A 144,179-nucleotide genomic window follows, 5' to 3' on the forward strand; every position below is an offset into this window, starting at 1 on the left:
AAAATTATTGGCTGAGCTTGTAGATTTTAACAAGCTAATGATATGACTATTAGGCAGTTGAGAATATTCCTTAAAACTGTATGTGCATCCGGTGATTTTTATTTTATTATTTGTTGGATTTTAGGATTTATATATGTATGTTATTGAAAATATAGAAAGATACCATAGAAATTAAAGTCAGACTGCATTTATCATTCTTATAGAATTTGTAAAGAAGTGACTGTATTATAGGCAGCTGACTTGGAGATTATGCTAGTTCTATAACTTGTATATAAGATCTTCCAAGCTCATATTATTTTAACACAAGTCACTCCTAGGGCTTGAATGAAAAAATGTATGATTATACTACAATGTCGTATTATTGTGGAATTTCTCCTCAGTTAGCAAGACCTTTTCTCTTCCAAGTATACTTCTAATGGGCTTAGTAATAAAAACCAACAAATGTCTTTGAAATTGTTTTCTAATGGTGACAGTTTAGGTATGACAGAACAATCAATATTTAGTTGTCTCTATGCCATACAGCCACTTTAGTGAGTATGACTCACTCTTTGAAAGATCACATCCTTCTTGGGCTTTTGGTGTTTGTGTCCTGGATGCTTTGGGGTTGACCCTGGATAGCACTTACGGTGATTAGCTCGTGGTGTTCTTGGGAGACATTTGAAGTCAGCTGGTGTCCTGCTGATGGAGCTGCTGAGTTCAGCATCACATCAACATAATTTCATGATGCGTTTGCACGAAGGGCTTTGATGCTGTTTCTGAGTGAGGTAAGCACTTTTGGATTGAGTGTTGACAAAGTTAGCTGCTTGTTACCTGATTTGCAGGGTTCTGTTTCTTGGACAATCTTGCCTCTTAGTTTCTCCACCGGTGATACACTCTAATGTGCATTATTGCTGCTTGTTGTGCAATGCTTTTGAAAATGAAATGTAGCCAAAGAGGTTTTCTTTTGATGTACCACTAATAATGTATATCAAAGGGCTTCCCTCAAATAAAGCTATGAAATGTTTGGGTTTTTTTTTAATTTTAACTAAAATGGCAGAGTTCATGTTTTCATCAAACTCGTTTGTTGGTTTCATTCATCTAGGGACACTCTAGATTTGAGTAGACTTCTTGATATTCATTAATAAGAATAACATTGTTTTCTCTACTTTTATTTGAAGAACTGCATTCTCAATTAAAATCCTGAAAATTTGTATTCATAGGGGAGAAATAGTTTCACTTTGATAGTTCAGGTTAAGCATCTTTTATCTGAAATGCTTGGAACAGCAAATATTTTGAATTTTGAATTTTTTCAAACTTTGCAATATTTGCATTATACTGCTTAAGCATCCCAAGTCTGAAGATCTGAAATATGAAATTCTTCAGTGAGTATTTCATTGTGCATCATATTGATGCTCAAAAAGTTTTGAATATTAGCCAGGTGCTGTGACTCACACCCATAATCCCAGCACTTTGAGAGGCCAAGGCAGAAGGATTGCTTGAGGTCAGGGTTCAAGGTCAGCCTGGGCAACACAGCAGGCTTCATCTCTACAAAAAATTTAAAAGTTAGTTGGATGTGGTGACATGCACATGTAATCCCAGCTGCTTGGGAGGCTGAGGCAGGAGGATTACTTGGACCAAGGAATATAAGGCTGCAATGAGCTTTGATCACACCACACTGTACTCCAGCCTGGGCAACAGAGTGAAAACTTGTCTTTAAAGAAAAAAAAAGGTTTCAAATTTTGGATAACTTCTGATTTTGGATTTGAATTTGGGATTTTAAACCTGTAATCATCACACTGGGCTAAGACTGATCTGTACATCATGACTAGAGGCCGATTCTGCAGCAGTAGGGATCACCAGAAACATGGAGGTCAGCAGAAGAATCAGTGATTCTCTTTGTTACCTGGTAGAGAGATATCTCCTCTTCAGCCCTGTATTGTCCTGGTAGCAGATCCAGCTTTGGGGGTTCCCATGAACTTAGTATCCTAATACTATCCCATTCTCTGTCACTACAGAAAAGTTACTAAATGGCTTTGGGCCTTGGCTTCTTTGAACAAGGTTAGTTCCTTTCTCTCCTACATAAGGTTTCTGTGAAGCTTGAGAGAGAATATGAGCGGAAAAGGTCTGGCATAGTACCCAGCACTTAGTTGGCATTCTGTCAATGTGACTGTTTTTTGTCCTCTATGAAATCGACCCGATGACTATGCTTGAGAGCCAACAGGAACTAGGTTTCCCAGAGACTCCTTCTTCATCCTGGTTCCATTCAACATCACACACATGCACACACACACATGAACATACACACGCACACACACACACGGTTTTCCATTGTCCAGCATGGAGTCAGAAATTCTACATTGGTGCTATAGCCCTTTGGAGGATAGAGTAAGATTGCAGTATTGTTTGGCAATAGCCACTTCTTCTCCTTGGGGGAGGATTCAACATTAATGCCCCATTGAGACCAGATATAGTTATGTTATCTGCTTTGGCCAATGGCATGGGAGAGGAAGTGTTGCGTGTCACTTCTCAACAGAAGCTCGATAAGCCAGTCTGTACCTTGCCATACTGTTTTCCTTTGCCACATTCACAGGCAAGATCTGAGTCGGTACCAGGTTGGGTCCCACAGTGGGGATCACCATGATGGACAGAGCTTTCCTCATCCTACTGATTCACACTGGACATGTGGTATGACTGATAATAATCCCTGTGTTTTTAAACTATGAGATTTGGGGGTTGTTTGTGAGCACAGCATAAACACATGAGGGGGATTTGAAAGATAGAAGTGCTGAGTGGAAACACAGAAGCACTTTGGATGCTGCTTACAAGGATTCTTTTTTGACACTACCTGTGCCCCAGGGAGGCAGAGGTAGCAGTGAGCACCTGCAACAGAGCTATCTAATAGGGACCAGGAAGCGTAGATTTGAATAAGGCCTTGGCGGGGCCAAATGAAAAATCTGTGGGTTCAACTTTCAGTTTTAATAAAAAATATCTTAGTCAAGTGATTCTCAAACTTGAATCGCTTGAAAGGGTTGTTAAAACACAGTTTGGTGGGCGCCATCTCAGAGTTTCCAGTTTGGGGAGTCTGGAGTGGAACCCAGTAATTTGCATTTCTAATGAGTTTCCAGGTGATGCTACTGCTGTTGGCTCAGGGCCTGTCCTTTGACAACCACTATTTTAGTTCCACCAGGTAAATCAGAGACCTCTTCCTTAGAGTGAAGGAGACAGCTGGGAGGAAGAGACTGCTTGCCGAGAGTCAAGCCTGTTCTTCCTTTTTCCTTTTAGACCAGATGCCCTGACAGGTGACCCTAAGTGGGCCACCCACACTTCCTGCCAGGACTCGATGTCACAGAGGACATGCTTAAGCATTCCAAAATCTCCCTGTATATTATTTGAAGATGTGTCTTAGTGTCATGCTCAGAAGTATGATGAAGGGATGAATAGATGACTGGCCCAAGCTTAAGAAATTTTGGGCATAAGATTCAGAGTTGGGGAAGAAGAAATGTTTTCTCCAATTCATGGAGCATAAGACATATGGACCCCCCAAAAGTGGAGCACATGAAGAGTCATATTGTTATGGAGTCCGTGGAGGTATATTAGGACTGCTGGTTATAAAGAAGTATATGTAAACAAAGATAAGATTAAATTAATTTTACATTCCAGAGGGTGAAATGCCATGAAAGTTTCTCTACCAGTTCAGCAAGGAAACAAATCTCAGAATCTGTGAAAATATTTAGGTAGCTGATGTGGCCACTAAAGGATTGCAGTTTTTCCCATTTGTGGTTTGAGAACCAGAGAGGAAAAGTAATCCAAGTTTTCACAGAGTCATCAAGAGTTACATGGAAACAGGAAATTAACTACCTATTAAAAAAGCAAAGAATTATATATAAATACTTTAAAGTTTATAAAGTTAATTTAGAGTCTCACGAGGACACAGTTAACATTAGAATATATTATGTACCGTGATCTAAAAAAAGTACATGGCTTCTTTTAAAATGGATGGAATAACTATATATATATAGATGGTCACTAAGCACATTTATTCTTGTGGGAATGACAAGACTATGCAAGATAAAGAAAGTTCTTACTTTTGGCCTGAAACAAATTATCTTTCCAGGGGAAGAATTATTTTGCTTCTCTTCTTCAAACAGTAACTTCCATTTTTTGTGTCCCCTCTGAGTTTCATGATATTTGGCCAGCATTAGATTTCTATAAACCTAATATAATTGATAATATGAATGGGACTTCTGTAAAATTAAAATGTAAGAGCACTCCTGGAAAATGGTATAAACCTTTGGAGAACAGAGTCTTCCACTGTTCTTTGCAAAGGACTAAAGCAACTCTTTGTATTGTTCCTTTATATTATGACCCATGGTGGCAATGACAGACCTAGAACAATACTGTTTTAAAATTGTGTCTTTCATAAAAAGCAAAATCAGACAAGAGTTCTAGGGTAGAGCAAATTAATGACTATAAGGAGGAATCACCCGGTGTTTGGGGTACCCTATTTTTATAGAGGATAGGTGAATCTCTTGCCAGTTAGCTCCCTGTTATTTTAGGGAGGAAACTGACATTTCATGTTCCATGGCTTACTTAAGTAAGAGAACAGAGAACCAAAAATTAGTTTTCTAGGCATCAAGTTTGATTAACTATGATTGTTCAAGGCTGCACAATGAGCTGTGTGGTCCTTAGCATTTTTACCTTCCAGGCTACTTCCTCCACAAAAAAATTCAAAAATACATTTTATAACTGCACTGGTATAAAGTCAAATATATCAGTGCATTTATTTGTAGATATTCATTATTATTGTATTCAAGTTTTCCTCCTGGTTTTAAAATAAATTAAATTAAAGCAATTATCTGGACTCCCAAAAGTGTTGCAGGACCTAACCACTGTGCTTGCTATGTCTAGTGGGTAAATCCACTCCCAGATCATGCTTGCCTGTCAATATAATTAAAAAAAAAATCCTCATTAACAGACTAGCTTCTTATTAGCATATGGTCTGCAGGTAGGAGAAGGAGAAATATGTGAAACAGAAGCCCAGCCAACCCACAGATACACGCATAAGCCCAAGGCCAGCCTATACCAGGTAAACAGATACATGAGAAATAAATGATTGCTGTGGTTTTATGCCATGGAGTTTTGGGGTGGTTTGTTATGCAGCAATGACTAACTGACATACAGAGTCTTGGCAGCTATTATATGGAGTTAGATTTTTTTTTTTCAGAGTGCAATTAAAACCATTAGAAGGTTTTAAGCATGGGAGTACGCAATCTGATTTCCTTTGGACAAAGTTCACTGTGGCTGTGGGAAAGAGATTAGAGTGGAGGACAGGAAACCAGTAGGAGGCTTTTGCAGTCATCCAGCTGAGGAAAGATGACTTGATGTGGTAGGCCTGGGGGCAGGGGTGGAAGTAGAGATGGAGAGAAAAGGATGGGAGTGCAAACTATATTTAAATATTCTGCTAGGCCCTGTGAAGGATGTGAAAAGATACAAGGAATTACAAGACCGTGTTATGCCTTAATTGGAAAGGAGGAGGGATAGATTGTTTCTGGAGACAGGAATAGAGAGTTGGTGAATTTTCTGATCACATACAGATAGTCCTGCTGAATGTTCCTAAACTCACTGAGGGCCAGATTCAACTTTTGAAATCTGTTTGTGGGAATCAAAGTTGATGGCAGAAGCAGATGGCTGTGAAGAATGCTATGGTGTAACATTTTGTGGGTTATATTTTAACAGGATGGTAACTGAGCTTTTTGAGCCTGTCTGGTCTATGCCCTCCTCAAAATTCTCCATCCATCTCTCTGTCTTCTCTCCCTTTCTATAATTTGCAACAATTTGATTTTCCCCCAAAGAAGTCTGCTTTCAGAAAAAGTTGCTTGTTTATCTCTCGTTTAGCCAAAGAAACAGAAATGTTTCAACACAACCACACCCTGATTTCACTTTGCCATATCATACAATTATAAGATGCCATTTCATTATAAAATTCAAAGAAACATTTCACACATGGATTGTTAATTCATTTCCTAGAGGCATGCAGGATTTGCTGTGGCTATCAACAGCTTTCTTATTCTGAGGAGTGAACTGAGGTACCATGTGCTAAAGCATCTCCCTGAAAACATCTGAGACAGGATTGAAATGAGCTTTCAGATCCCTTAAGTCTTAGTTTAGTAGGGCCTCTCCCTAGATCATGCCAGTATAGCAGGAATATATTAGGCACATTTTAAATCTACAAGCTTTCTAATAACTTAGAAATATATTCAACTTTCCTAAGAGCTTTCCCCCATTTTTCTTGCCTATTAACATTGATATAAAATATTAAAAGTAAAGCCTAATAACAATGCATTTTGTGAGTACCAGGATCACTTGAACAAAATGATTTTTTTTTTTTTTGCAGAAAGCTTTCACTTTATTGGACATTGTTCATCCATTGGTTAAAAGAAAATTAAACTTTGTCAAGAATAGTATAGAAGAGGAAAATCTGCCTGAAGTTTCTGAAGAAAACCAGTGACAATCTCTTAACAATCAATGTAATGTAATGTTGTTATTCCTAGTTTTATTATATTTACATTTTGGTATGTTTTATACTTGGGCTTTATGTTCAGAATTATTTATATTTCATTCTCATGTTAATGTTAGTTTGAGATTCTTTGAGTGATATTTACATTTGTCTGTTGATACAAATGGGAATAGATGTATTTATTTTGGGGGTAAGACCTAAAACATTGGCCAAGTCACTTCTTTTTTTCTTCCTCACAAACTGTTTTTAGTCTTTGAAACTTTCATGTGTTTTGGCATCACTCAAGTCTCTACTGTGCTTCATTCCTTATTAAGAAACTCAGGCCTTAATTAACTTGCTGTCCCTTCATTTGAAACTCACTCCGTTTGATAACTCTTTGTTGCTTCTAGAACGGTTGGTGCAGGCTTGTGTGGGCTTCCATAACACAAAAGCCAGATGGATTTTTTAAAGCAGATAAATTTAGTCTTGAATAGAGAACTGTGAAAAAAAAAAAAAAAAGAGAAAAGAACCATTAAAAAAAAAACTCACAAAACAAAACAAAACAAAACAAAATCTTGGTACTGATAAAACCGGTGAGAAATCACAGATTCTCAAATTAGGGGAAAAGCAAACCTTTTTCTTTTCCTTCCCCTCCTCCTTCTTCTACTTTTTAATTTGTTTTGGGCTCAAGAATTGAAAAGTTCTGTTCCCAATTAAAAACAGATCACATTTGGGTCTGAGGGGGAGTGAGCCGCCTCATGATATGAGTATGAGACAGAAGGCTGTAGATAGATTGAGTCCCTTTGATAACCAACACCACCCTCTCTGTGTGCTAATTTGCAGAATGGGGAAAATATTGGCATGTTGCCTTCAGAATCCCTTGGAAGAAAAGCATTAAAAATATGAAAGCATTAAAGTTCTGTCCAAAGTGTTTACCTTATGTAACAAATTTATTAGGGAGTCTCAACATGTTATGGGTATAAAAACGAAACAGTTTTACACTTATCCAATGACAGCCCCTTCAACGAGGAAATGTTGACCCACCTTTCCTGCTGGGAAGTAACTCCCTTAAAGGCAATTTGGCTTGCTCCTCTAATGTTCCTGTCACTTTTGGTTATTAGGACAGTTCACTTTGCTATTTAAGACTCAGTCCTGTGTATTTTGATACTTCAGTCTCAAATCAGATTCAGAGCTTGGGTCCTCTCCCCCAAGTATTGACACCCCCCGTCTATGGCTACAGTGGCTTGAAGGCTCGTGGTTTGTTCTTCATGTACTTACATGTTTCCTTCTCTCTTTGTACTCCTGTCTTTAGACTTCAGAAGCCTTCTGGATCCTATTCTGGCCCATCATAGCATGGTCAGCAGATGAGAAACAGATGGACTTGTGTGTGGTGGGAAGAAGTTGTCCTGGTCAAGCTCTCCTCCAGGCCAGTCCTTTCTGAGGTTGGTGTTCTCAGTTCATTGGCAATTTCCATACAAGTGGTCTGTTTGAGGGACAGCATTTACTTCATCTCGGCCCCCTCCATCACTGGGAACTCCCACCTTCACTGGAGAGGGCAGTTGTATCTTGGTCTTGAGCAGTGAGAAACATCTCTAACTCCTTGTCGGTGTTGGGTTTCCCATTGCTTGGTCCAGTGGCTATCCTGAATGGTTCTATGGCTCTTATCATCCTCAGTTTCCATGTTGCTTCCCATGGAGCTATGGGAACCAGTTGTTCCAGGTCCACAGGAGATGGGATGGGGCTGCCCAAATCTCATTTCCAAGTATATTGCGTGATGAGCCACTGCTAACTTGGGCTACTGACTTACAGCAACTACCTTCAGGAATCTCTGGTCTCTAAGTGAACACTATACTCAAACATACACCTTCCCAAAACTGCAGGTGATGTATATCAAATACACACCCTTCTCTCCTCTCACCTTAGCAGGCATCAGGAAATAAAAAGGATACTGTGCCATTCCACTCATTTCCTAGTATGTTCTCTCAATGCCCCATTCCTGTACATCAGAGAAGACCTCAAAATCTGCAGTTTAGCATGTAACCAGCCAGTCTACCTCTCTTAGAGTCACCTTCAGCATCTACTCATGATTGCCTTGCAGACTGACTTCCTTGGTTTGGAGGAGAGAGAGGCACCACCACCACCCACAACTACAAACACATGAAAGAAGAGACTTTCTTCACTAGCATGCACTTCACCAAAGACCTAATGCAGTAAAATATCAGCTTGTTTTCCTTTCAACTTTAAGGGTTTTTTTGAAAGTGGCTGCTTGTGCAAAAATGGAGCCTGCTATTAGCAAGCACTCTCCCATCCTCAACTCAATTCTTTTCCTGATTTCAGTGGAGACAGTTCAGAGGTGGAGCCTCTAGTAAACCTTATGGAGACATGCTTATCACCAACAACTCAAGCTCACCTTTGGACTTTGACCATGGTTCTGGGACAATAGGAAGCACCTCACTCTCCATCCTGTTATATTAGTGTCCTGGTTTGTAATTTATTGCCTTCATTTGAACTCACCAAACACTTTCTGGTGTTGTTTCCCCTACCCTGTGCTGATTCAGACTAAGGTTGTGAGAAAGCTAGCAGTTTCCCAGGCTTATGGACTAGACCCCTAGCCTGGACAGTCATCCAGAAAATGTATCCCATAGGCCAGAAGAAGCAAGAGAGTATGGTGTGAGGAAAAAGTCACAACATGTGTCTGAACTTTGGCCGTGGGTCCATGGTTGACTACCTGCAACCATGATCTTTTTGGCCTTCTAGAAATTTGTTCCTGATTTCTAGAACAACGATTGGACTAGTAAATTTTAGTAGCAAAACCCATATATTTTTCCAAATTGGTTGTTAAAACATAGATCCTCTTTCTTCCCAGGTAGAGACCTCATGGCATGAAATATGGCAGCTCTGTGGTAGAATATTTGAGATCTACTGAAGTAAAATATCAGGTTGTTCTCTTTCCAATTTAAGATTTTTTTTTTTTTTTTTTTGAGTATGGCTGGCTCTCCAAAAACAGAGCCTGCTCCTAGCAAGTAACTTTATATTTATCTGACTTTGCAAATGTCAGTTGTATACTGGGCTCATGATCAGTAAAGCCATTTCCTTGTGTATTTTCAAATTGTTGTGGATGTTTTTAAAAGTCAAAAATTGGTGACACTTATGTCTACTCCATATTTTGCAAAGTTAATGCTTTGAAAACTGCTGCTTTCATAGAACTAGAATAGCATTTCCCGGGGAACTGCACACTAGTCTCTTGGGATGCTCTCTGAAATGAAGAGTTTTGTGGTCAAAAAAAATTATAAAATCTGCAGCATTCCACGTCCTCCTCTTGGAGATTTAGTAAGATCTCAGAGAAGTTCTGCAGCAAACAACTTGTTTAACTTTGTTTGACCCAGTATTTCCCAAACATTTGGTCACAGAAGCTATTGTTTTCCAGTGTAATATTTATTGACATTTGGTAGAAGCAGTGCTCCTTGAAGTACAGTTTGCAATTCACTGTCTTAGAGCAGGGGATAACGCATTTTTTTTTTCCTCTGCAAAGGGTCAGATGATACAAAATTTAGCCTTTGTGGATTTCACTGACTCTGTTGCAGCTCCTCAATTTTGTCCTTCCTATACAAAGGCAGCCACAGATATATCTAAAAATGGGTGTGGCCATGTCCCAATAAAACCTTATTTACAAAAACAGGCAGTGGTAGAGATTTGGCCTATGAGCTATGGCTTGCTGATCCCAGTTTACCCATTAAACAAGTGAGATTTATCCTGACTAGGGAAGGTACGATCTCAAATAGGGAAACCAAAGCTTAGTTCTTTCCTGGGTAATTCTAGAATTTTGCTGAAATTTGGAGACTACGCCACTGTGGATACCAGTTTTCCCCTGATCATCTTGAGAACTGGAGGAGGCTAAGTGGCTTATTCCACACTGCTTGTTTTATCAGACATTTATCTAGCTGTTAAATCTTGGCCCAACTCTGGATCTATTGCTGATCATCAGCCAGTCTCACTGTGAGCAAAGATGGACAATAGGAGACGGAGCAACTGGAGCAACCCTTGAGTATCAACCCAATTATCGTATCTGAAATGAACCATCTATGTTTTTCAGGCTTACAAAAGGAAAATGCTATAAACATCATTAGAGGCATTTGGTTGATCCTGGCTATTTTCTGAATGGTTAGCCATAATTAAATACTGTATTAGTTATCGATTTCTGCATACCAAATTACCTGAAAACTTGGTGGCTTAAAACAGCAAATGTTTTCAATCTCACAGCTAGAGTGGGTTAGGAATCTCAGTGGCTTAGTTCAGTTCTCTGGCTCAGGGTCTACCATGAAGTGTTGGCCAGGGCTGTGAGGACTCAGCTGGGGAGAATCTGCTTCTCAGCTTATTCCCACAGCTGACCTCAGCGTCCTTGGACTGGCAGTTCCTTGCCTCATGGGTCTCTCCCTGGGGCTGTTCACAACATATCAGTTGTTGTCCCTGAGAGGAACTTCCCCTAGAGGGAAGACTCAGAGAAAAAGGGTGGAGAAGGCAAGAGAGACAGAAACCAAAGTTTCTTTGTAACCTTACCTGGAAATTACCATACTATCACGTTTTCAGTGTTCCAATTGTAAATAACATGTCATTGGTTCCAGCCCACACTCAAGGGAGGTGACTGGACAGGGGTGTGTATATTAGAAGTCTAGGGTTCTTAGTGGTCATCATAGAGACTGTGTATCACATATACTAATTTCATTAAGGTCTTTTAAATTATTTCTCTGTGCAATGAGGGTTCAAAGTCCTTGGCCTTGAGTAGCAGAGGAAAATATCACAGCCACAGTAAAAGCATTAGGGCATGTCTTTATGAGGAGTCAAGATGAAAGGAAAAGAGAAGAAATAAAGTATGAATGTTGCAAGGTGGAAGGGACGGGGAAGAGAAAAAGAGACAAGCGAAGAATTATGGAGGCATTTTTCTAGAATAATATGTCTTCATTTGGAAGAAAGGGAGGAGAATGAAAGCTCCCTGAAAGAGATCCAGCCAGTGGACTCCTAAAAGTCCTCTTATCCCTGCTCATTCCTTAATTCTCTGGGTTAAAACGTGTCTCACATTCTCCAATCACCCATACACGTTTAACTATTATTTATCTATAATTACCAAAGTCATTGGCTGAAATTTTATAATTTTGGCTGTCCAGTTGCCAAAGAAAAGGAAAAAGAAAAAAGAAAAATGAACAAATCAGCCCCATACCAGGTACTAAGGGGGATACAATTATATAATATATCTCCTGCCTTTGAAGATCTTATATTCCAATTAAGGAAACAAGACAAACATATGGAAACAGTTATGTTAAAATTAAAGATTTAAATAACAGTTTAAGGTAACAATAGAATCTTGTAAGGCAGCACATGATTAATTACCAGACAAATTACACAGAATTCGCTACCATTGGAATTCAAGGGAGAGACTGATCATTGTGAGCAGGGTGATTGGGGAACATATTGTGAAGCAAATGATAAGGATCTGGAGAGGGAGAGTGAAGTTAGGGCATTCCAGGTGGACGGGATGGCATGAGTAAAAATAAGAAGGCAAGACAGGTGTTTTGGGGGAACAATGAGGTAACCAGTTTGGAGAGTGGGTTTTTGGAGGCGCGTAGTCTGAAATGAGGTAAATGGTAAGTCAGACAGCCATGCAAGAACAGGTTGAGTTTAATTATCTAACCTGTGCTCGGTCCCTGAGGCAGATGGCTCACCAGCAAACATGCATGAATTACCCTCTATTAGAATTTTCAAAAAGAGGTAAGTTCCAGGTTGATTCACTGAACATCTTGGGCTCCCATCCCATGCGTCTTTTAATAGCAATTGGTGGCAAATGGAAATGGTACCTGTGCTTTATCTCCATAGCAGCGACTCAGAAAAGCCTTGATGGCACCCAACTGAAAGAGACTGAACTGTTGTCACCCCCCACTGTAAGATGAGGAGGTGATACAGCGAAGGAACCTGGCTGTTTCAGGAGACTGTGGGATTAGGGAGACAGGTATCCTGGGCACCAGGAGATCCCAACAGAAGTAGAGTTGCAAAGAGAATTTAGGGTATCAAAGCATAAAGCACTCATGTTAAGACAGCAGTGAAAGAGGACACTGAGCCTTCCTTCTTCACATTCTGAAAACCTGGAATCATGGAGAAGGGTCATAGAACCTTCAGAGAAGACCTAAAGAAATCCCTAAATAAATGTGACATCTAATTCAACACCACCCCCTCCAGGTTCCTATCTGTTATGTTACTCAATCTCTCTAAATTTTGTCTGCTCAGCTATCAAATAGGAATAACAGTATTACGCACACATTCATGGCATTGTTTTGGAAATTCAGTGAGACCATGCATGCCAAAGGTTTACAAAGTGACTTCCAAAAAGTTCTCATAGCTCTTAGGTGTTGCTATTGTTGCTGCTATTGTCAATCTGTTCTTCCTGGCATCTCCATCTCTGAAAGTCATAAAAGCACATAACAAGGTGGTAAAATTATAGTTTTCTCTCAGATTTAGGTCACTTTGAAAGGCTTGGAATGACCCAAGAAAGACTTAACATTAGAATGTCTCTGGTTTTTAGAATGTTTCTCACTTCCTCTTTCCTGCTCCCTCTCCTGTCTGTTTGTTCTTCCCTTCCTTCAGTAAGCCATCACTGTCAATGCCTTCTCTGTGCCAGGCACTTTGCAAAACATTTCTAGCATTTCTAGGCTCTGGATATGCAGATTTGGGCAAGGCCAGTAATTAATTTTTGGCTTCTGAACGGCAAGTGATAGTGTTCAGGTGTGGATTCAGATAAAATAAGTTAGTAGGGCCTCTTAGTAGGGGGGAAAAAATGGGAGATTTCACCTTAAGAAGGAAGAGGATGAAAATGTGAACCCAACATGTGCAATTTGGGAGTAAATTCCAGTTGTGTGTCTGGAGCATCAGGGGGGCATCTGTGGGGATCCACAGGCAGCTACCCAGCAGGCAGACAGCACAGGGCTTGGAACCAGGAGGCACAGGGAAGGCATGCAGACAGCAACAGCACCTTGATGCCACAGCCTGGAGCCCCATTTCTGTACCTGGCCTGGCTTCCCAAGCCCATCAGCTGCTAAATCATGGGGAAGAGAGTACCACGAAGGCAACAGGACTCATCTTCTTCTAATTATTATTCTGTGGTCACGACTCCTAGTTAATATCTTCTGACTTGCAACAACGTATTGAACGCTCTGCAGACCACAGCATTAAGCATCGCTGTTGGCTGTTATGCAATGGGCTGAAATCTTAATTCTACAGACATGAGATGCTCGGGGAAGAAAAGAAAGGCTCTAATGGCACAGGGAAAAGAGCAAGATGGTAACTCCTTGGTCCCAGACTTGGAGTCCTTTGACCTCAGGCTTTGTCCAGAGAGCCCTTCACACAGTTGCACAGAAGGACACTGATTTATATACTTCAAGAAGGTGTTTTCAAAATGAGTGGGCACAAAGAAAGTATCTGAAAGAGTTTAAGATATGAACTTATTTCAGACGTCCAGGATACTCAGGAAGACTGAAGTGAGAAGAGATCCCACAACAAATTAAGACCAAGAATAGCTAGGAATATTGCATTTCTAATTTGCCAGTATGCTAGTGGCGTAGGAGGCTACGGGCTGGTGTGAGCTCAGCCGGGCTTTGGCTTGCATTGTTGGCATCCCAAATTAGCAACAAGAGTCATCAAATATATGAACTGGGAGGAATTCCACAGGAACCAAATCATTGCTCTCCAAATAGATAGAGAGAGGATGTAGTGAGGGGTCAGAAGTGGAGAGGACAGGCACAGGAAACCTTTGTGGTGTCATTTCTGTCCGTGGACAGGATGCCGGAAGGAGAGAGGTCAAAGCAACAGGAAGTCTAGCATCACGGTACAAAACGTTATCAAGACTGAAGGGATTTTAATTGTTTCATTCTTTAGGGTAAGTGCTGCGTGATCACTTAGTCATCGAATCTCTATTGTGTTGTTTCATAAAATTTATTTTTAATTTAAAGTCAATATAGGAAAGGTTGAACAAACAGAGGTAGAGGTGGGAGTGCAGTGGGGGAAGAGCTTGTTAGTAAATGATCCAGAAAACTACCAAAACACTGGAGGGCTTTTGTGTAGGTCTCTCCCAAGCGGCATTTCCCACTGGACATCTGGGTTATCATTCAGAGCACCAGTTTTTGGCTTTTGGCCCTACTCAGATTCTCTGAGTTTCCAGTCTTACCTATGTAATCTTCCCCAAAGGAGTTTATGTGATAAACTCTACCCACTCCCCAGGGGGAGTATGTATACAAAAGTCCTTTCAGAAGACCACAGAGAAAGAATATAAACTCCTGCACCTCCTGGGCTGCCTGAAGTTCCCCTCGACCACACAATTCCATGCCTTAGAATGACAAAAGTAACTCTTCAACTTAGGCTACTCTTTTCTCAAGGCTAAGAGACAATTGATAGCATTACCCGCCTCAAATCTAGGAAGAAACTATGAAATGACATATCTTTTCAGAAAATGAACTGCTCATAGAAGATCTCAGTCTATATCCACTAGAGGGAAGAGCTTATATAGTGCCATTCAGAGTTACATCTCCCCAGGTATGACTGAGTAGGGGGCTGGATAGTATAGCTCACAAACATGCCCTTGGAATAAGGGAAGCTCTCAGCATTTGAAAGTGTTCTCCAGGCCGGGCGCGGTGGCTCAAGCCTGTAATCCCAGCACTTTGGGAGGCCGAGGCGGGTGGATCACGAGGTCGAGAGATCGAGACCATCCTGGTCAACATTGTGAAACCCCGTCTCTATTAATACAAAAAAATTAGCTGGGCACGGTGGCGCGTGCCTGTAATCCCAGCTACTCAGGAGGCTGAGGCAGGAGAATTGCCTGAACCCAGGAGGCGGAGGTTGCGGTGAGCCGAGATCGCGCTATTGCACTCCAGCCTGGGTAACAAGAGCGAGACTCCGTCTCAAAAAAAAAAAAAAAAAAAAAAAAAAAAAAAAAAAAGAAAGTGTTCTCCAGGCTGACGCTGTGTGGTGTTCCAAGTTTCTCTGAGTAGCTCCTAAACTCAATCTGAGATCTTTGTAACAACCTGCATGGTGCCCAGGAGGTACCCATCTGCCATTGGTCTGACTGTTTGGATTTTAGTAGCTGGACTTTAGTCTAGGGAACCTACTCCGATCCACCTTCCATCTGGACTTCACTGTACTCATATTCTCCCATGATTTCAGGACTATACTAAGACTGGGACAACAAACTGCTGAGTGCTGGCATGACACAACACGGAAAATATGGGCTATCTCAAATGGCTAGGACCCCCATACCCTCCCACAGGAAAGCAGATCTAGTCACTCACCCCAGAAGTATATCTTGGCCATTCTCTGAGAATAAGAAATATAAGGCTACTTAGACGGTGTTAGAATATCCCCAACCTTCAGATTAGATTGATGACAAAGATTTGAGAAAGGAAAATATCATTTGTTCATTCACTTATTAATTCAAAAAATACCTATTAGATATCTATCCTGGGCAAGGCACTCCACTAGATGCTGGGAAGACAGACATTTGTCAGCTCCCATGGATAACACACAATAAAGCAACAGAGCCATTTTAAATTGTGACATGCACTGGGAAGATAACCATCAAGGGACTGAGATGGATGGATCTTTTAGTAGGGTCTTAAAGGCTTACTTGAAGAGCTGACATTATCCTGAGAAAAAGATAAGGAGTTTCTTTTTGAGAAAAAAAAAAAAGAAGAGGAGAGGGAGAGACCATCAGCAGGGAGAGCAAAGAACATGTGCATAGCCTCGAGGTGGGGAAGAGCTTGTGTGCTCCAGTGACTGAATGAAAGGAGCCCAGTGGGTCTGGAGGATTGTGACTCAGGGAAAGAGGAGTCAAGATTGGAAAGAAATCAGGGGCGAGATCAAGGATGGCCCTAAAAGACAGAATGGGAAATTGTTTTACTCTGGATGTGGCAGGAAGCTAAAGAGTTGTGCTTAGAGCTTATTAAATGAATGAAGGCGAGTGACATGATACAATTAATATCTTTTCATTTGTGCTTCTTCATTGAGAATAGATTGGAGAAGTGAGAAGAGAAACAGAGAGACCAGCTGGGAGCTGCTGTGGTAACCCAGGTGAGAGAGATGGTGGCCTGGACCAATGCTTGGCATGGAGGTGGAGAGAAGTGATATAACTGATTTAAGTCAATCAGCTGCTTGATCCAGATAATGCCAAGTGAGTTTATTGCCATCCTTCATATTTTACAACCAGATCACTTCTGCTTAAAACCCCATGAAAGAATAAGAAGGGAAAAACAATCAAGGAATAAACAGTTAATTTGAAAATAAATTCTCCAACAGTTGATCTTAAAATATTTTCCTAAAATCTATTAAGATTTTTTTCAAAGTAATTCTTCTATGAAGGCACATCTTCTCTGGACTGAAACAACCAGCATTTGCTTTTGGTGTGGTGCTGTTTCAGTTAGAATGGTCAACAGACTATGCAAAAAACCAAATTCTAAGTAACTCAAATGTGGAGAAAATCTGGATATCTGGTATGGGCATGTTTTCAAAATGTTTTAATTACAAATTGATTTATAAATATCATTGTCTAGTATGATAGTTTAAAAAAAAACCATCATTTTAAAAATCTGCCAAATTTTAAACGGTAGTTTTTTATGAAAGTACAAAGAAAACTTCATCCACAGTCACGAAATTTTCCAACTCATATATCCTGATGAAGACTTTCTATGGACAACTGTTGAACCACACCTGACCTTGGATCCTGTGCTATCTACCCTTCTCAATATCATTCTCTATCTAGTTTGGTTTTTCCAAATTTAATCACCAAGATGTTCAGACATTATTACAAAATATTATTACAAGCCCTTTAATTACCTTGATAATATTACTGGCAATATTAAAGACTTTTAGCAGTATCTTTCATGGTGTGTGCTTTGTGTGAAAAGGAAAGATATCTTTGATTAAAGTTTGAAACCATTAATAATATGGAACACCATACAAGTGACACTTTTCCAAATTAGAAAATTAAGATCAAAAAGTATTTACTGGCTTATATTTGTATCTAATTTTAACATTTTTTTTTTTGTAGAGATGTGGTCTGGCTGTATCACACAGGCTGATCTCAAACTCCTGGCCTCAAGCTATCCTCCTGCCTCAACCTTTTATTTGCTTTTAATGTTATTCTTTTTCCACTTTGTTGAGATATCTAGGTCAAAGCCTAAAGGTTATGTATTTTAATTTTAAGGCTGCATGTTTATATCCTCTCGTACCACTATCATCCTGGCTAATGTCTTCATGACTCATTATTTCCAGTTTTACCATGGAATTGTCTTGAAGTTGGTGCATATTTCACAGACTCCAATCTGAAGTGTGGATCATAGCACTTGTTAGAAACTGGTTGACTTTGACTCTTTTTTACTCTGAGATAGAATCTAATTGGTTCTGTAATCTTAATTTTTTATTGGTTAAAGCTTTCATGTCAGGCCTCCTCATAGGATGCTGACCAGCCAATGGATGGTTTGCCTTTGGTCAGGTGCCTACCCTCTGGTCCAATTAGCTGAGGCCAAAATGTAGTAGAGAATGGTAGCCAAAGAATGAAAAAGGAATTTCCTAAAGCAGTCTTGCTCAGCAGGTGCTATGGTCAGTTTTCAGAAGGGTTTGTGTTTGTGATAAGTGTTCTAAGGATTGGCCCATACTGTGTATGATCTAAGGATCTAAGAATAATTTATTACCAAAGTGGCCAAAGAACTTCTTTTAGATAACCTGTGACAAATATTTTTTATTGGCATGTACCCTAAAGATAGCAGTACAGTGAAGCTACAGGAACTGAAAAGATCCTGCATTGGAGCTTAAAAATTAAAGACTTATATAACTGTCTTACAGATAATTTTAGGCAAAGTAATCTTGAAATCAATTCTGCTAATTAGTTAGAGAAACAATTGAATATTGTTTAATGGCAAGAGCACTAGTCTTAGAATCAGGAACCATGAGTTGTTCTGGCTCTGAGACTTTCTGTGTCATCCTGAGGAAATCATTTCAGCTTTGTGGCCGCACCCGGTATTTTCCCGGAGCCCATAAGATGAATATTGTAATAGGCTAGTTCTACTTCTAAACCATCCTTGATCTGAAATTTGAAAAACAGAACTGAGAATAAAGATGAAATAAAAGCTTGAAGAGATAAGTTAGTAGAAAAAAAAAGCCAGAGAGAAATTAAGTTATTTATAGAGCATTCACTATGATATCCCATGTGCTTTACACATACTGACTTCTTATTCCTTTAGAGAAAGGCTATGAGGTTGCATCCAGTTTACAGTAGAAAACAAGTAAGATACCTTGCCCCAGTCATACAAATTGTAAACAATGGAGACAACCCAATTTTATCTAGCTAAATAATAAAATGCTTTCCATCATACCAAATTCTTCCTTAAATGCAGGGAGAAATAATGCTTGCAGAAAAATAGAGGCAGGTAAAAAAACAGTAATGTTTAACAAGGAAATAATAGCATTTTCACTAAAGGATGTGGAGCTTGGGTTGAGAATGCTGATATATGACTCAGAATTCAAACCTTTTGCTCTGATTGTTTTCATTTAGATTTTATGAAAGCTGTAGGTGTGTGAGTTAACGAGGAATGCTTCAGCACTTCCCTGGCCATGCATAAACATCTACATGCAAAACAGCAAGGAGCGCTCTGTTTATCACAGCTGCAGTCAAGCCAACAAAACTGTTCCTACCATTGAAGATGAAATTTGTAAAATTCTCTCTCAAAAAATAATATAAGTCTCTTGTTTGATTGCCATTCCTTTGGATTACCTGCTCAAATGCCATGATTCTATTAGGTTTCCTTTGAAGTCTCTCAAAGGAATGGAATCACTAAGAGAGAATCGGGCTCAAGGTTTTAAGTGTGAAAGTCACTTTGACCAACCCACCAACCAACCACCCAACTAACCAACCCACCACCAACTAACCAACCCACCAACCAAACAAAAACTCCAGACTTAAAACAGCATCAGAAGCCCCTCCTGTTTATAACAAGCACCAAGAATGCTAAGTGTAATGGAAATCAGAGGACTAAGATCTTACATTTATATATGCTAGCATTGTGCAAACTCCTATCCCCTTTGGAAAAACTGACATATTTTCCCCATGAGGAATCTGCTTTTGAGTAACTGTCACCAGGTGAGAATCAACATTGAAGTTTTAGTTTGAGCTTTGCTTTCCAAATAAAAATGTTGTTTGAATCCTTTTCCAAATATAAATGTTGTTTCAATCCTTTTCCAAATATAAATGTTGTTTCAATCCTTTTTTTAACTGCCCAGAAATTTAGGTATATTCTTTCCAGGAGAATTAGCCCCTCTGCATTGACAATTGCTGGCATGTGAATTTCTTTAACCAAGTTATCACGTTAATTATCTCAACTATGCTGTGAAGTTGGTAAGTGGAGCAGATGTTAAATTCATTGAAACACAAGGAAACTGAGGCTCACAAGTTAGTTATTTTCCCCAAATATTCCAATAGATAAGCAGTGAAGCCAGAAGTTACTCATAGGTAAGTTCTTCTATTATGTTCTTACCACTATGGCATACTGCACAGTCAACCAAAGCAAGAAAAAAATTGAAGTTGGCATTTATTTAGTGGATGGGAATTTGTAGAAGAGTCACTAAGAAAGCTGGGTAAATTCTAATGATGCTAGCATGTTAGTCTCTTTTGAAGGACAATAGTCCATATTTGCTTCCTCTCACTCTTGGAAAGTATAAAAAATCCACAACATGAAATTTGGGCAGGGACATAAATCCAAATCAATATGTGTCCCCACCCAAATCTCATGTTGAATTGTAATCCCCAGTATTGGAAGAGGGGCCTGGTGGAAGGTGATTGGATCATGGGGGCAAATTTCGCCCTTGTTATTCTCGTGATCCAGTGAGTTCTCATGAGATCTGGTTGTTTAAAAGTGAGTAGCACCTTTCCTTCTCTCTCTTCTGCTGCTCCTGCCACGTAAATGTTCCTGCTTCCCCTTCGCCTTCCACCATGATTGCAAATTTTCTGAGGCCTCCCCAGCCATGCTTCTTGTACAACTAGTGGAGCCTTGAGCCAATGAAACTTTTTTCTTTAAAAATTAACCAGTCTCAGGTAGTTTTTATAGCAGTCTGAGAATGGACTAATAAAATGACTAAGAACTTCCCTGATGTGCTTCTGAAATATTCTATATGGGGTGTATCTCTGTGTTATCCCAAGACCAGATCTATAATGTAAATTTTCACTGTTTATTTTGAGACAGAATCTCACTCTGTTTCCAAGGCTGGAGTTGCAGTGGCACAATCATGGCTCACTGCAGTCTCAACCTCTTGGACTCAAGTGAATCTCCTGCTTCAGTTTTCCATGTAACTGGGACCACATTTGCCACACCTGGCTAATATTTAATTATTTTTTTTTTATTTTTTTTTTTTTGAGATGGAGTTTCACTCTTGTTACCCAGGCTGGAGTGCTGTGGCACGATCTCAGCTCACTTTAACCTCCGCCTCCTGGGTATTCTCCTGCCTCAGCCTCCTGAGTAGCTGGGACTACATGCGTGCACCACCATACCCAGCTAATTTTTGTATTTTTAGTAGAGATGGGGTTTCACCTTGTTGACCAGGATGGTCTTGATCTCTTGACCTCGTGATCCACCCGCCTCGGCCTCCCAAAGAATTTTTAATTTTTGTAGAGACAGGTCTCACTATATTGCCCAGTCTGGTCTCAAATCCTGGTCTCAAGTAATCCTCCCACCTCAGCCTCCCAAAGTGCTGGGATTATATGCATGAGCCACCATACCAGGACGGTATATTTTTAAAGTTGAAGGTGCACAGTGGCGTAGGATAGAGCTGGCACAGAGGATGACAGGAAGGTTCTGATTTGTTTGCCTCAGTTTTTTCAAACACAAGCAGAGTAGGCACTTGTCCATCTGAGGTGATTTCAGGGGAACTAGGACTTGCTCCATTTTGTCTGCCTTGTTCATTCTCAGTTCCCCACAGCCAAATGGATGAATGAGCTGCACCTGTACACCCAGCTCTACCCTCATGTTGGGCCAAAATTAACTTACTGTCCTAGTCTCCCAACGGGTAGGGATTGCCGTTAAGAAACTTTCCTGATAGATTCGATTCCCGGTGAGCCAGGGCAGCCCAATTGCCTTTGCTGCTGTCAGGGAAACTCAAAGCCTGTGTTGTGCTTCCTTCTGTGTCACTGTTGGCACACGGCTCCCATTCATGCATTATGCAATCTGATCCCCTCTTCTGGGACTTGAGCCCTTCCTTGAATCCTAGTCCATTTGGTTGGGGTCAGAACACCCTTCCTCTTCTCTTCCTCCCTCCTTTCCTGAGTTGCTAGAATTTTCCACCTTATCACCAGCCACTGGAAGCCATCCTGTTCTAAGAGCACTGACAGCATCTCAGAGTCACCTAACTCAAGGCTGTCTGTCCCCCGTTCTCTGGACTCTTTGACTCACAAGGTCCTACTTGCCAAATGAGCTACCCTGGCCTTTGATAATTGCCTAAGCCACCCCGAGCCTGGACACGTCGCTGTGTTTTTCCCAATTGCTCTCACCACGTCAGCCTCTGTAACTCAGTAGTTTTCACAGTCTCCATCCCACCCGGCACTAATATCCTCCCTTCCCCTAAGACTGTACTGAGACAGTCCAGTGTGTCTTAGGACAACTGAGAGTCTCCTGCTTTATCACCACCTCCCAAACAAAACAAAATACCTCCTTCACCCGTAAGAATTTTGTCAGCAACTCCACTATCAACATTTTAACCTTTAAAAAAGAGATTGCAAACTGGCAGGATCTGGCCTGCATAATTGTCTCATTTGGCCTACACAGTTTTTATATTTATTAAAAAATATTGGTTTTTGGCTGGACTCTGTGACTCATGCCTATAATCTCAGCACTTCGGGAGGCTGAAGTGGGAGGATCATTTGAGGCCAGGAATTCAAGACAAGCCTGGGATATGTAGTGAGACCCTTATCTCTACAAAAAATTTAAAAACTAGCTGTGTGTGGTGGCACAAGTTTGTAGTCCCAGCTACTCATGAGGCTGAGGCAGGAGGATCACTTGAGCCTAGGGGTTCAAGGTTACAGGGAGCTATGATCGCTCCACAGCACTCCAGCCTGGGTGACAGAGCAAGACCCTATCTCTAAAATAATAATAATAATAATAATAATAATAATAATAATAATAATAATATAAAGGCTTTCAGCATTTACAAATCAATAATGGATTTCTCAATTTTCTTAAAGATCTAAAGCTCTGGCACTGCTGGGCCAGCATACTCCCTGGCCACAACTGGCTGGAGCAGAGGAGAAGTGGTCCTTAGGAGGGTCATGAACTCTCTGGTTCCAAAGCCCTCCAGCTCCCCTATTGTCTGCCCTCCCAGAGGCATCTGGGTTTGCTACCCTGGCTTTCAGTACTTGCTGTCCTTTCAACCAGGGGTTCCCAACCCTAACCAATATTGGTCCATGGTCTGTTAGGAACTGGGCCGCACAGCAGAAGATGAGTGGCAGGCGAGCAAGCATTACCACCTGAGCTCCACCTCCTGTCAGATCAGCAGCAGTACTGGATTCTAATAGGATCATGAACCCTATTGTAAACAGTGTGCCAGGGATCTAGGTTGCGTGCTCCTTATGGAAATCTAACACCTAATGACCTGTGGTGAAACACTTCTCTCAGCCTTAGTCCCAGCCCTACTCTCAGCCCTACTCCCAGCCCTACTTCCCAGCCATGGAAAAATTGGCTTCCAGAAAACCAGTCCCTCATACCAAAAATGTTGGGGATTGCTACTTTAAACAGTATAATATTATTTCTCTTTCTCCCTCAGCCCGCCAAAATAGACACGCGTCACCAGTGTCTGCCGTTTTGCTTTATTGTAAATGTAGATCTCTGTGTAGGTGTGGATGCTGTGGTGGACCATGGAGCTGCAGGAAGCCTGGAAGACAACAGAAAGAGGACAAGGTAACTGACGGGTTGAGGGTAGGACAATCATACCCCTGTTCTGAGGCATCTGTGGTGTTGCTGTTTTAATTTTTTTTTTTTTTTTGAGTCAGACTCTTGCTCTGTTGCCAGGCTGGAGTGCAGTGGTGTGATCTTGGCTCATTGCAACCTCTGCTTCCTGGGTTCAAGTGATTCCCTTGCCTCAGCCTCCCAAGTAGCTGGGACACAGGTGCACACCATCAGGCCCAGCTAATTTTTTATATTTTAGTAGAGACAGGGTTTCACCATGTTGGCCAGTATGGTCTCGATCTCCTGACCTCGTGATCCACCTGCCTCGGCCTCCCAAAGTGTTGGGGATAACAGGCATGAGCCACCACACCCTGCCCCTGTTTTAATCTTCTTTACAGCATATGCTACAAGCTAAAAACCACAGCTCATTGTGTAAATCATTAGTCAAGATGATAACACATCAGACATGCACAAACAATAGTCTTGAAAAACGATGGAAAGTGCTTCTTAACTGTAGTTTTATCTTCCCACAGCCAGCATTCCTCTAGATATAAGATAATACTTTTCAAGGACTAGTTCTGTTGACTCATCTTGTTTGAACAATAATTACTGATAAACCCTAGAAGATTAGAATTTAGAGATCATCTCAATAAGTGGTTCTCAACCCTGGCTACCTATTAATACCAATCTTGGAAACTTAAAATTCAAAAAAAAAAAACAACAACTGGATGCCTCAGCTGCACCTCAAGAGAGTTAAATCAGGGTCCAACTGGGTCCCAGTCACGAGCATTAAAAAAAGAAAATGTTTCCTGGATGATTCCAATACCCAGCCAAGAATGAGACTCACTGATCTAGATCTTGCCTGAAAAGATCTGATTTTATTGAGAGTCAGTGATTTACCCAAGACTACAATGCTCAAGAACTAAGACAAGAATTCCAATTTCCTGAGTCCCCATCCAAGGCTCTCTACTTTACAAAACTGCCAAAAAATGTGCCTGACCCTCTCTAATACTCCACAAACCCCACAAGATAGCAAAGAACCTTCCCCACTCCTTTTTTTAATAGCACCAACTAAGCACTGGCCCAATGCCAGAGGAAGAGAGAGGTAGAAATAGCGTTAGATGAGGAAGCTTCTCCAGAGTGTTGTCAGAAGGAAGGACAGATTCCATATGAGTGACTGAGTAAGTAATATGATTCTCTGTTTTTTTTTTTCGTATGATGACTTTTACAGTACTTTGAGACCTGAAACAATCTAAAAGCTACTTGGCAATCATCATTCATTTTTAGTAGATAAATTAGCAACTTGACAATGAAGCACTTATGAACACCCTTTCCTGTCTAGAATGGCAGAGTATAACAAGATTACTTTAATAAGAAGTTTATTTACTTCTGTTTATGAAAAAACTTTATTTTAATCTGAGGCAAGAGAAAATTGCAAAAATAGTACAGAATTCCTGTATACCTCTCACACAGCTTCTCTTGATGTTAAGATGTTACATAATCATAGCATAATTATAAAACCAAGATAATTGCTTTGGCTCAATACTATTCATTAACCTATAGACTTCATTTAGATTTCATTAGTTTTATTTATTTGTTTGTTTATTTATAGAAAAGTTCTCACTGTATTGCCCAGGCTGGTCTCAAACTCCTGGCCTCAAGCTATCCTCCTACCTCAGCCTTTAGAGTAGCTGTGACTACAGGGACAGTTACCACACTTAACTTAGATTCAACCAGTTTACACTCATGTTTTTTTCTGTCCCAGGATCCAATCCAGGATACCACATTGCTTTTAACTGTTTGTTCTCCTTGATCTTCTCTAATCAGTAACAGTTCCTCAGCCTTTCTCTGTCTTTCATGACCTTGACACTTTGGAGACATACTGTTTAATTTTGTAGAATGCTCCTCAATCCGGGTTTGTCTGATATTTTCTCATGATTAGAATGAAGTCATGCATCTCTGGTAAGAATATCATAGGAATGACATTGTATGCTTCTCAGGGCATCCTATCATGGAACTCACAATATCAATCTGCCTTATTACTGGTGACATTAACCTTGGCCACACCATTAAAGTAAAATCTCTTTATTGCTAATTGTCCAACTGAACAATTTGGTAAGAAAACTTAACCCAAGAGAAACTCATATGCAGATTCTTATATTTTGGTGAGAAAATAACTGTGTGGTATGATTTCACGGGGGCTGATGCTCTAATTCTCTCATCTCCTCCCTCAACAAAATTCTCTATATTGCAAGGACTGCTGCCTAAAATACTGCTATCAGACCTTCAGTCACTTAAGCAAGGCTTCAGTTCCTCTGAAAATATAGATGTTTGAGGGAAGGGATTCTCATGAACTGTGTTCAGCTGCCTCTTGGAGCACCCTTACTCCCAGGGCGGGAGGAGTAAAAGGAAGGAGAAGTAAAGCATTTTTTGCTGCCATTTGGATATGGAGGCAATAAGGTTCCTAGAAAGATCCTGAAAAGATATGCTACACTAGTGCCAAAGTGATCTCTTTGAAGTATGTGTCTGATCTCTCATTATTTTGCTCAAACCTTTTTATTGGCTTCAGACTGGAGCCTCACCTCACCTTTGCCACCTCTGCCACCCCCAAGCCAGTAATCCAGAACTTCTTTCAGTTCCTAACTCTGACTTATCTTCACATGCCATTCCTAATCCTTAAAATATTCTCCCCAGTCTGCTTCTCTGGATTGACTTTTACTAATGAAACAGGTCTTAACTTGTGGACCACTAGACCTAGAAGGCCATCCAGGAACTTACAAATTTAGGCATGTTGCCCTTCATAGCCTTCTGTGATTCCTCTTCTCCAAAGTTAAAGGTGTCCACCTATAGAGCAAGGGTTGGCAGAGAACAACCCATAGACCAAATCTAGCCCACCTCTTAAGTTTTTAAATAAAGTATTATTGGATCACAGCTATGCCCAATTCTTTATGTATTATCCATGGCTGCTTTCGTTATAAAGGTAGAGTTGAGAAGTTGTGATAAAGACTGTTTGACCTGCAAAGCCTAAAATATTTACTGTCTTGCCCTTTACAGAAAATGTTTGCCAACTCTGTTTTAAACTGTAAGTACCATATAAGCAAGAATAGCATTAATCTTGTCTGCTATTGATTTCATAGCTGTCATAACCTCAGGACTTAGCCCAAAGTAGATATTCAATAAATATTTGTTGAATAAAGACAAATCTCACAATTTTATCCAGTACAGTGTTGTCTATATGTTATAGCCAATAAAATGGCTAATGCAACAAAATTAAATTTTTAAAAAATCCATAGTATTTTGTGTTTACTAATGGAAGGATGTTCATGTGTTATTCTTAGGCTTTATACAGTTTTCTCATTTTGAAATTAAAAAAAGAATGATTTCCAGTTCAATCAAACCCAGAAACCTCATTAGCTAGATGCTATTGAATTCATGTGACCTGTCCCCAGGTCAGACCAACACTGACCAGTTTTAGAGAATTATTGGTTTTTATATAGACTCAGTAGCACATCCTGGTTCAGGTCAAATTTAAAAAATAGTTTGGGGGTGCAGTGGCTCATACTTGCAGTCCCAGCTACTAGGGAGGCTGAAGTGGGAGGACCACTTGAGTCCAGGAGTTCAAGATCAACCTCGATGACCTAGGGAGACCCTTGTCTCTTAAAATAAATAATAATTTGGGACTCCCAGAGACTTTCTCAGTGAAAAATGCCAAACCATACCTGATTAACTACCATTCCATAATGACAAGAAGGAATTAAGATTTCCCATGCAAGTGAGGGATTCAAATTAAGTTAACAAAATTAAGACAGACAGCAAGAGGCATGTTTGTGCTGCTTGCTCTGAGGACTTGGAACTCTCCTTTGTATTCGGTCTAGGAGGCCAGGCTTACACCTGCCTCTAGCAGGGCTTGTGGATTTTATTACCTCTCCAAATATGAAAAAATATAGACTTAGTTCGCAGGCTCTCGACTTCCTCTGGGAGAGGGTTCAACATCAAAGCAACTATTTCTACAAACATTTAAAGCATCTTTTCTCTTCCTGCCTTCCTTCCCCGACTGCTTTGCTTTTGGAAACACTAAACACACCCAGTTTTCCAGGCTCCGATGGCTCAACAATACTACTTTTCCTTAGCAAGGAGCACATTATTGCCATGATTTATGGCTGGTGAGTAATTAGGAGCCTGCTGCTACGGTCTGGGGTTGAGATCAAAAGAACCATGTGTCAAAGTGAAGGGAGTGGTGGCTGGAGCCCAGGCAGAAGGGTGGTGGTGTTTGTTTGTAATCCTAACCAGAGAGAAGCCATCGCTTAATTGGGAAAAGACTCAGCATCTGAAGAAAGCTATGAAAGCGGAGCCTGTTCTAGAGAAAGAATCCATGTGTTTTGCAAATCAACAATATTTAGTGATAGGTGAATCTCCAGGGGGCCTGGAGGCTGGACGGTTTGAATTAGTACTCAAAGGTTTGGAGGAAAAAATGTGAAATGTATGAATACTGAGTATAAAAAAAATTGCCCAAATGGGTTCACTTATGAGATTTCTGGTATTTCCTTCTCTGGTCAAGAGGAAATGCCAAGGAAAGGACTGCAATATTTCAGTACTTCTGTATCTGTCATCCAATTTCCCAATGAATATCGATTCTCTTCCTTCTCTTTGTCCCTCCTCATTCCTGCCCACAGAGAACAAGGACTTTGGCGGCAGAGATATGGAGCACGTGGGCGGATCCAAGCACGCTGGACGGAGGTGCATAGAACTGGTTGGGGATGGGGTAGGCAGGAGGTGAACCAGCTCAGCTCCGAGAGCTCTGGGGTTTCATCTGCTCTATATTTATGACTTTCTATAAATCACACATGGAGCAATGGGAAATGCCCTGGACAGAGTATAAGGAAACCAGTTTTCCAGACCTGGCTTGGTTTCTAACAAGCTGTGTGGCCTTAGGCAAGTCAAAATTTCTGGGTCTCAGTTTCCTTATCTGTCAAATGAGATTGACTGACTTTGATGTACTCTAAGCTCCCATTCATCTCTCAAATGCTATGGTCAGATTCCCTTTCTTCAGCCTCTGAAACTGCAATGTGCACCCCCTTTCTGAGTAGAAGTCCTGTTCCACGTTCCTTTTGAGACAGGAACGCTGAACCTGGGTGCAAGTGGAAGACATTTTAAATGGAATATTCAATTCTGCAAGAGGAGCGCTTGAATTCGAACACACACAGTGTGCAGATTGCATGGACTGAACCGAAAGGACCTTTTTGGTGTTCACAAAGTAAACATAAAGCAACTGCAACCTCATTCACCTTGTGAAACCACAGATATCTAGATGATGCGATTAGGAATAGGGCTGCACAAAGTTAAAGTCGTTTCACTGTGTCTGGAGAAACCCACAGTGCAGTGGAGGCTTCAATCCGCGGGGGGATTTTCCAACTCTTACCCATGTTGCCAGATAGAGTTGCAGATGACACTGGAAAAGCTGGGACCCTTTAGAAGTTTGTGTGTGTGTGTGTGTGTGTGTGTGTGTGTGTGTGTGTGTGTGTGTGTGTATGACTGAGAGAGAGAGAAAAAAGAGAGAGAGAGAAAGCAAGCGAGCACAAACATCATGTGGGTTCCGGCTGCTGGGGCCTTGGCTCTGCCCACATGACCAGTATACCATGCTGCCATCTAGTGTAGGCTCAGAAACTTCTTGGCATGCTTAAGAGATGTGGATCAGCATAAAGCAATGAAGGCATGAGTACCTAAAAACCCCCAGGAAGGGTCACCATTAGTGTTAAGTGAGGAGACCACAGTGGCCTCCTTTCTCCCTCTGATCACCCGACTTCTAGTTAAGCACATACTTGCCTCTCTACGTAGCCTTCTTAGCATTTATGAAAAAAAAAAATCCCAAATTCCACATGAAGGCTCTACCTGTTGATATTCATGCATTCTCCCATTAAAAAGTAAGAAGTTAACATCAAAGGTCATAAAAAAAGTAAACGATTTGGCAGAAAACCAGAGGAAGAATGATCACTCACTGTGTTCCTCAACGGGAAAAGTGTCAACCTGGAGAAGTTTACTTTGCAAATTATACAAGGGGATTTTATTTTCAAGTCAGCAAAAGGTGGGTGTCTCGGGACTGACATGACACCGTGAAAATGTACCCCGCAATGTCTCTCCAGAGCACATGCCCTACAGTGGGAAAGTATTCTTGATAAGACAGATAATGGGTGGAATTATGCTAATCAAGAAAACCTTACAGGGTGAATAATTTAGTAACCTTTTTCTGAGAATAAGAGCCTGTTTTAAAGTTCTAAATGACACCATAAATGTAGTCAGGCATAGATTTCCATACTGATATGGGATAATAAACACAGCCGGAGTCTAAAGCACCTTGAGGGACACCCCGCTGTGCTTATTATCCTGTACTTCCCTACTAATCACTGGAGCCTAAATTTTAATCCTCATGGCTTTGTTTACCTAGCACTTTGTCAAGTCCAATACATTTTGGTTCTTTTACCTTTCCTGGAAAGACAACTGTAAGCATGGAACTGTTGTCATTTCTCTCCTCCGTATGGACTTGAGATCTTTGGTTATAGTCTAAGTACACATTTTAAAATTTGAATTGTTGCTCCAGAACTTAAAAAAATACATTAGCATCACATGGATGACAAGGCTGAAATAAGTCTTACGTTACCATCTAGAAACTTCACTAAAACACTAAAAATATTTATGTTTCTAGACATTCAGCACTTCTGTATCTGTCATCCAATTTCCCAATGAATATTGATTCTCTTCTTTCTCTTTTGCCCCCTAATTCCTGCCCACTGACAAGGAGGACGCTGGCGGCAGAGATATGGAGCACATGGGCAGGTCGAAGCACGGCTGGATGGAATCAAACCACTTTAGCTGACTTCACAGGGAGTAACTGTTGTAGTGACAAAGTTTGAAGGAATAAATTTATTTGATTTATAAAAATAATTTTTAAATTTAATTTATTATAAATAAACACTGCACTATTGTTTTACATATTTGGGTTTTGCCGAAGATTCATTTCCTCAAAAGCTTCCAGTGATAAGAAAAGTTGAAATATCACTCTCCCATCTCTATTCTTTTATATCTGTAGTGATTTGTGTCAAAGACACGATGATAGACCCTCTTAGCAGAACTCAGGCTGCAAATCTTACTGGTGATCTCCCTTACTTAAAATATCTGAGAAAACAGGAGGGTTAAGAGAGAAGTCACTGTACAACTTTCTATGGACAGAGATCAAATGTTCAATCAGATGTATGAGGAATGGGCTAAATGCAAACCTCAACTCAACCCTTCTGGAAGAAGAGTAAAGGTTCTGGTGACACTCAACTATGTGAGTAGTGAGAGGGGAAAGAGGAAAGGAAAAAGACCATAGAATGGAACCCCATGTTTGTTCCATGCCCCTGTCACAATGCTCTTATTATTTCCCATGTGGGAGAGATGTATGCACTGATCCATGAAGTTTAAATAGGTTATGGATCCCTAAACCCACACACAGGATGTCTTTGATGCTTCATGTGGAGAAGAATGTCTTCTTCCTGTAGCATTGCAGTACCTCTCCACGTGGCAGCTTTCAGGTGGCAGGTTATGTTAAGTAAATAGGGACAAGGGTGAAAAAAACATATCCAAGACTATGAATGAAGACTTGGGAATACAGAAGACTGAAAGAATTTGCTGAAGTACACAGACTTGGAAGTTACATGTGTGGGTTTGAACTCCAGATTTACCCTTTCTGAGTTGTGTAAGTTGTTAAACTATGCTTTGCATCCATTTGCTCATCTTTAAATGAGTAGGTGTTTTTATGACAATAAAAATCACTACTACTATTATAGTGATAATAATACCTACTTATGGGACTGGTGCAATGATTACACAAATTAATAGGTGTAAAGTATATAGAACAATGTCTTGCACATGGTAATTGGTCAAGACATGTTATGAATTATTATGTCATTGTTAAAATTAATGGAAAAATTGGATCTGGGTACTCTTAGCAAAACCAAAAAGAGACAATGAGCTCAATTTTTGAACATATTTATATCCAGGGATCAGTAGATCACCTAAGTTATATACCAGTTTTACTCTGGACCAAGCAGGAGATTGAAAGGCCCAGGACCGGCTACATAATTTGCAGGGCCCCATGCACAATAAAAATGGGAATGCCTTGTTCAAAAATCATTAAGAATTTCAAGACTGACAGCAGAACATTAAACCAAGCATGGAGCCCTTCTAAACATATGGCCCTGTGTGACTGCACAGGCTGCACACCCATGAGGCTTGCCCTACAAAGGCCACATAAATCATGACCTCTGGATGCACAGAGCTTACCCTCTAGCCCTCAATTGCCATGTGACCTTTTTCTTTTCACTTGATTCCTGTTGTTTTATCCATTTGTGGTTGTGTGTTTGGTGTTTGAATTCATGGCTCAAAACACATGCTTACTGGAAATCATGTAAGAGCATTCAGACTCTGTCTCTATTTCCCCACGTTTCCTTCCCTCTTCAATTCATTGCAATCTGGCTCTTGCCCCCTACCTGCCAAATCCCCATCCTACTCCACCACAACTATCATCTGCTCTGAATTTTTGTGGGTGGAAATCAATGGCTTCTTAATTTTCTTCTTACAGTATGTGTCCCATTTAAACTATATTATCATTTACAGCTTGACAATGATGACATTATCCTAAAACTCTCCTCTCTAACTTCAGTATATGTTACTTCAAAGTTCCCATGTTTCTCTTCTCTTTTTCTGTTTCTTCCCCCCATTTCCTCAATATCTCATAATCCTCAGGGATTTATTTGTAATTTTTAGTCCTTATTCTCATTCTTTCACTACCCATGATCCTTGAGGATCTTACTCTAATGACTTCAACTATCACTAAACAATGTCAATTCTCAAAGAACTATATTCACCTCTTCTCTGCTGATTATAGACTCATATTTCAAATTCACTCTAGACAGCTCTAACTGGACATTCTTAAGTGACTACTCACTCAAAACACCTCAAACCAATTAATGTTTTTTTTTTATTCTTCCTTTCTTCGATTGCCCATTTTTATTACACTCTGACTTAGTAACCAATCCCAGCTAGAAGCTATGGTGATCCTCAGCTTCACCATCTGCCTTACCACCCAGCACCCAGGGCCTAAACTGTAGTTGATCCTGTTATCTAAATATCTCTTGAATCTTTTCCCTCCTTTTGTTACTTGCTTGGTGCCCACCACCAAACTAGTCTATCAATCTGCATCTGTACTAGTCTATCTTCTCATTGGACCCATTCTCTAGATTTTCTACTTTCTAGTTATATTCTATGCTTATCCTAAAAATGTTTTCTAAAATGTAAAGTTGTTCAAGGCACATCCCTGCTTAAGGACTGCTATTGTCTGGTGAACAAAATTAAAACGTCTTTGGAGAAGCACAGAGAGTTTTATTTTTCTGATTCATTCCAGTTTATTTGAGGTTGGTCCTAGCTTTCAGTCTTCCTAATCACATACCTCAGCTCAAGCCATCTGCTGACCTTTCCTTGATTGTGTTGTACTCTTCTAGGTCTCCATGCCCTTGCACATGCTGTTCCTTATGTCCAGAAATGCTTTTCACTGCATTCTCTAAAGAGTAAATTCCTAATTATCTTTCAAGGTGCAGCTTCTCTGAGACATCTTCCAGAAAATCTTTTCTACTTTCTATACCCCCATAGCACTTTGCATGCACTTCCATTGATTGCAATTAGATGTTTGCTTTCTCTGTAATTAGTGATGAACTCTTGGAAATCAGCATTATGCTATATTCTTCTTCATATCCTCAGCACCTGGCACAGTTCCTGGCTCAGAGTAGAAGCAGAAACAATGTGTCATGAATGACTATCCTCTGCATAAAGTCAGAGGTTCACTAAAACCGACTCATAAACATTGAGAGATTTTTTTTTGTGGAGTTATAAATGGTAGAACTTGGACAAAGGAGAAAGAAAAATCTAACAACTTTCAATAAACAAATTTCCTATGCTGTCTCTGGGTGCTCACATAAAGATGAGTTACCTCACTCTCCACCTTGTCCCTGTAGAGGAGAGATTGGCATTGGGATTGAATATCTTCTCGAATTTCTTATATCTCAAACTTATACAGTAACTCCTTTGTTGGATAAGATACAGCAAAAATATCTCACAAATAATAGAACCTGTGATATTTCTACAGCATCAGCAGACCCTATGCTTTCCTTTTTAAAATCTCTACTTACCCCTTTTTCCCCACTCAGATGTTTGTAATGAATTTTATTATGTCTACTGTGGAGTGACTGTTACACTTCTTCTTTTAAGAACTTTTGTGGTCAGGTGTGGGGGCTCATGCCTGTAGTCTCAGCACTTTGGGAGGCCAAGGTCAGATCACTTGAACTCAGGAGTTCAAGACCAGACTGGCCAACATGATAAAACCCCATCTCTACTTAAAATACAAAAATTAGCTGGGCATGACAGCACACACTTGTAGTCCTAGCTACTTGGGGGGCTGAGGCAAGAGAATTGCTTGAGCCCAGGAGGTGGAGAGGTTACAGTGAGCCGAGATTGTGCCACTGTATTTCAGCTTAGGTGACAGAGCTAGACTCTGTCTCAAAAAAGAAAAAAAAAAAAGAAAAGAAAAAAAGAAAAAAGAACTTTTGTGAGAGAATGCCCAAAACATCAGGCATCAAAATAACACTTCTTTGATTATTAATCTTGGGAGTCAATCTGGTCACATCATCTGTTTAGCTCCTTGGGTCACAGTGGCCAAAGTTATAGAATCAATCTTCATATACATCAGTGCTGTTCCCAAAGATAATTTCTTCTGCCATCAACAACAGCATGCCTTTCTGTCACTAGGTGAAAAAAAGTAGGTGCCTTTGAAGAACATCTCCATGATTGAAATACAACTCCAGCGGTAGAGTCAGTGGTATTTGTATGTGTCTATGTATTTTCATGAGTATTTGTAAAACTCCAAGTGTGTCTACAGCTCCAAAGCTAATTTCATAAGGACCAAATTCAACCATGCTGGAGAAAAAGCAAGTTGTTTCTTTTCACGTATTCCTTTCTTATCTGTGGTTTTGCTTTCCATGGTTTCAATTACCCACAGTCAAACACAATCTGAATATATCAAATAGAAAATTCCAGAAATAAACAGTTCATAGGTTTTAAATTGTACATGATGAAATCCTGAGCTATCTCACTCCATGCTGCCTGGGATGTGAATCATCTCTTTGTCTAGCAGATCCATTCTGCATATGCTCTCTGTTAACCACTTAGTAGCTGTCTCAACTATCAGATAGAAAAAACATAGTATATATAAGATTTGGTACTATCTTTAGTTTCAGGCATTTACTGGGGGGTCTTGGAACCTATCCTCTGCAGATAAGGGGGGACTACTATGTATATCTTTGGCATCAAGACAGTCAGACTAACAAATGATGCAATGGTAGAGTATGTTTCCAACTACATTTGTATTCTTATGCAATGTTTTAAGCCAATTTTGGTTGCCTTCTTTTATCAAATTGAAAGCTGCTGTAAGTCATGCTTTATGACCAAATGACATCTGATAAAATAGAGGTTACCAAATTTCCTAGTAAAGACCACAAGTTTTAAAATTTCCTTATTTGTCAACTGAGAACAAGACTCTTTCATAGACTTGTGTACAATGATTATTCTGTAAACTGTAAAAGAAGTCTACCAAATTTTTGAGGCAACACATTCAAACATGTGTTAAGACTGTGTTTGCTTAGAACTGGAATTATTTTTGGATAGGCCAAGTTTGGGGACCAGTAAGAGAACTCATGGAGAATTGCTCACAACAGAAAGCAAAAGTAATAGAACATTGTGAATACTGTGGATCCTAGGCTGGTCTGTATTGTAATGTAACAAACAAAGGACCTAGTCTCTGACCCTGAACAATTTTCAATCTATCATCACAAATACTCTAAGAACTCAAAACAAGGCAGCACAGAATAAGGGTGCGTTAACTAGCAGTCATTGTCATTAAAATCCTTCATGAGGGCCAACTTTCCAAGATGGTTTCAGAGGTTTAAAAGGGAGGGACATTGCTTGATATTGAATTGACAAATGAGTCTCAGTTGAAAAAAGAATTGTATGAACAAATAAAGCTTGACTCTATAATGAACATGAAGACAAGGATAACCAGGATAAAAATGCTAGAAAGAGTTGAGAACATTGGTGAGGTCAAAGATTTTGGTTAGATGAGGTCCCAAAAGTCTAAGGAAAAATAAGAGGAGCAGCATATATTGCAATGGAAAGACAGTGAACATAGATTTAAAAGTGTAGAACAGGGCCAGCCAACTTTTTCTGCAAAGAACCAGATGGTAAATATTTTTGGCTTTGCGGCCATACAGTCTCTGTCGCAACTACTTAACTCTGCTGTTGTTATGGGAATGCAGCCACAGACAATCCATAAAGAATGAGCATGGCTGTGTTCCAATAAAACTTTATTGAGTAAAACAGGAAGTAGATGGGTTTGGTCAATGGGCCAAGATGTAGAAGAATAGGAGGCAAATAATCAAGCCAAATTAATTCACCACTGCTCTGGCACCATTGGCCATGCCATTTTGGGCTAGAGAATGCTTAATTCTGTATTTTTGACTACCATAGAAATTAATTTGAATAAAATTGGGAATGACTTCTTAAACATGATAGTAATAGAAATTTAGTGGTATGTATTGAACATAAAGAAGTTGCTTAAAGTAACCCAGAGGTGTTGTTATGAGGACTTCAGGAATCTCTTTATTTGATACATGGGCTCTGAGAGGTAAGGGGGCTTAATCATGGAAGCTATCTATAATTAGGAGCAGAGCTGTATCAGAACTCAGGCCAATGGATTCCTAAATTAGAGCTCTTTTGCCCTATTTGATGCTACTTTATTTATGTTGTTACTTTTCAAAGCCATGAAAGTAGTTTTACACAAGTACAAACCGAAGAACCATCCCCTAAGATCTAGGACACAATCTCAAATGTATTGTGGATGAGAAGTAAGCTATTTAATAGATTCAGTATTACTTAATAACAGGGACAAGGACCAAGCAATCTCCTCTTCCATTTAAATATTATACTATCTTTGTGGAAAGTGCATTGCACCCTGGCCCAGGAGTTTTCCACTTCTGAAGATAGACGTGCATCAATTCACCCACCATCCCTCACTCCCTTTTCGTCAGTGACTATATTTATGAGGCAACTGGTTGGGGCTGGGGACACAGAACATCACAGTGAAAAACAACTCTCCCAGTTGGCTTCAACCTCTTTATTACCAGCCTTGCTTGCTAGCCACAAGCATGAAAAGGTAGAACAACACGTGTGTTTTGAAGATGAAAATCATTCTGTTCACAAGTGGCCAACACTGCAGGGACTGCTTTCACTAAATATCATTTTGACAAACTCTAATTCTGTTGGTTTAGCTGATGAAATTTAAAGCATTTGAGTCAAATAAATTGGATTACCACCCTTGGATTAAGATAAATCATTTCCCAAATTTTTGGTCTGTTTGCTTTGGCTGGGCTTGAATTCTGCAAACTCTGCTTTTGATAACCACACTAAAGCGGCAGGGAGTGAGCAAAGAGGAGGAGATGTGAGAAAGATTGAAATAGAAAATATATAATCAACAAATGACTCTTCAGCTCTTTTTTTTTTCTTCTGAATATTCAGAACTTGGATTATTTCCTTAATTGCATTCATTATCCTTGACCTAGGAACTCTATATCAAAGAAAATAGAATTGGAGATTAACAATGGATTTGTGAGGAAGGGAAGATATTACCAGTAATTCTTCTATCTGTCCTTAGAAATTCAGGAAGTTTTCTATGAGGTGGATAAGATCATAAAGTATACATGATTCTAACTTGGCCAAATGTTGGTGTGCTCTGTTCCCATTCAACTCCCTTGCTTAGTGGAGAAACTCCAGCCTGGCACTGCATGGGCAATTGCAAGGCAGTCAAGATTTGACTTCGGAGCCTCTGTGACTCACATTTAGAATTTGTGGTATTGCAGGGCACCCAAGTATCTGCCAATTAATTAGCAAATATAGCCTGACTTCTTTGGTCACTTTCAAGTTCTGCAGTTGTCATCGCTGAAATTGTAGACTTATACAGGTTTCCTGATAGTTAAGTGAATGACACCAATGGACTTGTTTGAAGAGTGACCTAAAATTGTGCAACAGGCAAATTGCCTATTTTACTGGTGCTTTTCCTTTAGTGGTACCTTTTACCATCTCCCATCTTAAACACCACTTAAATACATCTTCCAAGGACTTATAATCTACCCTGCCATAACTGCCTGGGAAATCCATTAGGATCTTTTCTCTTTTTCTTTCCTATGCCCAACTTTCTCCATTGCCCATAATTCATTCACATTAAGTTATTAATAACAATTGAAAACCTTTTAATCCCTCCTGGGGATAACTGCACTTAGAAAATTCTTCTTCTTTGAAGAAATAAGCCTTTATTCATACATTCTGGAGTTGACTTGTAAAAGAAATAATTTGGGGTGTGGAGGGAATTTCCACTATCCCTCTAATCAGTTTACTTTATATTCTCTACTCAGTATTTATTTGGTTCTTGGAACATGTGGCTAATCTCAAAGTTGCTGAGGTCAGTAAACCATTTGGAGAGCATATTGCCATTTTGGCTTGTATGAGATTCTTGCTTAGATTAGGTAAAATAACATGTTCTTTAACTCCAAGAATATAGGCAAGCCTATCTTTAGAAAGTTTATTAGGGCTGGCTCCAAAAGGAATTCAAAGTCAATAAGGTACTCAATGTTATTATAGATAATAGCCTCATCTGGGAGTTTTCAGCTCCCCTCATGATCTCAACTAGACAACATGGGCACAGAATCCTGGATAGTCAGGAGTGAGGATCTTTTTTTTCTAGGAAGTAGAACTCTTGAAGTTCTTTTTTTGCTTAGGAAAAAGAACCCCCTAAAACCAACAACCATAGGCTAACAAGATGGAGCCTTTATTTAGAAACAACATGCCTTGCCTGTGAATACAGAGCTCACTCAGAAAGAAGCTATGAATGGACCTGCACAATTATTTTCTGGCAAAAATCCAATCACATTTGGAGACCTCAGCAGTTGAACAGGGAGTGACAGCTGAAAACTCAAACATGTTACAAAGATCAGAGACATTGCTGAATACTCCATTTTGAAGTTTGATCCAAAGAACCAATTTATGTCATGTTGGTTTTATTGAAGAGAGGAGCTTTATTCCAAAGGCTCTTTTAAGCCCATATCCCCTCTTTGGCTCTTTCGGCCCTTCAGGCCCACAGGATTTCCAATATCCCTGGAAGGTATTTGCCTTTCACAAATGAGTCCAACAGTGCTTAAGAAAGCATTAGATGCTTCTTTGAGCCTGCTTCCTCCCCCTACCCCAGAACTGTGGTTTCAAGAGCAGGCAGATCCCTCACATTCATTTAATAAGAGAATATATTCCTCATTCTGCCTGAGGGCTCCTTGTCAATGCTAGATTCTTTAGAAATATCTACGGCTTGTCCTGCATAAAAGAGGACAGGGACAAGATAGATAAAAATTGTACTACTATCTAAATGTTAAAAAAAATTAGATACATAGAATAATGAGATAATAAAATGAGGGAAAGTTTTGGGTACGGGTCTTGGCTCTGGAGGCTGACCGCTGGGGTTTGGATAGTACCTGTTTTGGGATCATGGACGGTTCGTGTCCTGAAGCCCTGTTCCTCAACTTAACATTTAGGTATAATAATTCCTAGTCCATAGTGCTATAATAAGTATTAAATAAGTTTTAAATGCCCTGTATATGAAAGCACTCAATACATTTGAGGTAATAATATTAAATGTAAACCGGCATGGTTCAAAGTGTAAATAATAAGATAGGCTATTGGAAGCACTCAAAGAACACAGAACTGGGGTGATGTGGCTAAAGATAGATTAAGCTAAAATATAGAATTTGCATCTTTTCCATAGCCCTGTCCAGAAGGAATGTATAAATTTGTTGCCATCCCTAAGGAACTAACAGCTTTTCTGTTCCCATTTTGCATTCTAGGGGTAATTATTTTACATATGTATACTTTCAGAACCTTTTGAAACCACTCATGAATATTTGGGTGTAAATAGGCCTTCACCCTATTCTGCTGTTCCCACTTCCTCACAGTTGGTGGTCACATTCCCCACTGCCTGTGGACCGCTGGCCAAAGTTCCACTTCTGTGGCTGGCCTCCATCCCACCCAATTCAATCCAATTCTTCAAATCCCATTTTAGGAAAACACTTTACTGTTGGGTGTTTTATTAAATTCAGATGCATTATGTTCACTGGGCTTACTATTCTAATTCTAGGATTCAGTTTAAAAGATCAAACTGGTATACCATGCCACATTCGCACATTTTCAAAATAGCCCAGAAAATTTAGTGGAAACCCCTAATTAACATGACAGCACCACACTTTATAGTCTCGAACAATCAACACCTTTCTTCCCTTGCGGTAACTTTTCCTTTGCAATTTCATGCCTCAAAATTTGTAGCTTACACTTCCTGGAATTTATATTTATTTTGAGGGCATATTGATGACTATTTCTTTCCTTTGCTATGACCCTGGACCTGAAAAGCGTAACTATTTTCTATCTCTACAGAGGACACAAGTTACACTTCCACTCAACAATCCCACTGGACTACATGAAGGCTCCATCCTAACTAATGGACCTCTTGGATGATGATTTTATTTGATAACTTGGTTAAAGAGCCTGAAATGTTTTATTATGAATTGCTTCACTGTTGTTGATATAAATTAATCACTAGTAGTCTCATTCATTTATTTATCTTCTTGAAACTCTGATTTTCCAATATGTACAACTCACCTTTTCTGTTTTAATTTTCACTGGTTATCCCAACCATTAGTTATAAAGAATCATCTAGTTACGGAGAAATCACTAAGCCTTTGAGACTCCTGTCCCATAGCTGCAATCTATATTCCACCAATTCTCTGGCAAGTTTTAAAGCTGTTATTTCTTTGTTTGTTTCAACACATTTGTCCCTAATCATGTGGAAAGGGCTGCTAAAATACAGAATGTACTTACTCCAAGTGAGATTCACAGTTCACAGATACAGTAGTAAACATAATCTGCAAATAAGCCATAGTCATACACATAATATTTCATACACATATTAATATTGTTGTTAATGTTAATATTAAGCAGTTATTTGCAAAACAAATTGGTATAATTTCTTTATAAGATTGTTTTACAGGATTTTATCAGCTGTTGCAAGAAAAGAACTGAGCTGCAAAAGGGATTGAAGCCGTATCTCATTACTCTTCCTTAGGTAGGGTATTGAATTCAGTTAAAAATCAGTCCATTTCTTTAGAAATTATGTTTCAGAGAGACAAACGTAAAATGCCAGATGGTGGAGTTGAAACAGAGACCTCATTTGAGTCAATGAAAAGTCCTCTCTGACTTACTATTCTTGTCCCATTAAATGTTATTTACTTTTATTTTTTAATCCCATTTAACTGAGTTTTACTGTCTTATGAAATATATAAAACTTCATAATGCACTTTAACCCTAATCGTATTTAAAAGGTTATTTTATACAGATCTACTCTAAATTCTCTCAGTGTCTATAATAACAAAATGTTCTTGGTTGACTTATTTCCATGGAACCACCAGTCCTAGCACATAATGAAGACATATAATGGGTCACTTGCCATTTAAATTAATTCCACTTTTTATTTATATAATCTTGTATAAGAAACTGATTCTACTTTAAAAAGGTTCCTAGCTGTGTCTATTCCTTCCAAGACCATAGAAAACTCAAGTGATTGTGTTAAGCTAAATAATACTTCATTATCCTGCCATTATAGAAATGACAAGGCAGAGACAGAAACATGTCAATTATCTGGCTTTCTTAGTAACTGAGCTATTCCTTATAAGTAATTTTGTCAAGAAATGAAGTGTCTCCTATTCTGAGTTAAAAATATTCATATTAATCATTTGGCATAGAAATTGGCTAAAAAAAATTCACTGTGTCCCTCCAGGCCAGTCTGGAGGAGACTACCAATTATTAAAAAAAAAAAAAATCCGGCCAGGCACGGTGGCTCATGGCTGTAATCCCAGCACTTTGGAAGGTTGAGGTGGGTGGATCACCTGAGATTGGGAGTTTGAGATCAGCCTGACTAACATGGAGAAACCCTGTCTCTACTAAAAATACAAAATCAGCTGGGTGGTGCATGCGTGTAATCCCAGCTACTCGAGAGACTAAGGCAGGAGAATTGCTTGAACCTGGGAGGCGGGAGGTTGTGGTGAGCCAAGATCACACCATTGCACTCCAACCTGGGCAACAAGAGCAAAACTGTCTCAAAAGGAAAAAAAATATATTCCATTCTCAGTCTGGTGAGAGCAAACCAAGTGGCTCAGGGGAGGAGGAAAGAGTTGCTCCAGGACTGCCCCTGGCCATGGCTGCACATCCTCTGGTTTCATGTACTAACATTTGGACACTTTTTCTTGTGGCCTTTTGTGTCCTTCACCCCTAAGTCCAGGCAGCCAATTCGGGTGACCAGAGTCTCTTGCCTCTGACCTAGAGCTTTCTTTGGTGTATGGCTTCCTTTTTCCCAGATTCGTGATATTAATCACACTGAGTCAGTACCTTGACATCTTGGCCTAAGGATCTATTGTCACAAATTGTCCTATGGAAATTCTAGCTCTAAAGGCACATAAGTGAATCAATGAAATCCTGAAACACACACATACATTTATTTTTTAGAAAATAAAAATTCCATGCTGACATAATGTAGCTACCATTACTACTGAATTAGCATGCAGCATGTCTTTGCTGTGCTGGAATCCAGGGATGATCACAGGGTTGTGGAGATGTGTTGGGCTGCTTATTTTTTTACTTTGCAGCCCAGAATGGCTGTAGTATCCCTGTTCTCATTTAACCTATCAGCTGTCAACAACCACCAGGAAAGTCAAACCTCTAGCTGCTCAGTGCAGGTCCCTAAAATTTTACTTGTTAAAATAGCATACACAAAATTGACTTTTTGGGTTTATATAATTCTATAAATTTTAAGATGTGTGTAGAGTTGAGTAACCACTGCCACTGTCAGGACTCTGAATAGTTCCATCACTGCAAAAAATAGCCTTTGTGCCATCCCTTTGAAGTCACACCCTCCCCCACCCCTTAAATCCTGACACTATCAGATCTGTTCTCTGTCACTACGGTTTTGTCTTTTACAGGATGTCATTTCAATGGAATCACACAGTACGTAACTTTTGGAGACTGAGTCCTGTCATTTAGCATGATGCCTTTGAGATTCACACAAATAGTGTATATCAAGAAGTCATTTATTTTTACTACTGAGTAGTATTCCATTACAGGGAAATACAACACTTTGTTTATCATTCTCCACTGAAGGACATCTGGGTTATTTCTAGTTTGGGTAATTATAAATAGAGTTGCTACTTGTGTAGGTTTTTATGTGAAGTTTCACATTTCTATAGAAAAACACCCAGGAGTATGCTTGCTGGGTCACATGGTAAATGTATGTATGTGTTAACGTTTTAAAGAACTGTTGTTTTCCAGAGTCTCTATGCCATTTTACATTTTCTTTCTTTCTTTCTTTCTTCCTTTTTTTTTCTTTTTTTGAGACAGATTCATGCTTTGTTGCCCAGGCTGAAGTGCAGTGGCATGATCTCAGCTCACTGCAACTTCTGCCTTCCAGGATCAAGCAATTCTCCCACCTCAACCTCCCAAGTAGCTGGGACTACAGGCATACACCACCATGCCCAGCTAATTTTTGTATTTTTAGTAGAGACAGGGTTTTACCATGTTGGCCAGGCTGGTCTCGAACTCCTGACCTCAAGTGATCCACCCACCTCTGCCTCCCAAAGTGCTGGGATTACAAGCATGAGCCACTGCACCCGGCCCCCATTTTGTATTTTCACCACCAATATATGACAGATCATCTTCAGCATCACTTGGTGTTGGTGGTACACAAAATTTTAGCCATTCTGATAGTGTGATGGCATATTTCATTGTGGTTTGAATTTGCATTTCCCCAAGGACTAATGATGTTGAATATGTTTTTAAGTGCTTATTTGCCAACAATGTATCTTCTTTGGTGAACTGTCTCTTAAAATTATTTGCCCATTTAAAAAATAGGGTGGTTTGTTTATTTATTGTTAAGTGCTCTTTATATGTTCTGGATATAAGTCCTTTGTTGGACATATGATTTGCAAATATTTTCTCTCAGTCTAAAACCTCTCTCCTTGTTCTCTATGCATTATCCTTTGCAGAGCAAATGGTTTTTATTTTGTGGAAATCCAATTTCTCAATTTCCTCTTCCATAGATTGTGATTTTAGTGTTGTATCTAAGAACATTTTGCTGAACCCAATGCCACAAAAATTTTCTTTTATGTTTTCTCCTAAAATGTTTATAATTTTGTGTTTTACATTTAGATCTATTATCTATTTTGAGTTAATTTCTGTATAAGATGTAAAGGTTGTAGTTTGAGGTTCACTTTTTTTGCATATGGATATCCATTTGTTCCAACATCACCATGACCTTTTTAAATGCAATTCTTTCATTTTTGTTGAGATATAGAAAAGCAATTGCTCAACTTATTAGAACAGCTGATAAAAACAGAGGCTTTTTATACCTAGAGTGGTTTTTACCAAATGATCATTCCCCACTCTTTTTTTTTTTTTTTTTTTTTAGGCGGAGTTTCGCTGTTGTTACCCAGACTGGAGTGCAATGGCACGATCTCGGCTCACCGCAACCTCCGCCTCCTGGGTTCAAGCAATTCTCCTGCCTCAGCCTCCTGAGTAGCTGGGATTACAGGCGCGCACCACCATGCCCAGCTAATTTTTGTATTTTTAGTAGAGACAGGGTTTCACCATGTTGACCATGATGGTCTCGATCTCTTGACCTCGTGATCCACCCGCCTCGGCCTCCCAAAGTGCTGGGATTATAGGCGTGAGCCCATTCCCCACTCTTAATTTGAGTTGTGCTCTAGGCAGTTAAGAGTAATATCTGAATAACTGAGGTTCAGCATACATAAAGACAATCAAACTGCTTAAGCTGAAATATTCTTTCTTTCTTTCTTTTTATTTTATTTTATTTTATTTTTTGAGACAGGGTCTTTCTCTGTCATCCAGGCTAGAGTGCAGTGACATGCTCTTGACTCACTGCAACCTCCACCTCCTGGGTCCAAGGGATTTTTGTGCCTCAGTCTCCTGAGCAGTTATGACTACAGACATGCACCACCATATCTGGCTAACTTTTTTTTTTTTTTTTTTGTATTTTTAGTAGAGACAGGGTTTCACCATGTTGGCTGTCCAGGCCGATCTCAAACTCCTGAGCCCAGGCAATCCACTGAGCTCAGACAATCCACCTACCTCAGCCTCCCAAAGTACTAGGGTTACAGGCATGAGCTAAGAAATACTATTTGAATGAGATCTCAAAAGATGTTGGTGTGTGAAAAAAATCCTTCCAAGGAATGAGTCTCAGAAGTAGAAAAGCCTAATAGTTGCTCATAAAAATGATAAGATTTCACACCGGCTACATCTAGATGAGAATGCATAGACCCTGGTATGTCTACATTATGTAGATAACAGGAAGCCACTGGGGTCATCCAGGCATGTTTTTAGTTTTCATGCCTATTGTCAGTAGTTAAATGTGTGTTTTTGGAAGTACTTGATCATCATCTTACTGCCAAACAGTGTTATGGGTTGAATTGTGTCTCCCCACAGTGGATGTATTAAGTCTTAACCCTTAGTACCTATAAATATAATCTTATTTGGAAATAGGGTCCTTGTAAATGTAATTCAGTTAAGATAGGCCATTAGGGTGTGCCCTAGTTCAATATAACTGGTGTCCTTATAAGAGGGAAATTTGGACCCAGAGACAGAGAGAAGGGAATGCCATGTGACAGCAAAGGCAGAGATTGGGCAGTGCATCTTCTAGCCAAGGAACACTGAGGGCCTACAGCCACCACCAGAAGTGAGGAGAGGCAAGGAAGCCTTCCCCACCATAGGCATTAGAGTAAGCATGGCCCTGCCATCATCTTGATTCTGGACTTTCAGTCTCTAGATCTGTGAGAGACTAGATTTCTGTTGTTTTAAGTCACCCAGTATATGGTACTTTGTTTCAACAATCTTAAAAAATGAATACAAACAGTTTACATCTTGTTGGCATTATCAATTTGTATTACTAAAGTTCTAGGTATGATCTGAAAGATAAACTTTGGCCCTGTTTCCTATTGAATGCTCTCAAATTCAAAATTATGAGTCTGGTTTAGAAATGGCAATGAGAACCTATGAACTAGATTTATAGGTCAAACACTCTCTGCCCTGGGCATAGCTCTAGATGTGTATGTAGTAGCGTAACTGCATGTAGTAATTGAAATATTAACATAGGCACTTTCTGGCCCAAAGTCAGAAGTGAAATGTAGGAATATCCCATGTGGTTCTCCTGGCTGCCACGAATCCTCTGGGCTGCACGAAGCATGTCTAGATGCTGTACTTTTGAGTGAGTAGCGAGCTGGGTCTGTGTTATGACAGCAGGCTGGGATGATTTTGGAAGAGTTTATGATAGCTCAGAAAGTAGAAGAGGCTGGGAGAGCGCTGCCAGAGGGCTTGGAGCCCACCCAGGTCTGTTTGTCTTACTGCCGAGGCGCCTCCCTCAGCTCTGCTCGGAAGCAACCAAAGGAGCGCTCGGGAAAGAGTTCACAGAGTGCAGGCAGGGACCCAGTTTCTGACTAGTTAGGGGCATCTGATGGAGAAGAGAGTTCACTTCAAAAGAGCTAAAAATAAATATGTAATGACTAGAGACGATTTTTTTTTTTTTTTTTTTTTTTTTTTTGTGGCTTGATGTGGAAGAGCCTATCCATTCCTTTAAGACAAACAGATAGATGTAAGAGATGTGTTACAGAGCTGGCCAAAATAAACACGAAGCAGGTTGTTGGCGATGCCTCCTCCCAGCTGACAACCACGTGGGGTAGAGGAATTGCCATATCAGCTCTGAGAAAAGCAGCATTCGGCCCCTTGACGAGTTTGTTCTGGGTGCAGGAACGGTTGCTATGGTGCCTTTTTAGGTGAAGGTGGGCTGGGCAAGGGAGGCCAGAGCATTTCAGCACCAGAGACAGCCCTGCGGCTGCGCAGTCAGACAGTGCTCAGTTCGGGAAGGCTCTCCAGACGCCCCTGGACTGTGGAGGAGCTCCGGGGCGCTTCTGATTGTTTCTCACTCCCACCTATTGGTATTTTTCTCCTGGAACAATTCAGAACTGCGGTGGACTCAACCCTACTCACTCTACTCAGGGTCGCAACTTCTATTTCGTCTCTAGCATCTAGAAGTGACTTCTTCTCTGTTACGGATTGAATGAGTCCCCCGAAATTCATAGGTTGAAGTCCCAGTACCTTAGAATGAGGCCCAATATGGAAATAAGATCACTGTAGGTGTAATTAGTTAAGTTAAGGTCATTTGGGAGGGTCGGTCCCAATCCCATTATGAGTGGCATCTTTATAAAAAAGGGAAATCTGGACACAGAGACATGCTCAGAGGGAGAAAGCCATGTGAAGAAGAAGGCAGAGGCTGGAGTGATTACTCTACAAGCCCAGGAAGGCCAGTGACTGGCAGAAAAGCACCAGTAACTAGGGGAAGAGACATCGAACCAATTCCCTGTAAGCCCTCAGGAGGAACCAACCCTGCCAAACCCTTCATCTCAGGCTCTAGCCTCCAGAACTCTGATACAATAAAACATTTTATTGTTGAAGCCACTAGTATTTGGTACTTTGTTATAGCCATCTTAGGAAACGGATGCACTCCCCAGCATTAAGGATGAAATCAGATGGGAGGCGCTAGGGGTGGAGAGTGGGCTGGGGGACCCATCCATTTCTCCACAGTGGGGTTGCCATGGAGAGGCTAGGATGGCCGGCATATGTCCTACTCCCTCCATGGACCTGACCCCACCAGTGGCCCTGGGCTGTTTTTACCAAGCCCCCCTTCCCTGTTGCATTCTGAAGGAGCCCTGCAGGGCAGCAGCAATGGGGAGAGAGACTAAGGGGCCAGGACTCCAGGTCTCAGATATACAGACAAGACATGACAACGAAGCCCGTTTAAATTTAATCAGAGCCTTGAAGACAGGAAGCTGCAGACTTTAATTCCCTGAGGGATGATATATTCGGCTTCCAAGTATATCAGTTATTCTAAAAATAAAAGTAAACATGTGAAGGAAATAAATTAATAAACACACTAGCCAAGTTTTCATTAGAAGACTGCTGCTTTTCCTGCCCTAGAAATCTTGCTTCCTCAGTCAGGCCTCTGCTTCTCTTGTAGGCTGACCCTTGGAGTGATGAATGCAACATTCTAGAACTCTGTCAGGACATTTCACTTTTTTTTCTTTCCTCCTTCTTTTATTTGCTTTCCACCCCAACTCTCACTAATATTCTTCCTTTAAATGAAATAATGCATGCCTTGAGTCTAATACAATGCTTAGCAAATGTTTGTTTAAGAAAGGATGATTCTTTTCATCCACAGTTTCCTGTCTCCTAATGGTCCTTTTATTCTATCTTCTTTAAATAAATGTGTCTCATACCTTAAGAAATTCATGAAGTTAGAGATTACAGATGTATTTTGTGTTGCAGGCCCTATTTTATTTGTTTTAATAAAGTTTATCAAATTTATTAATAAAATAAAGTTTAGTTGCTAACATTTTAAATGAGTGATATAAATTTATATATATATGTGTATATATATACACGTGTTTATATGTGTGATATATGTTTATATAAATGTGATATATAATTTATATATGTGATAATTAAATATATATAAATGTATATGTGTGTATATATATGCATATATACTCACATGTAGGTGTAAATGTTTTTAACAAAGCACTTAAAAATGGATTTTCAACTAAATTGTCTGAGAAAATTAGAAGGTCTGGCTTCACTAGGCCCACATTGCTGTTTGGCCACTTCTGGCTAGAGCTCAATGAATGCAGCACCCCCTCACCCCAAGATGGAAGATGTACACCCTTCCATCTTTCTGTGTCCCATCTGTCTCTTTCCCTCTGGACATTATGGCTCTGCAATGGCCTGGGACAGTAGATATGATTTCCTATTTGTGAAGTTGCTCTTTTTTTCAACTCTGCTTCCTCCTCGTCTTCTTATTATTTTTCACATTGCATTGTACCCAGTTCCCTCAGTCAATTAACTCAATCTAAAACTCTTCCTGTTGAAGAGAAAACCTGGCTACTGTTTATATTAACTGAATATCAGTAGTGTTTGCCAGAAATGGCTGCTTATATCAAATGTGGCAGGGTAAACCGAAATCTGCAACATTAGTATTGCTTAAATAGAATCACTGGAGGTCCACACCTATTAATGCATTGAGCTTGTGTTGGATATTTTTCTAACATAAATTACTAAATAAATATTTCCTTTTAAATTTCATGTTATGAGCCAGCTCTTTCTAGGGACAAAATTAGACGTGGTTCATGCAATCAAAGAAAAGAATTAATTTTTACTAGCACTTTGCAATGTGTAAAGTTTACAAAGTTCCTTCATGTGAGCATTGAACTTAAACTTGGCTGCCTGTCTTCATCAACTTGGCTTTGAGGATGATGTGCATTGGAACAGCAGCAGTAGAAAAAGGGAATTGGGAGAAGCTATGGAATGATATGCTTCTAATTCTGTCCTTGCTGGGGACCAGGAGAATCACAATGTCTAAAAGGGTCAGGGAGGTGGGTAGCAAAATTCAGCTCAGTTCAGGCTGGAATAACTGAAGGTGTCCAACCTGACAGGTGAATTTTGGTCATGGTGACACTCTTAGGCCAAGGGAATTTAACATCCTTAGTTGGGAAATACCTATCAGGTTTGAAGCAGAAATAGAGTCTGGGAAAGTAAATATCAAGATGTCTGGAAATACAAGAATTGTAGGGAAGCTGACTCCATTGGTCTCAGCCAAGGGATCATTCTTTGGAAACCTCCTGGAAGCCACAGGCAGAACTTTCCATCTGCAGCCCGCAGTCTGTGCTACGGCTCAGCTGCAGCCACAGGGCAACAACTTCTGTCTTCTAATCCCATATAAGGGATCTCCTGGGTGTAATCCAACCAGGGACCCACTGAGCCGGGACTCTGGAAAATTAAATTTTCAGACTTTGTAAACTTGAGGTTTGGGAGGAAAGTAGAAAAACAAAGACCATATTATCAAAACCAGTATCTGGGCCAGGCAGGGTGGGTGACTCTTGTAATCCCAGTACTTTGGAAGCTAAGGCTGACAGATCTCTTGAGGCCAGGAGTTTGAGACCAGCCTGGGCAACATGGTGAGACTCCATCTCTACAAAATATTTAAAGATTAGTTGGGCATGGTGGCATGTGCCTGTAGTCCTAGCTGCTTGGGAGGCTGAGGCATGAGGATTTGAGCCCAGGAACTCAAAGTTGCAGTGAACTGTGATCATGCTACTGCACTCTAGCCTGGGTGACAGGGTGAGACCCTGCCTCAAAAATAAATAAATAAAATAAAAATAGCATCTGGTACACTTCTCTGGGCCTTAGTTTCTTCACCTGTAAAATCAGAATAAGAAGACAGACCTCCTGAAATGATTGTGGAGATTATATATGTGTTTGGGACATAGTAGCTTTCCAGTTATCAGTAACTTCTACTCTGGAGCTTGGAGCACTAAGGAAAAACAAAAATACTATTCCTAAGAACCACAGTGCCCTTGTCCAATAAGGCAACATGGCTCGGAACACAGGTTCTGGAGTCAGAACACCTGGATTCAATCTGGGCCTCCCTCCTTATTAATTGGGTAATTTGGACAAGTTACTTAACCTCTCTGTGCCTCAGTTTGATCAGTTATAAAATGGGTACAATGGAGGTACCCAATAACCTTCATCATAGTTATTGTGTAAATTAGGGAGTCAATATATACAACGTGTTTAGCAATATTATCCTTAAATTCTCACTAGATTGTTTTTTCTAAAACTTTTTTTTTTTAATATTTTGAAATAATTTTAGACTTACAGAGCAGTTGCAAATATGTTGCAGAGACTTCCCATATGCCCTTCCCCCAGCCACCCTTAATGCTAACATCTTACAAAATCACACACAATTACCAAGACTAAGACATTTGTATCGGTACAACACTCACTATAGACTTCACTAGAATTTCACCAGTTTTTTTCACCCATGTCTTTTTCCCCCCAGTATTCAATGAAACATCTAAAAAATGGATTTCTAACTTCTCTGAAAAAAATGGAAGGTCTGGCTACACTAGGCTCACATTCCTGCTTGACCACTTCGGGCTAGAGCTCAGTAAATGCAGCCCCCTTGGAACGGAAGATGTACACAAAATCCCATTGTGTTCAACCATTGCGTCTTTTTAGTTTTCTTTGATCTGTGACAGTTCCTCTGTCTTTTTTGTCATTTGCAACCTTGACATTTCTCAGGAGAACTGGTGAGGTTTTTTTGGTAGAATGTCCCTCGGTTTGTTTGTCTGATTTTTTCTCATGAATAGATTTAGGTCACATATTTTGGGAACAAAAGCCACAGGAAGGACGTGCCTTTCACAGTGTCAGTAACGTTATCATTGATCACTTGGGTTTGGTGATGTCTGCTAGGTCTTGCCACTGTAAATAATCACTATCCCTTTTGTTTTGGGGAAGATACTTTGAGACTATGCCAAAAATTGTTTCTCTTTAAACTTTTGCCTGCTAGTATAAACATTCATGGGTGAATCTTGCCTGCAATGATAATTACCGTGGTATTCTGATAGGGGTTTTCTATTTTCATCATATTTTCTACATGTATTAATTTGAATTATCTTGTAAGAGTTATCCCTTTTTTCCTTTTATTTATTTATTCTATCATTTATTTATATCAGTATGGACTCATGAATATTTCTTTTATTCACTGGGCATCCTCATGCTAGTAAAATAGTATTATTGTTATTTATTTTGTTGCTGAAATTGTTCCAGCATTGGCCATTGCAAACTCCTGCAAGCCACCTCCTGATTCCTTTCCATGTGCCCCCATTCTTTCTGAGCCCCTCTGTTGTGGCACCACAAGATGTTCTAGGCTTATCTTGTATTTTCCCTGCTTTGACCTTTGAATCAACCACTTCTCCAAGGAGTCCTGGTTCTTCTTTTTTTTAAAAAAATTAAATTTTTACAGTCCTTGTTCTTTTTATTAGGGAATGGTATTTAGAAAGCAAAATTGGAAAGATAAATGGTTAATTTTAATATATATTTATAATTTTTTTCTTTAGGTTTCAATATTTTTTCCACCCATGTGTCTCTTTCATGGTAAGTTTTGTTTGTCTACTATGTGCATGATCTTGTACATGGCATAGGGCTGGACGGGGGCCTTCCTCTCTGGAAGAGAATCAGACATGTATGCAGTTAGTGTTCCGGAAAGAAAGAACATGGCAAATGCTATGCACATTCTCAGGTGTAGGAGTAGCATCCTCTCAAAGGAAGAAGGGGACTTAGAAAAAGGTTCATAGGGGAAAGAGATCTCTGCAGAGATCCTTGAAGAACAATCACACTCCTTGAGTGGAGATTTGGCATAGAGCATTGCACAGAGGAGAAACAGTATGACCATGAGCCATGGCCAGACACAGGTGCATGTAGGGCCTCTGTAGAGTAGAGCTGGGAGAGGTGGGAGAGGCAGTCCACCATGGGCCCTGAAAGTCCTGCACATTCTTGCTGAGTATGCCAGGAAAACAAAGCCCCAATCACTTCTGATCAAGATACCCCTCTGTTTCTCAGAGTGAGTAACCTTGAAGGATGAGGTAATGTCTTTCTCCACAAAGCAGGTTTGCTTCTGCATGCTATACAAATGGTGAGTCCCTTAAGCTCAGTGTTCTTCTTTTATGCTGCAACCTACTGCATATGCAGGCAACCATGATGGGCACTTGCACTGCCTGCATGGGATGAGTTGACTTAGTTATAGTTTTTGTGGTGAATAATAAAGTCCTTTGTCTCTGACCCTGGAGTTTTGTTTTCTCTACTGATATCCATGAAATGATAACAGTCTAGCATATTATAAGTAGGGTAAAATCCCAGCCCCTGCACAGTTCTTGGTAAGAGAAGGCTGGGACTTCAAGTTGAGAAGACAGGTTGCATTTCTGGCAAGAACAAGAGCCTGGAATTCATTTCCCTCTCATGGGCACTCTGCTTTGGAGACTTGCAGAAGATGAACATTGCAGTTTCTCTCTTCCCTTTCCCCAAATGAAGGGCTTTTTTATTCATGGCTCAAGTATGATGGCACATATTAGTTATTTGTAATTTTTTCTTTATTAGAGGTCTGTTTATTTGAGGATTTTGTTGCTCTTTATTTGTCTCTGTCGTGTTTGTGGTTTCAGTATAGTAACCAGCAAAATGCACTGCTTTGGATAAATCTGCTTTTTTAATAACTCTGGATTGGATTAAACTGAATCAGAGGTTATGCATGCCCACCAATTGGATGCAGCCAGGGGAAACAGAAACAATTTTTCTGATGCAAGAACTTGGCATAATAGAGCTTTGAGAGGGCATTGAGTCACCAAGGAGTCAGCAGGCCAGACAAGGCACCAGTGAAGCGTGATACTTAAAGCAATGGGCAGGTCAGAGGCCAGGTGTACATATAAGAACCAGGATACAAATGTCAGGCAATAAGAGTGGATGCAAAACTTAGTGCTTTGTAAATAAGCGAGAGCCAGGAGACCTGGAAGAGCAAGATAGGTACAGAGGAAGCTGAGCAGAGAACCACAAGGAGACCCAGCAGTTGAGAAGGACCTTGGTCACTGGGGTGAGTGCCCACCCGGTAGGAGGGTCGATGCTCTCTCCTTCCCAGGGCAGAGCCAGGCCCAGTGTGTGACTAGATCAGGAATACAAGCAGCAGCAAGTTGGGAGTGAAGAAATCAAGGAAGCGCTTTGTGAGTTAGCTCTGGCTTAACTCCTGTACATGAAGCCAAGAGGAAAAGACATTTTGAGGATGACATCTCACTTTTGAAACACTATAATAGATTTCTTGGAGGAGAATAAAAATGTAGTGCATCTTTTTTAGTGCATCTTCATTAAACCCTGGGTCCTACTGACATTTTTATTTTTCAGCAAAAGCATTTTGCCAGCAGATCAGACCTTGATGATCTTAAAAAAAAAAAAAAAAGAGTGATGCTATTGATGAGAGACATGTTGTTCAACATTGTGGTTCTTTAAACCAAGATACCACCTCCAGATACACAGAATAGTCTCTTTGAAATGTCTATCAGGTTAGAGAATTAAAAATATGTTTATCATTCAAAATGTGAGATAAAGGTTTCAGAGAAGCTGACAATGTGGAAATAAGCTTCTAAAAAAGGTGCAGTCTGAAAATAGACACATGCTCTCTCTGTCCCCTCTGTCCTGGCACACATAACCCAAAATTTGGACCCTCACATTTGTAACTCATTTGCATATGTAAGTGCCAGTTGGCAGTATTTTGAACACTTCAGCAGTTCTCTGTGCATTCGTCTAAGTTGGGGCTGCTACTGAAACTCTATTTCAATGTGTTTTGTTTTTCCTGCCATTTCAAAATGAAGTCATGAGCTTGGGACCTCTTCCAAGAAGGTCCAGAAAGTAACTTTATTTTTACCCTTTTCCTGTCCTATATCCCACATCATTCAACATTCGTGCAAAATGGTAACTGGAGGTCTTACTGTCATTTCTGTAGATCCCAGAATGTCTAACAGTGATTTGGGGCAACATTTGGGAAGCCATTCAAGGAAGATGAGCTTCAGGTGACCCTAGACACATCAGCTTCTGTTAGTAGCATGTCATGATTTTTGGAAGAAAATAAACAACGCTAGAAGGGGGCAAGTAGAGAAGCCTATCACACCATTTCCAATTTCCCCTAAGCTTCTATCTTTTTGTATGTTAAATCATTGTGTTACCATAGATGCTATTTTTTTTTTCCTTTTTCTCCATCCTCAAATTTCTTTTCCTTTCACCTCCAACGATGCATCTGTTAATCGATACACAAATGTTTGGCTCAGCATCCAGAGCCAGGGGATGGACAACATGGTTGGTTTACCAACAAAAACATTCACAACCATGCAGCAGGAATGAGAGCTGGCAAATGTCGCTGAGTAGGATAATTAAGAGATGGGATCATTTTCAATTCGATTTCTACTTTAAATTTATTTTTTCTTGGTAAAGGTTCATACCTTAATGGTTACAAATAGAAATACAGGAAGACATCTCACCCACCCATTTTTCAAAGCACCTTCTTTCTCTCCCTGGAAGTAACCATTAATTTCTTTATATCACATCATAGATATTTTATACACATATAAGCGCTTCACTGGAAGGTCAGTGTGAGGCATCAAGAAATAATATTGGCCATGTTGGAAAAGAAGTGCTAGACCAAATGTGAATGGATAAAGCTGGGTCTCTTATTCTACACAAAGATTCCATGGGTACTCTAATAAATGGTGTTTGTGAAGTCTAAAGATAGTTTTAGGGTGGGCGCAGGGAAGATATGATACTGACAATTCAGGATCCCAACAAGATTTTTTTGTAGTTTCTTTGCTATTTTAATCCAGATGAAATAGAATGGAAATCAAGGGCAGCTGGTCAAAAGGTCTCTTGAATCATTGTCTTGCTATTAAGACCAAAGGGCTGGGTAGGAAACTCAGCTCTGGGTCTGGAGGGTCAGATCAATTAATAGACCCTAGAGCATTAACATGCATAAATGTCTCTGTGATTCACCAGGGGTGGGAAGGGGAGATCTTGCTAAAATGCAGTCAGTGACTCAGTGGGTCTAGAATGCCTGCGTTTCTAACAAGCTTCCAGGTACGGCTGGTGTTGCTGATTCTTGGAGCGCACTTTGATACCAAGAACCTAAATAGATGCCACCTCCAAAAATTTCTTTTTCTATGGGCTTTTGACAGAGCTTGGAACAATGACTTTTGATATATTTCCCTATCCTCAGAGCAATTCTGATGTAGGCTGACCTCAGAGCACAGTTTGAGAACCCCAGCTCCTAAACCTGAAATTTAATTTTTTTCTATGACACACATAGAGTCAACAACATAATTGTAGAGGAGAAGAGAACAGGCATGAGGAGGGGAAGGATGTGAAAGAGACAGGACAAAGCTGCAGGAAGATGCCCATCTAGACCAGATGGATAGAGGGTGAATCCAGTGCATATTATGCAATCCAAACTGGTGATTTTCTTCTTATCAGAGAGCAGACTTTTTCCATTTTTCTGCTTTAGGCTTTGAGATAGCAGCCCCAGAGAATGTCAGCTGATAGACTATCCCTTGAGATTTCTCCTCTCCTAGGAGCTTTGGTTTCAGTCATCTCATCTTCATTTTATCCCAGTAAAACCGGAGGGAGGATTTGTGGAAGATTCCAGGGCCTGGAATTCTGATGGGCTGTTTTGCACAATCTCATCCCAGGACACCCAGATGCCCTCACTAAAGCAGATTTTGTCCCTGGACTCAGATTTGGCTTTCAAACATGGAACGTGCAAATGCTTAAAGGGAAATGTGTCCAGATTTTCGACACAGTCCTGACCTCCATTCAGGCAATCAGCAGGCACTGGTTCAGAATCAACTTGGCCTTGGTAAAACGAGTAAAAAATGTCTGTCTCCCTTTCCTGGGAAACTAGACATTTCCTGTGACCTCAGGTCCCTCTGAGAGGGCTTCCCAAGGCATCTTGCCCCTAGCAGTCAGAGACACATTGTTGCTGTGTTCATCTGCTTCTAGAGTTCTGGGGGCAATGGATCAACCGTCCATTGAGAGTGAGCTGAAAAAGGAGAGAATTAGCTGCAGGTAATAAATTTCAGCAGTCATCTTTGTCTCCTGGACTCTGAGACCCCTGCCTTAGGACCTCTGAAATGACTACCCCCTTCTCGTGACCTGCCCCAGCTGGACAGGATGAGAGAAGTAGCCTGGATGGAATTCTTTGCTGCCTTGTACCCCCATGTTGAGCATGCTGCTTTTCTTTAGTCCCACTTGACCACACACAAACCCCTGAAGCAGACAGGGAGGGATGAAGTTCTCCCTAACTGTGCACCTGCCATTGCTAATGTAGGAAGTGAAAATAACATAAATGCGCTCCATCCCACGCAGCACAGAAACACCAGACAAAAAAATCCCCTTGCAAAATGCCACTGAGACTCCCATTCAGCCCACACCCTCACGTAGGCACAGCATCTGAGCACCTGGCTTGTGGGACATCACACCTCACACCTCACATGCTGTGTTGCTCAGGGTAGGAGAAGGGAGATTTCAGCATTGAAACCAATGCACAGCCTTTTCCAGTTTACCTAGATTATTTAACTACTCCAGCATCTCTTTGAGCTAACAGTGGAGGTTTATTACTATTTTCCATAATAGCACAAGGATACACAGCTCATGATATGGGTTGAATTGCCTCCTACATTCATATGTTGAAACCTTAATCCCTAGTACCTCAGAATGTGACCTGATTTGGAAATAAGGTTATTGCAGATATAATTTGCTAAGTTATGATGAAGTCATTGGGTAGGCTCTAATTCAATAAGACTGGTGTCCTTATAAAAAGGACACATTTGAACATAGACACTCACATAAAAACACATGTGAAGATGAAGGCAGAGACTGGGGTGAGCTTCCATAAGCCCAGGAATGTCCAAGATTGCCAGAAAACCACCAGAAGCTGGCGGAGAAGCATGGAACAGATTCTGCTTCACAGGCCTAGGAGGGAACCAACCTTATGGACACCTTGATTTCATACTTCTAGCATCCAGAACTGTAAGACCGTAGCTTTCTGTTGCTTAAGTTGCCCAGTTTGTGGTATTTTGTCATGGCATCCCTGTATACTAATAAAATCCTAAAATAACACAGTGGGGCCACAAAATAGGTTGTCCAGAACCTTGCCTACTGTAACTTCAGTAGAGGTTTGTTATATCAATAGGGAGTTAAGAGTGTGAGGGTTATGACAGTAATTATATTTCAAAAGCCAATGGGGACTGGGCAGAGTGGCTCACATCTGTAATCCCGGAACTTTGGGAGGCTGAGGTGGGAGGATCACTTGAGCCCAGGAGTTCAAGACCAGCCTGGGCAACAAAGTGAGACCCTGATCTCTCCAAAAAAAAAAAAAAAAAAAAAAAACAATTAGCTAGGCTTGATGGTGTGTGTCTGTGGTCCCAGCTACATGGGAGCTTGAGGCAGGAGGATCCCTTGTGCCCAGGAGGTCAAGGATGCAGTGAGCCATGTTCTTGCCACTGCACTCCAGCCTGGGTGACAGAGTGAGACCCCATCTCAAAAAAAAAAGAAGAAAAAAAGCCAGTGGTGGAGCATCCTTATCTTCCCTGCCCTCCAAATCAGACTCACTCAGCAGCATCAACTTGTGAACAACCATTCCCCTCTATCCCAGATCACCCTCAGCAGGGGCTTTGACACTTATTCTTAGGCTGTATGCCCTTCTGTTCTTGGCAGCACGGTTGCATAGAAAACTATCCCTAAACTTAGAAGCTTAATACAACATCCGTTTTATTATATCCTATGGATTTTATAGTTCAGACATCCAGACAGGGCTCACTTGGGTGTTTCTTTTTACACGTCTGGCATTTACCAAGGTGAATAAGTGGTTCTCAGCCAGCAGAAGGGCTGGTCTGGAGGAGCCAGGACAACCTGACTCACATGTCTGGTGTGTTGGTGGGGATGGCTGGAAAGTGGGGCTCAGTTGGGACTGTTGACAAAGCCCTCTCACTTAGTATCTGCAGCACAGTGGCTGCAGGTTATCTGAATTTCTTACATGGGTGCTGGTTTTCCCCATAATGAGTATTCCAAGAGTACAAGGTGGAAGTTGCATGGCCTTTTATAACCTAACATTGGCAGTCACAAGCATGGCTTCCATCAAGCTTAATTGGTCAACGTGGTCACAGACGCCAACCCAGATTCAAGGGGAGGGTTCAAGATCTTACATCTTGATGGGAGGAGAATAAAAAATTGTACAATCATTAAAAATTATCAACACTATAATACCTTTCCATCCCTTGGATGGTCACACACAAAAAAGAAGAAAATCTCTACTTTCCATTAACCTCTGGCTTTTGTGTTCTTAGGGCTCAGAGATGGTGGATGGGAGGTATCCCTCAAGGAGTCCTCATAGTTGCCTATTTACCTACATTATAGTTGAAATTTTGTTCAAGGAAATCCAACTCTGGGCCCATGCGGCATCCAGCTGTGGTCTAGATGTCTCTCAGGAAGCCCAAATGAAGTTGAGCAGGACACTTTCACAAGTTAGCAAGCTCCCAAATATTTATTGTCCTAGTCTGTCATCTTCATGTGTCTAGATTTAATTGATGACCTCCCAAGCACTCTCTCATTCAGTATCTCTTAAAAGCAGCCACAAATGAAGCCCTTACCTGGACTAGTTGCTCTCTGCAGGAGGCTTAACGATAGACTGAGTCATCTGGAAGAGCAAAGCCTTCAGGAGAAGTGGAGGCCATACCACCAATCTATGCCCTTTGGAGAATACTGCTCTTAAAACATTGGTTCTATATACAAAATGTATGCTAAAGAGGACCTAATTTTCTGTTTGCATTCTCTGGCACTTCTATTTATTGCTCTAGTCTCTCTCTACTTCCATCTTGCTCTACCTTGCTTGGGGTTCCCAGGCTGCCTGAATTCCCTGGGAGAAAGGCTCTACTTGCAGAAGCCTAAGACCAATGAGGCCCAGTAGATTCAAGTCATTCCAATACTTACTTGACCCTATAATACAAGGCACAATAGAAACAGACAATATGCAATTTGTATTTAATCCCAATATTATAGTCTTGTGTGCATGCATGCATGAGTGCACTAGAGAAAGACAAAGAGAGAGAGAGAAAGGGGAGTGAGGGAGAAAGAGTTTAACCATAACATACAGAGTAAGTTCTGTGAAGATAAAAACTGTGTAATATACACTTTCACCTTTGAAAAAAATTCATTGTAATGTGTTCAGCACATAGTAGATACCAAATGTTTGTAAGAAGATGGACAGGAGAAAGAAGGGGTTAGTCAGGCCAGGTATACCGTTCTCATTCCTTTCAGAATTCCTAGTGGCATCTCACGTACATGCTTGTGTCTATGGTGGAATGTGGAACAGGAATGGAGAACGAGTGGTATACCAAGTGGGAGACCTTGACCACATAGAAACTGACTGGGAGTGAGTGGGTTGATTACCTGGGTTAGCTTTGGACATACATGGTAGGGACAGAAAGGGGATTGCCTATCTGAAGCATGGAGAAATTTTCTCAGCTGCTCAGGTTCACGTGCTAGTGGAAGAGGGGCAGTAATAGAGTACGCATTTTTGGCTTTCATGAAGGAAAATGCTTATTTCTGTGCATTATTTAAAACTCACTGTCTTGTGTCCTCCTCAGGCCTGCATTCTAGTTGCTCAAAGGATAGCTCTTCTTCACTCACTTAAGAGCAATCTGCCGTTCGGATTTCTGTTCCAATTGAAACTGTTTTCTTTTCTTTCTGAGATGGAGTCTTACTTCATTTCCCAGGCTGGAGTGAAGTAATGCCATCTCTGCCCACTGCAACCTCCACCACCTGGGTTCAAGCAATTCGCATGCCTCAACCTCCCAAGGAGCTGGGATTACAGGTGCATGCCACCAGACCCAGCTAATAATTTCTGTATTATTAGTAATGTCAGGGTTTTGCCACATTGGCCGGGCTGGTCTCAAACTCCTGATCTCAGGTGATCTGCCTGCTTTGGCTTCCCAAAGTGCTGGGATTATAGGCATGAGCCACCATGCCCGGCCAACACTGTTTTCTAAAGTGTGTCATAAACGAGTTCTAAAACGGGTTAAATCAAGCTGGGTGCAGTGGCTACCCAAAAGCACTGACTGATTCTTCAGTTTAAAGAACTATCTTGGGCTGGGCATAAGGCTTACACCTGTAATTCCAGCACTTTGGGAGGCCAAAGTGAGGGGATCACTTGGCCAGGAGTTCAAGACCAACCTGGCTAACATGGCAAAACCTCATCTCTATTAAAAAGTACAAAAAAATAGCTGGGTGTGGTAGTGTACATCGGTAGTCCCAGCTACTCTAGAGGCTGAGGCATGAGAATCACTTGAACCTGGGAGGCAGAGGTTGCAGTGAGCAGAGATGGTACCACTGCACTCCAGCCTGGGTGACAGAATGAGATTTCATCTCAATAAATAAATGCATACATATAAAATAAAAATAAATGAATAAAGTGGGTTAAATTTATATTTTCTTAGTCTTGCTTCTTCTAGACTTCATTATTCAACAGTAACCTGCCTATACTTTTTTGAAAAAAAGTTATTTCATTATATAAGTTCTAGTTGCTTGTTGTCAGTTTAATGTCCATTACTTCACAGTAGTTCTTGTTCTTCTGATGGAGGCCTTAGAGGTTTTTAGTAAGATGAGTAATGTTAGGAAGTCACCCTTTAGAAAGCTTAATGTTAAGATGGCAGCAAAGCCAGATGGGGTGGTGAGCAGAGATGGTGAGAGACTCCCAGAAAGCTTTGGCAACAATCCAATTGGGAGGTATCAAAAGATGATCCCAAGTGGACACAAAAGTCACTTTAAAGATGAATAGTTCCAAAGAAGAATCAAAAATATTTATTGACTGACTAGATAAAGGAAAAGAATCTGAAATGGTTGGTAAGGTTTCGATGAATGTGATTGTGATGTTACAGCTGATAGAAACTGAGAAGACTGAAAGGGGATTTGGTTTGAGGAAAAGATAAGGGTTTGGTTTTAGGCATGCTAAGTTTGAGGTTCAGATTAGCCCTGACACACCGGGAACCATAGGCTAGTGGTGCACACTTCCCTCCCTCTCCCCAAGGAGGAGCCCCAGTGGTCAAAATCACAGGCACATCATGATGTTTGGGGTGACAGTGCAAGGGAGGAGTGGAGTGGTTAGTGCTCTCTCTTCTGCATGTAGGGACCGTTTCCTCTTTAAATTGTCTCCCTGTTAGAACTGTTTTCTCCTGCAGCTGGTGTGGTAAGGCAGGCAGGCGTTAGGACTTTTCTTGCTATGGTGGCACTCCATTCTATCTTTAAACCCTTCCTACACCTTAGAAACCCAAAGAGGAACTAGGATGGAACCTTCCAGAAAGAGCGGTCACTCACCCTGCTCCTCCTTCCTCCCACCACCCAGGCCTTTAACAACATAGAGAAAATTAGTCTTTATATTTCATATGTGGCTAGGCAACACAGGTAAGAAAGAGACCAGACAGGTGTCTGAGTTCAAACTGGTAGCTGAAAGTCATGTTCCCTTGCCTGGAGGATGTAGTAGGGTGGCAGGCCAGGGAGGGATGATGGCCAAGGACTTGGAGTCTTGAGCAATGTCTTTCTTTATAACTAATGTATACTTTTGCTGGTGCTTAAGAGAGCAGAGAGGTGGGTATATAAAATCAAAGTTGCTCATGTTTATAGGATAATCCCATAATTGATGAAACCTATGAAGAAAAATACGCTAAAAGAAGAGATAAAAAGCAGAAGTGTCCTGCAACCCAGCAATTCCACTCCCAGACAGTTGCCCGGCAACAATGGGCACATACATTCACAAAAGACATTTATATGAATATTCATGTCAGCACTATTTACAACCATCAAAAATGGAATCAAAACCAAGAGCGCATCAAGAGTAAACGGATACGTGAATTGTGGTTAATTCATTCAAGGGAATACTCTACAGCAATGACAATTACTAGGCCAAAGTTACACGCAGCATGGATCTCATGGGCATAATGTTGAGCCGCAGAGGTCAAACTCAAAAGACTACATGCTGTATGATTATATTTATATGAAATTCACAACCAGAAAATGTTATCTAGGCTGTTAGAGGTCAGGAGACTGGTAATCCTGAGGGCAGGCTCACAGGGACTTTTGGGATTCTGTTTTTATTTTTCCTTCTTAATTTCTTTATCTGAATGTTTGTGATTCAGGTATGCTTTAAATTTTTTTTTTGAAATGAACACTATGACTCATATGTTATATGTGATAAGAATAATCAGAGGGCAGACCTTTGAAAAACTCTCTTTTACGAGTTAAATACAGGATGATGAACTAGAGAAGTTATCAGAAAAGAACCAGAATTGATTTGCTCAGTTCCACAGATACTAAGAGGAAGTCTTCAGAAATGTAGGCAACTACATAAAAATATTTAACTTACAAAGTCAAACCCCAAAATTAATAAGGTAAAAAATCAGACAACTGTCTGGAAAATAATAATAAAGAGCTCATGCAAAAGTCTGAGGAAATCCACTATTATATTCCCAGTGTTCTCCAAAGAAACATAACCAATAGGATGACATACATTAATATATATAATATATGTATATTAACATCTGTATTACAAAGAGTTGGCTCACAAGATTATGGAAGCTGAGGAATCCAGACCCAGGACAGCTGATGGTATAGTTTATGTATGAGCTTGAAAACATGAGAACCAAAAGGGCCGAAAGTATAAGTTCTAGTCTGATTTCTAATCTGAAGGCAGGAGGAGACCCATGTCTCCACTTGAAGACAGTTAGGCAGGGAGTCTTTCTTACTTAGTCTTATATTTTTTGCAGGCATTCAACAGATTGGATGATGTCTACCCACATTGGGGAGAGCAATTTGCTTTAATCAGTCTACTGATTCAATCTTATCTAGAAACACCCTCAGAGCCACACCTAGAAACAACGTTTAACCAAATATCTGGGCACTCTATGGCTCAGTCAAGTTGACACATAAAATATTAATTACACAACCCCAAGAACACCTCATTTTATTGTGCTTCACATTATTGCATTTTGCAGATATTGTATTTTCTAACAAATTGATGGTTTGTGGCAACCTTGTGTTGAGCAAGTCTATCAGTGCCATTTTTCCAAGGGCATGTGTTCACTGAGTGTCTCTGTGTCACAATTTAATAATTCTCACAATATTTCAAACTTTTTCATTATTATATCTGTTAATGGTCTGTGATCAGTGATCTTTGATGTTACTGTTGTAATTGTTTTTGGGTGCCACGAACCAGGCCTGTGTAAGATGGTAAACTTAATCCATCAGTGTGTGGTGTTCTGACTGCCCCACCGACTGTCTGTTCCCCAATCTATCTTCCTCTCCTTGGACCTCTATATTCTCTGAGACACAATAAAATTGAAATTAGGCCTATTAATAACTCTACTATGGCCTCTAAAGGAAGAGTGACTCATCTCTCACTTTCAATCAAAAGAAATGATTAAGCTTCATGAGGAAGGTATGTGGAAAGCCTAGATAGGCCTAAAGCTAGGTTTCTTGCACCAAACAGTAAAGAAAACATTCTTGGAGAAAATGAAAAGTGCTACCCCAGGGAACACAAATGACAAGAAGGCAAAACAGGATTATTGTTAGTATGAAGAAAATTTTAGTGGTCTGAAAAGAAGACCAAACTTGTCTCAAAATTCTCTTAAGCCAATGCCTAATCCAGAGAAGGCTATAACTCTTTTCAATTCAATGAAAGCTGTTAAAGGTAAAGAAGCTGCAGAGGAAAAGCTGGAAGCTGAGGTTGATTCATGAGGTTTAAGGAAAAAATGCCACCTCCATAACATAAAAGTGCAAGGTGAAGAATCAAGTGCTGATGTAGAAGCTGCAGCAAGTTATTCAGAAGATCTAGTTGAGATCATGGATGAAAGTGGCTACAGTAAACAATAGATTTTCTTTTTTGTAAATTATTTTATTTTAAATTTTTGGATATAGTAGGTGCATGTATTTATGGAGTACGTGAGATGTTTTGATACAGGTAAACCATAGATTTTCAATGTAAATGGAACAGCCTTCTATTGGAAGAAGATGCCATCTACGACTTTCATGGCCAGAAAGGAGAAGTCAATGCCTAGTTTCAAAGCTTCAAAGGATACACTGACCCTCTCATTAGGGTCTAATGCAGCTGGAGACTTTATGTTGAAGCCAATACTCATTTACTATTTTGGAAATCCTAAGGCCCTTAGGAGTTATGCTAAACCTACTTTGCCCGTGCTCTAGAAATGGAACAACAAAGACTGGATAATATCACATCTGTTCACAGCATAGCTTACAGAATATTTTAAGCCTACTGTTGAGATCTACTGCTCAGAAAAAAAAATTCCTTTAAAAGTACACTGCTCATTGACAATGCATTTAGTCACCCAAGAGCTGACTAGATGCCAAGATATACAAGAAGATTAATATTGTTTTCATGCCTGCTAACACAATATCCATTCTACAGCCCATGAATCAAGGAGCAATTTTGCCTTTTAAGTCCTATTACTTAATAAATACATTTCTTAAGGTTATTGCCATAGATTCTCAGTCCTTTAATAGATCTTGGCAAAATAAGTTGAAAACCTTCTGGAAAAGATATATTATTCTAGATGCCATTAAGAACACTGTGATTCATGAGAAGAAGTCAAAATATCAACATTAACAGGAGTTTGAAAGAAATACATTCTAGACCACATGGATAAACTTGAAGGGTTCAAGACTTCAGTGGAGGAAGAAATTGCAGATGTGGTAAAAATAGCAAGAAAGCTAGAATTAGAAGTATAGGCTGAAGATGTGACTGAATTGCTGCAATCTCATGTTAAAACTTTGCTGATAAAGAGTTGCTTCTTATGTGAGCAAAGAAAGTGATTCCTTGAGATGGAGTCTACTGGGGAAGATGCTGCAAACATTGTGGAAATGGCAACAAAGGAGTTGGAATATTACATAAATTTAGTTGATACAGCAACAACCGGTTTTGAGAGGATTCATTTTAATTTTGAAAAAAATTCTACTGTTGGCAAAAGGCTATTAAACAGCATTTCATGATACAGAGAAATCTTTCATGAAAGGAAGAGTCAATCAATGTGGCAAATTTAACTGCTGTCTTATTTTAAGAAATTTCTACAGTCACCCCAACCTTCAGCAATCATCTCCCTGATTAGTCAGCTACTATCAATATCATAGCAAGAGCCTCCATTGGCAAAAGATTGCGATTAGCTGAAGACTCAGATAATCGTTACCATTTTTTAGCAATAAAGTATTTTTAAATTAAGGTGTGTATATGGTTCTTTTAGACAGAATGCTATTGCATATTTGGTAGCTTCTAGTATAATTTAAACATAAGTTTTATATATACTACAAAACCAGAGAATTTGTGTGCCTTGGTTTATTATATTAGGTCTGTTGGGGTGGTCTGGAACTGAACCTACAGTATCTTCAAGGTATGCCTTTATGTCTAAACAGAAATATGCAAAAGACATGAATGCAGGGTATTAATGATTGATAGGGGCAGACACCATTGCAAATACTGTACATGGATGACTCCATTCAACCTCACAGCAACTCAATGGAGTCAGCAATATTTTTCTCAATTTCATAGAGGAGGAATTAGGTATATTAGTTAATATACCTAACTGGGGCCAAAGTTTAAATACTCAACAGGGGCAAAAGATCTTCTGGAGAAAAATAAATTGAGAAAAAAATAGCTTAAAACTTATCCCCAGCATGGAAACCACAAGCTTGGGGATAAGATGATCCAGGAATATGAAATCATGGAGGAACACAGGCTTTTGATTAGATTTTGGAATGTGTGAACTTGGAATTCAGAAAAGCCTTATAAACTCCTGAGAGCCAAGATACTGGTTTTCCGGAGAAGCACACCCTCTTGAAACTTGAGAGTGAATGTAAGTAAACAAAATGGAATGTGGCTTTGCAGCATGGAGTTCCTTTGGAATCTCCTTTTCTATGAGTCTCCTTTGCTATGAGAAAATAATAACTCAGTTTTGTTAGTGGCTGATCTAAAGCATAGGGGAATTGTTCAACTGTTGAAATGGAAGGAAGAGAAGGATGATTAGGCCACTTCTTTTGCTGTCTGAGAGTCAGCTGCTCCTGGTATTAGTGAAATGGTGCCTTGAAATCTGCAAAGGATCCTTTTTTTTGCTCTCTGATTTAACATCACTTTAGCCAGCAGGTAATGAATGCAAAAGGCAACTCTACAATCAAAAGTAACGATAACATGAATGGAGCAGACATGGCTCCCCAGGGTCACACTTGACTCTCAAGTATCTTTAAGGACAAGTCCAGTGACCTCAGTAGAAGAGAGATATTAAGGGATTCCCTGGACAGTGAGGATGGTGTCCATGTGAATTTCACTCTAGCAAAGGTGATGGGAAGTGGGAAGAGGACCCACATCAGGCCAGTCGGCCAATTCAATATTCTGTTTCTTAAAACATAATTAGGCTTACACAAGTCTGAGGGCTACTTGCCTACCCCATTGTCAAGATTAAAGATAGTATGGGTGGGTCAGGTCTTACCTATGTAATATTAAGATTTGCATTAGAATCTTACAGCTAATAAAATATGTTCATGTACATTATCATTTTAATTTATCATACTTTTAAAGTTTGCATGTAATAAGCACATGCAGTTTCAATGGGAATGTGAAAGAAACACAGAAATGAAAATAAGCTGTAAGAAGTTGAACTCAGTTGGTTGGAACTTTTACTCCTCTATTCCATAGTTCCACTAGATTACAAGGTGCATAAGCCAGGGGCTATGTCTTATGCCCCTTTGGATCTCAGCTCCTCTTGCAATGCCTGAGCTCATAAATAAGCCATTCATGAATCAGATTATATTGTAAGTTTGGTTGGCTCAAGGGGTTATGGTCCACCTGTCTCGTGGTCACGCCAGGCTGCCTGCAGAGTTGAACTGCACAACTGATCTTAGAATGGCTGCACTGATCCCCTGAAAAAGCCAGAGATCATTTTGATACACAGGTAAACACTGCTGCTACTTCCTAACTAGGTCTTTTCAGTGTGTAAATCCGTCTTATGACAAATTAGATCACAGATGATCTAAATCTCATTAAATTTACATAGAAAATGTTATGCCTTTAATTGAAATTCCTAGTTTATTTTAGGACACAGCATTGTTTCTAACAAGGCAGACTGTATTATTTGCACTAAATAACAAATATTAATATCAACCTTCTAAAAATGTAGCTTGGAAGAATTTCAAGAGAAAATAAATCAGTATAGTTTGTATGGTATTGATATACATGCATGCAGATATATTTTATATGCATCTATGCATGTCATTTGTGTTGAAATTACTCTTCCTATTCATGTAAGTGCCACAGGTATTTTAGTTTCACTACTTTTACACTTTTTACTCCTGGGAGAGTTAATTACAAACAATTTAATTAAGATCTCTTACTCATTAATGTTCTAGTAGCTTAGCAAGTTTGGGTTATCTCAGCAGGTTGCAAAGGTTTAATTTTGTCAGTTATCCTCCCATTAACTCATACACCGTCAGTACTGTGCTTGTTTTTTTAAATCCTTCCCTGCCTGAGGTACCAACAGAATTTAAAATATCATTAAAACTAAAAACTCAAGAAAGACTCTGTTAGTTGCCACCTGTCCTGATGAGGCTTAGATTTCCATTTCGAATCTTTAGAATACAAGATCAAGGATGCCTCAATAACGTTCTCTCCAATTAGACTAAACAGACAAAAAACATATTTAATTTTTGACTAGAATTAGTGCAATCATGTGGTTTCCATTAGCTTTGTGAAAAATATAGATTTCAAAGAAAAAAATCTGTTCTATATCTCATTAGAAGCTCAAACACTACAGGTATAAATTTTGACTAAAACAGACTCACAAAGAATATACATAAGGGGAAGGAAAACTACAAATCAGGCCTTAAGAAAATATCTTGCTATTTATTCTTTAATTTTCAAGACATTATATATGAGCACAATTTATACTTGATTGCAAGTGTCACTAATATAGGCTGCCTAGGATGGAATATAAGACCCATAAAATTCAAACTTACTTGTAAAAGTTAACACAGTTTATGTATTTTTTTTTTAATTTACCAACTTCTTTTTTTTTTTTTTTTGGTATAACTTGCTTAGTAAACAAAGAACAACTAGCTTCATGGTTTAAATAGTAAAAGAACAGTTAATGTACTAAGCTGTTTTTTTTTCCCTAGATTCTGGCATGAATGTATGTTCTCTTATTAACCATGAAGTTTACTAATAATTATTGGGCTCAAATCACCTTTCTGTTCTTGGGATTGCAGGAGAAGGGATATCAAGCCCAGTAATGCTAGTAATGCTGTGTTCACTTAACAGAAAATGATCATAAAAGGAAAGGCATTTAGAGCTTAGTTCTTTCTTTGTTTTCAACTCTATAGCCTTGAAACAACCAGGGAGCATTTGTTTTGAAATATATACATTTTAATATTCTGAGATTTTTATCCAGACATTATATTCAAGGAGAATATGATATTCAAAACACTTTTTCAAAATTAATGGGAAAATATAAATAGCATTTCTTTAACAATTTAAAAAGCAGTTAAATTCAGATTAGCAAAAATACATACTGTAAATTGATAAAGGAAACCAAAAGGAGAGATAAGAATGGGACTGCAGGGCTTTGAAGATGATGAGACCCAGGTAGAGTTGCAAGATGTAGCAAATAAAATTATGCAATGATGGAAACAGTTTTTCAGGATAGATTTATTCTAGTGATATTTGGGACTTTATCCTAAGAAAGCAGTCATTGTTTATCTGAAATTTAAACTTAACAGGGCATCTTCTACTTTATCTGTCAACTCTGGACCCAAGGAACTAACGTGATTTAAGGTTTAAGGTCAGAGCTATTTTGTGGCACATTCCTCGCTGGAACCTAGGTTCAAAAAATCATATTATTTCCTTTCTATGATAGGGTTCTCTACATAATTGTCCCATGGACAACCTTCTCAAATTAATGATTTTTAAGCATAAAAAATATATTTTTATTTTTCAGATGTCTCCAGTCTGAAGACAACCTTTTTTATTCATAAAATGACACTATGAAAAATCTTAAGATAAAAGCCACCATTTGGTTTCCCTGATTATTCTGTAAAATGGTTATCTTAACATGGAAATCAAAACTGTTCTTCACTCTGTGATTTTATAGCCAAGTCATTTTATACGTATTAAAACTTAAGGAGAATTACGACCAGGAAAATTACAATTAGGAATCAGAATTGCCATGTAAAACTTTGAACACTCATAAAACTCATTTTTTCCTCTTCTCTATTATTTTACCATCAAAAATAAAAGCTGAGGGTGGCTACTTACTGACAAAATGTATGAGTGCTGTCTGAAAAGACAATGATTTCTGCAGCTGAGAAATCTGCACGGAAATGGGTAGCAGTTTGTTTCAGTGGCTGGGATTTTATAACCTAAAGCTGTGTTGTCTGGCAGGAAAAGCCAGTGCCTGGATCAGAAGTGTGAAAACATGAAGTCCTCTGCAGGATGCTAGGAAATGGAGCTGGTGATTCCCACAGCCTTTAAGGCCAGGCACTAAAACAGTGGCTAGTTTAAAATCCAAAATAACTCAAGAACCAAGAGTGTATAAAGCACACTGTAATTTGTTTTCTCACACTATCTGCATGGTTTGCTTCAAAGGGGATTGGGAAAGGGGCTGACTCACTTCACTTTGTGACATTACTTGTTAGGGCCTTGACATGCAGTCTGTGGTGGATACAAGAGGTGCTCTTCTGTTTAGTACAATGCAATTCATTGGGCCTCTATCTGTTAGGTGATCTCAGGCTTCCATGATTTTACCACCGAGGGAAGGAGACAATCTGGAAACAGCCAGACTAACAATTTCATTTAAGTTAGGAGCATGCTGAATATCAAGAAAGCCCAAAGCAGGAAGCCCGAAACCCTAAGGGCTCAGAGGTTTCTTGGAGATGTCAATTACTTGCTAAAGATACATAGTCTACTAAATTATTTGCAAATGATATAATATGATATCTGAGCTTTGTTTCCCAATGATATCACTGTAAGAGAGGGGAAGTGGAAAATTCAGTGTGATAAGTTAGCTATGAGTTGATATGGATGAAGCTCTGTTTGAATACATGGAGGTCACTTACACGTTTGTCTACTTGATATATTTGAAATCGTCCGTAATAAAGACGCAATTTGTATGTGTAAATGCAGGCATGAGTGTGTGTGTATGTATGTATGTGTATAGATAGAAGGAGTAAGAGAGAATGAGTTTATGAGGCAAAGGTGTCTTAGAGAAGTAGAGCATCCCAGAGAGAACTGCATGTTTCAAGGTACTAATTTTCAAAGTGGAGGAGATTCAGTTCTTGCTCCACGACCCCAGGAATGTGAAGGAGGCACATGCATGAGCAGGGAAAGTTCCCAGCACTATCCCTGGCAGTTAGTGAGAAGGCCTTTGAAAGGTGGTATGGCTGATGCTGGGGGGCAGTTCAGCCAGCCTTCTAACCAAGGATGCCAGAACTGCCTACTTCTGGTTCACCTATAAAGCCTATTATACCTGGATTATTTGCTAAGTTCTTAGAGATCTACTTCCTACAACCTTTCAAAGACAGCTTGGACAACCACTGCCAAACAGACCGGATGAATTGCACCATGCCTGAACACCAAACCAGGGTATTAGCAAGAGCAGGATACAGTTGTCCTACCTTCCTCCTAGAAAATTGCAGGCCCCTGAGCTCCAGGGCCAATATTCCTTTCTTCTCTGTAGTCCCAGCACCCCTAGGTCAATATGGCAGTATTTGTCAGGACCCAACTCTTTGCCAAGTGCTATGCTAGGTGCATGGAGGACGAGGGGCTCACTGTTGTGTCTTTGGGGAATTTAAAGTTTTGTGGATGACATTACAATCTTGCAGGGGGCAAACAAGGGTGCTGATGATACATGACCTCCTAGGAAGTGAATCAAGTGTCTTCTTTTTAAACACAGCCATTTAGTTACAAAAGAAAGCTTCGTTTGAAACCAGTCCCTCTCTGTCCTTTCTCTGCTGGGTAATCTAATTTGAATGCAAGGAAGTCTGGCAGTTGTAAATGCTAGCTGGCAATAGAAGCGCATTTTCATTGACTTCCTGGGATTCTTTGCCTCCCTCAAATATTTTGGATACAGAGAACATGGCACAGATTCTTCAGTCGGTGCTAATGATGAGAGAACTGCATAATGGAGAGTGTGCCTCATCCAGACAGAGAGAAGTCGTGCGGATGAATGCAGCCCGCCCAAAATGGAGGCCGCTTCCAAGAATGCCAGGCTGGCGACCACGAGCGGCAAAGACTGTGGCAACCAGTGTCGCAGCGCCAAAGTCGGCGGAGTCTGCCAATTGAAGACAATTAGCAAGTGCGACTTCTCAATTGTGTTGACAGATGAGGGAGAAAAATCAAATAGATGTGAGAGCTGTGTTTATCCTGCTGCAGTGTTTTGCAATATTATGTCTATTGATTTGCTTTTTGTCCCTGAGTTATTGGGTGGATGGTGTGCTGCTCTGCCTGTCAACCCGGCAAGCTTGCCTTCACAGCTGCTTGTCAAGTGAGAATTTCTACACAAATCAACCCAACCCGTCTCACAGGGGACATTAGGCCAAAGATACTCTGTTATGATTTAATGGAAAGGAAAAAAAAAAAAAAACTGTAGCATGTGGCTCAATTTTCTTTTTGTAACAATGGTTATAGCGTTTGAATTCTGTAATGTGGCGCAGCCCGCTGTAATTGGTTTTGCAAGCATTCTGCAATCCAGGAAGGTAGGCTGGGGTTGTGTGTGGCTGTTATTTGCTGCCATGACTGACCCTCCTCCTAGAAGATGATATGTATTCCCACTGTCTTACATTGTGCTTGCAACACTCTCAAATTAAGATGCAACAGTCAGTCCTTGGAAGGATATATTGTTATTTTAAAAGAATGTGAAACCTCTAAGCCAGCCAAAATTGTTAAAGAAATCGAATTTTTCTTTGCTGCTTGATTTTCTTCCACTGTTGTGCCCCCTGCACTTCTGGGTACGTGGGAGCCTCTCATGCTTCCCAGGGTGGAATCCTTCCCCAACTGGATCAGTTCTCTTTATCCCATGCCATTTTTAACCCTAAACTTTTAAGTAAAAAATGTATGTGATGTGTGAACCAGTCTGAAAGAGCCCTATGTCTACTATAGAGGAAACAGGTTTGGGTTAATTTAGGACTTCATGATAAAAAACTTTATACTCTGCCCTCTGTATCATTTTTTCTTAGGAAAGAGAACCTCGTTCAAAGGAATGATATTCATGGTAGAAAATTTGGAAGCTAAGACAAAGGAATAGGGAAGGAATTTGGGATTCCAGGACTTCGGAGCATCCCTCAAAACCTGTTTTGTACTCAGTTTTCTTCTCTTCTATGTATATCCCCTGTCTGCAATAAATCAGAATTATGAAACCAAATCTTAGTCTCCACCTCCCTATTAATTAATTTTTAAGTACTCCACAAATGGGAGCAATTGTGGAGTCTCTCTGCTCAGCATCCCTCCATGCAGGCTTCAAGGCATCCTCTCTATGGAATGGGTGTCAAGCTGGGCTGAGAAGCTCCAGAAGGCAAAATCACATACATCTTTGCTATAAAAAAAAATTCTGCACTGTCGGCATGTGTTCACGTATACAAATTTCTTCTTGGTATTACATATTGAGGCCCCTGTGTCCAACTCATTTGCTGGTAGTGAGTTAGGTGCATTTAGGGAGATGCATTACTTTCCTGCAAACAACACAGGGACTGTTAAACAAACAGCAGGAAGATGGCTCAATTTTAAATAAAATTTACAGGCCCAGAATGAATGCCCTTCCCTGAATAACTAACTTACTTCCAGGGAATTTCTTAGGCATTGGGGATTAGAAACACCAATAATGAAGTTAATTGCAATACATAAACATGTATTTAAAAAGATAATTATTTGACATTATTTTGGAACTTGACTGAAAATTGCTTCCTAAGGACAAAAGCTCCTTCTATAGGGTCTCAGATGACTTAGTACACAACAAAAAGGCATGTATCACACAGCAAGTGGGACTCCTTCGTAGCTATGCATTCTCTTAAAAAAAATCAGTTTATAATTCTTTGTTCTATCTCTAGTTCCATTATTTCTACTTTCAAGAGTCTTCTTCTCTTGCTACCTAAAATGTCATAAATATCATCATGGGAGAGAATGTGGTCTAGTACAGTTTTATTAAAAAGTCTCACACTTTTTGCAGCCAAATCATCACCAACATATGCTGTTCCCAGCCTGTCTTCTGTTCCAACAGGTTCACAGGGAATAACATCAGTAGTATTGAATGCTTCACAACTTTTCAAATGCGATTTCATTCATTTAGACAAATATCCACTCAATACCAATTATGTGCATAGGATGCTATAAAAATACAAATTGATTCTAACAACAAACCCCTGTCCTCAAAATTCTGGTTATCAAGTTGTGATTGGATATCCACATGAAGACTTGTCTAATGATGCTCTAACAAAAGGCAGGCAATTCAAGAGCCCTCACATGGCAGATGTCAATTCACAACAAAGATGGTGTCTTTTGTAGTTTTAGGTTGGAAGGGATGTGAAATCTAGCCACATTTAATCCTCCAGGCACCTTTGTGGCATAGGTGTTTTTATAACATTTTATAGAAGTGGAAACTGTTAAGTGACCTTGAAACTGGTAAGTGGCAGACCTCAAACCCAGTAATGGCCACGTGGGATAACAAAAGGCATGAATGTGGGTCTGGCATGACCTGGGCTCAATCTCAACTCCAATTCTTTCTAGCTCGGCAGTCTCTCCTGCTTCTGTAAACTAAGAACAATGGTATCTGCTTTTATTGGGGCTGCTGTGAGAGAATTAAATGAGGTATATTATATTTTCCTGTTATGGCTAAATGGGTCCCCCTGACTCCACATTCATATGTTGAAATCAAACTTCCACTGTGATGATATTAAGAGGTATAGTAACCTGTTCTCGAATTGCTATAAAGAAATACCTGAGACTGGGTAATTTATTTTTAAAAACGAGATTGAACTGGCTCATGGTTCCACAGGCTGTATAGGTAGCATGGCTAGAGAGGCCTCAGGAAACTTGAAATCATGGTGGAAGGTGAAGGGGAAGCAGGCACAGCTTCACATTGCTGAAGCAGAAGAGAGAAAAAATAGGGAGGTGGTACACGCTTTCAAACAACCAGATCTCATGAGAACTCACTGCCTATCATGAGAACAGCAAGGGGGAAATCCACTCGTACGATCCAATCACCTCGTACCAGGCCCCTCCTCCAACACTGGGGATTACAATGCACCATGAGATTTGGGTGGGGACACAGATCCAAACCATATCAGGAGGTAATTAGGTCATGAGGGTGAAATATCATAACGGGATTAGTGTCCTTGTAACAAGAGACATAGAGCTTGTTCTCACTTTTCTCTGTGCCATATGAGGACATAGCAAGAAGATGGTTATCTGCAAACCAGGAAGCAGCCCCTCACCAGACAACAGATCTGTGGGACCTTGATCTTGTACTTCTCAGCCTCCAGAACTGTGAGAAGTAAACCTCTTTTTAAAAATAAATTACCCAGTCTTAGGTATTTCTTTATAGCAATGCAGGAACAGGAAGCATGAGCCAATTAAACCTCTCTTTTAAAAATAAATTACCCAGTCTTTATAGGTATTTCTTTATAGTAATGTGAGAACAAGTCACTACACCTCTTAATACTTAGACAACCATTTGTTGTCTAAGACACAAATGCAATAGCAGCCTAAACTGACTAAGACATTTCTCAAATCTAAGATATCACTAATTGCAAGTAGCATTATGATTTTATATTTCATTACGAAAATATGCTGCCAATTAATCCCAATACAATCTTTCTTGTTTTTTAGAATTTCTACTTATTCAAAGAACTTTTTAAAATTTATTGAGACATAGGTTTTCTTTTTTTTTTTTTTCCATGAGACAGAGTCTCGCTCTGTCACCAGGTGCCAGGCTGGAGTGCAGTGGTGCTATCTTGGCTCACTGCAACCTCCGCTTCCCAGGTTCAAGCAATTCTCCTGCCTCAGCCTCCCGAGTAGCTGGGACTACAGGTGCGCACCACCACGCCCAGCTAATTTTTGTATTTTTTGTAGAGACAGGGTTTCACCATGTTGGCCAGGATGGTCTCAATCTCTTGACCTTGTGATCTGCCCACCTCAGCCTCCCAAAGTGCTGAGATTACAGGTTTTCTTTTTTTGAGATATGACTCTTGGGGCCATAAAAAAAGGGAAAGTACAAGAAAAATAAGTTGGCCAAGTATTCCTAGACTTCTCATCTGACCTTTCTTTTTCTCTTTTTGACTCAGAGTTCATGATGTCTGTGTTTATCCTACAACATCATCCCCTGGGCCAGCAAAAGCAATGGTGAGGCAGAAAGAATGTTCCATTCTCATGTATGAAAGAAAGAACGTTCCATTCATATGTATGAGATTTCTTCCATCATACTTTCACTCAAAGTGCAAGTTTTAATACTGGGGTGTCAATAGAAAGTTTTCTGTAATCCCAGCACTTTGGGAGGCCGAGGCAGATGGATCAGGAAATCAGGAGTTCAAGACCAGCCTGGCCAAGATGCTGAAACCCCATCTCTAATAAAAATACAAAAATTAGCCAGACGTGTTGGTGTATGCCTGTAACCTAGCTACTCGGGTGGCTGAGGCAGGGAATTGCTTGAACCTGGAAGGTGGAGGTTGCGGTGAGCCAAGAATGCACCATTGCACTCCAGCCTGGGTGACAGAGCAAGACTCTGTCTCAAGAAAGAAAAAAAAACAACAACACAAAAGTTTTCAAGCACTCAGAACTTCCATTCTTTCTTCAAATGGTCCTTAAGTGTTGACTGTATTAAATGTCAAGGGATTGGAGTTTTCCTGATATTCCACCAAAATAGTAAGTGAATAATGACATAGTTATGTCATGACTACTGACTGGTTAACAGCAATTGTCAGACACAGTTGATTGGGCAAAGCATCCCAATTTCAGAAACATTAACGTGAAAAAATGTGTTTTCATAACCTATGAGACATAGATCTATACAGTACAGCATTACATCCAACACTTAGTAGATGCTTTAAAATTTATTGTTCTTTTCTTTTCTCTCTTTTTCTTTTTACATATATAATAGCTATCAAATTGGTGAGTCTACTGATAAAGCATATGAGTTCAGAGGGAAAGCAAATATCTTGAAGTAGAGAGGTCAAAATTGCTTTATGGAAGGCATGGGAAATTTCCCTCAGCTGGAAAGAAAGGAGAAAGCAGAGAGATGAGAATGGGCACTCTGAAAACATGGTAGTCCTAAGAGATTGCTTCAGTGGGACTTTAATCCCCCTCCCATAATTACCGTAAGCTCAACCAAATACAGTGGCTTCTTATGAAAGTATAATTTTAGGAAAATTACTTAGCATTCCTCTTCCAACTATATTGCCACCTGATAATCTGGCAATTCCACTAAAATTTACAGAAATAAGAATGTTTATGGCAAAACCATGTATGATACTTTGGGGTCGGGGGTACTGACTGGGAGGAATGAGCAATCTCCTGAGTGGTAGGGTGGGGGACCAGGCAGACTTAGGACCTGGATCTTGCCCTAGTCCTTAATAGCTGAGTTTTCTTGGAAACATTTCTTCATCTTTTTGCACCTCAGTTTCCTCTTACATAAAATTCAGGGAACTATTACCTATCTTAGATGAGAATTAAATTTGATGAGAACATTAGTAATATGTATAAAATACTAAGGAACAGCACTTGGCTCATAAAGGACTGAAAAGAACTTCACAATATAATCCTAACTAAGGTTCTAATGGCAAGTGATGAGTCAGTACAAGATCTTAGAAGAGTGAAGCCTGGCTGCCATCATGTGTCAGCTTTAACATGTACTAGCTGTGTGACCTTGGGAAAATTATTTAATCTGTCTGTGTTTCAGTTTTCTCGTGTGGAAAGTGGGGTTACTAAAAGGAACTTTTCACAGTGAGGTTTAAATAAGTTTATTATTTTTAATAATTCAGATATGGACTAAATTAGTAAGTGCTCAATAAATGTTAGCCATTACTATCCATCCTAGAGGTACGTGTTTTTGTTTTTGTGATTTGTTTGTTTGTTTGCAGGGGTTTCTAGAGATGACAGTAAGTTAACCCAATCACTCAATCAATATTTATAATACAGAAGTATATCAAATGGTAAAGTGCCAGAAAACGGAGGAAGGCATTCAAGTTATTTTAGGGAAGAGCTTGTGAGGAGAGGGTTATTTTTCAAATTGTACCATAGCGATGATTGCTTGCTCTACCCGTGGGCTAAACCAGCCTTGAACCCTCCCTGCTTTGACAGCCAGTTTGATGAGCCTCTCTAGAAGCCACAGAAATCTTGGAGTCAACACCTGACTAAGTTAGAAAAGGATCTGCTACAGGGCCTGACTTTCAAGTTGTAACAAGATTTCTGGATGCAGGAACCTCCTGCTCGTGCTCACTATGTTCAGAAGACACATCTTCCCTGAAGCCAAGGAAAGAAGAAAACAGAATCTTCCCAACATTCAGAACCATTATTTGGAGACTTTCCTCCTCTTCTGCTCTGGGCAGCTCCTCAGGTCTCCATATAATGTTAAACCTTTATCAGCTCTTCTAAAATTCAGAGCTGAAAATGAGGAACTTGTATTGCCCTCCACTGTAGTTTAGAATTGAAATATGACTTAGTACAGTTGCCATGACATATTTACCAAAATGTTGCATGCTCAGTCATCTTCAATGACTCATTTATTTAATTCATCAATAATTTTTTCCCTTTGCTTTGGGTGAAAAGCAAGCTAATCAGTGATGTGGCTCAGATGTTCTGATTCTCCAATATATTATGATGGTTGCACTCCAGAGTCGCATTTGAATTAAAAAAAAATAAAAGAGAGAGAGCAAGTCACTTCTTTTTTTAATGGTGTTTGTTCTCATTTGCATTCAATCTGATTCCTCCAGAAAGTACAGATTCAAGCATTGATTTTATCATTTTCACTCTCCAGGATGACAAATGAAAGTAGTATATTTTTCTAAAAAATATTTCAGAAAATGGAGAAAGGATAATCTTTAAAGTCGAGTCTTAGTTTTTCTGTCAAAAAAAGGTCTTTCCAGTCCAGCTGCTGGCAGTCATGGCAGTCTCCAGCCTCAGGGAACTACTGGTCCTTTAGCTAATAACTCATTATCTTTACGACCTTGAACTTTTGCATGTACTGCACTCTGGGAGAGGAAGACTTTTCACTCTTGTCTTCCTGGAAAACTCCCAGTCATCTTTCAAGATGCAGTAAGTGTCCATTCTCTTTGCACAAGACCTTGGCCATCCTTATCCTTCTCTCCTCCAGGGCAGACTTAGCTTCTCCTCTGTGGTTCACGGGCACTGTGTATACACACCTCTGATTCTGTGCTCAGCTCAATGTATCTGGATACTTATCCATTTATCTCTCCTGCTCAATTGTAGAATCTTTTGTGGCTGGATTATGAATTTTTGTCTTACTCCTGACTTCTGAGAACATATGAAGCTCAGCAAAGGCACTCAATCGATGCTCACTGAATAAATGGTTAGCAAAGGCCTTCCCACTATATTTGTGGTGTTATGTGGAGAAATGGACAACTATGAAATTCTCATTTCAGCAGTGATGAATATCTACATCATGTTCATGAAAGCCAAGCATGCCAGTTATGGATGTATTCCCTCTTAGCTCAAAGCATGGCCTCCTTTGCCTGCTCTGTAATCATGGAGGTGGGCTCTGTCAATATTTCTCCTTTGTCAGCTGGTTCAATGTTCAGTGTTGTCATATGGGGGTGGGGGTAATCATGGGACACTGGAGGATAAAAGTTTTTCTTCTGTGTTCTGGTGTGCCTTCCTTGCTAAATTCCTGTGAAGACTCCAATTTCTTCAGTGCCTGCTCCTCTACAGGAAGGCTGTTCAGATCCCAGCCCCTGCAGCCTAACATGAGCCATAGCAGCCAGCAGCTTCCTGAAACCTCCTCTGAGGCTTTAAACTGGAATGCTGGCACAGGCCTGTGAAGGGCCTCCCACACCACTTTCTTGGGTGACTTTGTAGTGAGTTCTCAAGCCCAGCACCTGCCTGTTGTGGCTTCCTGCAGGATTTCAGAGGACAGAGGACAGAGGTTCAGCAAGTTCTGCCTATGTGACACCTCAGCTACTTCCTGCTGTCCAGTGAGCTGCAGTAATACCCTCTTCAGTGAGGTCAGTATCTTAGCCCTGTTTGAGCAGGGGTCTTCCATGGGTGCTCTATCTCAATCCTACGTATAGCAGCTGCTCCTGAAAACTGTTACTTCTGTATTCTTTACTGTCTTCTTTAACTCTTACTAATGAAGTCCCTGTTACTCCAACCTGCTGTTAATGGTTTTTTTATATTACACTGTCCCTGTTGCAATTACTGTATGGTTTTTGACTCCCAATTAGGCCTTGTCTGATGTATCAAATGCAAAGTAAATAAAGGTAGAAAGAAAATTTCTTAGTGAATTTGAAAACAATATTAGGGTATATTGAAGTCTATGGAGCTCTCTGTCTTTACATCTGACATTTAATGTTAATTATACTCAGTTTTGAATATTGAATTGGAAGTAGTCTCTGCTCACACTTGAACATTGGACTTGAACATTGGAGAGAAAGATTATGAATTTAGATACTCTCAATTTTGATTTTTCCATAATTCAGTTGGGGATTGAATCAAGCATCTCTTTACCAAAATTTCTTCTAATCAGTACAAATGAACATCATCATATCTGCAAAGATAGGATTTTAAAAGTATCACACTGCACTCAGATATACCTAATATTTTATACATAATAGGTCCTTAATAAATGTTGAGGGTGCTATAATTGATGGGGTGAACTCAACCAAATCTTCGGTTCATTAAATAATTTTTTTCTAGAACCCTATTTTAGGACTTGGACTGGCTGGATTTACCACACCCACAGGAAAGTCAGATTTCTAATATCTCTAAAAAGAATCTCAACCTTAGTTGATCTGTTTGAGTATGTGGAGTGTTAGTGTTTGTTGCTACTGTTGTTGCTGATGTCATGTTTTAAAGAGCGTGTATATGGCAATTTAAAGAATGCATTAAAAGTGTCAAAATAAATTTTACTGAAAAAATTGGTGGAGGTTACCTACATACTATAGTCTCTTCTGAGAAATCAGAACCACATTAGAAAACTAAATACCACTTAGATTACATTACTGAGCTTGTATTTCATATCTGAATCAATTAGTTGCATTAGTGAAGACATCTACCATTATTAAAACCTGCTTAAGGATCTCATTCACTGCCAACTGCTACTTTCAGACTTCCAGGGGAAATGCCCACATGATCGGGAGCCATTTACCCTTATATTGATTTGGATGATAGCATGTGTTTTTAATGACTCATTCTTCCTGACTAAAGCATTATTTGTAGGCCTATTCCCCCTATATATAATTCTCTTGGCTGTAAGATTTAAAATGGGCCTGTTTGTTTATCATAGGGACTCCTCATTTTTATGTTGGACACAGTGCCAGTATGGTTTGTTGCCAATTGTTATTCTCTTTACCTTTCTGCATTTTTTTTCAGTTAGCTAGCACATTTTAGGCTGACCAACCCAATCTAAGATGCACACTTTCTCTCTCTTTCTCTTTCTCCGACCTGAAGGTACAGCACTTTTATAACATCTAGAATAATGGTAGGCAAACTTTTCTGTAAAGGGCCAGCTATTTTAGGTTTTTAGTGCAATACAGTCACTGTTATAACTAGTCAGTCCTGCTGTTATAATGCAAATGCAGCTATATATAAGTAAATGAACATGGTTTATTCTATAAAACTTTATTTATAGAACAGGAAGCAGATCAGATTTTGCTTATAGGTTGTCATTTGCCAATGCTTTATCTAAACAAGAGTCTTCAATTTTAGGGATAAACAAAGGCTTTCTGGAGAGTGATGGGAATGGATTGCTTTAAGGGAATCACTCTTCTGATCACAACCTTCTATCACATTCTTTCCTGTACTTAATATTCCTAAGGCCTGTGGTGGACCCATTCTCAATTCCTACCTCCTCTTTAGAAATTGTTCCACTTTACCAAAGAAATGTACAATTTTCATCTATCTTGATCTTGTTCTACTGTGTAAAGGCCTCCAGTGCACAAAAATTCATGGCAAAAGCTGTAAAACTCCTTGGGAAATAAAACCAAAGGGCTCCTTATGAAATGCTTCACTTCTAAGGAACAGTCCTTTGTGATCCAAGCAAAAAATCACTGCTGTATGAAATCTGGAAGAATGTATTCTATTTCAAGGTGAAAAACTCATGGCAAAGCATTGTGCTCTCTATCTTCCTATTACAGATTGAATTAAAAACAGAATTGAGTAATGTAAAGACTGTCACAAAGTGACATTAGCATGTTTATTTGAATTTTTTAAATAAACTTAGATTTTATTTTTCTAGCGTAAGTTTGATTAACCAACTATTTTATTTTTTAAAATGTTATTTTAAGTTCCAGGATACGTGTGTAGGACATGCAGGTTTGTTACATAAGTAAACGTGCTATGGTGATTTGTTGTACCTTTCAACCTATTGCTTAGGTATTAAGCCCCATATGCGTTAGCTATTTATCCTTATGCTCTCTCTCCTCCCACCCCACTGACAGGCCCCAGTGTGTGTTGTTCCCCTTTCTGTGTCCATGTGTTCTTGTTGTTCAGCTCCCACTTATGAGTGAGAACATGCAGTGTTTGGTTTTCTGTTCCTGCCTTAGTTTGCTGAGGATGATGGCTTCCAGATTCATCTGTGTCCCTGTAAAGACATGATCTCATTCCTTTTTATGGCTGCATAGTATTCCCCATTGTATATGTATCACATTTTCTTTGTCCAGTCTATAATTATGGGAATTTGGGTTGATTCCATGTCTTTGCGATTGTGAACAGTGCTGCAATAAACATGTGTGCATGCATCTTTATAATAGAATGATTTATAGTCCTTTGGATACATACCTGGTAATGGGATTTCTGGGTCAAATGGTATTTCTGGTTCTAGATCCTTGTGGAATTGCCAAACTGTCTTGCACAATGATTGAACTAATTTATATTACTACTTATGGTGTAAAAGTGTTCCTATTTCTCCAGAGCTTCACCAGCAACTGTTGTTTCTTGACTTTTTAATAATCGCCATTCTGACTGGCATAAGATGCTATTTCATTGTGGTTTTGATTTGCATTTCTCTAATAATCAGTGATGTTGAGCTTTGTTTTATATGTTTGTTGGCTACATAAAAGTCTTCTTTTGAGAAGTGTCTGTTCACGTCCTTTGCCCACTTTTTGATGGGGTTGTTTTTTATTCTTATAAATTTGCTGAAGTTCCTTGTAGATTCTGGATGTTAGACTTTTGTCAGGTGGGTAGATTGTAAAAAATTTTCCCGATTCTGTAGGTTGCCTGTTCACTCTGATGATGGGTTTTTTTTTTTTTCTGTACAGAAGCTCTTTAGTTTAATTAGATCCCATTTGTCAATTTTTGCTTTTGTTGCAATTGCTTTTGGTGATTTCATCATAAAATCTTTGCAAGTAGCTATGTCCTGAATGATATTGCCTAGGTTTTCTTCTAGGATTTTTATGGTTTTGGGTTTTACAGTTAAGTCTTTAATCCATTTTGAGTTAGTTTTTATATAAGGTGTAAGGAAGGGATCCAGTTTCAGTTTTCTGCATATGGCTAGCCAGTTTTCCCAGCACCATTTATTAAATAGGGAACCTTTTCCCCATTGCTTGTTTTTGTCAGGGTCATCAAAGATCAGATGGTTGTAGATGTGTGTTCTTATTTCTGAGATCTCTATTCTTTCCATTGGTCTATATATCTGTTTTGGTACCAATACCATGCTGTTTTTGTTACTTTATCCTTGTAGTATAATTTGGAGTCAGGTAGCGTGATGCCTCCAGCTTTGTTCTTTTTGCTTAGGATTGTCTTGGTTACATGGGCTCTTTTTTTCATTTCATATAAATTTTAAAGTAGTTTTTTCTAATGCTGTGAAAAATGTCAATGGGAGTTTGATGGGAATAGTACTGAATCTATAAATTACTTTAGGCAGTATGGCCATTTTCACCATATTGATTCTTCCTATCCACAAACATGGAATGTTTTTCCATTTGTGTCTTCTCTTATTTCCTTGAGCAGTGCTTTGTAATTCTTCTTAAAGAGGTCCTTCACATTTCTTTTTAGCTGTATTTCTAGGTATTTTATTGTCTTTGTAGCAATTGTGAATAGGAGTTCATTCATGATTTGGCTCTCTGCTTGTCTATTGTTGGTGTATAGGAATGCTTGTGATTTTTGCACATTGATTTTGTGTCCTGAGACTTTGCTGAAGCTGCCTATCAGCTTAAGGAACTTTTGGGCTGTGACGATGGGGCTTACTAGATAAAGGATCATGCTATCTGCAAACAGAGAAAATTTAACTTCATCTCCTCCTATTTGAATACCCTCTCTTTCTTTCTCTTGCCTGATTGCCCTGGCCAGAACTTCCAATGCTATGTTGAATAGGAGTGGTGAGAGACGGCATCCTTGTCTTGTGCCAGTTTTCAAAGGGAATGCTTCCAGGTTTTGCCCATTCAGTATGATATTAGCTGTGGGTTTCTCATAAATGGCTCTTACTATTTTGAGATATAGTCCATCAATACCTAGTTTATTGAGAGTTGTTTACATGAAGGGATGCTGAATTTTATCAAAGGGCTTCTCTGTATCTATTGAGATAATCATGTGGTTTTTGTCATTGGTGTGTTTATGTGATGGATTACATTTATTGATTTGCATATGTTGAACCAGCCTTGCATCCCAGGAATGATTTACCAGTATTTTACTGAGAATTTTTGCATCAGTGTTCATCAGGGACATTGGCCTGAAGTTTTCCATTTTTGTTGTGTCTCTCTGCCAGGTTTTGGTATCAAGATGATGCTGGCCTCATAAAATGAGTTAGGGAGGAATCCCTCCTTTTCAATTGGATTAATCAATTTATTTAACAATGAGAACTGCCTCAGCCTATTTGATTATATGGCAGACATTTTCCACAAATGAAGTGAGCTAAACCTGCAATTCAATATACATTAGCAGTTCAAAATATATCAATAAAATATATTCAAAACTCTTAAAAATATATAGTCCATTGGAACTATATATTTTTCTATATTGTGGAACATCTTTTTGGGACTATAAATATTCAATCAAATTTGTATATGTAAACTTAAAATGTTTAAGAGAATACATAATTTTTAAAATCTAGCAAGTATATAAGCAAACTTTTTGAATTTTGTGGTCTGGAAAAATCTTACTTTATACTTTATAATATTACTAAAACCATGATCTGTTGGTCCTAAAATGCCCTATTTTATTACCCATCATCACATATTTCTCTACCATCTCTTAATTTCTATTTTTATTCTCTTTCTTTCTTCTTTTTCACTATTGTGGCAAAGAGGGAAAGCTTCCCTCTTCCCCCTCCAAAGGATTGCTGAAAATGGACTGACAAAAGGCAGATTACAGGAGAAAAAGGCATATAAGATTGATTCATTTTCATATACATGGAAGCCAGATACAAAGTATGAGACTCGAAGAGGGACCAGATGTTTGAGGCTTAAATACTCTCATCACAGGGGAGGGATGTGTAGACCAAGGAGGCAGAAATTATTTTCTAAATGATTCTCTTTGGAAGCTGGATGAGATGGACAAGTTACGGAAGGTGAAGGGCAGAACTGTCCGGGAACACAGGTTGTCTCATTATGTGGATAAAGTCCTCCAAGTAATCTCTTGGAGCTGCCCTCAGGAGAATAGATGAAAAGTCTGTCTGGGCATGGTGACGACACCCAGTCTTTTCTCTTCTGTGATTGTTAATCTTTCCTGGTTATTTGATGAGCTTCCTAAGAAGGGGGTCTTATAATAACTGCATTTCTTTTGGAAAAAAAGCTTTCTCAGTCAGATAAATTCCAGAGGGTCCCTCAGGTGCTTTGGGAAAGAGGATCTGAGAGACAGGAGGTGGAGGAAGGTTGGAGAGAGCCCTTGGTTCTAAAGTTTATTTCTTTCAAAGCACTCAGTGTGCCAAAGTGTCATATTTTGGAAAATCATTTTCTGACCCCAACATCAACACTCTTTTCTTTTAGAAAAAAGAATCCCTTCCTTACAAATACAGGTCTTGTACATGTACTCCATATTCCTTCTTCCTCTTTTCTGAGACCTTTTTTTCCATCTAATTATCTCCTCCGTGGCTAGCATCTTCAACATCCTCCTTCTCTTTGTTTCTTTCATTCTTCTGTTAAAACTATTTATCTGCTCTATTACTTCCTTGGCCTGTGATTCCATTTTTTGGTTTCCAGCCAGTAACAAATATCTGTAGTTCCTATTATCACCATGATTAATCTGGAATCTGACTCCAAACTTCACTGGATTCCAAAGGTCCCCAATGTCTCCTGTTCCCTGAAACTTGCAATCTTCTCTTGGCCAGTGTCCCCTTTACCTCTTCTGTTACATTCAACAGTCTTCCCTTTTATGAGAGTCTCTTTTTTCTTAGTGTTCACTGTATTCCATTATACTAGTTGGCCTACAAGCCTTGAACTGTCTTCTCTCCATCTTCTGACATCCATCTCAGTGTCCTGTCTTTTGCTCAGCTCTTTCACTTCAACTATAACCTAACTCCAAATGATTGATTTCCTCGCCTACATCTGAGCCCTGAAATCTTGGTTTCTAATGGAATCATCTACCAGCACTAAGAAGTCAAGGAAGCCAAAACTCAACTTATGGTCTTCCTTCCCAAGTAAACTCTTGCTTCTAACTGTCCTCTATTTGTTATAATTTTCTCTTTTTCCTGGGCACTTGGTCTCACAATGTTGAAGACATCATTTCCTATATTTTCTCCTTCAGCTCTTGTTTCCATCAGTGCACTCCATCTGTACCTCCAGTTCCCTAGTTCAGGACCCTCTGTCATAACAGCTGAAATGTTTCAATCACCTTCTCAATGGTTAACAGCCAGCGCTAGATGTATGTATCACCTGGGGTGCTTTAAAAACACCTGATGCCCAGGCTATACCCAAGCCAATTATGTCAGAATCTCTTGGAGGTGGGTCAATGTATAGGTCTTTTTTAATGCTCCCCAGAAGATTCCAATGTGCAGCCATGGTTAGGTACGCCTGTCTACACTCTCTCCCTTTGCACTCTTTTTCACATGTCAGTTTGTTTCTACATCCTAAAGAATGTATCTGATTTTGCAACTTGCTTACTCAAACTTTTTCCTAAAATTCCTCAATAAGTAATGTGTCAAATAAGATTTCCTTAGGCTTGCATTAATGATTGTGAATTTTGGGCCACTACAAGCTGATTTCTAGTCTTTCTGATAATCTTCCTAAAAATAAACCCTATAATCTAGTTAATCTAAACTACTCAAACATTCTGACATTTCATTGTTCTTCTTTATATTTACTAGTACTGGGATTCCCATTCTCTGACCTGACCTCCTAGTTACTTCACCTATTAAAATCTTACCTTCCAACTAGAAAGTACGTCTGGTACCTGTCGTCCAAGCTCCTATCACATTTGGTGTGGAGTCCTCATGTGACACTTAGCACTCTCTTTACCTTTGTGGCCATTGGTGTGTGTCTCTTTTATTGAGCTAGGAAGTACTTTAGAACTTAAGTGTTTTCTAAATTCATAAGCTGTAGGGCACCCAACACAGTGCTTCACCCTTAGTTGATGAATAATTTTTCGAAAGAAGGAATGAATTTTTCTTGGTATAACTTATGAGTTGTTATTATATGTATTGTGCTTAGAAAATGTCTGCCACATCATAAATGCTCAATAAAGTCTCTGAGGATAGTATCAAGTTATAAGGGAAAACTGAAATCCTATGGCTAATATTATCACTATGAAACATCAAAACGAAATCCAGTCTCAATGTATTACATGATTCCAGTATGGATCAAAATATTAATCCATGTATTGGCCAGGCTAGCTAAGTTATGTTGCAGAAATAAACAACCCCAAAGTCTCAGTGATTTGACACAGAGTTTTTCTCTCACTAAATTGTCAGGGGGCTCTGCTTCTATTGCACTCTTATTGTATTCGGGACCCAGCAAGATGAGGCTCCTCGATGCTACTGCACCATATAGAATACAGGGTTTCATCAGTTGCTACAATAGGAGAAGAGAGATAAATCATGCCCTGGCTATTAAATGTTTCTGCCCATTGACTCAAAATGAGTCACACAACTCCCTTCCCTTTTTTTTTTTTTTTTTTTTTTCAGACAGGGTCTCACTCTGTCACCCAGGCTGCAGTGCAGTGAGGACTATCACTTACTGCAGCCCTGACCACCCAGGCCCAAGGGGTCCTCCTGCCTCAGCCTCCCAAGTAGCTGAGACTACAGGCGTGCACCACCACATGCAACTAATTTTTGTATTTTTTTTTTTTTTAAAGATGGGGTTTTATTTTACCATATTGCCAGGCTCGTCTTCAACTCCTGGGCTCAAGCAATCTGCCCACCTTGGCATCCCAAGGTACTGGGATTACAGGTGTGAGCCACTGTGCCTGGCCATATGACCCTTTCTAAGTTGGAATCTGGAATTTGGTAGTGCTCTCCTCCAACTGTCTATGCAATATAGAAGAATGGGATATTGATGAGCATTAGTAATATCTATCACAATCTATTTCCCTAAGTATGAATGTACACAAAGATTCACTTAAAGTATTAATATACTACTTTAAATACTTACAATGAATGAATGCTAAAATATTCAATGGAGAGAATTGGCTAAGTACATTATGTTGTATACACATCATGGATTAATATTCAGCCAAAAAAAATTCTAGAATAGAATTTAAAAACATGGAAATATGTTCATAATAAAACATTAAAGGGAAAAAGAAGGTTATAAAAAGTATGCCTAGTACAATTTCAATTGTAAAAAAATATGTTCAGATAAATCTAGGAAGTTAAACACCAAAATACTAATAATGATTATTTTTGAATGACATTATAGGTAATTTAATTTTTTCTTGGTACTTTTCTGTATTTTTAAAGTTTTCTATAATCACTATGTATTTTGTTATCAGCAAAAGCTATTTTGAAAGTATTTCACTTACCTATATTTGCAGAAATAACACTACATAATATTGTATTTTTTTCTCAACTGACTTATATGTCTCATCTTTCTAACATGACTACAATTAAATCTTTGTTTTATACCATCCGGTCTATGGAGTTCATTAGAAAGTCAGTCATATAATCGGCTCTCATAAGTGATTAGTGACAGAAGGATTTTTTTCTATGGTGATTAGAAAGAAACAAAAAATATCAACAATGATTTTTTAAAAAAGAAAACATCTTGAGGGAGCTCAGATGATTTTCTCTTTTTGATTCATGACAACATATTTAAATGAACATAGATCAGATTCTAAACTTCACATTATTATGAAAATGACCACAACATTTTTTAAAGTTTATTTTCTCCACTAAAGTTATCTACTGCAATTCCTTGGAGTTTCAGCCGCCTTTGTAAAAATTGTGAGGCAAAGATCAGAAAGTGCTATAAAAATCTCAGGACTCACGGTGTGCTTATAATTTGGGATGGATGATTTATTTAGTTCTGAGATCAAGATAGATATTATAATATGGTGCAAATTAGAATGAAGATACTAAATAATTTACGCTAATGCTCTCAGTTATAAAGATAACTGCTTCACTTTGCGACTGATATAAATTAAGGGAATATATTTAAATGTATATTTTAATCAATCAAGAAGGCTCGTCTGCCAGCCGGTGTTAGATGCTAATGCATGCTCTCAATGAAACGGTCTGTTTATTAACTAATTAAATGCCAACTAACTGAGTCACTAAATTCAGACACTGAATGTGATAGTGCATTGTTCTGGTCCTTGTGTGGGTATATTTAATAGTATGAAGTCCAGCTTCTACGCAACTGTGAAACATAGTTTATTGCTAAATGGTCTAAACTTCTGTTTATTGAAAATGTGAGGTTTATGATGAGATTAAGAGGGATGAGGTGTCAAAGGTAAGAATATTCTGCAGGAAGTTCCACTGAGGCAGCCCTGTACACAGATTGAGACCCTGCTTCTTTGCTATTACTGACCAGCTGCTTAGTGCATAGTAGGCTGCTCAGCGAACGTTTGTGGAATTGAATTGCATGAAGTTGAATGTGCTATTAGGTATCCTGATGAGCTGGAAGATGTCTTTTCAGGGAATCTTTGAGACTTGATAGAGAGCATATCTAAATAACTCCCTCCATCAAAAGATTGTGAAGTAATAAGAGAGATGAGGATGTACAGGTACAGGTAGTGAATGCCTGAGTTGAAAGCAGAACCAACCAATTAGGGTACATTAACAGCTCAGGGAGCATAAAACATGCAAGAAAAGACATTTGAAAGGAAAGCCAGAAAAATGAGATGAACTGGAAATTCACAATCAGTACCATTTCCTTACTAATCAAAATCCATTTTCCTCCGCTTTTATTTTTTCTGTGCTGGCATTTTTCTCACACATCATGGGCATAGAAAATAAAATCAGCCAGGAAAGTGGCGGCTCCTCGACATTACCAACAAATTGCTCTCAAACTTATCTTATTTTCAGGATCCTTCTTCTTCTTCTTTTTAAATTTGCCTGCTTTATTTTTGAGATTAAACAGGAAAATCTGAAGATGATTGGTATTGAATCGAGCTTGCTCAAATAACGTATTTACTAAAGAAAATTCCCCTATCCAAATTTTATCTTCAAATGAATTGCCCTTTTTGTGATGTGGTAATTTTTTCACATCTTAAGAACTCACAAAACACATTAAAAATGAAGCTTAGTGCCCTAATACACAATTATGTGAAATGTGGTAGTTATGAGACTTAAAGCAAATGTAAATACTATTTTGGACTGAGAGTAGTTAATATCTTTCTCAACTACAAATTTGAAAGTTAACTTAAAGAAGCAGAAAACCCTAAGTGGCAGACCCTCCACAGAATTCTTAATATCTATAATTTTTAAAGATTAATTTTTGTCTTTTTATCTGGCTCTGTTTTGAGGGTGCTGTTCTTTATGAAGCCTGAAAAAGCTTCCACAAAAGGATCATACCAAACTGGAGAGCTTATATAACTGGGCCTATTCTGCCTAAGAGAGAATAATTTAATGGTTTCCTTATCATTTGATCCTTTGCCCAACTTTGATTACGGATGCTGGCTTGAATGACAGGTGTCTCTGGAATCTTAAGATGGCTGCTAAATTGGTTTCAAAAATCACAATTCAGTCAGATCATACAGAGAGGGCAAGCTGATAATGCCTAAGATGTGTTCCTTAATTCTTCCAAGCTTAGATAGATACCCAACAAGTTTTAGATTTGTACTTAAAAACTCCAAGTTAGTAGCTTAACCTGGGGTTATTTTCTGAGTGAAGGACCAAGTCCTGGATTGCTAAAACTCTAAGTGAATCAAGTGAATGATCTGACCTCAGACAGGATGCTTTGCCCTCATATTTACTAAGATATGAAGATAAATGATGGTAAAAACTCTCTTCTCAACCTGCATTTCAGCTTAGGAAAACTATGGACTTTCTAGGAGACATAAATATCTCCACTGTGTCATGTTGGTATCAGTAATGAGGATAATGTCTATGTTGACCAGAAGAGGAATTCTAATAATTCATAATCACAGGGTGTCAGATCAAGATTAGCAATGCTTTCCCTGTCAGTTCTAAGGATCCTGTGGCAAATCAGATGGGTTAGACCTACACTAACTTGACTTCTGGGATTGAGTCCTATGGTGTCGTCATGAGTTACTCAGTTTCCCTTTATCCACTCCGGTGGCACTGAAACCACTAATATCTCCTTGTAGGTTAAAGACTGCGTCAACAATGGCCAATTACTTCTTATAATAAGTGTCAGCATATGAGGATCTGGGTTCCAATTACATCAGAAGCTTTTATCTTTTAACATCTACCCCAGCCCCATTTCCCCAGGGATGCAATTGTACATGAGTGAAAAGAAGAGTTTGGTAGGACTTAGGAATGCAGGACCATTTTAATTTTATCTTCATGACATGAAATCTTTATGTCATATGCATCATATTTGGTTTCTCCTTTATAAATATTGTCTCTTTGTATTGCCTATTTTAAAAGTTAATTGAAATTGTATCACTGAATAAAATGTTAAGTAAACATTTGGTACCTACAGCTGAATTAAATGGCTTGCATTCAATTGTTTCCTTTTGAAAGCAATAAAAATTCCCTTTTATTTATCATTTTAGAAAGTGGAAATACCCAGTGAGATGTTTCCATTTTTTAAACTAAATAAGACATATGCTAGAGCTAGTGATATTAAGAAAAAATGCAGCTAAAAGTTGGAAGTGTCCTTAGAAACCAGATCTCTAATTTTCTCATTTTACAGATGAAGAAACTGAGGCCCAGAGAAGGCAAATGATTGGCTCAAGTTGACACCATCTAATTAGTGATAGAGTCCTTGACCAGTATACGTCCCTGTCCCTTTTGTCTCATTGTGTCTTACAATAGCTATTTGAGTGTACATGGTCTCCTTTAGTATCTCAGTCACATGATAGTGCAAGTAAAATATTCAAATGAAAGTGGCCTGCTTTGAGCTGTAGTTCATCGTTCTACAATTGTATTTAAGATCAGCATTTTACTTTGCCCCGAAATAAAAAGAACAAATGCACAATGTTACTTGATAACATTTCTAAAGCTCCATGAATCACTAGAAATGATATAGATGCAACACCATCGATATAGTATGTGTCAATTATCATGCCTCTCTTATGGGATAATCAGGAGTTGTTCTCTGAAATATGCTTTTCATTTTCATTCACTGGTAATGACCATGTACTCCTTTAGAGAAGATTTATTTTTCCCCCACTTCTGCTTCTACTAAGCTAAGCACTTTTTCTTAACTCATGCAAATGAAAGGTGTATATTCCATGCAAGAAAGTGTGTGTGTTTGTGTAATTAAGACGTACATATTAACTTTTTAGCTGACACAAGAAGATACAGCTTCAAAATATTGGAAATTTGCTTCAGATAGAACACATCTTCATGTCCTCCATTTCATATAAAACAAGTGATATTTACAGGAATAATTCTCTATGTAATTACACAATTATTAAAAACATAGTAGTGAAGTAGGAGCTTTTATCAAGTCATTCAAATTAGTGCTATTTCATACTAATCACTATCTACTTGAATGTGTATTGCTTGGATGTGACTGTAGAAAGCTCATTAAATAAATTTTCTTTAAAATTTAATTACTGGGAACTTCTTTAGATAATAATGATTATGGGTATAATTAGGATCTTTGTTCCTCTTTGTTGTTAGACTAAAAGGTACAAAGATTCAGAGAAAAAGAGATCGAAATTGCATATCCAACACTTGGAGAAGTAGTTGTCACAGGCGTTGTAGAATAGTAAAGAGCCCAATCCAGCAGTGGCACATCAAGATCGAAATCTACAAATTGTAATTTGGCATTTTGTTAGGCTTTCATTTTCTTCCTAAATTGCCTGGGTTGTATTTGTGAACCATAAGTGAGAAACAATGAAAGGCCGTGTCCTTTAATGTCTGATTGTAGGCAATGTTAGAAATTTATAGTATCTTCACTTACAAAGACCGTAGGATGCAGATCCTGTGCTTCGGTAATTTAATAAGCTGACTTGAGAGGTGCTGTGCGTGTCCTCTCACTGTGCTGAATGAAACTAGCATAGATATGCACTGGAGGTAATGCCTTTTGACCCTCTGTAATTCAAAGGAAGCCATTCACACTCTGATTAGTGAAGTTTTTTGAATCCTCTTTCTCAAATGGCCATCAAACTTCTGTTGAAGGTTACAACAAAGTTTTTCTTAGGATCACTTCATTTGGAAGCAATATACACTTGGAGAGGAGCTGGTGCGTATGATTCCTAGATTCAATTACCATAACAATCCCCCAATTCCATAGTCAAAGACAGTTCCAAATCAGTATTTTAGCACCCATAAACATTCTCTACTAGAAAAAGCTAAGAAATGAATTGTGGATATTTTGTCAAAGACTTCTAACAAATGTAAAAAGTGAACATGCTTTAGCTCTAAATTTGACACAAATTATGTTTGTAAAATAGTCAACATAAGATGTTAGACAATATTATAGCTAAATATGAGAGCCACTTATAAGAGTGAAAAGGAAAACATAACTCTTATTCTTACATCATTGCTAGAGTACAGGATGACAGGAGCTCCATAGATACGAGCAAAAACAATGATTTTAGGCAGCGACATTCCGACCCAGAGTCTTCATGTTATCAGTCAGCTATGATATTTGCACATAAGCCGCTGTGTTGGGCATTCCAACACAGCACTCCAGCCCTCCTTGTCATCGGAAGGGCAAGCAGAACCAAAAGTGTCACCGAACAGATTAACAGTACACTGCATGTTCTCACTCATAGGCGGGTGTTGAACAATGAGAACACATGGACACAGGGAGGGGAGCACTACACACTGGGGTCTGTTGGGGGGAAATAGGGGAGGAACAGCGGGGGGTGGGGAGTTGGGGAGGGATAGCATGAGGAGAAATGCCAGATATAGGTGAAGGGGAGGAAGGCAGCAAATCACACTGCCACATATGCACCTATGCAACAATCTTGCATGTTCTTCACATGTACCCCAAAACCTAAAATGCAATTAAAAAAAAAAGAGGAAAAACAAAAAACAAAAAACAAAAAACAGAGGTCAGAAAAAGATATTTGGATGTGTGAGAGGGAAACTTGTTGATATTTGCATTCTATTTGAGTTGTTTATGACACTGAGAGTTACATAATTTGCTCAGGGTATCTGGAACCAGATTGGTCAGATAACAACTTTGTGTTTTCACTGACATGAGAGAGGCATAGGAGAAAGTGGTGATGATGGCGGTGGCAGTGGCAGCGGTGGAGGAGGAGGAGGAGGAGCCGGAGGAGGAGGAGAAGGAAGGAAAGCAGAGCCCACCACTACCACCATAACCACCAAAGCAACAACTGCAACTCAGACCATTTTTGTCTTGTTTTGCTTTGTTTTCCTGTCATGGAAACAGCCATTTTTGTGTCTATTTCCTTGACAGAAAATAGAAGGTGTGGGTGTGACTGTCTTGTCTTGGGCTCCTGTTCATTTCTACATAGTCTCCACAAACAGAGAAGTTGTGTCTGTCCCATCTCAACAGTCAGTATGAAATGTAGACTGCTGTATTTATGGATTACATTCTAAGTTTCTTTCACTGGAGGCTATGCTTTCAGGTCTCATTGAGTGAAGGACAGAAATCAGAGGCAAATTTACCACAGGGGAGCTCTGAAATGCCTGTTGTCAAAAAGTAAGACCTGTAATCATGGAAAAGCCCAGCAAGAAGTCTCTCTGTCTACTTTGACAACCAGGATATTTGCCCACTCTTAAGGATGTATCAAAGCCTGTGGTTCTGCATCAGTCTTTCATCTCTCATGCACAAATGCTCCAGCAGAGGGAAGGCATGCCCAATGTATAGTTCAAGTCTAAGGTTTATGAGAGGCTATAGCTGATTGTTTATATCTCTGGGCATTTTAAAGAGCGTTGAGACATGGGATACCATCATTAGTCTAAATTTTTTGGATTACGAATTAGCACAATGAAAGACACTATCTTCTCTCATATCCAGAGAGATTCACACACAAATAATGCTTCATTCTTGTTATTAATAATTGTCTATTGCTTTTGCTTTTCTAAATAATTCAGGGCTGTTAAGACACATTATTAAATCTACAGTGGGATTTTTATACCTTTAATTTCTGGAAGACACATGATTTTGGATGGTTCATGTAGTAGTAGATAGATTACCAAAATATTTTTGAAACGATGTTGTAAATTGAGGAGAATGTGTAAAATTGTTTCTAAAACTCCTTCTGAATCCAGTGTGCTGGATTTGGTAATCTTGGGTTGGCTGCCTCACTTTGGCACCTCCTGGAAGTGGTACATCGTGCTGGGTGTGACCACGTAAGACTAGTCAATAAGAATGGCTAATAACCAGGACAAGAGGTTCCTTAGGCCACAAGTATGCAAGCCTCCAGTGACTAGCAGATAGGAAAGGGCGTGATGTGTCTCTTTAGACTTCAGTCCTTTCCTTGGTTTAGATTCTCAGTGCATGTTCCTATCTCGAGGCCTTACCTTTCTGGTGAGCCCCAGACTAACAGCGCCAACTGATCCTGGCTTCATCAAAGCCAACGTGTCTCTAGCTGAACTCATCATTGCCTTTGCCCTCTAATGTTTTATTCTCCTGTTTCCAATTTTGGCTCTTGTTACAGTGAGCTAGCAGGTTTCCTCTTCTCTACTCACCCCTGTCAGACACGTGCATCCCTCCAAATCTACATGATCTTAAAATCGACCATTCTATTCTCCATGGCTCTCTTTTGCTTCCAGAATAAAACCTTGTCTTGTGTCCCTTTTGCTTCTCCTTACACCTCCTTCTCAAGAAACCACTGATTTGCTTTTTATTGCTACAGATTAGTTTACGTATACTAGGACTTTAAAAATGGAATTAAAAATATGTATTCTTTTTTGTATCCCTTCGTTTGCTACCATAATTATTTGACTTCCATCCATATAGTTGGGTTTATTTCTCTTTATTGCTGGGTAGTATTTTGTTGTCTGGATATACCGTACCATAATTTGTTTATTAATTCTCCTGTTGATGGACATTAGGTTGTTTCCATATTTGGTGGTATTACAAACAAAGCTGCTCTGAACAGAATGTACAGGTCTTCATATGGACATAAGCGTTCATCTCTTTTATATAAATGCCTACGAATGGGACAGCCGAATCATATGGTAAGTATAAGTTTAACTTCTTAAGAAATGGCCAAACTGTTTTGCAAAATGGTTGTCCAATTTTATGTCACGAGCAGTGTTTGAGAATTCCAGTTTTTCCACATTCTCATCAACACGTAGAGTGGTCAGTTTTTAAAATTTCAGTCAGAAAAGCAGATGTAGTTGTATCTCATTGGGGTTTTAACTTGCATTTCTTAGTAACAAATGATGTCAGGTATCTTTTGATGTGCTTATTTGCCATCTGTGTATCTTCAGAAAAGTCAGTGCAAATGTTTTGCTAATTAAAAAAATAGGTGGATTGTTGTCTTATTGAATTTTGAAAATTCTATTTTGGATACAAGTTCTTCTGCAGATATAATTTGCAAATATTTTACAGTTATTTTCTCCTACTTTGTGATTTGTCTTTTCATATATTTAACAATGATTTTTGAAGAACAGAAGTCTTACATTTTGATGAAATCTAATTTATCAATTTGATGCTTTTAGCATTGAATATAAGATATATTGCCTAACCCAAGGTCACAAAGATTTCATCCTACTTTTTCTTTCAGAAGTTTTATAGTATTAGGTCTTACATTTAGGTGTATGTTACCTTTCGAGTTAATTTTTTTTCTTTTATATTTAGTCGACAAGTAATAAGTGTACACATTTATGGGATACAGAGTGATATGATATTTGATATATGTATATAATATATAATGATCAAATCAAAGAAATAAGCATATCTATCATCTCCAATATTTTTCATTTCTGTGTTCTGTGAGCATTCAAAATTCTCTCTTCCAGTGTTTTGAAAATATACAACAAATTACTGTTAACTATATTCACCCTACAGTGCTATAGAGCACTAGAATTTATTCGTCCTATTCAGCTGTAATTTTGTAGCTGTTAACTTCCTCTCCCTAGCCTCCCCACCCTTTCTTGGACCCTTACCAGCCTGCAATAACCACACAGAATTACTTTTTTTGGTGCTACACATGGATCAAAGTTGTTTGTTTTGTTGTTTGATTTTATTGCTAGAAATTCATTTGTTCTGGCATCAGATGTTGAAAAGAGGATTCTTTCTCTACTGACTGCTTTTGCACCTTTGTCAAAAATCAGCGGTCCACACATCATATACGTGTGGATCTATTTCTGGACTCTATTCTATTTCATCCATCTATTTGTTTAGCTTTATACCAATGGTCATATTGTTTTGATTACTATAACTTTTTAAGTCTTGAAGTCAGATAGTATTTATCTCCAATTTTGTTCTTTTTCAAAGTTCTTTTGGCTTACCCTTTTTTTTTTGTAATGTATTATTTTAAGTTCTGTTTTTACAACAGAAATGTAAGCTGGAAGAAGACAAAGGCAATGTTTTATTCTACTTAGCTCATCTGAAAATATTTTACCATGCATAGTAAATACTTAGTTGTTTCTTTTCTCTATGTAACATGTACATTTTCCTGATAAACTCAGAAGTACTGCAGTTTTTCCCAGTCTGTTTGAAACTTGTTCCTGCCATTTTGTCAAAATTCTTTGAAATTTTTTGAAGAGTGACAGTTTTCCCCAACTTTAATCATACATAAACTGCTCACATACTGAAAACAAGTCGTCCTATATGTTAGGAGGCGTGCTTTCCCCATAGAAGAAGAAGAAAGAAAAAGAAAAAAACCACACACATTACTGCACAATGCTGCAGAAGGTGTTTTCCTGAACTCTAGACAATGGATGCTAATGGATCATTTGTGCTGTGTGCTGAAGCCTTTTGAATTCACAACAAGAGAAATCATCTCTGATGATGCTTTGCTCAGCCAAGTTCTCCAATCAGCCAAATTACAAAAACTGAAACTTCAAGGAATGAGACCATCTTTAGAAGGACAAAAAGTCTGTTTGGCAGCTTGACTACTGAATAGCATGTGGAGCAAGCTGGGAAATTGTTAGAAAGGTGCAAATGTGTTCCGAGGCCATTATTCTCTGTGTTAATATTGTCTAGTGCTTTCTTTATCCTTGAATAGGCATTCTTAATGCTTTATTTGTAATGCAGGGACATTGGGCCTCTGCAACACATCCATCCCAACCTATCAGTTCAGATTCTGGATAAAGGATGTGACACGTGAAGGCTTCCAGAACCTTGCAGGTGTGAAGGTATCTATTCATTGTCCTAGTCCCCCCTGCTACTGAGTTGGAATAACTGTAACCAATTCAAGGAAACAGTTTAGGAACAGAAAATGCTCCTTCCCATTAAGACCCAAATGGAAATCTAAGAGCTAGGATAGAGACATTGTTCACAACAAAGGCAAGGGTTGGAGAACTAGGTCTTCCATTAATCAAGCTACCCTATGTGTCTTTGGTAAATGCCTTTGGAAGCTTCTTTGAAGGGCGTATCTTGGAGATGGCTAGTGGAGGGGAAATGCCTGTCCTGCCCTGATCTTTTGATAATTTATAAAATGAGTGCTAAATAAAATTCAAGGCTTTTTCTACTTCTGAAAAATGTACAATTCTATGGAATTTTTAGTTGTCTTAACTCATCCATTAGGTTATAATCTATTCACTGATATGATTTACGGCTCTTTTGTACTCTGTAATAACTGGCACTTGGAGAATCTCTATACCCTAAATGAGTTGGAGGGTATTACAAAAGAGATTTTACATGATTCTGGATAATTGAATAACCTTGATTTATTACCAGGACAGGCACGACAGTTTTAAAGAAAACCAACCAGTAAGTCATGAACTATCCCCTGAAGGAAGACACAGTGAATATAACAAATATTCATGGGGCATCAGCTATAGGCCAAGCATGGGCTTGATGTTAGGATACAATGCAAACATGTACATGGCCTATGCTTCCATAAAGCTATGATCTGGTGGGGATAAACATAAATAAAAATGGGATTACAAACTCTTGAGAAGAACTATAAGGAAAAAGTACAAGGTGCTATGAGAGGAAATACAGAGAGGACCCCTGACCCCTTCTGGAGGGATGGTGGTGGAAAAGGGAGGTCTCACCAGGGAAGTGACTTTTGAGTTGAGAGTCAAAGGATTAGTTGCAAGACTCTTGCACATGCTGGTTCTTCTACTTGGCATGCTCTTCCTTCCCTGATTTACCTAGCAACCTTTTACTTATCCCTGGAATCTTATCTATAGTTTGCTTCTCAATAGAAGTCTTCTCTGAACTCACTGGATTAGTCAAGTGTCATTACACACTCATTATGATACACAGCACTTTTCATGGCACATTTATTTCTATAATTATTTGAGTTCTCCCCACCCCACCCCATTTACTTGATAAGCTACATGAGAAGAGAGGTCATATTTGGGCTACTTTTTTTTTCCCATTGTAGTCCTTAAACCAAACCCTGAGCCTGACATAATTAGCAGATCTTTAAGGAAGGATTGAATGTATGAATGAATCAATGAATGAATTAGAGATAACTGGCTGAAGAAGATGAAGGAGAAGGGTTTTACTGGCAAAGAACAATTACATACGCGAATGCTCAAAATCTTCTACCAAAATTATTAGAAATGAAAGATTACCAACAGTGATGGGAAGGCTGTAAGAAATTTTATGCTAGCATGTAGATAAATTCATTATCAGACCTAGGCATTAAAATAATCCTAATAGTAGAAGCTACTGTGGACTGAACACTCACCTTGTGCCAAGGTTTGTCCTAAAGCTGCTACACACATTTACCCATTTAATAATCACAACCTGTAATTCCTGCCTTCTGATTTAGGAAAGTAGACACAGAACAGGTAAGTAACGTACCTCTTGTGTTCTCATAATCTGATGCACATTTATACTTGGAGATGGGCGGGTTGACTCTGAGTCTTACTCTCAACTTTTGGGCCACATTCCTCATGCTTGTTTCTTCCCAATATTGTTAGATTATTCATTGATGTCCAGGAGCCTAAAATTCAAAGATGAAATCTCAGCCATTGATCAGGCAAGGATCAAATCTCAAAATGAAACAAAACAATTTTTTGACGAGTTGGCTTTAAGCAACACAATAGATTGATATTAAAGATACACTTAAGAGACTTACATCAATCGATTAATCCATATATAAGTGTTTATTGATAAACTCTTCTAAAGCTTACCTGTATCAAGTCTTTAAAGGCTAGTCAGTTCCAAAAAAAGAATGTAGGTTGTTTTAGACAGCAGGTAGTCTGAATGCATTTTTAATGGAAAGCACTATTGATATTAATCCAGAATTCTTGGAAATGTCACTAGATAGTTATCTGGGCTTTTTTCCAAACCAGCAAATCAATTCAACAGAAACCCATGAACCCAACATTGTGTTAGGAGCTTTCAGGGAATTGAAAAAGAAGGAGATGTAGCTCAGACACAGAACATTTCCAGGTTAGCTGAGGAAAATGTATAGCTAAACAAAAATGAATAGCGAAAATGCACCATCCATACTTCTCAGTCTTCACAAGTGAGTGAGGACAATATTAGTCATGGTTAACATAATTCACCAAATCTTAATGCTCCAAACTCTGCCAGCTCTTGTCACAGACTTCCTGAAAGTACTAATATTCATGATTCATCTCCAAAATATTTGTGAAAATCTGCAGGGATGCTTCACACCCAGTGCTCCTTGGTCCTACCAGTTTTTGAGTGCAAAACAGAGTCACTTTTTCTCTGAGTCTTGGGACAAGGGTTTGGGCAGGGGGTTTCCATGTTGTATTGAGCCCCTGCCTATAACTCTGTAGCCCCCTGCCCACATGTAAAACACAAGTCTTCCTTCCTCATGTCTCTGTCACAAGGTGTCTCACACCAGCATCTAGTGGGCCCACATGGTAAACTTTTGTTTCTTTGAGAGTTAGTATGTTTCTAGAACATTCTGTAATAATGAGGAAGCTGATCTACCCAGGACACATCAAGGGGAGTGGACCCCAGATGCTAGTGTATGCCTCTGTGCCAATCTGGATCCATCAAAAACACAGATTCTCAAGTCCCTTTCAGAGGTTCTGATTCAGGAAGGAGGTTTAAACTGAAACCCGAGAATCTGAACTTGCAAAATGGCTGCTGTGACTGATGAAAAGAAGCAGTAGCCTCCAACAATTCCTGTTTCTCATCTCTAAATATTTTCACCAGGTTTTCCTATTTGCAGCAGGATTGGCACGTGGGACTGGATTTGAGGCCTTCTTGGCTGTGGGGAGCTATCCTATGCAAGGTGGGAGATTTAGCAGTCTCTTCCCAGTAGATGCCAGTAGCACCCATCCCCCAGTTATGGCTACCAAAAATATCTCCAGACATTGCCACATGTCACCTGGGGGTGGGAAAATTGCCCATGATGGAGCATCACTGGTCTAGGTATGCAGATAAACAGATGGCTTTGAGCAGGCAATGGAACAGAAGAGAGAGTTTGAAAGACTCAAGAGGGGTGGGAAACAGTCTTACTTTCAGTTCCCTTGTTCCTTGCCTGAGACAAGGACCAAGTTGTAGGCAACTTAGGATGTGATCCCAGGAAACAGGAATGTAAGAGAAGAGAGATTGAGACAGGGAGGAAGTGGGAAGGATACATTAGTGAAATGGAGACTGCTGAAGGCAACCAGGGCTCAGTCCTGCTTGGGTCTCTTTGAAGAGTCATAGAGACTGCACCTCAGAAATGGCCCTTCGATGTTTGGGAGTCTGGGCCCTTCATCCACGGCCATCTGTATTCAAACTTTTCTCCTGCCTTGCCACTTCAGTACTTGTGTTAAGGAATCTCCCCTCACTTTAGGAGAAAGCACTGAGGCTGAAAGCAGAGAGTCAATGCCAGATGCTTGGGGTGGGAGGCCGTCAGCATGCTTGGGCACTGGCCCCTTCCTTGCCACTCTGGTAAGAAATAGACAAAGGGACATGGATTGAAACTTTTCCCTATACAAGAAATTGTAAGAAGCAGATAGCAGTGTCTAGGAGTCCTGGCAGGCTTGCTGCTAAAAGCCCTGCCTCCTGGCAGTCCCCTAGTTGGGAGACAGCAGTGTGCTAGAAAGGACTGACTTCATGCACATCTGTGAGATAAGATTCAGCCAGTTTTTCAGGTCCCCAAACAGCAGAGAATCATCAGAACTTCAAGATATGAGGGAACAGAAACAGCAGAATTCTCAGGAGTAAGATGAAGACCAATGCCCAGTAACCAGAGACATCCCACTTAATGACTTAGCACTGCCTAAGGCCCTGAACATGGCACAACCCAGGCAGAGGGCAAACCTGGAATGACTTAGTTTTAAGTTTCTCTCCAGCCTGACCAGATGGAGACTGAGAATAAAATTTACATGAGTATAATTTATCTGGTATTCATTTACCTGCAATAAAACAAAGAAAATCATACACCTATATCAGAGAGATAATAGATATAGAAAAATTCAGAAAAGAAAATCCCTCTGGCCTGGGGATGTTGAGGAAAACTTCACAGGGGATGGGAAACATATCTGGGTCTTGAAGCTGGGGAACAGAGATGTAGAAATGAACTGAGCAAAGAGAGGGAAGAATTTCAGGTAGAAGGTACAAAGAAAATAGGAAGCTGGAATCAACATGGATTGATAGAGATTAAGGAGCCAGAGAATGCTGTCCTGCTACTCTTCTGCATCTTGTTTCTCTTGCTGAATAAGAATCTACTCCAAAATGCAGTAGCCTAAAACAACCATTTTATTCCTTTTTTTTTTCTATTCTGTGGGTCAGCTGGGCTTTTCTTCTGCTCCAGGCAGCTTTGACTGGGGTGCTTTCGTGGCTGCTCCATCTGGAGGCTGGGCTGGAAGTCCCAAGATGGTCTCATATTTGGGGCCACAGTACTGACTGCCAACTGGATACCTCAGTTCCCATAGTTTCCATCCATGTGGCCTCCGTTCATGAGATCTTTTTCTCCAGAACTCCATGTGGCAAGGCCAGCCCAGATTGTGTGTGTGTGTGTGTGTGTGTGTGTGTGTGTGTACGTATGTGTGCGTGTGTATGTGTGTGACGGGTAGGCTGTAACTCTTTTTTTTGAGACAGTCTCTGTCACTCAAACTGGAGTGCAGTTTCAGCTCAGCTCACTGCAACCTCTGCCTCCTGGGTTCAAGCAATTCTCATGTCTCAGCCTCCCAAGTAGCTAGAATTACAGGCATTCATCAACACACCCAGCTAATTTTTTTGTATTTTTAGTAGAGACAGGATTTTACCATGTTGGCCAGGCTGGTCTTGAATTCCTGGCCTCAGGTGATTTACCCACTTCCGCCTCCCAAAGTGCTGGAATTACAGGGGTGAGCCATCACACTGGGCCGCTCTAACTCTTCATGTCAAGAGCAACATGAGTGTAGAGGAATAGAAGGAATTACTGAAAACCACCTTTGGAAATACCACGTTTTCCACAGAATCCTTTCCCTATCCATGATTTTCTGCTCTTTCCATTATCAGGGGATGGTCTATGAGTGAAAACAAGATAAAGATGACACCAATAAGGTCCTTAGTGTGATTTAACAAAGTCCTTGAAGTACTTTGAAAAATTGAGCAGCCGTAACATGTACAGATGATAGCAAAGAACCCAGGTTGTAGGTATTCGACTAGATAGGCAGGTTCTAGGTACCAGACTTGATAGGCTTCTAATTCTAGAACCAGACTTCTTGGGCTCAGATCCTGGCTCTTCCACTTCCTGCTTCTGTGTCTTTGGGCAAATTTCATGAACTCCTCTGTGCCTTGGTGGAGCAAAACTCATAGCATTCTTGTGGAGTTATTGTGAGGAATAAATAAATCAGGAGTCACAATGTGCCTTGCAACCGTGAATGGTGCATAATAACCAAACAGAAAATATGAGGTGGGAGGGAAGTAGGACACAAAGTGTTTTCGAATGCCTCTTGTTATAACCAAGAAATAGGCCAAGAGGAAACAAGGCATTGGTTCAATATTCCCCTGAGACATAACTCTCAACAGTTACATGATTTCTATAAAAACTTATCTGATTTTTCACAACTCAAATTTTAAAAGGGTTTCCAAGAACTTATTAAAACTAAAAACAAGGAATACTGTTTTTCTCTGCCAGCAGTTGTCATGGTGGATCATAAGAAAAGAGAATGGCGATTCTCCTCCGGGAGTGCTTTCTCCCTCCTTTCTCTCCCCATGGAGGGAAGGAGTGACTTGTCTTTCTGAGTTTTGCTTTCCCCTGAACATGATAAAAGCTAAAGAGAGAGATCTCATACGTTTGATGGCAGAATAAAGGCTCCAAACTAGGTTGATGGGTTAGAAACATGGAGCGGGCCTTTGCAACAGCGTGAAGGCCTGTGGTGTAGAACAGTGGGTCTCAAAACATTAATGTGCATCAGAGTCACCCGGCGGGCTTGTAAAACCACAAATTGCTGAGTTCCACCCCCTCCTCAGTCCCAACTGATTCTAATTCAGTTGATTGAAGTGGGGGACCCAGAATTTTCATTTTTAACAAGTTCTCCGGTGATACTGATGCTACCAGCCTGTGTCTGACACATTGAGAACCACTGACCTAGGGGGAAAGTATTGAATCAGAAACCTGAGTTGGAATTCCGGCTCTTCCACTTGTGGACCGTGGAACCTGAGAAAGTCCTTTCACTTTTGTGGGGTTGTTGGGTTTTGCTCTTTTAAATAGAGGATTTGATGAAATAATCTCTAACTCTATGCCTTCATCTAATAAGGTGGAACCTCATAAAAATAAACATAAAATTCTACATATGGGCCCCAGTGACCTCCCACACATGCAGAATATAGACTGGGAGAGGGTGGGGGACATGGAGAACCAATAGCACGTGTGAAAAAGACTGTTTTTCTTCTGATTTAAACTGCAATATGAATCAAGAGTATGGTGCTGTCACCAAAAATGCAGATGTGATCTCAGAGTATGAAGAATAGTATCTAGTAGGAGGGAGGTGATAATCCTGTTCTGCTCTGCCCACCAGGAAAAAAAAAAGGGAATTTGTATTCATTTCTAGGCTTTGCATTTCATAGATAAATTGGAGTCATTTTGAAGGAAAGAGACAAAAAAAGAAAAGGGGGCTTAACATCATCAAGAAATATTTGAAATAAATGGTTTGTTTAGCTAAGAGCTTGGAGGTTAAAAGGGCCATTTTCAAATGTTTATTTCATATATTTATTAAGGGTTTGAAAAGTTATCAGTATCTGATAAATGCCACATGTCCTGTGAGGTTCCAAAGGGTAGACGTGGGCCTAACACATAAAGTTTGTAGCTAAATGTATTTGAGGTGAATATTAGAAAAATATTTCCATCAGCCAGAATTGTCCAGTGATGGAATGGGATTCCTCGACAGATGGTGAATTTCTTACCTCTGGAACTATTCAAAGATACTGAGTGACTTCTTAATGGGGATAATATAAGGAGAATGGAAGACTAGTTGAATAAAATGACCTCTAAGATCTTTGAAATCCTAAAATTCCAGAGATGAGTCATCCTTGCTACTACGCATTGTAGGAAGTGGTGCAATTATATTATAGATGCCATTTTATTGTGATATGATTATACTCTGAAACCTCCTCCTCCACGGAAAACTTGAAGTATTTTAAAAACAAAGACTTCTCATTAAAATATAAGCACAAATTCTGTAATATTTCTCATACCTAATCCTAAAGTACAAACACTGAAATACCCAGTTTTTTCTTCATCATAAACTCTCTTGATGTTACATTATTAAAGTTTAATACCAATGGAATGAAATTGCTCTTGAGAAACTTATTTGATTGTTTTTTGCTTTTCCAGTAACAGTCAATTCATCAATTCAACAAATATGAAGTGAACAGCTATAATAAACCACTGTCTAGTCATGAGGAATATAGCATTAGACCAAAACTTTATGAACAAGCATTTCTGCTTTTATTCTAGATAGGGGAAGGTGAGAAAGTTAGACTTAGTTTGTTGGTGTTCTGGCCATGATGCTATGATATAGTTTTAAAGTTTTGATGGTCTCAACTGCAGTAAGTGATTGACTGGTGCCTTTGTGGTTTTAAACTCTAAGTTCTACAAGGGAAGACTCATGCTCCTATTTTCCTGTAACTGGATATTCAGTGTTTAACATAGTCTTGTTATCATATATTATGGTACTCAATACATATTTAATGATACATATAAAATTAAGAAAACATTTTTTTGAGGTAAAGAAAAAAATTAATAAGCAGCTGAAGGTTAACAGAAGTTCAATGTTTTGGTATTTTATAAGCTAGGCAAATGTCAAATAGTCTACCCAAGTCACATTTGTTTTAGATTTGATATAAAAATCTTTGATGTAAAAGCAACGTTTGGGAATCAAGGGTCAATCTTTGAGTCTACTGTGGTAAAATGATGGCTCTGTTTTCCTGAATACCTTCCTTAATAATATGTTTTTATTAATGTATCTTTTATTATGGATGAATTTGGCCATAATTCCTGATGTTGCCCAGGCTAATGGTGCTTGTAAAATTCAGCTATACAAAATTCCGGCCTTATTTTAGATGCTATGTTGGAGAGAAAAAGGCAAAGCTCTTACTTGAGCATTTTTCATCTGGAGATGAATCATAGGCAATTAACAGGAACAATCCTAATTAACTGACATAATTAAAAAACTAATAATGTTTAACATTATTGTTTTATACAATGACATTAGCTTTAACAGCTTAGCAACACATCAAGGCCTCATTTCCATAGTCACAGAGTATGTTATTTATCCTAGGTTTCTCTGGTAACCAGTTTGACAATAGTAACAACAATGTGAGTTCCTAAATTGTTTTGCCATACTGCTTCATAATTTATGCCATTGCCAGTAATTGTAATGTCTATATAATTTCCATTTAATTATCAACTAATGAAATTTGGATTCATTTGGGTAAAACAAATACTCACATTCAACTTCCAATCACCTGTCCATGCTTCCATTTAATTTACTCAAGTTTGGTGCCTTTTATTTATAGTTTTAATATCAAACTGTGAGATGGATATGAACATTTATTTTCTGATTAGTGTTTAGGGAAATATTGATTATATGGTTCTTTTCCCTTCTTTGCCTTTAAATTTTCAGTGTGAATTTTTTAATCCAAGAAGATACACACTTCCTAGTTTTTTCACATTAAACTCCAAGGAGTTTAAGTGGAATTAATTTAGTAAACTTTAATTGCGGAATAATCTCTGCCTGTTCCCTTATCTCTTGATTTATTATAGGCATTTATTTCTACTTTGAAAAATTCTCATCAGTTTCCCAGGGAATTAATTTAGATTTCTAAAAAGAAGAAAAAAAAAAAACAAATTGCATCTAAATTCAAATTAAGATGCTAATTACAATAATTATTTCATCACATTATATAGAAACTTTGTACATATGAGTATAGCAATTTTGAGGCAAAAATGTTATTTTTTTCACAATCCTAATTCTTCTAACTTTTGAACAGATGAATTCTTTAGTTTAATTAGCTGTACACAAAGACCCTACCCCCAAAAGAAGTTATACTGAATGCCAATCAACTGCTAATTTGAAAAATTGATAATAGCTTTTATAAGTGAGCTGAGTGCCAATATTAATTCACCAAAGTGAGATGAGCATGTGCTCAGTAAACGACGGGGGCCTGGTAATTAACAGGCATGAACAGCACATTTTGGACCAGAGAGCACCATGGACTGTGCTTATCTAAATGGGGAAAAATTGATTAAAAAAGTGATTATAACTTTTTATTATTATTGAAATGAGAAACACATTAAGAAGAGTATTAGTTTATTCTGCACCTGGGCCCAGATCTTCTGGGACAGCTCCTCTATATATTGGGTCACTGGATGTCCACAGGATCCACACTCAAGATGTAATTGTAGGAAAGAAACTGCTGGGAGACTGAGGAAAGGAAATGTTCATCTCAGCATTTGAGCAAGGAAGGTTTGGACAGTTCTGGCTTGTTACTTTGATTGGGGAAAAAAATCAAGGGTTTTTTTTTCTTCCAGATAAATTCAGTTGTTTCTTATTGTGTCTCCTAAGGTAAATGCAGACCTGGCGCCTACCCATAGATTGTATATGTGCAGTGAGAGTAGAATAGGGCAGTTATATTCCCAAGCATTCTTTCAGTTTTCTAGTAGGCTGTGGACAAATGTTTTAACTTAACATAGTCAGATAATGTGCAATTCTAGGTACTCCTCATTTGACCTTTCCTGGAAAGCTTGATAAAAACCAGATTGTTGGGACTTGAATTCTGCTACTGACCAATGCTAAGATTTTGGAGATTGTACAGCATGACCTATTAGGAAGACCAATTGGATTTGGACCCAGAATAAATGGGTCAGCTACTTACTAGCAGTGTAATCCTGGGAAAGCTAATTTACCTCTCTCATCCTTGGTTTCCTGTTTTGTAAATTGGGGTTAGATCATATCTGCTTCCTCTGAGTTCACATGAAAATTAAAAGAGATAGGAAGGGCAAAGTCATTTATAAACTATAAAGTGCTATATAACTGTAAGACACTCTTAGGACCATTCTACCCTGATCTTCACTCAAAAGGAATGAGAACACTGCTGTCACTCCTCCCCAACTCTATGACCTTGAGCAATCCACTTCCTCATCTGTAAATGAGACTAATTATGATACCTTCTTCCTAAGAAAGGATTTTGTATTTTTATCTTTCATGTATATTATTTTCATCTATGATTATTTTCATCTTCCAGATGATGAAACCAAGACATGGTGAGGGTCAGTAACTCATCTAATTCAATATTGTGGATTTAAACCAAGCTATTAAACCACATGCTAACTTGCTTTTTAGTAATTCTGTATACAAATGTACAGCCTATCTCTAAAAAAAAAAAAAAGCAAAGCATTTCAAATTTCAACACAAGATGCTAAATGGCTCCCTGAGTTATCACTGAGGCTTAAATATCTGGAATCCATGGATGTGAGTCAACAATGAGAGAAGCTCCCCATTTAGTTGAAAAAGCAAGGCTTAATACGTGAAAGTACACAGAAGTTGAATTGTAATTAGTGCTTTAAATACGAATTTAAGATGACAATGACAACAAAAAATACCAAAGATAATTCTTGATAAATTGCCAATTAAAGTGGTCTGGCTAATAATTACTAAACTAGCCACTATTTAGAGAAAGTAGGAGAAAGACACCCCCTACCCTGATTGAGAAGCCCACTACAACACACAAGAAGTTGTTTCAGCTTCTGTTAGGTTTAGCTTCTATTAAGTTGAGAATAACCTAAAATAATAGTAGTAACTTAGTTAAGTTCAAAGCTTCTTTATTTGCCATATCAAGTGCTGTAGTCCAGAGCTGGTTATGACAGGCCATGGAATTAAAGTTCCTTCTGTCTTATTCTCCCATTTGTGACTTTTATTTATAATGATTCTTATGATTCAAAGTAGCTGCTGGAGCTCCAGCTATTAAGTTTATATTACAGTCAGTAAAAAGGAAAAGAGAGGTCTAGGAAGAAGGATAAGCCACCAGCCTTTAAGGCTTTAAGAAGCTGTACACACAACTTCTGCCACTGAGGTACTGACCAGAAATCAGCTGCATGACTCAATTAGCTGCAAGAGAGGCTGGGAAATCTAGCATCTTCTTCCCTTTTTTTCTGGTGTGTGTGGGTGGCTGTGTAATGGTTATATAATCAGATAAGCATATTTCTGATATTGACGAAAATAGGGAAAATGGATACTGAGGAAGGTGGGAAAGAGAGTTGGCAGACTCCGACACAGAACCTCATAGATAGCCTCTTATAGGCACCAGCCCACACACTCTGACAGTCCAGTCCATACCCTGAGAAGATTCACAAGTAAGAAATGAATGAAGACTCTTAACTGAGCAGTCGTTGAAACAGACATTGAGAATATCACAATTGACTTGGAAGTCCAGGAAAACTAGACAAAGTGGTGTGGCATGGTTATGAGTGTGCACTTAGAAACATACCTACACCACACACCCCTTTATTCATACAGTGGACCTCTCTGTTACAGCTCACTGACTCCTTTTCTGGTTTGACTTTACAGCAAGTTAGGGCAGAGGAATGGGAATTAAGGCTTTTTGAGAGATGAAGAAAACTTTTGACCGTTGACCAGTTACATAATTCATCATATACAAAATGAGATGAGTACTATACATGATAAGGCATGACGGTAGACTGAATTGATAAGTATTTTGCCAAAACTTACCAGAATTACCACACACTTGAGTATTTATCTTCATCTGATATTTTCTATCTCCACAAAGAGAAACTGAGAATGTTGAAACTGTTCTTACTTTGCTGCTGGCCAAAGCTGCTGTGGAATTCCTTTACTGGAATAACAAAGCTGGGCACAAACTTTTAAACAACCAAGTGGTGCAAGCTATATTTTAGGATTGGTTTCTGAATTGTAGAGAAATTGTTCAAGATCACTAAGAACTAACTGGGTGATAAGGTGTATAACAGAGTTAAAATTTTAACAACTTGTCATGTCATTTTCCTGTGATACTCATGAGATCATTTTTGAGGGCAGTTTTCTTTGTTTCTTTCTTTTTTTAGAGATAGTCTTGCTCTGTCACCCAGGCATGTCTTAAAGTCCCGGCCTCAAGTGATCCTCCTGCCTTAGCCTCCAAAAGCACTGGGATTACAAGCATAAGCCACTGCACCTGGCCCAAGTTTTAAAAGATAAGTTAGAGATTGTGCCACTGCACTCCAGCCTGGCACCTGGGGACTGAGCAAGACTCTATCTCAAAAAAAAAAAAAAAAGATAAGTTAGAAAATAATGTTTCTGATGATAGCAATGATGTAGGAACAAAAATGTGTGGGTCTCTTCAGGTGACTAATTTGAAGGGGATTAAACAAAACTGAATGAACAAAATCTGAAATTGTTAACAATTGAAAGCTTTTCTTGAGCATTACACCTTGTTCCTTACAGCTTTTTGTGTTATCCAACTACCGGATGACTCTTTCAGTCTAGGCCAAATTCCAGGACTTACAAACATAAACAATAAAGCAGAAATATCACACCAAAGATGGAGATCAGTGCATTTTTCTACAGTGATGTCATTCTCAATCTCCAGAGTGTTAAACATCATTTAGGTACTACCCACATCAGTTCAGCCCCTGACTTAAAATAATCTTTTCCCCCAAAATTGAAGATATTTTATAGGGAGGAAGACACAATGGAAGCTGTTTAAAATGTGGGGTTTGTTTAAGCCTTTTAAAATTACTACCCTGAAACAGAAATGATTGATTTTCATGAAAGCCAATCATTGACTCATTACTTTGTGTGACATGAGGCCAACAGACACCTCTACAATTTAGTGGCCACGTTGAGGTAAACAAGCATGCTGTTGAGCAGGAAAGATTTCCTAAGAGAACTTTGCAATCATTACATTCTCTGCTTGTTGCAACATCCAATACTTGTCATAGGAAAATCTGTCATAGTCTTTGTATTACTTAATACAATACCAGGATTTGTTAATATATTTTTATGTTTGTAAGAAAGGAAAAAAATCATTAACTGTACAATGAATGTGAGTGGGCTTCAAGTCTAGAAAGGAAAATTTGACCAAAGTCTTGCATATTTCAGGGCTTCTTTAACTTTAATGTGAATGAGAATCACCTGAGCTTCTTGCTGAACTGGCACTTGTGATCCATGAGGGTGGGGTGGAGTTTAGTTTGGCATTTCTACCACACTCCTACAGGAAACTGATGCTGCTGGTCTTAGGGCAGCACTTCGAGTAACAAAGATCTCAGGAAACATTCCTTTGAAAAGAGGCTATAGTAAAAGCAAATAATTAAAAGCCACATCTCCCAATTGCAACCTAAGACACATACTTGCTGTGATTCATGACATTCTGAAGAGTTCAGTTCTGGAAGCCATTAGGAAACACTGCAGCAATACACTTTTTTCCCTGTGTCTAGTGCGTGGATCAATTAGTGGTGGACTGGAACAGGCGTTGTCTGATTGGAGTGTGGCTTAGAGACTGAGGCTTTGTAGTTATTTCGGGTGTGAGTGTGTTTAGTTTTTAAAACAATAAGCAGCAGGGTTTGAGCATCTTAAAACTCGGGGCATATGGTACCTTTGGGTGAGCACATAAATTTTCAATTTGAGGAAAAGAAGGAACTCAATAAGTTTAATTAAGAAAGTTGTTAAAAGCAAGAATCCTGTCACATATTTTGCTTTGATGTTAATTCTTCAACAAAAACAGACTTGGACATCATAAAGAGGAAGGTAGTTATAAAAGTAACACAAAACATGAAATCAAGGAACTCTCATTAGGGAGGCCATCAGGATTTTCTATTTGTTGTTATTTACCCTGCAATATACTGTGTTTGAACATGATACACAAGCTAGGTCTTAGTGTTTTAAAATGTTTTCTTTTCTTTCTTTCTTTTTTTTTTTGAGACAGTGTCTCCCTCTGTTTCTGGAATGCAGTGGAATAATCATGGCTCACTGCAGCCTTGACCTCCAGGCTCAAGTGATTGTCCTGTCTCAGCCTCCTGAGTATCTGGGACTACAGGTGTGTACCACTACACCTGGCTAAATTTTTTTATTTTTGTAGAGACAAGGTATATCAGTTTGTTTTCATATTTCTATAAAGAAGTTTCCAGTACTGGATAATTTATAAAGAAAAGAGGTTTAATTGACTTACAATTCAGCATGGCTGGGGAGGCCTCAGGAAACAAACAATGGTGGAAGGTGGAGGAGAAGCGAGGCACCTTCTTTATAAGGCGGCAGGAAGGAGAAGTGCTGAACGAAGTGGGAAACCGCCAGATCTCGTGAGAACTCACTCACTATCACAAAACAAGAACATCTTGGAGGAAACTGCCACGATGATTCAATTACCTCCACCTGGTCTCTCTGTTGACAGGTGGGGATTATAAGGATTACAATTCAGGATGAGATTCAGGTGGGGACAAAAAGGTGTAACCATATCACATGGTCTCACCACATTGCCCAGGCTAATCTCTAACTCCTGGACTCAAGTAATCCTCTTGCCTTGGCCTCCCAAAGTGCTGGGATTATAGGTGTGAGCCACTGTGCCTGGTCTCAACAGTTTTCTAATTAATCCAATTAATCCTTAATTATCATCTAAAAGAACTGCAGATATAAGCTACCATGGCTTCTCTGGAAACACAGACACAAGAAAACCTGCTGTGCATACACTACTCTATAGAATCAGATCAGAGAGATGGTTTTGAAGGGTGTTTAGAGAAAAGTCACATATCAGCCTGTAAAAAGAGTAAAGAGTTTTTTGGTTTTCAATGTAGTGGTGAAAATTGTTACAAATTCCTACTTACACACATTTTCTAAAGATGTACAGATCGACAAAGAAGTGGAGTTGCATTCTGTATAGTCATTGAAGGATGGATCTCATGTCTTATAAGCTTCATAGATTAATTTAATTTATGTTTTGTGGAACACCAGCCATACAAGGCATTCTGAAAATATGAGTCCCATTTTCAAGTGTATTTAGGAAATATTATAGACATTATGTTTCTGATGGAAAGTTATGGTATATTATAGCCAGGTAAAGGCTCTGAGACATCTTGTGATGCAGAAACTTGTACTTGTATTTATCCTTGTTCCTCATAGTGGTAAATTTCAACATTTTTTAAAAAGAAGGTGCTGATCAGGCTCTTTATGTATCAATAGTGATGTTTTATATGACTAAATATCTTGCTCCTGCTTATTGTTTGACTCTAGGCATGCAAGTTAACTTAAGATGCCACTTTCTACTTATCCAGGGATTTTTTGCAGATAATTTTGGTGAGAAGAAAGATGGGTGGGAAATGCTATAAAATCCCAAGCTAATCCCAAATCAATAATACAGTGGTAATTTCCAATCTCTGGCATATGGTTATAAAACTTCGATCTCTTGTGGATGTCCTATTTGATCCTTTAGATAGAAACCCCTAAGACGAGTGCAGGATCAGGAACCTGATATAATACTTCCTAAAAGATGCAGTGAGTACTCTTATTGATTGACTGACTAAAAATGTTTGTAGAGTAGCCTTAAATTATTGTTACTATATGCTTTGAATTATGCCTGGTGCTTTGGAGAATACAAAGGAGGGGGCAGATTTACTGACCTCAAAGAATTGTCAGCATAGAGTCTCAAGACAGCCTCCCTTGAAAAGTTAAAGACCATATGTATCTAAATAACACATGCATAGTACAGACATTTTGGACAGAGGATTTTGGGAGGAAAAGAATGTTGCAAGCTTCCGGAGGGCAAGATCATTTATCTTTTCTTTGTTAACCCTTAAATCCTGGCATAGAGTTTTGTTGAACTGCATTGAATTATATTGATTGGCTTGAGTAGTCAAAAAAAAAAAAAAAAAAAAAGCTCCCTAGAGGACTTCGGGTTTGAGAACAGTCTTATCTGCTGGATCCATGTGTTCAAAAGATTTTCTTTGATTTAGGTTATGCTAGTAGGCTCATGGCAAAAGAAATTGGCATGAGGAGAAGCAAGAAGATCAGATGTCTTTTATAAGAGGATCTCAAAGCTACATCTAGCAGAGCCATGTATTCCACCAACAAGTTTAACCGGTGGAAGATAGGGGAGCACTCTTTCAAGAAAGGTGTTATACCTCCCACAACTCGAAGATGCCTCTTAATGTCAAATAGATCTACTGAATAATTTCTCTTTGTGCAACATGAAGGAAGAACTCAGAGCTATTTTTGCTCTCTTCCTCAAATAAATATTATACACAACATCCACTTATATATAGTTGTCAATCTTACTGATCTTAGGACTATCACCCTGGGTCCCCCAAATGATACCTCAAGCCCTACAGCTGTCATACTTCTTCCACAAATGTATCTGTCTTGCAGGAGTTTTTCATTTGTCTCCGAAAGGCTACAGGAACGTCTTTCCTTTGTTTCTGTGGATTTAATGGTACTCTTGATTTTTACTTTGATTATGTCTCTCTAACTTGGAACTAATTACAGAAGAGATCTATTGACAGAGTAAGAGGGAAGAATGAAGAATCATTTGGGCCCAGTAAACAACATCTATTTACTTATATACTGATTAAAATAATGTTACTTAGGGAATAATTGGCTTTTGCCAGTTTTTGTTTGTTTATTACTTTTATGCAGGTGTTCAAGTCCCACTGTTTCCATACATCTATTGTGATGCCTTTGACTATATTTTCTCAACTCGTTGCAGGTTAATGGACCACAAAGAAGATTCTGATGAATGGGTGATGTGGGAATGTAAGAGAGCGGAGGACGGCAGTGTCTATGGGATTGCTGTGGTGTTGGAATTTGGGTGCTCCCAGTATGAGTTCCATTGAGCCCCAGCCTCTTGTCATCGCATCGTTCCTTGTGATTGGCTGTGGAGTCTTTTCAAACCCCTTAACTTCTCTGTTTTTCCCCTTCATGATGGTGTGTTTTGAATGATACTGCATACTAATTTGTAACAGGTTTTGTGATCCCCGGATGCTGTAAATTGCTTGTTATTAACAATAATTGCCTACAGATTTTTTTCCCAACCATTTACATGAAGAATCTTTGTAATATGAGGTTAAATTATAATATGCTAATAGTCAATCAATGTTGAATAGTAGGTTGCTTTCGTAGGCTGAGCTGCCACACTTTGGTTGCTCAAAGCAAGTGCATTCCTCTTCATACACATGTTATTTCTGGTTCAGATTTGCTGCTGTCTTGGCATTAGGTAACAAAAATCTTCTCCTTGATGTAAGCTTTTTTTCTACCCTTACATTGAGGCATGGGGGTTCAGAAAACACATGTATCCCCTTTCACGAAAAAGCAGTAGACACATTCCTGTATAGGTTATGTGCAGCTGCTCCAGCAAGACACTCAGAATTCTTGTGAACAAAGAAAGCTCTGTGATAAAACATAGCTTAAAGGAATGGCAGTAAACATGAGGAAATTTGCAGGAATTTTCCAAAAGGAAAGGCTGTACAAACTGAATTCCAACCAAGAACAATGTAAATAAATCCAACTTCTATAGGATATATAAACCAGAGAGACAGCAGCGAATGACTAAAAATGCAAGGAACCTGATCTGTGTTTCTGACCTCCTTGTAGAATACATGGTAGGTGAAAATAAGGCAGGTGCTGCTGGAAAGGTATTTTGGGCAAAATTTACAGTTTCTTCCCTTTGGCCAAGATATTAGTCAACCAAGAAGACTTTATTATAAAACTTTCAAGTGCCAAAAACTCAGGCATAAAAGAAGCACATATCATAGTCTCTTATCTTGAGAAGCTTACCAGTTGGTTGATAAAACGAGACAAACACCCAAAAGAGAAACCCCAGTTAAGTTTCCCCTTACGTTGCGAATCAGTAGATTTTACCTGGAGGTGCATCTTGAATGAAGACGAGGCTCATCTGGAAGAGGCCATTGCAGATCCTGAGTTTCCAGAAGGTAGATCTCATCACTAGGAGCTCAGGAACTTTATCTAGTTCATCACCGTATTTCCAGCACCTGCAAGAGTCTCCGTCATGGTCATTAACAGATATTTACTGAATGAATGGATCAATGAATACAGGTGGAAAAGAGCAGCAAGAGTATAGTAAATACCACTTGGGGTATATGTTCAGATGACGATTTCCTTGTTCATTATTTGGCATGGGTATGGCTACAGAAACAGAAAGCCTAACAGCAGAGGAAGTACACAGATTTTTTATCTTTTGAAGGCCAGGGCAAACCAAATACCATCAGGGACCTAAGTTATTCCATATTTCTGCTTTGCCTTCCTTTGTACTAGCCTTTGTCCTCATTGCTGTCATCTCATGGTCACAGATGACTGTTGCAATTATAGATATCACATCTATGTTCCCATCAGAGACAGGGGGAATGAGGTAAAAGAATGAGAGGAAATGCAAAGGACGTTTTCCCCTAGGAAGACGTTGCTCTTTATTTTTTTACCAGTTTCTTCTTCCCCAAGGATTATTGCAGGTATTTTCTTGTCCGGAACCAGAAAGCTACAATTAACTGCAAGGGAGGCTGAAAGTAAGTTTGTAGAATTCTTATCTGCATAGTAGAATGATCGATCATCATGCTTGATGGAGGTGAGAATGGGAATTGAGAAAGTATGATGATTGAACCATTCCATAGTATCTGCAACACATCTTCTCTGTAATTTGTTGATGGTTCACAGGATTGGATGTCTAAATATCATGTTTGAGCCACATATGAGTCTACATCCCAAGCCACCATTTGGTGGTATGGAAATGGTTAGCTGCCCCAAGCTTTTGGAATTCTAGAGTCAGAAGGAGCCTAGTGAATTTCTGAGGATCGCTGGAACTGTAGTATTTATGAGACCTCCCAAGCTGTTATTGGTGACTCTGAAAAATACTAGAAATTTGGTCTCTGGCAGAGAGCATGGAATAGAGAAGACACTTGAGAGAAGTAGAGACACAGAGAAAAATGATGGACCTCCTGTTCCTGGGTCTAGTCCACTCCTGAGATCCAGTGCCCTTGACTCATTTTAATAAAATTTCCTTTCTCAACCTACTTTTAAAATTTCATCCAAAAGTTTTTAAATTATGAAGTGGGATTAAAATTTTACATTCAATATGCACAAGTTTTCTTTTGGGGATAATAAAAAAAGTCTAACATTAGATTTTGGTAATAGCTGTATAATGCTGCAAATGTACCAAAACCATTGAATGATGCACTTTAAATGGGTGACCTAGATGGTAGGTAAATTATATCTCAATAGAGCTGCTTAAAAACTTACATTCACTGCGATTCAAATGTGTGAAGAGGCACACTCTATAATTTCTATAACTAATGTAATAATCTTAAATAAGTCCCTAAATAACCCTGAATAAATCCTGAGCTTTCTGAGTAGCTAGAAAAAAATTGACTTTATATTTGCAATTAACTGTTTATCTCAGTATCTTTATGCTCAGACCATCTTTATTGGATGGTCTGGCATCTTTTGAGTAAATCGTTGGCCATGTAGCTTTTTCACCCTTCCCATATCTGGTCAGTGTCTGTAGATATTCACAGGTCTCTGCTGGTGACACTTTGGCTTTCATTCTGGATGTTGCCTATTAGGGTACCCTGCTTTTATCTGGTTTCTTGAAACACCACGATGCCACCCATTGTTCTAGATTCGGATCCTTGCCTTTTGCTTCTAATTGTCAAACCCCAACACACAAAGGCCTCCTTTACTGACTCAAACTTCTGCTGGCCCACTATCTTTAAAAAGTCTTCCCAAGTCCTCCCTCCACTAAGCACAGGGAACTTTCTGGGTCTCTCACAAGCAGTTTCCATTTTTAGTCCCTTAAGAGAGAAGAACACTCAGGCTTATCTAACTACCTGCCTTGGCAACTGACATGAAATCCTTCAAACCTGCTTTGAAAGTCTCTCCTCAGCATTCCCTGCTTTCAGACTTCCCATCAACCCATATAGCATTTCTCCCTTATCCAGTACCCCAAATCCCCCCATCAGAACCCTCTCTACCCCTTTGCTTTCAGTAAAATTTCACATGCTCTAGATCACCAGGCCTCCTTCTGGTTAGGTGAATGTGAGCTGGTGGAATTAAAGGAAAAAATCATTTACTTAACCCAAGCCAAGTTTTCAAAGACTTAGAAAAATTCAACTTTGAATGTCAAAAGCTGGCTTTTTCTTAAATTTTCTTTATTGAGATATAATTTACATATGATTAAAAGCACACACTTAAAGTACACATGTTGGTGATATTTTCTATTAAATGTATCTGTCACTTTAATTCAGTCGTGAGTGAATTTGATTTGTATTTGCAAAAGTTCAAGGGAAGACTCTGAGAGTGAAGCTGGGGTGTCTGAGTTTTGAAAGGGTCGACCCATTAGCCCATAATTTTCTGTGAAACTAATAAACCTGGGAAATCCATGTAATCAATACATGACCAGAGCTGTTCTGTTAGCTGTGGTTATGGCCTTTTTCTCGGGTTTCTGGATCCCTCTACTACCTGTCATTGGCTTCCACAGCCTCAGGCTGGTCAAACTCCCTCCTACTCAGGTCTAGAGTTCATCTTTTCAAACTTTGCTTCTCTTCAACAGAAGATTCTCAGTCCGTGGACTAGCAGGCAGTCCATGATTTTTGCAGTTCACAATAAGGTACAAATGAGGCTACTGGGAATTACTTGAATTTTCAAAGATGGTCGGTACCTGAGTATTGGGTCTGATTTGTAGAAATAATAAGGGGCCTAGTCCTTCTCACAGTAATCCATGGCTGTTTTGAGCCTGCATCTTCCTGCCTTTGAGATATGTCTCTGTACTTCTCCTGCTACTATCTTGTCTACTGGGGAGCCAATGGAAAATCATTTTTGCAGCTTGCTTTCTATCCTCCTTTATTCTTGCAGGCATCCTTGCAAAGAAGTCATTTCATAAAGTGTATGAGCCCTAAATACCTAAAATAATGAATTACATATCCATCAATAGAGTTATTATAACCATAAACCTGCTATACCACAAAGGTTAAGAGCATGGAATTTGATAAACTCATGTTTGAATCCATTCCTATAACCTCCCAAGTCTACTCTTGGCATTGCCATTTTTTTGGGGTCCTTAATTTGAGCCAGACATTATGTCAAAAACGTTTACATATATGGAAACTATATTACAGAATTTCATAACCCATGAAGGTAAATTTCTTTCTAGCACCTAAATCACAATAATTCAAACCCTCATTCTGCTTGATAGCTGGAAATCCAGCCTGTGTGGGTAATAAAGTCTGGGTGAGTAAAGGTCATAACAGACCTTCTGGAAACACAGCAGGCACTCTCTGAGTCCATCCTCATATGCATGGGAGCTTTCTGCATTGGTTAGTATGTACCGTGCCAGGCCACATCATCTGGGCCAGGTGCACTCTTCAATCTTGGAGTTAGGCAATGCATTGTAAACTGCAGAGTTCTGTAACATTAGGCATAGGCAGCAACCCCACTTGGACTACACGTGGACTCTGCAGTGAAATACAGCTTGTGCCCAGGACATTACCAAACCCAGAGCTGCAAAACTAAAATAAAAGCAGTGTTTCAAATTCAGTCCACTTCCTAAAAAAGTAGACTGATGGCATCTTGTATAATGAGATGTGCTGGTGATTTCTTTTTAAACAAAAGCATACAGTCAGAGAAAATGGAAAAGTAGGATTTGCAACATTATATATAATTACAGAGCCATGCGGCCAATAACTCAGATGTGACTCTCCCTCTCCACACCTCATATGCGCAGACAGCTTTCGGCGGCCAGGAAGTCTTTCACGTGTATCACTGTTTAAATACGTGTGGGGTGAGAAAACTATTCAAAGAACTAGATATTAAAACTTCTCAGCAAGAAAACAAAGGTATGTATGTATGTTTTTAAAATATAATACAATGTTTTACATTTTTTCTCTGATATAAGCAAAATAATGATCATTTTTAAAATGTAGAAAATAGGCCGGGCACGGTTACCCATGTTTGTCATTCCAGCACTTTGGCAGGTCAAGGCGGGTGGATCATCTGATATGAGGAGTTCAAGACCAGCCTGGCCAACATGATGAAAACCATCTCTACTAAAAATGCAAAAATTAGCCAGGTGTAGTGGCATGCCCCTGTAATCCCAGCTACGCGGGAGGCTGAGGTGGGAGAATTGCTTGAACCTGGGAGGTGGAGGCTGCAGTGAGCCGAGATCGCGCCACTGCACTCCAGCCTGGGTGACAGAGTGAGACTTCATCTCAAAAAAATTTTAAAAATAAAAAAAGTAGCAATAAAGAAAAAATGAAAGTCACTTAAAAGTTTATCATTCTTTTTAATAACCATTAATATTTAATCTATTATTTCCAGTATTTTTCTTACAAATGCTTTTGTTAAGTATTTGTGAGAAAAATACTTACAAATGCTTTTGTTAATATTATATATTTATATATAATATATTTTATGAGCAAATATGTTGTTTTTACAGCCTAGAATTATTAACATAGACAAATTTTTAAAATTGTTTTCACAAATTAGATCAATCAGCATGTACACTAAATTGACTTCTAAAACAATAAACACAATTTATACTTTCACTTGAAGTGTTAATACCTTTCTCTTTCTTCTTTCTCTTTCTTTTCTTTCTTTCTTTCTTCTTTCTTTTTTCTTTTATTTTCTCTCTCTCTCTCTCTTTCTGAGACAGAGCCTCGTTTTGTCACTGAGGCTGGAGTACAGTGGCACAATCACTGCTCACTGTGGCCTTGATTTCCTGGGCTCGCGTGATCCTCCCACCTCAGCCTCCAGAGTAGCTGGGGTAACAGGTGTGCACCATTACACCCAATTTTTTAAATTTTTAGTAGAGACGTGATCTCGCTATGCTGCTAAGGCCGGTATTGAACTCCCGAGCTCAAGACATTCTCCTGCGGTGGCCTCCCAGAGTGCTAGAATTACAGTCATGAGCCACCATACCTGTCACTTAACCTACAAGCATTAACTATTTAAACTCTTAAAGCTACAAGCATTAACTATTTAAACAAATAAAAATTGGTGCCCTTCAAATTGTAAAAAATCTTCCTCTGATCCCTAGAGATGTGAATTCTTTTCATGCACTTATTGAGCAATTATATACTCTCTTTTGTGAGTTAGCTGGTTGTGCTCTTGGTGCAGTTTTGAGCTGAGGTGGGGAACGAAAGATTGTACTTGTTTCTTATGGTTGGTAAGATCCCTTTCTGTAAAAAGAGAATAATAAACCTTTGTCTGTCATTTATTGCAAAGATTTTTTTCAGTTTGATGTTTAGCTTTCTTATGGTCACTTTTACTCATCAAAATGTAATTTTCTTACGTGTTCAAATCTCAGTAATTTGGTAAGACCTAAACATGTGAATGCATAAGTAAATAAATTTTTCTCATGAGGAAATTCTTAACATAATTTGGACCTGAGAGTGTGTGTGTTTGTGTACACAGGTGGGCTGCCGGGCCGGTGCTCACCCACGTGTGCTTGGCTAACCTCCAACAAATCCCTCCACCAGGATGGCCAGATTGAACAATGCATTTGCTGCCATTGCTCTCAGGAAAGGTATGAGGCAGGTCAGGTGCTCTTTCTGCTGCTCAGACGTGGATAACCTTGCGAAGGACCCATTCAGAGAGCGAGTTGCTTAAAATAAAATGGGAGGAAGACTTTTAAGAGATGGAACATCTGTGATAAACTCATTTTCTATGTGAGCACCAATGGAGATGCCTGTCTGGGTCGGCTGAGCAGCATTTCTATAGCAGTTGAAAATTCATTTCATTTCATTATCGGAACTGTTCAAGCACTCCGGTTTGGATCAGGGAACAGCTTCTTAAACCTGCAGGAAGCTCATTTACCCCTGCTGAGGCTCCAGCTCCCTTTCTTATGGGAAGGTAGAGATGGCTTACTCACAAATCCTGGCATATATATGTATATATATATATATAATCTACATACACACACATATATGATTGTATTGAAGAAGCATATTTCCCAGGATCCTCCATCTGTAGCAGCCCTAATATTATTGTCCTTTCTCTGTTTTATTTGGGTCTGTTTCAAGCTACTTTCCCAGTCCTCTCATCCGTTAAAAATACTGCTCTCCGTGCATTAGTAAACAGACAAGTGCCTCTCAGGTGGTGAGCAGTGGAACAAAGAACAGAGCATCAGTTCTCTCAACAGCCCACAATGAGGCAAGTCGTAGTATTTTTCAAACAACAAACACTGATTGAGAAAACTTTTAAGGAATCCCAGATGGCATTTACAGATTCAGAACTAAATTAGTGGAGGGAAAAAAAATCCGTATACTTTGAAGCCTTTACAATGAAAGCTGTAAGACTTCTAGTTGTTTCTCGACTGCGACGCTTCTGGGCTCAAACTGCAGCTACATTCTCAGCTCTTCCATGTCACAGAAGGGGCCAAGAAGCCCGTGGATACTGAGAAGAGTCCGGCTAAGTGATGCTGGCATGTGGGAAGCGGGCACACTACTTGTGGATGGGGGGCATGGTGACTAGTGAGGGCAGTAGGGCAGTAGAGCCATTTGGTCTCCAGAGAACAGAGTGATCAGGAGTGAGTGACAGCCAAGGCAGTCAGCCAGAGTGTCTCAGCCATCCCAGTTATCAGGGAAATCTGGGCAGGTGGACCCCTTGGCAGGGGTGAAGGAGTTTAAAAAGTAAGTGCCTCCAGAAAGTGGTACTCAGAGGACTCAGAGGAGGCCTTCATCCCTGGATGACTGGCTAGAATAAACCACCATCCCTCCCTTAGAAGGAGCCCTAGGATGGGCGCCGTGGCTCATGCTTGTAATCCCAGCACTTTGGGAGGCCGAGGGGGGTGGATCACTTGAGATCAGGAGTTTGAGACCAGCCTGGCCAACGTGGTGAAATTCCATCTCTACTTAAAATGCAGAATTTAGCCAGGCCTGGTGGCGGGCACCTCTAATCGCTGCTACTTGGGAGGCTGAGGCAGGAGAATCACTTGAACCCAGGAGGCAGAGGTTGCAGTGAACTGAGATCACACCACTGCACTCCAGCCTGGATGACAGAGTGATACTCTGCCTCAAAAACAAAAAAATCCTGACCAGGTTATTGGAGAACAGACTCAAGTACATGAAAATCATCCGGTTTCCATCAGAGATGGCTCCCAGAGAGGGCAGCAGCCCTGTAGCTGAGCACAGGGCAGAGCATCTCTACAAAGGGGTCTGCATGAGGCTGGGGCTCTGTGTGTCTGGGGTATTGGCAGCTTCTGTTCACTCTACTAAGTATAGGATTAGTCATATGGCTCTGGAGGTGCTAAGTCTGCAAGAGAACAGGACTCCATTGGGGCTAAGGCTAAATCTATGTCATAATAATGTGATCAAGTTCTACTATTTATGAGAGACGAAATTGGGAATTTGTAGGCAACGTAAGAAGTATAGGGGTGGAAATCAGGAGCCCCGTGTGTGCTGGAAGAATTTTAGCATTAAGACAGTTAGGTTTTAAAAGCAATATTATGTTTATTTTGCACCCCAGTCTATTTCTTTTCTCCAAGGAGTCTGCCTGTCATGACACTGTGCACAGAGTCGGGGCTGGATTAATTCCTGTTGCTAGACTGGAGCTGTCGCAAGAAAATCAGGTGAATGGACATCGTGGATTAGCTACTAGAACGGAGTCCAGGAAGACCTTGACTCTGTGTTGCGGGATAAATGACTGGGTCACAGGCGGATGAGGACAACGACAGAAAGAAAACTGTGGCAAACGCACCTGGTTGAGCATTTACTGCAGACTTCTCATTATGTGAAATGTTTCATGTGCATTGCTTCATTTACAGAAGGCCTATGAGATGGGTACTGTTTTTTGTTTTTTTTTTACACACAGTGCCAGATGAAGAAACCAAGTCTCAGTTTAAATAAGAAACACCCCCAAGGTCACACAAATGAATGGTAGAGCTGGACATGACAGCCAGATCTCTCTGGCTTGGAAGCCTACGGGACTATACACTGTCGATGATCTTTTTTAGCTGGTCATATTTATCCTACGTAGTGTCAGCCTCAATCTGATTGATTCACTGCTATACTAAAGTATAAGATCACATATCTTGTCAACAGAGTTAGAATATTTTATTTGAATTCCCAAGCTTCAACTGATTCACCCTTTGCCCGTGTGAAATTAGTAAAATGGCTACATTAACATTTCTTTTAATGCTCTTTTTAAAAAGAGTACATTTTAAGCACGGAAATAATGCATTTAAATGTGCTCTATAAAATGTGCAGTTGTTTATAATAGACCAAGGAAATTGCAAATGCAAAAGTACAAATTGTTTTAGACACAGCAATTTTTGTACTTATAGTACTTATAATGGCCTAAAATACACATTTTAGTGTATATGTGCTGAGAAATGTGTTTTTAAATGTTGACTTGTAGTGTAGACATATCAAAAAATTTTCATTAATTGCAAATATATCCTACTTACTACCTATTTCTTGAATTAGAGTAATATCTACCTCATTGTAATGACCAATATAGAGCAATTCACACAAACGTAATTTATGAGTAGGAAGCAAGAAGGAAAATAAACAGAAAATGTCAAGTCTGCCACCTCAAAAGACAAACATCTTTATTATGTGTATTTGAATAATGGCGCTTGTTGTTTGATCTGTACAGTAAAGGTGGAGATGGGAGAATGACAAAGAGAAAGGTAAAGCGGCAGAAAGGAAACGGAAGTAGAACCAATGGTGAGAGTTGGGGAGATCACATTGAGTTATGCACAAGACAAATAAAAGTGAATGATTTTTTGGCAGAAATATTTCATTAAGGTAGGACTGTGCCTTTTTACTCATTTATATTAGGCTTAAATGCCAGAAAAATGTTATTATTTTGCCTACTCTCATTTATTAAAATCATTTTAAAAATATAGTTCCCAGACATCCATCTGTCATATCAGGAAATAAGCTAATTTTCTCTTTCTTTCTTTTTTTCCCCCCAAATATGCTAGAAGATATGAGATAAACAAATGTAATAAAATTTATTATATATTTTCTCTACTATTTAAGAATACAAATACTTATTTGAAAAACTTGGAAACACAGAAAATAGAGAAGAAATATCTGTAATCTCACTACCCAAATAAAGTGAATCCCAACATTTTAATAAATTGTCTTCCTTCTAGTCCTCCCCCCCACCTTATGACTACTTATATGTTTAAACCAACATTTTGGGGAACCATTAAAATATCCAGAGTTCAATAATTACTAGGTGCATCATTATTTCCCCCACATTGAAGAAAAGCAACAAAATGCTTCCGGAACCCTTAGTTGGTACATCTTGCTCTGAGTCCAACAGAAATGATGTTTTAGCTAAACGGAGCTAATTTCAACCTTGCATCCTTCACTGCTTTTGATGTATCCAACCATATGTGCGACAGAGCAGAGCCTCCATATACTGTTCCCAACTGTCTCTCCCAAGTGCATCGTAATGATGATGGAACCATGAAAGGAGCATCAATGAAGAAATCGCACAATTCAGAATGTCAGTGCAGAATAAATCTAACGAACTTAATGTCTCAGCAGGTATTTGTTTCTTCCAAAATTGGAACATAGTACATGGTAAGAATTTTCTTTCTTGGAGATAGCAGCTAGTAATAGGTCTGTTTTGATTCCATTAATTTAGTTTAATGTGAAAGCTGCTCCCTGCACTACTTAGTCTTTTACCAAAGATTGATGAGCAAGTAGTCTACATAGCCCAAATGAAGGGAAATATTGGACATTCTATGGGAAATTCAGGTTCTACAGAAGCACTCTGTGCATCTAAACGTGCACCTCTGTGCTTTACTTCATTTTAAGCTTGTCTTCTCATTGGTTGAAAGGGGATGCAGGAAATCTCAGATGTTCTGGATGAAACTTCAGGTCACTCAGTTGCCTGGCCCTTCTGTTTTTAGCAGGTGAGGTATGAGAGGAGTTATGCTACATTTGAGAATGGAGACTTTATATTAATTATAACTGATGTGGTTTACAGACGTGAACCTTATAGACTCAAAGAAACTATGCATGCTTATTCAGATGTTGGCATTTTGTGTCTTTATACATTGGTGACCAAATCTATGCAAGAAAAAATTAGAGGTTTTGTAGCTTTGGCAACTTTATCCCATAAAGTCACAATTTCTTCCTAACTGGAGTTTTTCTGCATTGATGTTAAGGGTTTTTTTTGTCTTGGGAAGGTGCTATCGTCTTGACATTCCCAAGGACCCTGTAACCCAGTAGAAAACATCATCCCATGATTATCTCTAGGTAGACCAGGTGTTCTTTTGTATCTTAGTATATTTCCTAAGAGGTTGTCACCTACTTTTAGCTAATCAGAAAACTAGACTTTGCTGACTTCTCTAGGTTCTATTTTTTCTGCCTTAATCATCTTATAGGTAGCCCCGATAACTTATGGAAAAATAAAAGTAAAAAAGTTTAAATATCACTACCTTGGAAAGCACTATAAAAGCATTTTAGCCAAGGTAACTTTTCTTTCCTTTTTCTTACTGCCTTTCGATGATCCACAGAGAATTGAAGGGAAGACCTAGCAGTTTGCTGAGAACTTAGTTTATTCCATGCAGCACTGGACTAATTGTATAGTTTTCCATTCACATGATAATATAGGCAGCAAATCAGGCAACTTCTAGCTTTTGGCAGACATTTTGGGCTGGAGTAGCCAATCCTCAAGGGTTTACTCTCACTGAGAACCATAAATAGTATGTCCTTATTTTGCTTTATAGAATGTAGATACAGATGAAGGATCAGGTTTCCATATTTAATCTCCTAGTGAACCCCTTTGCTTCTGTGGTAAATGAGTGTACCTATAAGAGCAATCAGCCTACACAAAGAAGCTTTCTCTTAAGTGAAATAGTTCAAGGACAGCTTGTGTATAAAAATGCCCTCAGAAGTTCTGAGGAAATATTTTTCTGCAAAATAAAAATGAATGAATGTTCTCTGAGCACCTATTATTCATATAAGAACATTTATTAATTGCTTAACATGCACAGGCACTATTAAATAACTGGCTGTCTATCATATAACTAAAAAACCAACAATCTTTGGAAGGAAACTCCAATTATTTAAAAAATGTTTACTGTAGGAAATCTGCAGAATAAAGGAAGGATTGAGGAAATGTGTTTGTTTTGTTTTATTTTGTTTTGTTTTGAGATGGAGTCTTCACTGACTGCAACCTCTGCCTCCTGGGTTCAAGCAATTTATCTCCCTCAGCCTCCCAAATAGCTGGGATTACAGGCGTCCACTACCATACCTGGCTAATTATTGTATTATTAGTAGAGACAGGGTTTCATCATGTTGAGCAGGCTGGTCTTGAGCTCCTGACCTCAAGCTATCTGCCCACCTCAGCCTCCCAAAGTGCTAGGATTACAGGCATGAACCACTGCACATGGCCTGAGGAAAAAAATTTAAAAATCATTTCTAATTCCCTATCCAAGAGAACTACTGTTACTAATTTGATGTTTTATATTTTCTTGTGCATACTTTATATGTGTGCATTCTCTACATGTAGATTATTATTGAGATAATACAGATTACAGTTTTATATACTTCTTTTTTTCATTTAGCACGATTGAGTGACCATTTTCCTATCTTTAAATATCATGCAAAATTATTATTTTATTGTACGTCATTTAAATTGCACATTATATCCTAATTCCTGCTAACTTGATATCAGGATTTCCTTCTCATAATTATTTAATCCTCACTTGGAAACCTCATAAGAATGGTTTCTTTGCAAAATGAGAAAAGTTGAGCCCTTTCCATTAAAATGGTTAAAATAAAAACTTCATGTGTTTAATTCTGGTTATCTGGAAAATTCACTTATGCAAAACGTATAATGGTAAATAAATGAGCTGTTAATAAATGTAGATCATGTCTTATCCAAAAATGTCTATTTACATGATATAGTATAATCATTGTTTTATAGCAATCCAGAGAGGAAGAAGCTGTGATGTTAATAAAGTTGAATTTTAAAATGAAAATGCAAAGGACGATATGTAGATAAGCCAAATAAAGTTACTTAATTACCCAATAAAATGAATTAAAATGAGTAATCACTATAATAATTATATTCAAGTAGTTTTCTTTTCAAATTAACATTTTAAGTCCTGCCATTCCATTCCCCTTCAAAATACATACACTTGCATAATACGTCTATACACACATATTCACAAACACACACACACCCTCCTGAATTAATCAATTCTACATTTTGCTAGAGTTTAATTGTAAGATTTAGTGACAGATATTTTTCATATCTTGTCATATTTAACTTCTAGAATCGCATACATATGGTCAATTTGGTGCAGAACTGTGGCCAGATTTTTCAAAAACACCAATCAAAACATTTTGATGGTTCATTTAATATAAGCAATAAAACCTCTCACTTTAACCTTTTTTTTTGTAACGTCTTAAAACATGTGATTTTCCAGCAGGGGCGGGGGGGCCGGTTATCACTGAATCAAACAACATATTGAATCTCTCTGCCTTTTTTCTCTCTTCTTGAAGATACTTTAACTTGGAATTCGGCTGAAATTCTGAGTCTAACTGAAATTCAATTTAATCGTTAATCCCATAAGGGGATACAATAGCTGCTACACATTTCAGCCTCAAAAATCTACAAATTTTTAGTTTCAATAATGTTTTCCCTGTCTCTAATTTCCTGTGTAAGAAAACATTCTCTTGGACAATTACCCCCGTAATGGCCTTGCCAGAATCAATTTGAACTTTAGCTGTCTCAGAGAGTTCGGTAGCAGTCTGGGATTTTTTTCCTCTACAATTTTCATTTCTTTTCTGCACAAGAAACCTAAGGGTTTTTTCATTGTCATCTCAAATGCCTTCACATATTGTTAAATAGACATAGAACATATATGTATTAACATTATGTATCAGTACAATATTCCAACCATCTCCAACTTACTAATGGGTCAAGTTCTATGAATTCTTCTCTCAGTTAGTCATTTGAAGCAAGTTATATGTTTAAGGGTATATTCTAAAAAAAAAAATTAAAAAATTTGAACCTTTATGCATCAGCACAAAGCACTTTGTGCAATATTTTTTGTGGCATGTAGCCCCTAGTGATATGGAGAAGTTGATTCTGAATTCTAGTAGCAGATACCATGAACACATCTCTCCCCATTCAGTGGCTTCTCTGCCAGAGATGTAAAGAAGGGCATGTGGGATTAGGTTGGAAGAGGCAGCATAGGCATAAATAATCTTTATTGCCAATTTCTTGTTAATGCTTTACAACTTCAAAAAGAAAGACATTTCTCCAGATCATTCACATCCCAGATATGCCCAATCAAGGACCAAAGGATAAGTTTATCCAGAAGAAATATCAGGGGATGTTCTAGTCTTAAATATATCCGTAGACCTGATGTTTGTATGACAGTTATTTTTTTCCACCGAGGAGAAGGTAAACATTTTTATTACCTTAAGAAAATGAAATAAAATGTAAATTACACAATATGAGGGGCTCAGAAGCTGCTCTTGTGGATCATCATTGCATTTGTGGGAATTTCTTTCTTTTTCCTTTCTTTTCTTTTCTTTCTTTTCTTCCTTCTTTCTTTCTTTCTCTTTCTCTTTCTTTTTTCTCTTTCTTTCTCTTTCTCTTTTTCTTTTTCTTTCTCTTCCTTTCTTTCTCTCTCTTTCTCTTTCCCTCCCTCCCTCCTTCCTTCCTTCCTTCATCTTTCTCTTTTCTTATTTTTTTTTCCTTTGTCTGCTCTGTTGCCCAGGCTGCTCGTACAATCATGGCTCACTGTAGCCTCGACTTCTTGGGCTCAAGCAATCCTCCCACTTCAGCCTCCTGAGTAGCTAGGACCACAGCACACACCACCACTCCCAGCTAATTTTTAAAAATTATTTGTGGACCGGGCACAGTGGCTCATACCTGTAACTCCAGCACTTTGGGAGGCCAAGGAGGGTGAATCACTTGAGGTCAGGAGTTTGAGACCAGCCTGGCCAACATGGTGAAACCCTGTCTCTACTAAAAATACAGGATATTAGCTGGGCATGGTGGCAGGTGCCTGTAATCCCAGCTACTCAGGAGGCTGAGGCAGGAGGATCACTTGAACCTGGGAGGGGGAGGTTGCAGTGAGTTGAGATCATGCCACTGCACTCCAACCTGGATGACAGAGTGAGACTCCATATCAAAAAAAAAAAATTATTTATGGAGACACAGTCTCCCTATGTTATTCAGACTTGTCTCCAACTTCTGGGCTCAAGTGATCCTCCCACCTTGGCCTCCCAAAGTGCTGGGATTACAGGTATGAGCCACCACACCCAGCCTGTGTAAATTTCTTAAGTAGAAGTGACCACAAGCTGTCTGCAAGGCAGTGGGTGAAAACATCACTTACTTTACTGAATGCATCACCACTGAGGGATGAGATGGCGGCTGCAGGTGTATGGGCAGTCACTTGCCCTCCTGCCCCTAGGTTAGGTATCTCTCCTCAATTCTCCATTGCTGCCTGCTGAGCTTGAATAAGGCTTCAGAACCTTTTTCTACAACAGTATTCCATCCCATTCTTTTTTATCTTGTTATAGAAAGATCTGTATAAAAAGAACAGATTTCAATAAAAAGAATACATCAAAAATCAATGTAATCTACCATATTATCATATTAAATAGGAAAACCACATGATAACATCAAAAGATGTAGAAAAAGCATGAGTTAAAATTCATCATGTAAAAAACTCTCAACAACTCAGGAATGAATAGAAGAGAACTTCCTCAACTCAATAAAGGACTGTAAGTTTTTCAAAAATCAGTACCCAGAGCTCTCACAGAGTCAGGAATAAGGCCTGTTCCCATCAGCTAGACTGGAAAAAACCCTCATAATTCACAGGACATGGGATAGGAACAAACTCCTTCAAACTGATTAAAGTCATCTACAGAAATGCTCATGTTTTATTCAATGATGAAAGGTGAGATGCTTTCCCTCTAAGATCAAGAAAGCAGCAAGGATGTCCACTTTCACCACTTGAATTCAATATTGTACTGGAGGTTCTAGCCAGCACAGTACAATAAGAAAAAGAAATAAAAGACATTCAGTTTGAAAGCTAGAAACAAAACTGTCCTTGTTTGGAGACAGTATGGTTATCTTTGTAGAAAATGTTAAGGAATTCGCAAAACAAATTAGAACTAGTGGGGTCTGTAAGGTGGCAGGATCCAAAAATCAAAGTAAAAGTTAACTATATTTGGATATGCTAGCAAAGAAAAATCAGAAATTGAAATTCAGATAACATTATCCAAACATTACTATGAGAAATTAAATAAGACAAATAAATGAAAAGATTTATTGTGTCCCTTGTTTGGAAGACTCAGTAACATTAAGACATCAATCTCTTCCAATTGCATCTATAGATTTAATTCAATCTCAATAAAAATCTCAATAGGTTTTTTTTTTTTTTTTTGTTGTTTATCTTTGTTGTTGTTTATTTGTGTTTTCTTTTCTTTTTTTTATTGCATTTTAGGTTTTGGGGTACATGTGAAAAACATGCAAGGTTGTTGCATAGGTGCATACGTGGCAGTATGATTTGCTGCCTCCCTCCCCTTCACCTATATCTGGCATTTCTCCCCATGCTATCCCTCCCCAACTCCTCACCCCCCTGCTATCCCCCCTCCCCCGCAATAGACCCCCGTGTATAGTGCTCCCCTCCCTGTGTCCATGTGTTCTCCTTGTTCAACACCCACCTATGAGTGAGAACATGTGGTGTTTGATTTTGTGTTCTTGTGTCAGTTTGCTGAGAATGATGTTTTCCAGGTTCATCCATGTCCCTACGAAGGATGTGAACTCCTCGTTTTTAATGGCTGCATAATATTCCATGGTGTATATGTGCCACATTTTTTTTTTAATTAGAAACTAATAAGTTGATTTTGAAATCCACATAGAAAGGAAAAGGACCTAAATACCCAAAATAATTTTGAAAAAGAAGAGCAAGTTTGGTGAACTAATGCTACCCGCTTTCAAGATGCATTGTAAAACATCAGTAATAAACAAGGGTAATATTGGCACAAAGATAGAGAAATTGATCTAAAATCTGACTAAAACACAAGTGAATAGATAAACAAACTGTGATGTATCCATACAATGACATACTATTTTGTAACAAAAAAAGAATTACATGATGAACACAAATTTTAAAATGATTATGCTGAGTGAAAGAAGCCAAGCATAAAAGAGTTCATATTGTATGATTCCATTCATGTAAAATTCTAGAATATGCGAACTAATCTAGAGTGAGAGAAAGCAAATCTGTGGTTGCCTAGAGACCATAGGGCAGGAATGGTAAGAAGACATTAAAAAGAGTTATTAATACAAGGATACTTTGGTAGTTCACAGGTGGATTCATATGTCCAAACTTACCAAATCAAGTTGTACACTTTAAATATTTGCAGTTCACTGTGTTAGTTATACCTCCCTAAAGCTGTTAAATACTAACGATTAAAAACACTCAGTATTATAGATTCTTCTTCAACTCTTTGGAGAGAAAAAGCGATGGAATGGGCAGTTTAGTCTCAGGCAAAGTATTGCTGCTCAAGAATGGTTTCTAAACAGATTGGAGGTTAAAGAAGAACGATTGAAATTAAAATGAGCTATTTTCTGGGACTAGTGGAGAAGATGGCAAAGGTGCAATGATCTGGCTGGGCTTTTTTCCTGCTTTTGGTAGCAGGGCTGATGACTCTTAAGGCTCAGATATCTCCAGTTCAAGAATGGATGTGACCAGTGATGGCAAACCACCTTGGGTCATTCAAGGATCCCAGATGGAAAGAAGGCATCTCTCATTTGGGTGTCTAAAGAGAAAGCCCAACACTCTCATGTCCAGACCCAGGCCCAGTCTCTTATAACTCTGCTATTTCTCTTTCTGGTCTGGCCAACCCAGCTCAGATCTGAACTGCTTCTTCTTACTTATGCCCAGGGCTTATCTCATCAGCTTTCCCACTTGGAGAAAAACTGTTGATTCTAATGCCTCATCCTGTATCGGTGGAGAGAATTTAAATCAGTGTTCAGAGTCCCAGAATTTCCATATTCAAGTCTTGCAGGCCAGCTCAGAGTGATAGCTGACTCACATTCTCAAAAATATCTACACCAAAACTACAAGGTCATGTCTCTTTCTACTCCTACTCCTCAAGGTAAGGAAATCCTAGACAATAAACTACAGTGTAACAAAGTCCCTGAAAAAAGTGTCACTCCCTCTTTTCTTCACCATCAAGAGAAGACAAAAACAAACAGAATTTTAAGGAGTTTTCTGAACACTAATTAGTAGTATGAGCTTGGACAACTCACAACTTGTCGGGCTTCAATTTCCCCAGCTGTAGAAATAAAGCAATTATACAGAATGATCTCGAAGGTCTCATTCAATTCTATGCAGACACATACGTTCCCAGGCCTTAGTGGGTTTACAATCTGGTTAAAGTAGAAGACTAGCCATCCTGAAAAAAAAAAAAAAAAGAACCGGCAAGCATTACTAGAAAAAATACAATTATGTGTTCAATTATGTGGTACAGATTCAGAGTGTTCTAAGAATTCAGGGCACAGTTGTTTCTGAGGCTAAAGAAACAACTCAAGGCCAATGGAGGAGTAGTGTTTTTAGCTTGGTCTTAAACGTGATTTACCAGCTCTGCAATTCCAAAATCCATTGGGGCAGTGGCTCATTTTCAGGGAAGAAACTGTGTCTCCTTAATTGCTGTACTTTCCCCCCCAGAGCTCCGTGTCTACATCATTGATTTAGCTCCAAATCCACTCTATCTTGACCTGTTTACTGTGGACTCATGCATGCTGGTCCAACTATATTGTAAGTTTTTAAGAGCCAGGTCTTGAGTTTACAAGTTTGAATCAATTTTGTGGTTCAACACAAGAGTAAATCACACTCTTTCTGACACAGGCTTTTCTAAACACTCTTTATTGAATTGAAATGAATTTAAACTGTGTGATCAGGGCAGGTTTCAAGGGAAAGTTAGTTACTTAAAGAGAAATCTGACGAGACAGGAGAGGAGAGGATCTCTCTGTTGGATGCCTGTGAAGGACAAACGTACCACAGAAGGGTAACGTATATATACATCATGGGCTGGCTGCAAGGAGAATATGAGCCTCAAGTTCTTTGGTTATTTTATTTTGTCTGTGTTCAGCAAGATACCACCTTCTACCATGCTTGCTGTCTTTTAAAATCCTTCGTCAAATCTGTAATTTGGGTCCCTTGTACTGAGATCCTTAGAAAACTGTGGTTTAGTGATAACCACGTCTGTGTCCCTCCTCCACCTCCAGTGTAGAGCAGGGCACAGAGTGATGCTTTATAAAATGTCTATTTCTTCATCTATTTATTTGTCCCTGAACTTTATTTTCTTTAGGTAATTGAAATGTCCTTATATGACTGTAGCACTGAATTTTGTGGCATGGTTAATTCTAATGCAGCAATTGGCTGGGGTTATAGGCTCCAGGGAACCTAGACATGCCTGAACAATGCAGACATCTGGGACGTAATGGTTTAGGGACTTGGACTTGTGCTTGGAGTTTGAGTATGGTTTATGATTAGGGCCTGTGCAGAGGATGGCCAGGAAGGGTGTGGTAGACTGCATTAACAGTGACATATATTCATCTCTTCCTGAATGTGTACTCTTTGCCATGTGATTTTGCAGTTTCAGTAAAGAAGTGAACTCTCTTTTCTACCCCCAAACCCCACCCTTGAATTGGGCTGGCCCTGTGACTTGCTTTGGCCAATTGAATACAGTAGAAGTAAAAGTGTGCTAGGTCCAGGTCTCTGCTTCAGGAGGCCTGGAGTGTTTCCACTTGCACTGTGCTTGCTCCTCTGCTGTGACCATGAGCATATGCCTGGGAGAGCCTGCTGGAAGTCGAGGCATAGGAACAGAGCTGAGTTGCCCCATCATCTCAGCCAATCCCAAATTAAACATAAAACCCAAATGTGTGAGTAAACCCAGCTGTGATTGGCTGAGCCCAGCCCAGGGCAACTGGACTCGCCAAACATATGAGCAAGGAAACGCTCACTGTTGTATACCACTAAGGTTGTGAGGTTGTATATTACACAGCATTGTTGTGGTGATACATGACTGATACAGAGGGCTTTGCTGTGGCCGTGGAAAGTGGGACGAGGGTTCAGCTGCAGCTCTTGCAGTAGCTTCTCATGCACCAGTGCTGGGGGAGTTGTGAGACTTTACACTCCTTGCTACCTGTTCTTTGGAAACAGAGCAGACTTCTGTTGGACTGATAAAGTTCAAGAGGTTCTTGGGCAATGTCAGGGCTAAAAAAAAAAATCTTCAGGATGCAGATACTGCATTTCATGCTAAAAGGAGGAAGGAAGTTCTTCTTCTTTTTTTTTTTTTTTTTTTGAGATGGAGTCTCACTCTGTCACCCAGGCTGGAGTGCAGTGGCGTGATCTTGACTCACTGCAACCTCTGCCTCTCGGGTTCAAGTGATTCTCCTGCCTCAGCTTCCTGAGTAGCTGGGACTACAGGCACACACCACCATGCCTGGCTAATTTTTGTGTTTTTAATAGAGATGGGTTTCACCATGTTGGCCAGGATGGTCTTAATCTCTTGACCTCGTGATCCATCTGCCTCGGCCTTCCAAAGTGCTGGAATTACAGGGATGAGCTAATGCACCCAGGCAGGAAGTTCTTTTTAAGACTCAGGAGATTAGTTAGAAGTCAAATGAAACAGACGTGGCCTGTTTTATTAAAGTGGGCCATATTTTTAGGTAACTTGGGGGAAATAAAAAAATCCACAATTAAAAGTAGTATAATTCCTATTTGAGATATGGTGACATTTGGATCTATTAAAATGTCTTGAATAGATGGAGTGGTCTATTCATTTGTGCAAACGTATTTATTTAGTGACATTATGTGCCTGACACTCTTTTGGGTATTAGAACTACATCAGTGAACAAAACACAAAAAGCTTCCTCTACTCTGGAAGCTTGTAGTAAAGGGAGAGAGATAATAGTCAATAAGCATTCTACATAAATCATATAACGTGCTGAAAGGTCACACATGCTACTGAGAGTGAAAAACAAGTAGAGTAAGGGGCATGGGGAGGGCCTCAGGGAAGGTCGGGGACAGTTACAATTTAAAGGTGATATTTAAAGAAAGACTTCGAGGTGAGAAAGTCAGTGAGTTCTGTGGAGGTGCGAGGAAGACAGGCAGAAGAGGAAGCAGCTTGAGTAAAGGACAACATGGGACCTTGCCACCTGTCTAAAGAACTGCGGAGGCCACTGTGGATCGAGACCAAGGTGGGGACAAGGACAGAAGAGTAATAAGAAAAGACAGAAAGTAGCTGGGTGTGGTGACATGCACCTGTAATCCCAGCTACTTGGGAGGGTGAGGCAAGAGAATCGTTTGAACCTGGGAGGCAGAGGTTGCAGTGAGCCGAGATCGAGCCATTACACTCCAGCCTAGGTGACCAGGCAAGACTCCATCTCAAAAAAAGAAAGAAAGAAAGAAAGAAAGAAAAAAAAAGACCAAGAAGTGGCAGGGACAAAACTGTCTAAAGCCATGAAGGCCATTATGGGTACTTTGCTTTGTCCTCGAAGAGAAAATGGGAGCCCTTGATGGGCTTTGAGCATGAAGGCCATCACACTCTGATAGCTGATTAACATTCTCAAAAATATCTACACCAAAACTACAAGGTCATGCCTCTTCCTAGGGTGGGCCGCTGGGGGTGGGGTGGTGCGGAGGCCACTGCAGGAATCCAGGCGACATGGGATGGCCCAGCCACAGTGCTGTGAGAAGGGGTGGGTTCTCGGTATACATTAAAGGAAGAGCCAAAAGAATTTGCTGATGGGTGGGATGTGGGGCATGAGAGAAACGGAGAAGTCAAGGATGATATCAAGGCTTTGGGCCTGAGAACTAGGAATGGAGTTTTCCTTCCCTGAGGTGGAAAAACTGGGAGGAACAGAATTTGGAAGAAAGACTAGGAGTTCCAGTTCAAACATGTTAGGTTAAGCAATCTGCTAGATATTCAAGTAGAGATTTCCTGTATTAAGGAATACTAGAATCTAGCTTTGTGGATTCAGTGGAAAAACTAGATTCTCCTTTTCAAAGAATACAAGCGTATCCAGAAATTCACAGATTTCTGATTTCCAAGAAGGGTGGTGACTCTTAACAACTGTTTGCTTTCATTTCTCCTTTAAATTACATTTCCCTTTTATTAACCTATAATTTTGCATATATAGTGTAAGTATTCCTCATCAGGATAGACCCAGTTATTTATTTTCAAATTGAGAATTTTATTTGGTGATATAAATTACCAGTCAATATCACAAAATCTTGGAAAGTATCACATACATCATTTCAAGTGTTAAGGAAAAATAGACTTGTGGAGCCCAGCAGATCATCAAATTATATATTTAGGGTTTTAATTTTAGATATCCTGAATTGTATTTTAGTCATCCAACAATCATTTATTGACTAAATACTATGAGCCTGGAATTGGGCTAGCACCAAAGGGCCCAGAGACTCTTTTAAATGCCCTTTTGGCATCTCTAGGAGCATATATGGAGGCAGTAGTGCGCTTATGAAGAGGGTAAGGAGCTTTTAAATGACCGAAATATTCATTGTAATATAACTGAATTCAGGCTTGAGCAAATGGATAGCAGAGTGCTGGAGGAAGGTACAGTTTCTCTTTTCTTCATTCCATGTGCGAATTCCAGCTCCAATTTTGTGGACAATTCTTTTATTTGCTAGTTCTTAGTTCAACTCTTTCTCTCTATTACTCCATCAAGAGATGCTGGTCCTTCTCAGAAGTGACAGGCAGAAATAGGTTAATTACATCAAATATTCACAGCTTCTGGGTATTACCCTCCCAGATCACAATATTTATCCTTTAAACAGTGAGGCTGGAAATGGGCAATTCGTTTTCAGGTAGGAGTAAAGAAGTATTGAGCTGCCCAGACCCCACCACGAGAGTCTTCTGTCTTCAGTCTAGCAGAAAGGACACACTAGCCCTCTTGATTTCTTTCTTAGAAGCCTACAGCCACTTCCCGAGGATCATATGCATTCAATAAAGAACATAAAATTACCCCCCCCATTCCCAACGTGCCATATTTAATTCAATGAGGTCCAGTTCCAATGTTTTGCCCGTGATTAACTGAGGAAGGTTCCTGCTCGGATGAGGACCTGGGCTCTGAAGGCTGGTAGTCCATTCATACCTCAGTTCCACAGCTTGGGACCAAGTGACTTTGAGTGAGTGACTTAATTGGCCCCTGCCTTGGTTGCTTAATCTGCAGGAGGGGCAGGTGGTTATGTAGTAACAGGGTTGCTGTAAGGATCATATGAGATAATCCAGCTAAAGCTTTAGCACAAAGCCTCATACAAAATAGATGCTCAATAAACGTTAGGCATTTTATATTCTGATTTCAGTCCTTGAGTTTATAGTTCTAATTTGAATAAGTCTAGTGCCTAGGCTAATCGTATGAAACAAGGGAGCCCTACAGGACAGTTGTCTAAGAAGATCCTCTCAGCCCTGCTCTGGGATCTTAAATACATACACGGCTTCAGGAACCTGGATGTCTAGACATTTTACAAAATGTCCACTAGGTGGCAACATGTTGTCATATTTACCGTCCTCACTGTGTAAATTTCTAACAGGGATCCTGAAAAACCACATTCACCTTATCTGATATTTAACAATTTTATTTGAAAAAAAAAAAAACCATATTCATGACAGTCATTATTTCAACTAAAAAAAAGCTCCAGTTAGGGGGTTCTTGTTTTAAAAGTAACGTATTTGTTGTTCACATTGTTTGGTTATCCTTGTATCATAGGAACATTGTGATGTTAAATATCACACTTGAGGATTTCTCTATTTTCTAGTTTTAGGCTATTTGATTCTTAAATGTTTTGTTTTAACTCATTGGTTACCTGACAAAGGATGAAGGATTTAGATGTTCATCATGATTCAAAAAATCTCATTGCGTGACCTGTTCACTTGGCATGATATTAACAACTTAGGGAGAGAAAGGATAAAGAGGTTTTTTCTTCTTATGGATTTTATGTTCTTAGATCAAAGTCTTGATGCAGACCAAAAAACCAAAAGAGGCAGCCACAGCACATGGGACACAAGTCTTGTGTTCTACCGGGGTGGGATTTCTCACAAATATCAAAGTAATCTCTCTAAAATGAACATATATTTTACTTTTTCTTGCTATTCCTTTAAAGTGTGCTTCTTTTGAGAAATGTAGACAAGGAATGAAGGAAGAGTAAATGGATGACTCTGACAGAAAAGGAGGCTTTGGGATGCAACTGGTACGTGACAGCAAGGAGTAAACAAATAAGAATTTGTGGATGAGGAAGAGAGGCGATAAGAAAATGTTCCCAGGGATGTGGATTAGGATTGAAGAGCTCCAGCCTGAAGAGGGGATTATTATGTGAAGCACAATTAGATAATAAAAGCACTATAAAGAGACAAGAGAGATTTTTATGGTGAAATGCTATGCTACCTTATATAATATATATGTTGGCACATGATTGAGAGGTCTTTGAGAATGCCATGATATGTTATTGCTCACTTACATTTACTAAAAAGGGTAAATAGTTGATGTTAACAAATAAAGTTCCAGAACAAGTACCGTCTATGGGCATTTCTTCTCAATTCCCACTGTCTATAATAAAATAATGATATATGCCCAATCAGTACACATGTTAAGTCTTTACTTTTTTTTTTTTTTTTTTTTTTTTTTTTGAGGCGGAGTTTCGCTCGTTACCCAGGCTGGAGTGCAATGGCGCGATCTCGGCTCACCGCAACCTCCGCCTCCTGGGTTCAGGCAATTCTCCTGCCTCAGCCTCCTGAGTAGCTGGGATTACAGGCACGCGCCACCATGCCCAGCTAATTTTTTGTATTAGTAGAGACGGGGTTTCACCATGTTGACCAGGACGGTCTCGATCTCTTGACCTCGTGATCCACCCGTCTCGGCCTCCCAAAGTGCTGGGATTACAGGCTTGAGCCACCGCGCCCGGCCAAGTCTTTACTTTTTAATTAAAACTGTCATTAATGATCCAGCTACTGCCTGGAAATTAACCTTGAGCTTATTATAAAATTAGCATTTCCAAACTCATTTTATTTTTTTGAGATGGAGTTTTGCTCTTGTTGTCCAGGCTGGAGTGCAATGGCTCTATCTTGGCTCACTGCAACCTCTGCATCCCAGGTTCTGCCTTAACCTCCCAAGTAGTTGGGATTACAGGCATGTGCCACCATGCCCGGCTAATTTTTGTATTTTTAGTAGAGACTGCATTTCTCCATGTTGGTCAGGCTGGTCTCAAACTCCTGACCTCAAGTGATCCACCTGCCTTGGCCTCCCAAAGTGCTTGGATTACAGGCATGAGCCACTGCGCCCTGCCCCAAACTCATATTTTAAAGCAACATTTAAACATCTGTTGTTCTTGGTGGCGGGGGGGCTGCACAGCAGGAAAGGAGGCAAATTGATTATAACACATATTATTGAGGAGGATTGTCCCAGCATACACTTCCAGTTATATTGAAAATCACCTTGTGAAAAGACATAAATATCTGTAAATGTTATATAATGGGGTTTTATCTGTTTGTTTTGAGAAAAGCACACTGTCAATAAGCAGATGGTTTAGAACTATTAAAGTACAGCTACTGAGAACTGGAAACTTGGCCCTAGCAAGGACAAAATACTGTATATCATTGTTCATTAAACAAATATTTATTGACTCTCTGATGTGGGCCTTAGAAATTCAGTAGTGATCCAAAAAGGCATAGTCCCTGCCCCTACAATCACTCCTAGATTCTAATAGAAAAACAGACAATAAGTAAAAATTGTAATACATGTAGTAATGATGGAAAAGAAGGCTACAGGGAATTTGAAATAAAAGAAGAAAGTTTACTAGGGTATACACTAGAATTTAAGTTTACTAAATAAATGACTTGTACATGTAAAACATCAACAGTAAAACCCAAACAAAACCCCATATGGTTTAACATTGCTAATTAATGATCTTTCAAATAATCAGTAAACATGTTTCACAGCACTACCAATTTGTTCCACCCTGCTATCCTTCAAGCCAGCACAAAATCTACAAAAGAAACTCCTCATCTGATTCCCATTTAACTGACTCGCTGAAATTAACCTCTAGTGTTCATGCTTTGATAACATCTGTGAGTGATGTTCACTGCCTGTGGATCTCACAGCTATAGTATGCTAACTCTCTGGAACCCCAGATCCTCTTCTCATATGACTGAGCTGTGTGTTTAACCATCAGTTACATTATTTCCCCAAACTGATGTATACTAGTTCTACTCTACATTTTAGTTCTATAATTTACTTAAATATCTTGTGAACTGATGAAGTAGGACAAAAAATAATAGATGTTTTATGAAACAAGTTGAATGCTTTGAAAAGGACTCAAAGATAAATTGCTGAGAAAGATTTTGCTCCCAAAATAGGAAACGGTAAGAAAACAATGGATTCAAAAAACTGATGAAAATCTAGACGGGTCCCGCACTTAGATTTCCTCCCAAGTGTGTTTATGTCCTCACTTTTCTTGAAAAAAAAAAAACAAGCTGGACACTTTAGACTATGCCATTTTAGGTGTGTTTATTTAAAAATCAAGATGCTTAGGCTGGACACAGTGGCTTATGTCTGTAACTTCAGCACTTTGGGAGGCTGGGGTGGGCATATCACTTGAGGTCAGGGACCAGCCTGGCCAACATGGTAAAACCCTGTCTGTACTAAAAATGCAAAACATAGCTGGGTGTGGTGGTGTGTGCCTGTGGTCCCAGCTACTCAGGAGGCTGAGGCAGGAAAATCACTAGCATCTGGGAGGTGGTGGTTGCACTGAGCTGAGATTGCACCACTGCACTCCAGTCTGGGTGACAGAGTGAGACCCTGCCTCAAAAAGTTAAAAAAAAAAAAAAAAAACCTATCCTGGTCTACACATATTAAACTTTTCTATTGCAAACATTTAGTGGTTCCCCATGAACCTGCCAAATTAAATGTACATTCCTCACCATGGAGTTTCGGGCCTCCCAAAATAAAATAGTGATTTACTTTTCATGTAGTATTTCCTGCTATTTCCCTATTTATATCCTGCTCTCTCATCAATAAATTAGCTGACGTTGCCCAACTGCGGTAAATTGTGACAGTAAAATCTGCCAGTTCTATGCCTCCTGGTATCCATGACTTTGTGTGGGGGCCCCCTGCATTGACTCTGGGCTTGGCCATGTGGTTTGCTTTGGCCACGAGACACTGGTAAATGTGACAGAAGCAGAGGCTTGAAGGGGATACAAAATTTCAGTCACATGTGAGGAGTAAGTTCAAGAGAACTCTAGTAAAACATGGTAACGGTAGTTGATAGAAAGGCATTGTGCCCTTGAAAATTGATGAGAGAGTAGATTTTAAGTGCCCTTGCCACAAAAAAATGATAAGTATGTGAGGTAATGCATATGATAATTAGCTCAATTCAGCCATTCCACAATGTCTATCTATGGTATTTCCAAACATATTATACACAATAAATGCATACAAGTTTTACTTGCCAATTTAAAAACTAAATAAAACAAAGCAACAACAACAGCACCACACAAAAATAAAAACTAAGAATGCTTTGCACTGGGGATTGCCCTCTTGGTAAATGGCTGCTGACGTCTGACAAAATCCAAGCCAGCCTTTCTGAGGGTGAGAGCAGCTCAGCTGTCCTGGGTGGATCCTGGCTGCTTTGTTGAACAGTGCTGCTTGAAACAATAGCCTGACCCTAAACTTGAAGACATGGGCTGACCATAGACCGGTCACCTGCTAGAAGCCCTCGGCTGTTCTTTGACCACAGATAGACTAGTTCCCAGGCTAGTTGTACTCTGTGACTTCCTTTTCATGTATCCCTAGCCCTGTCTTTACCCTCCCGGCTCCTGTGTCATTGCTTCCAGGAAACGACCTGAATGGAAACCCCAATAACAAAAATAACACAGCGTTTACAAAGAGCCTGTTGGCCATCCAGTGTAAGGCAAATGGTTGAAATGTGTGAGTCCATTCAATCTTTGCTTTGGACAGGTTTTTCCACCACACAAAGAAGCTTTACCAAATATACATTTCCAGAAGCCCCTCTGAGACACTGTTTAATATAGTTCTAAGATCATTAAGTGCCAGAGAGAATAACATTTCCTTAGGATTGCTTTCTTAAATCCTATAGCTTTCATTTTCAAGGAAATTGGCTCGATGTAAGTGCAGGTGTGCCTCATTTTCTTGTGCTTTGCTTTATTTTACTTCGCAGTTACTGTGTTTTGTACAAATTGAAGGTTGTGGCAACCCTGTGTCAAGCAAATCTATAGGCACTATTTTTCCAACAGTATGTGCTCACTTTGTGTCTCTGTGTCACATTTTGACAATCCTCACCATATTTCAAACTTTTTCATTACTATAGTCATGTGATCAGTCATCTTTGATGTTACTATTACAATTGTTTGGGTACAATAAATCACATCCATAGAAGATGGTGACCTTAAGTGATAAATGTTTGGTGTCTTGACTGTTTCAGCTTCCCTATTCTTTGAGACACACCAATATTGAAAATAGGCCAGTTAATAACCTTACCATGGCCTTCAAGTGTGCAAGTGAAAAGAAGATTGCAGGTCTCTCTCTTTAAGCCAAAGCTTAGTAAACAAGACATGTCAATAGTCAGGATAGGCTGAAAGCTAAGCCTCTTGCACCAATGTTTAGCCAAATTGGAAATGCAAAAGAAAAGTTCCTGAAGGAAGTTTAAGGTACTACACCAGTGAACACATGAATGATAAGAAAGTGAAACAGCCTTATTGATGATTTGAAGAGTTTTAGTGATCTGGATAGAAGTTCCAACCAGCTGCAACATTCTCTTAAGCCAGAGTCTAACACAGATCGAGGCCCTAA

General features: G+C 39.2%; 4 long non-coding RNA genes across 5 annotated transcripts; 3 read left to right on the forward strand and 1 right to left on the reverse strand.

Annotated features, from left to right (window-relative positions):
- Positions 1-6,451: 6,451 nt before the first annotated feature.
- On the forward strand, positions 6,452-16,730 carry LOC135276060 (uncharacterized). Its single transcript, XR_010343619.1, has 3 exons — positions 6,452-6,506; positions 7,788-7,917; positions 16,522-16,730. It is a non-coding gene; the product is annotated as an uncharacterized LOC135276060 (long non-coding RNA).
- On the reverse strand, positions 6,960-116,324 carry LOC135276059 (uncharacterized). Of its 2 annotated transcripts, none has more exons than XR_010343618.1 (3): positions 116,205-116,324; positions 99,754-99,895; positions 6,960-6,973 (listed from the first exon to the last, which is right to left on the reverse strand). It is a non-coding gene; the product is annotated as an uncharacterized LOC135276059 (long non-coding RNA). The 2 variants fall into 2 exon arrangements; XR_010343617.1 differs by lacking the exon at positions 6,960-6,973 and adding an exon at positions 49,268-49,542.
- On the forward strand, positions 23,395-30,301 carry LOC105725278 (uncharacterized). Its single transcript, XR_001109253.1, has 3 exons — positions 23,395-23,445; positions 28,107-28,170; positions 30,227-30,301. It is a non-coding gene; the product is annotated as an uncharacterized LOC105725278 (long non-coding RNA).
- On the forward strand, positions 67,078-72,139 carry LOC105725286 (uncharacterized). The gene is made up of 2 exons (XR_001109256.2): positions 67,078-67,142; positions 71,310-72,139. It is a non-coding gene; the product is annotated as an uncharacterized LOC105725286 (long non-coding RNA).
- Positions 116,325-144,179: the final 27,855 nt, after the last annotated feature.

Source organism: Aotus nancymaae, unplaced genomic scaffold (assembly GCF_030222135.1).
Source record: "Aotus nancymaae isolate 86718 unplaced genomic scaffold, 86718_ANA_hifiasm-v0.15.2.pri h1tg000020l, whole genome shotgun sequence".
Lineage (NCBI taxonomy): Eukaryota > Metazoa > Chordata > Mammalia > Primates > Aotidae > Aotus > Aotus nancymaae.